The sequence below is a fragment of the Gadus morhua genome, chromosome 9, assembly GCF_902167405.1.
Source record: "Gadus morhua chromosome 9, gadMor3.0, whole genome shotgun sequence".
In the NCBI taxonomy this organism is placed as follows: Eukaryota; Metazoa; Chordata; class Actinopteri; order Gadiformes; family Gadidae; genus Gadus; species Gadus morhua.
The window spans coordinates 5,011,708-5,155,886 of record NC_044056.1 but is presented as its reverse complement, the minus strand read 5'-3'; the positions used below and the strand labels follow the sequence as shown (position 1 = coordinate 5,155,886).

The 144,179-nt window shown below is 44.5% G+C and overlaps 1 protein-coding gene across 2 annotated transcripts; it reads right to left on the bottom strand.

Annotated features, from left to right (window-relative positions):
- Nucleotides 1-23,946: 23,946 nt before the first annotated feature.
- On the bottom strand, nt 23,947-121,389 carry lingo1a (leucine rich repeat and Ig domain containing 1a). 2 transcript variants are annotated; one of them, XM_030366914.1, is made up of 3 exons: nt 120,864-121,389; nt 77,735-77,890; nt 23,947-28,251 (listed from the first exon to the last, which is right to left on the bottom strand). In XM_030366914.1, the coding sequence occupies exon 3, from the start codon at nt 28,237-28,239 to the stop codon at nt 26,389-26,391; it is 1,851 nt and encodes a 616-aa protein (XP_030222774.1). In that variant the 5' UTR covers nt 28,240-28,251; nt 77,735-77,890; nt 120,864-121,389; the 3' UTR covers nt 23,947-26,388. The 2 variants fall into 2 exon arrangements, with proteins under 2 accessions (XP_030222774.1, XP_030222772.1); XM_030366912.1 differs by lacking the exons at nt 77,735-77,890; nt 120,864-121,389 and adding an exon at nt 50,798-51,137.
- Between the last annotated feature and the right edge of the window lie 22,790 nt (nt 121,390-144,179).

The following is a 144,179-nucleotide window of genomic DNA, read 5'->3' as shown; positions in this document are numbered from 1 at the left end:
GGTGCGATGAGCCGAGCTACGCTAGTTAGCATCACACAGTTACACAGCCAGTGTGGACCAAACTCTGGTTATGTGTTATAAATTATGAAAGTCTCCAACCCACTTACTACCTTAAGCCATGCACAGGCCAGATATTTTAAATCATTGAAGATCAAGATAAAATAACATATTAGAAATTGTATCCTTACCTTAGTCTTCATTAGCTGCTAGAAGTTTTTGTAGCTTGTGATTGTTGTTTAGATGTCTTACATGTGTGTGTGATTAGCAATAATTAAAACTGGTGGGTGGGGCCTATAAATAAAAGAGTTTGTGATTGGCTAATGTAACGTACGGCCTATAAATAAAAGAGTTTGTGATTGGCTAATGTAACGTACCATAAAATGTAGTTCAGAAATAATATTTGAACCTAAAAACGTTCATTGTTGTATGTAGCACATACAACAAAGGTAGTCCATAACATAATAGTTTGGAAACATCAAAGTTGTGCATACAATAGTCCTTGCAGCCCTGTTTCCTCATTAATGAGATGTATCTTAAATACGTGACTCCACCACTCTCCTACAATAATAACCTCACTTCTTTTAAATAGCTTTTAACATCTAACTGTCCTCGCCACTCTGTACCTCTTTCTGCCTTTGAATTGTTGTGATTTTAAATATTTTATTTTATTGATATTCACTTTTGATTTTATTCCTGTATTTTTTCTTGTTGTCAAGTGTCTCTGAGTATCTAGAAAAGACCTATACATATGAAATGTTTTATTATTATTATGCGTCTGTTGTCTTTTGCCCAATACTGACTCTCAGACCCTACGTTCACCTCTTAATAATGATGCTATGGTTCCTAGTGTGTTTACCTCCAGTGATCTGCCTGAAGGCTCTGCGTGGGGCAGTGATGGTCCATGAAGAGTCATAACAGGGGATGAAACATGGGCACAGGTCTCTGCAGTAAAACATGAGCAGTAGAGATAGATTTAAACGTGTGTGTGGTACAACGGACATGCCTGGAGAAATCGTGTGTGTGCGTGGGTGACTGCTATGCGTGTGTGTTTGTGTGCGCGTGTGTGTGTGTGTGTGTGTGTGTGTGTGTGTGTGTGTGTGTGTGTGTGTGTGTGTGTGTGTGTGTGTGTGTGTGTGTGTGTGTCTGCTGTGTTTCTGTGTGAGGTTTTGCGACGTTTGTGTGCTTGCCTGTGTGCGTGCGTGTGCTGTGGATAGCAGCGGTGAAGAGTGAATCAGTAAATCTATGCGTGAGCCGTAATGAATGTATACACCACTGAGCCAGCTGTTTTCCCCGAACAAATAAGGAGTGCACAGTAGTACTGGCACGTCTGGGTAATGGAAAGAAAACTATGTTGAAATGAGGGACGGCAGATGTAGCGTGTGACTCTTCCCCTAACAGCTGGTGGCACCATGGAATCTGTTTGTCATTTTAAAATGTTTTAAATAAACAAATCATGAAATGCTTCCGATCCCAAGGTAGCATTTTTAAGAAACCAAATATAGGGTTTTAATTCTGGGGGATTCCCAGAAGGCAACACAGAGGACTGTATATAATTATGTATCTCAATTTGTGATCAGCAGGCGGAAAATGACAGATTCAACAGCTATATATGTTTTCTGTCATCGTAGGATTCAGTGCAAGTCATAGAAAGGCATTAGCCTAGAACACATATAGTATGTGTCTGAATAATGCTGTAGGCTAGCTGATTTACTGATATTCTATGTTAATCTGACCCCGCCCCCAACCCAAGCAGGAACCACTGCAGTCAAAACCTCTGCTACCTTCTTTCTCTCTTCACCTTGGGAACAAATTATCCAGATCTTTTCCAAGAAGGACATCAAAACCGGAACAAATGGCAACAGCGGTTCTCGACCGGTCGCTGCCTCTGTTTCCGCGCGGCAGGAAGTGACTCTAAACCACCGCTCAATGACCTGAGTCTCATTATCCCCCGTCTTGAAAACACATCACGTCTCTCTCAATATTTACAGGGCTTTATTGGCATGGGAGGCATGCATTTACATTACTCTCTCGTTATGACGTATGTCGGGCGGGGAATCGATCTGAGGTTAGCTTTTAAGAATTTATTTATTCTCGTACACGATTATTATTAACTATTTATTTTTGACGTATGTCTTGTTTGTATGTGCCTGACCACAAATGAAGTTCCCTCACGGGAAAAATAAAGTTCTTTGAATTTAATTGAATTGAGTCAAGGACGTTTTCGGTATTCTGGTCAGTATTCTGGTCTGTTTCAGCTTTGGATCATTAGAAGCATGTCTGTCAACTGAGTTTTGAGGTGCTCTGGGAATCGTAAGCAGCGCTACATATTTATGTTTGGTAAGGCTCATGTGCTATGAGATCAAGTGTTGCAGGTTAAGCTCTTTTATTTTATTTTAATTTATTATTATAAAAAATAAACTTTTGGTCTGCACTGGCATTATATAGATTATTTAACTTCCTGATACTTTTATATTACATTCCTCTATTGAATGATCGTCTTTTATAGTTTTTCGTGATTGTTCTTTAAATGTCTTTAAAATTGGATTTCTTTAAGCCTTGCAGCTTATTACTCCCTCCCGGTCCATTTCCTTACATTAAAGTCCAACGACGATAATACAAGATACGGGATCCCTGTCCAAGGCGTCCACATCTGTGTTGCTGCATGTGCTAGCCTTCTTTGGAGGTTCTCAGGGCTTCAGGCCAGCCACAGTATAGCGAGTTACGCTTGCTTTCACCCCACCCCAAAAAAAGTCTAAAAATTTAACAATAAAAAAAGAAAAAATGTCCTGAGAGTAAAACAACGAGAAATATTTCAGTACAGTTCGTTTCCCGGGGAAGGGCAGACTGAAAATCCAATATGAGGAGCAGGGAAACAAAGAGAATTGATCTCACCCTTCCTGTTCATTCCATGTAAAGTATTGACAGCAGCTGCGGCCGCAGGGAGCTCTGCAGCAGAAGAATAAGTTCTGCTCGTCCCCACTAGTATTCTCCCTGAGTCAGGCTCTGGTAAACACACCATCAACCCAGAGCAACCAATACCATCCCCTGAAGAGGAACACAAAAACAACCAAAACATCATCTGTTAGTTTTACTTAAAAAAAAGAAGGGAGAATGACGATTCAAGCACGGAGGTTAAAACGCAAATGCACTTTGGGATGAAAGGCCTTCACAGAGAGCACTACAGCTTTGACTATAGGGGTTTGTGTGTGTGGGCAAGGGAAACATACAATTAGCATGAGACACACATCCGAGAAATACAAGGACTCCGCATTCATATTGACATCACATGGTTATGTGATGTGCCAACCGAACGTAATGTAGAACGGATAAAACATGTACCCAAACAAAACTTAAAACAACCCCCGCCAGCATCTCTCAACACCATTTCAGTGACTCATAAATATGTTTCCTAGAATTGAATTTGAGTCAGAAATGAGATAAAAATGAGCACCGTATCAGCTGCATTTGTTCAGATAATTCTTTGAAGAAGTGCCATGACTTTGTGCAATATGTCGATAGTATTTCGGCCTTTAAATTGTTTAACTCGCTTTTCGTAACTTCAGATAGGTGAAGGAGAATATAATGAATCATTCACAAAGCATTGATCTATACCTACTACACACACACACACACACACACACACACACACACACAGAATGCATGGACTCAAGCATGGTCACATGCACACAAACACATACACGTACGGTGACACACACACAGACAAGAAACAGACGCATACACTAGGACTGCAAGTATATTTTCCTGAATCTAACGATTATTAGTGTTAATTAATCATTTAGTACATACAATTTAATAAATAACTAAAAAAACACACAGAACCACCACTACTGGGAGAAATCTGGATCCACATTACAGCGCCATGTTTATTCAATCAGAAAATGAAGCACAAAGATAGTTTTTCTATTCAACAAGGAGGAAAATATTGAAATTGGAACATTTCTCAGGTGTTTAATTTGTTCTCACACTCCCCTGGCTGCGAAATGGCTTCGATGCTCCGTGGCTACGGTGGGGAAAATGGTGTCCTGCATTATTAACCTGGAGAGTGAGAAAGAGACCACTACAGGGGACATAACTGTCCCCTGTGTTGGTTTCTGTATGGTTCTCTGTTGTGCCTTTGATTCATGCTAATTATCACACGTCAATGTTTGTATTCAGGTGGGGAAAGGTGATACTTTACGAGTGATGCTCATAAACAAAAGATCTGCTCGCGCTACTTGTTTTTGTTAAGACGTGTTTTGACTGAGGATTCTCACGTTCAGGTCTAAAGCGAGGGCCAGTAGTCCAAGCAATGCATGAGAACCTTGAGACTCATTCAAAACACAGTCAAATTACAACAATATGCATACATTTGAATGCAGCCTCAATGTTGTTGTTTCCATTACAGCAGTATTGTGTGATTGCAATTCATTAAACCTGTCCATATGTACAAAAGTACCAATACGCATAACTTTTATCTGTGTCATTTTTTAAATCCTACACATATTAAAGTTAGGCTAGGCAATTTGAAGAAACCAGTTAGAGTAAGCAAGATTATGAACGTATTCAACCCAACAAATCTGGTCCTCCCCTTCAGACCTCCCTCAAAAGCAACTCCATCACCCCCCCCTCCCAATTTAGCAATTGGTCTACCTAGCATTGTCGGAGACTCAAGTGACTTGCATGTGGAGTGGACAAATAGAGTGTGCATCGTTAGCCAGGTAGGTATAAATACAGGGAACCCATCCAATTATCTCATCAAGTCTAATTTAATGATTGAAGGGGCTTATTACAGCCCAGTAGCCAAGATACTGTGTTTATTGATTGCTATCGGGATGTAAAGACAATTTCAACAAGTATGACAAAAAATCCTTAAATTATAAATGGACTTCTCTAGCTTTGAAAAGATCAAATATTTATTCTGCTTATGGCCAGAGATGAGGTTGGGGGAATGATTAGCAGGGGTTCTCAAAGTTTTGACAGCTGAGGGCCAATTTAGGAACCCAGAATTTGACTGAGGGCCTTCAAAGGAAAAAAATTAGGCGGAAAACGCCGTCATCATCCCAGTGGTGAAAAGAAACATTGCACCGTGGACCTCTGGGAGTGAGGTCAAGTGAGGCGTAAATCACGAAACTGAGGTTCATCCTTTCAAAGTAATGTACAGTCGGATTAAAACTAACAAATGTAACAGGATTTTATTGACAGCAAGAGAGATTCGACTTTTCTCTTTATATTTATTCATTTTTGTTTAAATGAATATTTTTTTTTACTTACCGCACTTTGGGAACCAATGGATTAACTGAAGGACATACGTTTTTTAACTAACCAGATGCAGGACACTTGAGGAGAATTTAATGAATAATTCCTAAGGGATACCTGCCGCTCAGGTCACGTATTTATGAATTCATCATTTATTTATTTTCAAGCCAGATTCTCGAGTGATGCCACTTCACAAATCAGCACAAATACTTACATTCTGTGTACCTCATGCTATACAGTATGTATATCTTTTAATCGCTTCTTTATCTTGAACCCGGCCAAAGCGTCTGTAAAAGCGAAGCAGATAAAAACAAATATGATGAATTCACTTTCCAACAGCCAAGTCGTTTTGATTTATTTAACTCCACTTATCACCCATCCCCGGCACTCTTAATTCAAAACCAAACACACAAACTATTTGATGATCTATTTGCAGATCAAAAGCCTAGCCCAGCCATGTTGCGCTACAGAAAAACCAAGGTCAGCGGGCCCCCCTTTCAAACTCGAGCGAACTAAAGTGACCGTCAGCAAAAAAATAAGAAACAAACACAAACAAACTCAATCATAAAATCTCAAACGCGAAAAAAAAAACACAGCAGCAAAACAGCAAGCCCTTGCCAGACGCGCACACGCGCACACACACACACACACACACACACACACACACACACACACACACACACACACACACACACACACACACACACACACACACACACACACACACACAGGGAGCTTGTTTTAATCTCACCCAGTGCCGCTGGAGCTGAGATTCGGTGCGCGTACGGAGTGGGGGCAGTAATCCTCGCGGCCGCGGGGAAGCCTCCCACGCCGTTCCACCGCGACGACGCGATACCGCGCTCCTGCGGTCCCTCGCCGCACTCTGGGTGGGCTTGTGATGGAGGCGGCTGCAGGAGATTATGTGTGATATTCATATGCACCACCCAATGAATACGATTGGGATTTTTATTAGTTAAAAAGGGACAATAGAGTTGTGGGGGGGATCAAGCCGTCATGGCCGTCGCTCCTGGCTTCTGTCGGAATCAATCGGTCGGTAATAACATCCAAAGCACTACGCTAAAAGTCATTACAAGATGAAAGTGTGATATGGTCATTTTTTTATTTGATGTGGCAGTAGGCCACATGCTAAATGCTCTATGGCAGAATTGGCCCAACGAAGGGATTACGACAATGGATATTGGTAACGGATGTATGAGGGAAGCCAGGAGACAGTTACAAAGGTTTGATCACTCAGACCCAGTACAGTCCTTTAACACATTGTATTATTTCCCGTAAGGGGCAGGATCGTCTGGTAGTGTGTCTCCGGGGGGTTGGATTTTGATTAAAAAACGTCTAGCCGAAGATCCCAACAAGACGCAATACCCCTACCGGTTCCTTCATGACCTTTCAAATGTCTAAATCATAAACGCTGCTTTCACATCACGTATTCCATGTTGTGTCGGCACGTTGAGAGCACCTGATAAACTGGAGAACCTAACTCCCTGCTGTGTGAGGCACGCTTGGCCAATACAGCTGAATTGGTTTGTGTGTGATTCTGAATGTGTGTTCACAGTCAAATGGTTCAATGCTTCGAGCCCTAGAGTATGAACGCCATATGTCGGGGGGGAGGAGGGTGGGAGATGGGGCTGGGTGAGTTTGCTCGGAGCAAAGCTCTATGCTGGTGGCAGTGTCACCTTGGAACAGCCGGTCATGCGCTGCCTTGCTCAGAGGCATGTGGCGGGTGGGGGGTTGGCACGGGGGGGGGGGGGGGGGGGGGGAAACAGATTGAGATTTGAGAGCTTTTGCATGCAGAATCGCACGCTGCTGCGATTATGAAATCAGAGCCACGCGTTGCCGTACAGTGCGTGCCCTTTGTCCAGGGATATACTGTACATGTTGTCCAGCAACGCACTGCGTGGCTGGACAGAGCATGAGAAGAGACCCGGGGTCGCCGGACACTGTGAGCTATGGTGCCGTCTAAAAGGCCTGGCCTGGCCGGGGAGTCAAACCCTCTAGTTTGTCGGCGTTGAAGGAGCCCTCGGGTCCAACAGCTGCTGCACTGGTCCGCACCAGACGAGTGTTTTGTACTCTCAGCTACACTCATGTGTCCATCTGTCCTCTTCCCTTTTTTCCAGCACCATGAAAGCCCAAGGGGCCCAACACACAACATAAAAGAATAAGTGGGGTGCTGGCCTCAGTTACACTTTTTGGGGGTGCGTGGCACTATTTTCCCCGCACAACACTCTGCCATCAGGAGTTATTTGCTCTACAGGGGAAAATTAGGCGTCCTTGTGAGGTTCTTCAGCTCCCAAACTTTAACGACTGAGAGACACTGCTTGGGAACACAGACAGCAACACGACCAGAGTCACAGATTCAAAGGCCACTTTTTAAATAATACAAAATGGATGTTGACGGTGATAAAAGATTCCCCCCTGCCCCGCCGCCTGCCCCCCCCCCCCCCCCCCCCCCCCCTCTTTGTTCTGCATTTTGAAACGCAAGCTCCTGTGTGACATGAAGGGGAGGGGGAGGGTGGCATCAACAAGCTTATACAGGGCGTAAATGCATACATTAACATTCATTATTGTATATTCTTTGATACCTTGGGCTGTAGAACAATAACATGAATGTGAATGCATTGACATGAAACGCCTAAAAGGATGTTATATTAAAGGTAGAATATGCTTTTACTTTAAGCGGGATTTGATAAAAACAAGCTGAATTCCGGTACCACAGTTGGATGATGGTTCATGAGGAAGAAGGAACCATCTTTTATTTTCCCATGCTGCTCATTTTTCAAGTTGTACTATTATTTAAAATCCCCTTTTTGGGATGTGGTAAAACTGAAGCAATTTATTTCACAATCTGACACTATTTATGCGATCGAATATAATAGGACATAGCGATGTCATAGTGCAGTCCCATTCGTTTTAAACACATTTGGAGATGCTGAATAAATAGCCTAACACCGATTCTTCTTCGTTTTAGAGATAAAATACGCTGCTCTCAAAAAAGCCAGAAGGCGCGCGTGTGTGTGTGTGTGTGTGTGTATGTGTGTGTCTGTGTGTCTGTGTGTCTGTGTGTCTGTGTGTCTGTGTGAGGTGTGTGTGTGTGTGTGTGTGTGTGTGTGTGTGTGTGTGTGTGTGTGTGTGTGTGTGTGTGTGTGTGTGTGGGCGGGGGGGGAGTGGGGACGGAATGCGGGTTCATGTGGGGGTCAAGGGTTATCCAAAGTGATAGCGCCAAGTGATAAGGGATTACACACATCAGAACGAGCTGTCACCTCCTATACGCGTGTGTACTTCACCCCCGAACCACCCGCTCCCATTTGCAGCGGCGGCACCCGAGTTATAGGCTGATGTATGTGCCTCTGGCGACAGACACGCACACACGCACACACGCACACACGCACACACGTGCAGACACGTGCAGACACATGTTCACGGGAGTGGGATTATCTGCGGTCTCTCCCCGTGTCAAACCAAATGGGATGTCTCCCGAGTCTCCTTCCCATTCCCTGTGTACGCCGTTGCCGCCACTTACCACCTCTGACATCTGTTTGTGGTCATGTGGCGACGCTCTCCGCGGTGCTAAGCCTAAAGACAACGATAGCGTACAAACAACCAACAACATAACGTTTATGCTATGAGTCAGTACACAACAAAGCGAGGCGATGATTAAGGGGTTAGAGTGAGCCCGGATAATCTATGGTTTTCTGCCGCTACGCCGTGTTTACAGTAATACACCACTCAAAACCGTAGTACTGGTACTGCTGGGAAATGTCAGCAAACACCCTCCCCTTTGAGTCAAACACCTCAGGGGGGGCTGGGCTTTTAGTTCCACTAAAAGTTGTGTTTAACTGTCGGGATAGGAAGTACCATATGCTAGCTTTGAGATACCCTGAAGTGCTACCGGTGACAGCCATGTGAGATATAGCAATTCAAAGATTTAAATTCCACATGCGTTCTTCTCCGTCTGTTTCTGCTAGGTTTCCAACATCTTCGAATTGCTTTAACGCACCGAGCAAAGTATCATTGCTAGTGGTCTGGATTATTCTATGGACCAGAAAGTGCTTGACTGATGATAACTATTGGCCACATCGCCACTCGCTCAAATCTAATCGGACACATTTCCTCGGTACTGACTTCATACTGGGACTATGGAGAGACCCAGCAGATTTGAGATTTCATGGCTTCACTCTCTGTGATATTCCCCAATCAAATCCTTTGGTGTGCAAGGGTAGGAGAAAGTCAGATTATTTAAATAGTTCCTTTAAATATGCTATATGCTTTGTGTATAGCATAACATAGCTACAATCTGCAACGGGATATTCATACACACATGAGAATCAGGGATATCAACATGGATAAAGATCACCATGGCATATTCTATGAACTCTAGAACATCTGGTTTTGTACAATATAAATACATTATATTATTATGTTTCTCATAATGAAATGACCGTGACAATTGTATTTTGTATTATTCATGATAATAATAATAATAATGAAATTATTAATATATTTCTAATGCATTGGCTCGACCTTAGAACAACAAAGATGTTTCAACTGAGAAAGAAATGGCCATAATTGCAGCCTTGTTTAAGCTATTTAGAAAAAATAAAGAATTTTATGTTGCAGAGCAAATAGTGATAATTAATTTTGATAGAATTGTTGTCATTTGTATTACATTAATAATGTCATTGTGTTGTGAATTGGACTGCTCCAACTGTGTTGGGCCAGAGGAAAGCAGTTTCAGCTTGGACATTTGGTACTCCTCTTAGGTCATGTTATGGAGGTGAACACAGCTGTCTTCAAAATAATTTCTTCCACATTATGCCTTTGCAGACATTACCTCATGTCTACTCTAGAGGCTAACAAGCAAGCTTTCTCCAAGCTGCAGTGAGTCCATGGGCCCTATTTAAACGGTCTAAAACGCAAGTGAGAAGCGCCAAGCGCTAGTAGCTTTGTGGGCGGTTCTATGACGATGTTGCTATTTTACTGGTGCATTAATGACTCTTGTGCCCGGCGCAAATCTAAAAAGGGTTGGTTTGAAGTAGCCTAATTACCCGTAGGTGTGGTTTGGGCATAACGTGCAATAAACCAATGAGAGTGCTATCTCCCATCCCCTTTAAGAGCCATGAGCGCATTTGAATCTGACGAGTTGATATTTTGACACAGCGCGTTTGCAGTCTCCGATGAGACGGATGCATGACCACATGAATTTCAAACTAATGTGTTCCTCATATAAATTGCCATGAACTGTATTATGCGTTACGTGTTTGGTTTGCGTGTGTTTAAACAGATGGACGCACACACGCGCGCCCGCAATCATTAATTATTTTACTTTAAACCAGGTATTTCCTGGTTTGTGGCGCATTTGTTTACTGAAACAGCAAAATAGCACCAGGGAACGTTTGCGCCAGAACACGCCTCCTCCTTTCGCCGAACCGCCCCTTGGGAAACTAGCAACGACACATGCGCCAGAGTAGAAAGTAAATTGCGCCGGATGCAAGATAAGGCCCCATGTGTTTGAATGAAGAAATTTTGCAGGTGTGTGTGCGGGGGGGAGGGGATGCCATAATAATATTAGAATTAATTGTTTAGAGGCCTATAGGTTTCGCTTAGTTTTATAAATATTCCAGTAAACGTGGAATAAACTCAATTTACATACCATACCAAATCGGAAATTACAATAAGACTCAGAACTCTTTTGAAAACAAGAAAATGTATTCTTGTTTATCAGATTGGATAATGGCATGCTTAAATTATGATTAAGATCAAGTGATCAAGCTAGTTCATCAAATCACTTTGATGAGCTAGCCTGATCACTTAATCTTAATCATAATCGCACGTGCTCAGCTGCAGGAAACCCACACGTGCAGGACTCGAGATTGACCGGCATGTGCACTATCGGAAATATGTGCACTATATATAAACTATGTGCACTATAGGAACTATGTGCACTATAGGAAGGATGTGCCTAGCTCTCAGTTTGAAGCCCATCAACCTCCTTTCTACGCCACCCACCACCGGGCCAGAGAGCTCCACTTCCCCAGAGACCATCCCACAAATCAGACTTTGGATTAACATCCAAAGTCTGATGGCCGACGTACTTAAATCTCGATGAACAGGGTGTTCCTTTCCCTTTTGAATTTGTTTTGACCAATCAAGTCTAATCATGCTGCTGATCAAATCAACCCTGATTGGTAGACTCGCACCTGCAGAGATACATTTGTTAAAATCGTCTTCCGAAACTTCTTCTGAAGAATATCCGCATAAAAAACAGGACGCTCAGTTTTCACTCCACTGTTCCTGGCCTAGACACAGTATGCTTCCCCCCAGACGTTCAGCAAAAGCATAGTTGAATTTAAGAATCCATGATCACCTCAGAGATGATATCACCACAAGCATCCCCGGAGTTCCACTGTGATCTGAGATCGGATCAGAATAATGAAGTTTATCGGGGTCAGTGGAAAACATTGCATTTAAGGTTAAGTTATTTTAATGGAATCCTTCCCAAGCCACACCACTACAAGTGTAGCTTATTCTTCTGTGTAGCAGACTTTTATCTTCGACTATTATCAAAGGCCACTTGAATAATGGTGAATTCAGATAAATGTCCTTGAGGAGCATGTAGGGTAGGGGTTATAGTATAGCATCTTGCTCAAAAGGTGACTGCAGGAAGGCTGTGGACATTGGACCCTGTGGATTTATGTTGGGAGAATGACACCCTATGGGCCTAACTAATATACATTGAAAGCCCCACATTAAGACGTAAGTTACAAGTCAAATCACAAATGCGTGACGTTGGAACTGTGTCCATCGTGATCGTGAGGTGATCAATGGTGATTTTGGAGGTCTGCTATTTAAATGGGGGACTCTTGTTGGAAGTTGTTGGGCTCCAGCGAGTCTGACTGCGCCACGAGCTGTTCCTGTTGGTTGTCATGGCAGCTGGGAGAACGCTGCTACGCGAGCCCTTGGCCCTTGCCTGATCTTGTTAAGCCCGTGACTCGTTTCCTGTTTAGTTCTCAGCGAACCCAGATGCAAGACCTGTTCCGTGCTTTAATGCGCGACCGTAATTCTCCACAAGATGGAAGAAAGCAGTTTTTATGTCTTAAGGAGGAGGAGGAAGGAAGGAAGGGAGAAAGGGGTGATCCCGCATGTGCTGCTCACAAAGAGAAAGGCAGCAAGGGGATAAATTGTTAATGTTGTGAGTTTAGTGTCAGAATTTCTCCTGATGCAGCAGAGAAAGACGAGCACAGCCAGATGTTCTGTAAACGCTGCAACTGCACCAAGCGAGACGACCAACAGGATTTACGTTCAAAGATCGTAAATCGCATTCAGCCGATTAAGATTTTATTCAAACTATAGATTTATTTATGACTTGTTGTGTGTGTTGCGTCAGTCTGCTTTGGCAATGATCCACCCCAAGGATTAATCTTACCCCGGCACCACTGCCACCGCCATCGATACCCGGCAACAGTAAATTATCCTGCTTTAACTTGCATTTGCATTCAATTTGGAAAAGGGTGCATTTCTTCATGCAGTGCTGAGGTTGAGTTAAAACCGGTGTCATCGTGTGGGTGTCTTCACCTGTAGTTATATTAGTGGGGACCTTTATTTATATCCTACTCTCCCCAACAACCAGATGAACTGCCCCCAGCCAGCTCCCCCCCCCCCCCCCCCCACCCGGTTGCCCTTTGGTGCCCAACACGCGGAGATCACATCCATACCATACCCATCTTTTATGTCAACAGCCACCCACACACACACACACACTCTTCTCCACGACTCTATCTGTAATTTCTCCAGGCGCATAGCAGAAGAGATTTAGATAGCGTTGCTCTTAAGGCTGACAGATTCAATAAACCACGGAAACGGCGGCAGGTATGTTTGCAACCTAACAGTGAACCCAAAGGAGAAATATACAGGGTTTGAGAACGAAACCAAAACATCATTTCATTGTCCAAGGCCATGTCAGGGTTAATCGTTTGCGGTTCCTGCATGCATTATGCATCTGTGTTGCAGGATTAGATGCAGTTTCATGCAAGGGAATTATGCACATAATTAGCTTGGATAGATTCAGCACCTTGTTATCAATCTTAAGGCAGGATTTGTGTCATGTGACGCGTACTTATTGCTGACAAGCTTAACGTAGCAGCAGTAAACAAAGTGCAAGCATTTCATGTTGGGTTGGAGGGGGGTGCATACAGTTGGTCATGATGGCCATCATAAAGATATGTTACCTGACAATAGGACAAACATGAAAACCAAAGCGATTCAAATGAATTAATATGTGGGGTGAAAAAGACTAAGGGAGAATACAATCAAATACGATAATCATAATAAACTAATAAAACAGCGGTTACCAATGGGCAACATGAGGTGACATCTGCCTTGGGCAATGCATTCTGCTCCCCGTCGTTTCGTGCTATCTAGTGGATCAAGTTGACTATTTGAAAAGATAAACCATATTTTGTCTAGCAGCTACAATTTTAAGTTTTGTTTTGTTTACCATTCAGTAAGATTGAATGGTTCTCAAATGTTTTTGCTACCCTCCTGAAAACAGACCTCAAACATTTCCTTTTCTTAGGCGTGTTTTATTTAGCTGGGTTTTACCTGCTCGCAAATTGAAACTTGTTTTTCATTTAAACTCCCTCCAGTCGACAATGCCTGGCTGCATACAGATATGAGCCTTTGTAGCAAAATGAAGACCCCAAAAAGAGCTTTGATGGGAAAAGGATGGATAGGAGCTGTTTCCTAAACTGGTATTGCATGGAAAAAAGTTTTGTAACAAAATGATGACATCGATTCCCTAAATGTTGAATTCGCTATCGCAATAACTCGGCTAAAATGTGCTTTTGCGGTTAGTCCTTTTTCTTTTTTCCTATGTCCCTGCTTGTAACCTAGCCTCTGGGGGAGAAAAGGACTTCCCGTTTGACAACTGTAATGGATGATAGAAGGCTACGTGCACGACCCTGCATCAGTTTCAGACCTAATGCGTTTACCTTGCTCCGATTGCTTTAAAATTGAACTTACACAACGACGGGGTCTAATCGCACCGTCCCCAGGAGCCGCCTGTGAGTCATTATCTTAAGAAAAGTTTAATTATCTGTAATGGCAAAGCCAAGGTCTGTGCGTCTATTATGAAGCGAGGTCCATTCTTCATAAATGCTCTGCGGTGTTGCGTGTGGAGAGAGCGGGTGTCGTCTCCGGAGTTCATGAAGGCCGCTTGTCATTAAAAAGTGAGATCTAAATACAGGGACAAGGGTTACTCACACAGATGGAATCAGTAATCAGTATACGGAGGGTATTTTGGTCTCATTAAAGAGACATAATTGTTTTTGACCAACGGTAATTAAGTGGAGAACTATAGTAAAGTACACAGCTTGAGTGTTATAATTACTTTCCATTGCAAATGACAGCAGAAGTTTGTTAATAAGTTCTAGTAGTAGTATTACTACTACTAGTAGTAAATATTTGACGTCCCCCGGGGGGAGTTTAGATGGCAGTAGACAAGGTAATTAGGGTTAGAGAGTAAGACGACAAGACAAGTCATACAAATGAATGCACCAAACGACAGAACCACTTACTTAATAGAACTATAAAAAGAGATGCATACATAATGAAACAAAATGTTTAAAAATAAATAACATTTATTTTTAAACATTTTGTTTGTTTAATTGATACGTTAAAATGTATTGTCTTTCATAATATATTATATTATGAAAGACAATACATTTTAACGTATCAATTAAAAATGCAATTCAAATCCTTGTCCGACAAGATGCAGGAGACACCAACACGGTGGACGTCTGCAGATGTCCAAGCAATTCGTCGAAACGAAACTAAGTGACGATTCTGTCTCTGTCCCCCTTGCTGTGCTCCCATTACAACCAGGCGCTTTAAAAAAGGGTGGTGGTACCCCATCTTTTTCTGAGGATGACCGTGGAGGAGGACCCGGTGTCGTTGGACCGTGTGGCTGTGGCACGGCACCGAGGTGACGGCAGGCCGTGAGGTGGTGGAGCCGAGGGCCAGCACAGCTCTCTCCCCTGGCTGCCCTGGCCGCTGTCCAAGGTGCTGAAGCCCGACAGCTTATCCCCAGAGGGGAGGCTCCGGTTCAGCCCGGGAGGCTCTCTGAAGCACAGCGGTGCCGTGCACACTCTACGCCCGGGGGCCCCGTCTATGGGTTCAGGGAAGTCGAGGTTATTTATTAATGATTACTAACGACTTCATTATTTGCTCATTATATGTGCTTTATAGGGATGTGATGAGGTCTAATCAGTGTATTGTTTTCACATACTGTGATCGCCGCCGTTGCCATTTGTTATTTTGAAATATTTTATATATTTGTTTCTTTTCCTTTTTTCCTTTTAATGTAGTGTAGCTTTTTGTTTAGTTTGTCTTCAATTATTTGCCTGGCTTGTTAAGTCCCCACGTTAATTGTTGACATTTTCTACGTCCAGATGTGAATCAGCCATGATTTTTGTTAAACTCACCCACTCTCTTCGATGTAGACGCGTTCTGAAATTGGGCAGTTGCCGATCATTGGACACCCGTTGTATTCCAAACAAGTATTTTGCAGCTCCAATAGCTGTACCTTTGTTTTGTACAACCCAGGTAAGTTGAACCAAGTGCCCTGGCAAACTTTCTCCAACAGTGCGAACAAACAAACAAAACGACGAGTTTTGATTCTGTGTTTACACTCACTGCTCATGCTCACAGACAGAGAGACTGATGCATGTGGTTAGTATTATGTTCAAAGACAGTGTCTGCGTTAAAAGCAGTCTGATAGTTCTGTATTCTGGTTACACAAGCATCATGGCCAATTTGCATCTGGACAATGTAAACGATCAACCTGGCCAAATCCTTGAACTGTTTATTATTGTATTATTATATACACCCTTTAATCCTTGTTGTACCTGGGCATCACTTGTTCTTACCTAGGCTAATCACAGGATGCTGCCTTTGTAATGTGTAATGTGTTACCTGTCCTGAAAAACCCAATAAACCGATTAAGAGGAAGGATTTTCTCTTTAATTTATTTAGCAGCCACTTTCATCCAGAGCGACAGGTCATTCGTTAAGGAGCAGGTAGGGGTTAGGCGTCTTGCTCAAGGAGCCTAGAGGGCTTTGTAACATTGCCCTGGTTTGTACACCTGAGGCCGTAGGTTCCCTTATAGGAATTATAGCCCGTCTGGATACACCGCACGCCACCGTCGAGTGCTGAAGTACTGGATATCTACCGAGGTGTCATATGTTCTGTCTGTGGCAGGCACGTGGCATGAACCACCCCCTCCCCTCCCCCGCACACTCTCCACCGAGCCCATCGAGCACCCCTGTCCCACATTTCTTGTGGAGACAGATATCTCATCTCCCTTCTCAACCTCTCCTTGCACTCCCCGTCTCTCGCTCCATCTACCCCTCTGCCAAACGAGGACCTGCCAGAAGACACTAGGTTTGAATAGAAACTTTGACTTCTACGTATCTTATAGTAGTACCTACAAAAGAGTGGTATGTAGTGGTGGTCCTCAGATGAAACGGGAATGAATGATTGTTATAGATATAAAGCCTAAACTATTCAAATAAATGTGGAGTGGATAAGAGCAATTCACAGGTAAAAGACTTGCAGTTTTTACCACCCTTTAGGCCCACTCTTGTTCACCTATCATGCTCCCATGAAGCCTCACTTTTTTCTCAACGCTGCCCCCTGTGGAAAGAAGGGCACTGCACTTCAGTCTTTCGGATTTTGAATGCTTTCCTTCCTGATAAAATACATATTTTGGATTTCCATCCTCAGCTTGTAACTCATCTACTAATCTACATCTACAAAGAGCAAAAACAAAGTGAAAACGTTTGAACGGCTGTGTACTATTGTAATATGTAATAAGTTCACAATACAAATTGAGAATACTGCAGAGTAGGTGGCACATATTCAACCTACTCTTGGCATTCAACACTAAAAGAAGACAAACAAAACATTTGCATCACTGCTCAGTGAAGCGAAGGGGCTTGACTGAGCAAACTTACATAGAAGATATACACGGCGGTTCGATGCCTTCTTTACAAAGATATGCAAAACGAGGCGCTGTGGTAGATCCATGTGACAGAACCTGTGTTGTTGCAGCCCAACACATTGTGTTCTCTTTAACACAAGGAACTGCTGCGCAAAAACGTTGGCTATGCAAAAATGATTGAAAAAGGAACATTCGTTCTTTAGCCGGTTCATTCTCTACCTGCCACGGACTTACCTCGACTTATCTTATAGAAGTCGAAGAGAACACAATCATGGAAAAGGGGGGAAAGTAATGAAAGAAAAATAAAATTCATGTTATTCAAAGAGGTGAAGCTGGTTGGGTGTATGTTCAGCAAGCAGAACCAAACTGCCCAGGTTGCCTTTGTGTACCACTTTCATTGGTTTCTGCACCACCATTCAGGCCTCACTATAGAGAACGTGAATGGTCATTTGGGGTAAAAGGTTTCCTTAGTTTGTTTCCTTAGAGGTACAAAGACCCGAGGACATCCAATTCAGGAACAGGAGTCCGGGTTTTGGTTTCTTTACTGAAACCGTCTTCCTACTCTGCATCACAATGATTTCCATTTCCTCCAAAGGTCACGAGGTAGGGTATATTATACAGTATCCACTGATTTTCTTTTCTGCTTCTTGTCTTGCTGTGAGTCAACGTTGCATGACCAAAGTTAACTCTTTTAGGTTCAATAGAAACATCCAAGTATTTACTTCTTCTGAAATAACTTTGCCACCTCAAAACTGCTCAGAGGCCTAATGCACTTGGAAGAAATAATTTATACTTTCTTTCTAAGCACAAGGAGCATAACAACATGAGATAATTAAGGCAGCAATATCTTGTAGCTTGAAATAAAAACCACCATCAAAAGAGAAATGTACAATTATATAAGAACGGATAAATCGAGGTCAAGCCATGTCCGTAGTGTTTTACCTAATAAGGACGGAACATTACTCTGACCGTAATTGCTGTCACGGTGTCACCCACAACAACACATCATCATTAGCAGGGTGAAACAAACCCAGCTCTGTCACTGGGAATTTAACCCTCAAATTATGCTACACTGATAGGAAGAGCCGCCTTAGAAGGATACAAAGGCGATGTTGGCAGTAGGAACATTGCATCCTGAGGTCAGTTTAGATTTAATCTGGGTGGAAGCCACCCTACTGCGTTATAGCAGCACTTCTGGGGGAACTAGGCCCAAAGCTTGGGCTGGGAACCAACAACTGAATGGGGCGGAGTCACACCTTACTTCCTGATTCGTTACGGATATGTATATTCAACCGAAGAGAAACTTATTTGTGAAAGGGGATGAAGACTTTCAGAAGGGGATTTTAATAAGCGTATTTAAACAGTGGCCAAGTGTCCATTGTGTTCATTTGAAACCTCTACAAACACTTTTTTATAGTTAAGTAATGCTGGCCTAGTTTGTGTACACTGTTAATAGCCAATCTTCCGCTTACAATCCCCCGCCTTCAGCAACTTGATGGTTACACGGAGTGAAAAAATAACAAAAACAAAGTAAAAGACGCCCAGTTCACCCAGATTTGAGCTTGTCGCCTGTTAGACTTTCGATTTGGGGGACTAGCTTAGATGAGGACCCTCATTCAACTGTGTGTTTGGCAAGGAAGACACCGCTCCCTGAAGCGCAAAGTCTTTCCATGTTATTGTACAATCCAAAAAACAACCCTATTATTAATTCATTTTCACAAACGTCTTCCTCCATTTCCTGGAAGCATTACAGGGGAAGAATTTCCTCGCCTCCTTTTTTGATAGCTTTTTTAAAATAATGGGAAGCAGAGAAAAGAAGGGGAAGAATGATCGTGCTCGTCTTAATAGCATCTGCTGTGGTGATGGATGTTGTGCGAGGGCCCAAACAGCTTAGGCTGTGCAATACACATACAGCTGTGTGGTGCCATGCCTGCCTTTGTACAGCTCATCTCATGGCCCTCAGTCAAATAATGAAAGTCAGTGTGAGGCTTTCACATTGTTTTTTTTTTTTTAAACCATCCACTTTAGACACTGGGGGATTTGAGTCTCAGACTAGCAGTACATGTCAATTGATCAAAGTCAAATTTTCGCAATGGTAAGCTGGTGTAAGGCACCCTTAAGTCATCGCAATCCACGAGTCTACCTTGTTGGACTGTGAATTACGTGTGTGGGCGCTTTTGCTACATTTCAATGTGCAATGGGTTTACTCAATGTTCCGTCATCTATATATTAAGTATAGTATAAATCTACTTCAACAATTGTGGTTCCCAGAAGTATACATTGAACAAACCGAGTCAGCCCACGGCCTGACGATGTCATGGCTAGGGGGGTTGCTCCCCCTTAGTTCCTCATCCTGCTTGTATACAACCTTGAGCGAGCTGACCTACATGCTCCTTCATGAAATTAACTTCAAGTTGCATAGGATAAAGGGTAATAATAGTAATAGCTTATTGATCATTTTGGCTACTTACCATGAACGTATGCTTCTAATTGCAGTCAAACTGGGCGGATGAGTGAGGCTGATTTGAAAAACGTGCCCATGATTGGCAGCAGCTGTGTTAGGGTAGTCTTTATTGGCTGCAGTAATAGTAGCATTTAGCATTGCTTCTATCAACTCTCTGGACTAAGCTCTAATATGTACAATGATGTGGTAGTTACTGCCTCAGCTTCCTTTGCTTCGGATTTGAGATTAAAACCATGTGCCTAAGAGTTTCATGCTTACGCTGAAATAGTGAGGGGGCAGGATAATAGAGTTGGAAAGGTGGTTCTTCACCCAGCCAAAAAGTGCTGGGTTCGGCCCCTAAGGCATTCCTAAAAACGAAGAGCAGCAAGTTCAGACTTGCTTACATGGTAGTTCTGAATTGGCGAGTTGGTTTGGTGGTTGCGAAGTGCATTCTGGGTAACTTGGCTGTCACGAGTCCGCACAAGTCACCTCTCAATGTATCATTGTTAAATTGAATTTACCACTGGACGTGGCTAGATGCAGACTTTTGGATGGAACAATCCTTGGGCTGCGACTGATGACGTCTCACTGGTCTACAAGAAGACAAGTACAGAAAAGAATGCCGATTGAATAAGGGCTCTAGTGTCTACACTTTCTGCCTACCTGTAGCCGTCCAGCACCAGATGCCCAAATCAGGGGTCTGAATTCTTTTTGGGGGGGTTGCTTTGGACAAAGGCTTATTTTTCCTTTTGGATATTTATTTATTTTTGCATTTTGAGTTTCCTTGACTCTGAACAGCTGTTCTTTATGCAAGAGGCGAGAAAACATCCAAGAAACCGCAGAATGTGGAGTGTGTTTAGTGGTTTATTAAAATTAAGCTGAATAAACAAAGTGTGACACGAAAGCTGAACTGTGGACGAATGCTCAGACGTCTGAGACTTGCTGAAGGTATCGCTACTGAATATATTTCACCTCTGTTGCTTTATCAGGACTGATAGTCACGTGGAACATATCAGTGTCAAGGACCGCTATTGATTATGGTTCTTTTCTCCTTCTCAGGGACTGCAATACACCTTGGTTAGTTGACTCCCAAGCCAATCAATGCCAATTGATCAATTAGCTGGCGGACTGACTGGACTAATCACCCCCAGGCCCAAGGAATTAAATGACCTTGGGGGATTAGTGCTTCGATTGCTGATTAACATAAACACACTGTAGTTCTTCTTCACTCTTCACACCCTCTGTTGGACCCATGTAGCATTTTTTTAAGATGGATTTGAATGAAAGCTCAACAGTGTTGAATTGTGTTATGTTCTTTGCAGCTTTCCTCTAAGCATTCATGTTAATGTGTCACAGTTTACAAAAGCCATCTCGTTTCCCGATAAATAACATGTTAACTTGTGTTGATGGATAGATAACAGATAAAACTCCTACAGGGAAGATTATCATTGGATGTCATATCGACGAGATATATGCCATGTTTTGTCTTTCACTGAAAGAGAAGGCGGCGGCATTTAAAGTATCACATTTTTGTCTCAGTGACTAAACACAGATTTCAATTTTTCAAACAGATAACAAGACAAACCGTCTCCGTGAAATACGTCTAGGCGGCAAGCAGAACCACTCCATATGGAAATAGATGGGGAAGGTAATGGGAAATGAAAGCCATACTTACCAGCCACCATTTCCTAACAATGCCTGGAAATGAGAGCGTGGCTCTGGTTCTACTGCCTTCATCAGATCCCGATATCTGTCTTGCATTAGCACCTGTCCCGGAAGCTCTGCAGAATATCCGCTAACGGCCGTCCTTGAGCCAAGTAGGGTAAGGGCAAGTCATTCGAATTGTGCTAATACGCAACAGGCCCCTACAATTATTCCAGTCTGGCATATTTAGGCCTCTCTGTTACCCAAAACAATGGGCGGTTGTAAACTAATTAATCAAATAAATAAGCTCCTTAGGTTAATTACCCAACTCACCTTGAGAAGAACATGCATGTCGTCATTGAGGTGTAAAATGTGCATGTCACGCATCGCCCTTCAGCCTCGAGCCCGACGGTCAAACATCTAAAAATGGTTTACGTGTTTGTCGAGTTGTAGCATTTTTTCCCCCGAATGGCAAACTCATGACTCTTTCATTAGTCTCTTCAATAAATAAGAAGGTTAAATAGAGCTGCCCATCGAGAGAGAGAGAGAGGCTGTGGCATATGGCCCGGGCAAAAACGAGAGTCCCGAGATTGCCTTTTTGGACAGTTTCCTGGCAAACATGCGATAGCCGCGGAGCTTGCCAAGAGTGCGGAAGAGGAGAAAGCCAGTCAAAGGCGGTTAAGTGTAGGGTATCTGATAACTTTAGCGCCAGCGGTTGGGGCTGAAGGGGGGAATTGCGTATTCCAGAGATACCTTCAGAATATAAACTAGGGAGGTCTCCTAGAAATGCTAATAGATGGATACATGGGAGCATTCAATGTTGATTCAATAGATAGGGGCTGGGGATTCACAAACAGTAGCTCAACGAGTAACGAATGATTTGGTACAGAATTTCGACTACCATCAAGTCAATGGTAGATTATATACAAGGTTAAAAGGAGGGTAGGACTATTGATGTGTGTATTATCAACGTAATTAGGAATCTTATTTGAACAAATGTATCTAAATAGGTTTGTGTGATTTGTGTGCTTTTAAATGCTTCAAATGTACTCTTGTATATTTTGCCTTGAGTTATTGCATTTAATAGGCTTAATTAATATATGTATGCAGGCTTGGATAACAGCTTCTTTTAGGTTATTTTATTTACCTTATTGTTTTGCTTGTTTTGTTAGCTATAATGCTTTTATCGACTTTATGTTAGTTCAAGAAAAATTGGTACAGGAAGTGAACATTATGTAGTTATTAAATACATACTTCCCACTATCATCAAATTATGACGGAATATATATTATAAATCAATTATTTTATGGGATATTTACATTTGGGTTTGAGTGGATTAATAATTATGGGTAGGCTTCGAAATGTATTATTGTAATATATTGCCTGGTAAGATTTGTATACACTGCCGTTATGATTTTCAGAGATAATCTTAAAATAGCTTACTGTTAATCTTGATATTTGCATTTGAACATGTGATTTAAATTATACAATTTCCATCAAGCCTTACTCTTGAAACGAGGTTTCATGTTTCAAGAGAGGACCATAACCTAAGCACCAATTACAGAAGCTTCAGTATTCAGCTGTAAAGTGATAAGTGTACTCTGGGAACAGGATAGGGTCAACAAAATAATTGGTTTGGGTCAATAGTGTATACACACCAGGTGAGCAGGCCAATAGCGGCTAATAGGATAAGCCTTATACGCAGAAGAAACTGACATCTCCAGTGTAAACATTATCCATTTTGAACAAAAAATAATGGAAATAGTGTTTGAGAGAATCTGTAGGTCGAGCACCGGTAGCATGGAGTATGCTAATGTAACCAATAATAGCCGCTCCAGAGAGTGTATTCTTATCATCCGCACATTAGCTGCTGCATGATGGAATGCCTTACAAACCCTACATCAACGTCTTAAGTTTGATTTCAACAATCCTGGGAATCCATCAGCACAGACGTTGACCTAAAAAAAAAAATCAGGCATAACTTCGATGTGAGGAATGAAAACAATGGATTTTCCATCATTCCCAAGGCAGACCCGAGACTAGCATTTCTCTTCTTCTATTTCTTCTGTGTGTTTTCAAGTGAGAAGATAAACGAGCGTTCTTTGATACAGCTTGAGGGAAGGGAGAAAAAAAATACTGTCAAGACGTCCCCCTGGATTGCTATCCGAGTGGAGAGATGTAAAATAAAAGCAACGAGACGGAGCTCCAAACAGAATGCGCGCTGAGCTATGCGTTATGAAAGTGTGCTATTCTCATCATATCCCTGGTCATTTCCCAGTAACCTTCAAAAAAAAGGGTTACCCAATTTGTTCATGTTCCTCCAAGAAATCGGGCCAAGCCTGTTACTAAGCAAGTCTTTTCTGAATTCTAATATGCACAAAAGGGATATTTTACGTAACCATATGAATATACAAGATTGCAAACTGCAATGGTAATCTCTCTATCAAAGTGACCTGCTAAGAATGGTGTAAGTGAGCAGGTTATTTTATGTACGCAATTTAAAATGTTATTTCTGGGACATTTTAAGTATCAATTAATAATTTTCTTTCTTACACATTTTTTAGTTCAAAATCAAGATACAAAGATTGTGTCTTTTAAAAAAAACTCCATAGATTGTTTAATACAACATACCATATTGTCAACAAGTCAACATCAACAAAATTTTGTTAATTAAAAAAAAGAAAATCTGCATATTACTTTATTGCACAGAACAATTTGAAGGTATTTTTTTCCATAGAATTATTTTTTTATATATATATCTTTTTGTAAAAAGTTGGCTTTGACTACATAGTTCACATAGTCAAGGGTCAAAGGAAAAACGAGAAATAAAAAAAAGCAACAGGAGAAAAGACGAAAAAAAACAAAAAACAACAAAAAAATCAATCCCCAGTATGTTCCTGGACAATGAGGGGCTGGGTACAGTAGCCACAGTAGGAACAAAGGGAGCATCCGTAATCAGCAAAAGGGAGAACCATAAGCCATAATCACTGTTTTTTTTTCTTCTTTCCCTCTTTTTTTTTTTTTCGGACCTTTCTGCAAAACGGATTACACCAGGGCTGTTCGAGAGCGCTTCACGATGGCTGAAACCATCTGTGTCACTTCATCCTTCAGCATGTATCCCGAAGTCCATACTTCCGGGGAATCGCAGATCATTATGGTGACGTTTCGGTCTGTAATGTCATCCCTCCTGAATGACTACGGTCGTCTCCTCGCACACACGGACACAAATCCCAGCTGTCCACAATGTGTGCGCTTTTTAAAAAAGGTAAATCTTGTGATTTTTTTATATGCAAGGACTGTTGGTTCGCAGGAAATTCTGCAGTTGTTTGTATGTTGTATCTCCACAAAAAACACCATGGGGGTAGTGCTGTATACCAAACCTGTAGCTCGTCTTCAAAGTGAATTTCCACGGGTTTGATCAGGGGTATATAACGGGGGAGGTGTAATGAATTTATTGATTCAAACCAAAAAAATATTACAGCTATGACCACCAATGAAAGAAATACTGCAAGTTGCTGAGCACATCGCAAGTTGTGTTTGTAATACCATTACATAAGGTTTGCTAACATGCAGGTTTAAATGGTCCAATGTTTAAGCGGATGCTAGATGAAAGTGCTTTGCCTAAGTATTTTTGTATTATGTGTGAGTGCTACTAGAGGTTCCACACGATAGGTGTGTGGGTACAGCAGCTGCTCTCCACATCACACTCCATCAACTGTCCCTATTGTCAATTAAATGATTGGTTTGGGGCGCCAAAAGGGATAATCTAATATTGAATTGAAATGTTATGTTATTGGCTGACCGATAAACATGGGTCATGCTTTATACTTTATTTTGTCATGACAGTCTTCAAAACACAGATGAGGCATTATGTAATTCTGTCATGTTGACCGAGCCATGAACTCATATTGTTGTACATAGCATTCATTCTTTATATACATAATATACTAACACATCACCAAAGAATTTGCCAGGATGTAAAATAAGCCATTCATTTAGATTAGTATATTATGTTTTTGTGTTAGTGGAGTAAGTGCTAGTGGTTTGGCATCCATGTGTTAGTAGTGTACTTTTACAGTATACGTTAAACAATTACAGAATTGGTTAATTTCTCCGTTTACATGTGGAAGAACATTCATGCATTGCTTAAGTGTTTTGAAGCATCAAATCGGGTATTGAATTATTGTCAATGGAACCATTATGAAAATGTAGACAAAAAGATTGATGATTTAGGAAAGATGAGAATCTTGCTATGTTCTTATAACTAGTATTGGCCCACGCATGTTAAAATTCAGGGCAGCAGTAAAAAAAGTCTCATTGAGGCGAAGGTAAATACTCTGCAGAGCACTTTTTTGATTTCCTCAATTGTTAATATTTGTGAAATGCAATCAGAATACACAAATAAAATCAGACCAACACTGACGTAGACGGCAATTAAAATGAAATCATTTTTTTATCTACTGATTTTATGAAGTTGCAGCAAGTATTACATTATGTAAAGGTATGAACAATAATATTGCAATGTGCTCACCAACCTTAATATTTCTTCCTTTCACTTTATGCAACCATTGCCTATTATTTTAGATAAAAGAATGCTAATTAAAATACAAACAGAAGCACACCAATGGCCTATAGATCATCTGCATTCTATTTTATTTCCTTCTATCATTATATATATATATATATATATATATATATATATATATATATATATATATATATATATATACTGTATATGCAATGAATCCCCAGATATTATCTGCTTACCACAAAAATGACCTTCAAGCCAGGCCTAGAAATCCACAAAACCCACTACCATCCTCCACGCCAGATTCACCTTCACTTAAAAGCCAAGAAAGGTCCTCCATTGATGTGTTTTAGTCAGAAAAAAAACAGACTCCTTGTTGTTAACAGACCAGGGTCCACAGGTTCATAGGAGCGGCAACCAAAAAGTCTTAGTAATAGTCTTTCCATTGTTAATCTTTTTTCATAATGTTCAACAGTTCATTGGCTCGTCCACGCCTGCCTTTCCTTAGATCATTTTCATGTTGAATTTACGGGGAGCATCCGCAGTGTTGCTGCTGCTAATCCCAGCGTCTGACTTACGGGGTACGTACTCGATCTCAATGTTGTGTTTGGTGTTCCCCTTGCCTCTGCTCCACAGGAAGAGCAGCACAAGGCAGAAGAGCACCACGCCGAGGAACGATATGAAGCCCATCGTGGTCGCGATGATCAGAGTCTTGATGTCGAAGGGGAACGGGGCGTTGGCCCGCGTGCCGTTGGTGCTGTTTTCCGTGGGCTGGTTGAACATGAAGGCGAGGGTCTTGTTGGGCTGGTGTGGCCAGTCGGGCGAATAGCTGTGTATGTGGAGGTGGGCCGGGGACGTGTCGTTCCCGCCCGCGTTGCTGGCCACGCACACGTAGGTGCCGTTGTCCTGGACCTGGGCGTAGCGAACCTCCAGCGTGCCGTCTGGCAGCACGGAGAGCCTCCCGATGGTCTTGGTGGTGATGTACTTCTTCTGCGGGGAGAGCCACATGATCAGGGGCGCGGGGTCCCCGTCCGCCTGGCAGGTGAAGTGGACGATGGCCCCCTCGTCCACGAACTTCTGCTGGGCTTTGCGGTCCCTGATCCGGGACCTGCGGCACGTGAAGTAGTTGGGCTTCAGCACGTCGGGGAAGTCCTTGAACTCCTTGCCCTGGACGAACTCCGGGGAGGCGCAGGTGGGCTGCTGCTTGTTGAAGTTCAGCCTCCACCGCCTCCGGAACACCCACAGCAGGCGGCAGTCGCAGGCCAGCGGGTTGTCGTAGAGCGCCAGGGTCTCCAGGTTCCCCACCGAGTGAAACGCAGACTCCTCCAGTGTGCTGAGGGAGTTCCCGGACACGTTGAGGATCTTCAGGTAGTTGAGGCCGCGGAAGGAGTAGGGCTCGATCATCGCCAGCCTGCCTCCGACCAGGTGGAACTCCTGCAGGCGGAGGAGATCGTGGAGCTTATTCCCCTCGATGGTGTGGATGGGGTTGTAGGACAGGTTGAGAAAGCGCAGGTAGACCAAGTGGCGCAGGGCCACGTAGGGGACGGTCGTAAGGTTTGCATTCCCGATGGTGAGCGAGGTGAGGTTTAATCCGTACAAGCAGTTTGGCGTCATAGTATCCAAGTAGGGCCAGTTGGCCATCTCCAGCACCTTGAGCCGGTAGAGCCGCTTGAAGGAGTAATCCCGTATGACGTTGATGTTGAGGTGGCGCAGCTTGAACGTCACCAGGCTGTGGAGGTGGGTGAAGGCCTCCGTGGGCACCGACGACAGGTTGCACTTCTCCAGGCTCAGGTGCTCCAGGCTACTGAGGCCGTGGAACGCCCGGTGCGAGATGAAAACCAGGTCGTTGTCGCCCACCTCCAAGGAGCGCAGGCTGTACAGGTCCTGGAACATGTAGTCCAACAGGATGACGATCTTGTTCTCGCTGATGTCCAGGTGGGTGAGGTTGCTCAGGCCCGTGAACACCCCGAGCTGGATCAGCTTCAGCTTGTTGCTGCGCAGGCCCAGTGTCCGCAAGCCGTACAGGTTGTTGAACGCCCCCGGCTCGATGGTGGAGATGGTGTTCTCGTTGAGCTCCAGGTGCTCCAGGCTGGGGAAGCCGGAGAACTCGTCCGGGTTGATGGTGCGGATGCGGTTCTTGCTGAGGTCCAGCAGCCGGGTCTCGGCGGGGATTCCCTCCGGAACCGACATGAGCTTCTTGCGGTGGCACAAGACGGCGCGCTCTTGGACGTTGCACTCGCAGCGGGACGGGCAGCCTGTGGCGGAGCCAGACAGCACGGTGCCCAACATCAGGATCAGAATCTGCTGCCAGCACGCCACGTGGTAGCTGCGCCCGTTCGCACCCCTGGCCGCCATCTTGTTAGTTACCTGGGGAGACATAAAACATAAAAAAAAGGCTGAGTGGGAAAAAAGCTAAACTCCTGTCGTTGGTGTCCTTGGAGGGTTAGTCCCAGCTGTCTGAGGTAGTAAAGTGTTTTTTATGGTCTGTTTGTTTTCCGAAGCAATATTTGGAGTTACTATCACATCAAATATGGCAGCTGCAACAATTTACAGCGGTGAACACAAACGCTTTGCATTGGCTATCTATTATGTAGAGCGGTAGTCATTTGCATATCTTCATTATTTCGCCTGTGCGTTTGAGTGAGGGTGTGCAAGCATTTGTTATGAGAAAAAAAAAAGAGAAATGCAATTCAGGATATCATTAATCTAAATATTGTATATGGCCTCTTTAACAGTCATTACACAGACTTCAATTAGAGGACGGCCACTGACTCTGGCAACTCTGCGTCACAGAAAGGAGAGAAGTGAATGGCTCCGTTCAAACATAAGGGCGACGGCGGTCCCAGAGATTGATGTCAAAGCACATACAGTACATATATGAATATATATTTTATTCTGACAGGCAAAAGAACCCCCACATTACTGAGATGGTGTTACACTCCGCCTCATTCCGAGCAGTAGCCTGATGCCCAATTCCACAGCGAATCAAACGAGGGGGGTTTCGCCGAGCATCAGGGCCCAGATCAATCAGCCCGCACCTTCACCTTCATATGAAATGATGGTCTCTCAAAGGGGTGCCGGGGACGAGCTGAATTAACCACATTTCTCACGAGGCAATCCAATCCGCCGCATGTCGGGGAGACACACGCACACACGCACACGCACACGCTCGCGCCACAAAGGACGACCACATCTGCCCCGCCTGTCGCATGACAATAAAAGTTGCTCCTTCTACCCCTTTCATACATTTATTTCCCCGCGTTATTTTCTCCATCCATCCCAGCTTTGCTCATTCCCAGCCCCGGTGGGCCGCCGGACGGGGGTAAAGAACAGAAGGGGGGGGATGGGCGGCAACAGCTGGGGGACGCAATCAAAGATGGATTGTGGCCGGAGGTGATGTATGGGCGCTGCCTGACACCCGGCTTGGGCAATCTTTTACCATAACATATAGTCCATACGCTGGCAGGGAATTGGATGCGGAGAGATAGATACTGGCTTTAGCCGGTGGAAGGAAACAAACCGTATTTAATCCTACACCCTACTGTCTCGGGCCACGTAAGCGCCGGGCTCCGTTCTATTATCAATATAACTAACTGATGATTTTATCATCAGGGAGGCTGAGGATTCGTCCACAGAGTAATGGATGAAGAACGTTCCATTCCACATTCCAGCTCAAATGGGGGGGGGGGGGGGGATATTACTGCGAGGGTTTAGGGCGTTGTTTCCCCCCGCCGGGACATGTTAAGAACGTTCTTACTCATGCGGTATCGTTCCATCATGATTACGGTATAATATGTTTGGGTTACGACGGACAGGGTGAGCAACATAAACGTGGATTGCACCCAGAGAAATCGTTCGCAACAAAAGAGGTTAGTAAAGAGGTTACAGAGCATGGGAGATAAGCAGGGAAACAAGAATTATTCAAGTGGTTGTTTGAGGTTTCATTGTTTTTTTTTTATGCGTTTGATTGAACATGGCACTCAAATAGGCACTCAAATAAACCATTGCCAAATAAAAAAAAAGTGTGAACACCAAATACATGCTTTACTACATATTCAATTTGACTAAAAAGTCCCTATCTACATTTGTAAAAAACAAGTATCAACATAGAGCCCCCACATTTTTACGAGTACTACTTCACTGTGTATAGCATTGTAGATAACACACCGTTGTTGTTTTTTTTATCTTTACCACCCAGTTTGTTTTGTAGCATGGCCTTGGAGGTAACACATTGTATTTTGCTGTAGTGGATTTAAAGGCCCATATTATTGGTGATGGGCTGAGACTACAGGAAATGGAGTCAATGGTTACGCTTGGCAGTTAATTACAGGCCGACATCTAACTGCCATTGTGGCCACGACTGATAAGTTTGGCCACGGAGCCAGACAGAATGCCACCAGATTCCTCAGCAAAGATGGAGCACTTAGTGTGTGTGTGTGTGTGTGTGTGTGTGTGTGTGTGTGTGTGTGTGTGTGTGTGTGTGTGTGTGTGTGTGTGTGTGCTAGTGAATGTGCGTGTGTGCGGTGCTGAATGTTTCTTTGTGTGTGTATGTGTGTCTGTGTGTGTGCTAATGTGTGTGTGTGTGTGTGTGTGTGTGTGTATGTGTGCGTGTGTGTGTGTGTGTGTGTGTGTTTGTGTGTGTGTATGTGTGCGTGCGTGCGTGCGTGTGTAGTTACATTGTGTAAGTGTGTGTGCTTGTCAACGGGTGTGTGTCTGTGTGTGTACTTACATATGTTTGCATGCGTGTGTGTAATGACATGCATGTGTGCATGTTAGTGAATTTGCATGCCAGTGAATGTCTGGGTTAATCAACGTGTGTGTGTGTGTGTGCGTGTGCGTGGGGGGGGGTGTGTTTGGTTCCTCCTTATTTAGCCTCTTTTCATTGTGCTCCTCTGCGGTTGGGGGAGGAGGTCAGCGGGGGGGGGGGGGGGGGTGGGGGGGGGGGGGGGGGGGCTGTGGTGATAACATCACTAATCAGGGGGACCCCCATCAGGGAGCCCAGCTGAGATGCTGAGACTGCTGACCAGGCAGGTGCCTGGGCGCCACGCGGTGAGCGCTGCGAAGGTCTCTCTATCGCCCTCTCCATCTTTCACACTTTATTTCGCTCTCTTATTCCCTCGATTTGACCCTCTTTTCCCTCGCTCTGATTCTCCCTCCCACTCTATCGTTCTGTCTCCATCTCTCTCTCTCTCTCTCTCTCTCTCTCTCTCTCTCTCTCTCTCTCTCTCTCTCTCTCTCTCTCTCTCTCTCTCTCTCTCTCTCTCTCTCTCTCTCTCTCTCTCTCTCTCTCTCTCTCTCTCTCTCTCTCTTCATTCTACCCCCTCTCCTCTCTAATTATTTCTCTCTCTCTCTCTCTCTCTCTCTTCATTCTACCCCCTCTCCTCTCTAATTATTTCTGTCTGTCTCCATCTATCTCTCTCTCTCCATTCTACCCTCTCTCCTTTCTAATTCTCTCTCTCTCTCTCTCTTTAAAAACGTCTCCCCTCTCTAATTCTCTCTGTCTGTCTCCATCTCTCTCTCCCTATCCCTCTCTTTAATAAACTCTCTCTGTCTCCATCTCTTTCTTGTGCTCTCTCTCCCCCTCTCGTTCTCTGAGATACCTAGCGATAAATGGAACGGTTGAGCTCCAGGTCTCTCTCCTTTTTCATCTCACTCGTCGTCTTCCTAAGAGTGTCTCCCTCCCTCTTATTATCTTTCTCCATCTCTCTCTCCCTCTCTAGCTAACTCTCTCCCTCTAATTCTCTTTCATCCTCCTCTCTCTCCATCCAACACCCTCTCTCTCTTAATCTTTCTCAATCTCTCTCCCACTCTCTCAATCGTCCTCTCTAATTCTTTTACTCAACATTTCTCCCTTTCGCTCTTAATCTAACTCTCTAATTCTCTTTCTCAATTTCTCTATCTGTCTGAGATGTCTCAGGATGAATGGTGGGGGGAGGGAGGGGGGAGGGAGGGGGTGATTTCCGGGGGGAGGTTACAACCAGCCTCCTTTCATCTCTCGCCCTCTGGTATGTGGCGCTATGACATATTGGTTATCGCCTGCTATGAAGCCGTTATGTCCAACTCCATTACGTTGACCACTGAAAACCCAATCAAGGAAATGATCGAGTTATAAACCCCTCCTCGCCCAATCTACTCACACATCCTGCACGCCCGCACGCACACACACACACACACACACACACACACACACACACACACACACACACACACACACACACACACACACACACACACACACACACACACAGTCTGTAACTGTAACAAAGAGTCCTTTAGACCCTTTTACTTCCCTTTTTATTAAGGGTCAGAAGAGCCTTTGAAGTAATAACTCTGTGATAATGGTTTCATTTCATCAGTACGCATTAACTCATCTCTTTTTTTGAACCGAATCCTCCTAAAAATCACCGGTACGGTGAGGCTGAAGTCCTGGTACCCTCCAAGCCCTCACACAACGCCGAGTGAATAACTGGATTACACTCGGCTCAAGCGCCTAAATGTTCCGGGGGAAGAATCAGGAGAAGAGAGGAGATACCACGAAAGGTATTACCATGAAAAATGGTATCCTTTGGTTCAACATTAACGGTCGCCCCCTCCCTTCTCTTAATGATGTGCTGTTATCGTTCCCTCGCAGGCACGCAGAGCTTAATGTGATTCCTCTCCTCAATCAGGGCTCTGGGGAGCGTACGCCGGAAGATGGTTAATCGTCGGGGCCGAAATTAAGATCAGGTCGGCTTCTTCCGCAGCTGAACAGGAACAAGGCAGCGCTGCTGCTCATTCAATTAGAACCCAATGGAGCCCAAACAGTAGCTGATTAGCTGACTGGCTGGCCAGGTGGTGATGCGTACACAGTGGACCCACACTTAAGCACACACTTACGCACACATACAGTACTGTGTTAAGAGTGGCGCTGCTCAGTGTACTCAAACACGAGTTGTCTTAGAATATCGTGTTGTCTGAGCGTGTGCTGTTAGGTTGTGTGATTTGTAGCATTTTATGCCAATTGTATTTGTTTGATTGTAGCTGTGCGCCTTTATTGATCTGTATCATTTATTTATTACAATTTTGGCTTGCTGTGATCTCCCTTTCACCGACTGTTTTGCGTTGGCCAATGTTGCGTGAAGCTGTTTTTCGTCTTTCGTGTGAGACGTGAAACCCCAGGACGACGAGCTGCCGATCGCTCGGAGAATGCGGATCCTTTAATAAACCATCATCAACACATTTATCTCGCGCCGGGAAGAATGATGTACTTACAGCATGATCCATGTTCTGAGAACGTTCAGGTGTAAGGGAGAGCATAAGAGGGCCAAGAGGACTTATTCGCCACCCCCCGGCTTAATTTGACCTGTCACAAGAGATGAGTGGCGAGCCGCGTTAGAGCACTCTCTGCTTAACGACCTGTAAGCCGAAGGAGAAAGGGGGAGCGCCCCGATGCTATCTGCAGCGCAGCGTGTTCCACTACTTAGAGCTAGCGCCTCGGCCTCACTGCTTAGTCAGCTAGCAGGCTAATCCCGGTAGCTGCCCACCCACCTGCTCAAGAAACAGCCCCGCGACCACCCCACACACAGACACACACCACAAACCCCGACCACCCCACACACGCACACACACACACACATACCTGAACACCCAACACACACACAAACAGACGCACATACCTGAACACCCAACACACACACAAACAGACGCACATACCTGAACACCCAACACACACACACACACACACATACCTGAACACCCAACACGCACACACACACACACACACATACCTGAACACCCAACACACACACAAACAGACGCACAAACCTGAACACCCAACACACACAAACAGACGCACATACCTGAACACCCAACACACACACACACACACACACCTGACCACCCCACCCACACGTGATCACCCCACACACACACGCACATGCCTGACCACCACACACACACACACACACACACGCACACACACACACACACACTCTCTCTCTCCATCCCTGCTGTATGTTGTTTTGCCATTTATTTGCATGAATCTGATCGTTTGTTCTGGAGAAGTCGTGTCTGTGTCCGCCCACAACCCCCCCCCCTCCTCGGGTCTCTGAACGATGACAAATCGTGAACAACTAAATGTTATCGTCGTTGATCGTTACTTTCTTTATATAAAACAAAAGATGCTCCCCCCCCCCCCCCCCGCCCCCTCTCTTTTACTCCTACTTCATTCACCGCAAATCAATCCCTCGTCTTGGATGCACCGCGCTCACACATCCACTCGCTCTTCCTCACTGCGCTATAAAAGCATCAACTAACACCCTTCCGCTTCTTTTAAAAACTCAATACCTTATTTTTCCAGCCCCCGCAGATAGACTGGTCTGCGAGCATTCCCTTCCGCCGTGACTCAAGGAGCAGGCGGCGGGAGCGAGAGGGCCATAAAGAACCCGGGCCGGTGAATCGGAAGCATAGATGAAGCGCGGGAGGCAAATCCATATCGCCCGGGGCATGAAACGCTATGAAAAACAGGGACAGCGCCGCGGCTCAAATTACTCCACTCGCCATAGTGCCGCGTGGCTGGGACGCGCTGGGGAAAGGTTACCCCCCCCCCCCCCCCCAACGGTGTCATCGCGATACTAAGCCCCCCTGCTGGGAGGACCTCGTCGGGGGCCCGGCCTGTGAAATGGCATGGCTTAAATGTAATCCGACACCAGCCAGATGGGCGGATGAGCTCTGATGATCCGGGTGGGGTGGGGGGGGGGTGTTTGGGCGGTGGGTTGGGGTGGGGGCGAAGAAGATGGTCGGCGCTGCTACAAGGTGGAGGATGCCGACAGTGGCCAGCTGTTTGTCCCCACGCCACCCACCACCAACCTTACCCCCGACGGTCTCAAAAGTGTGCCACTGGACATGGAAGACACGGCGTAGTTCAGGAACTACGCCAGCGTGGTCGTAGAAGGGCCGGTTCACACCCATGCCACCCCCCCCCCCCCCCCCCCCTCACACACATAAGGCCACGCTACATACTCAATGTACATAAACATTTATCTATAATCTATGAGGTGTGCATTCTTTTTGTAATGCTTGATCTCCTGCCCTGGTTAAAGAATGGATGGCTGATGGATCACCGATGTCTTTGTCCGGGGTACACAAGGCCTTGTTTACATCCTGTGTGACTTGTGTGTTGAAGATTGCGATAAGCTCTGAGGAAGCTCCTGAATATGTTCCGAGAACATCATTTGTAGAAAAAACTCTTGAGATTCAGGATGCTGAAAAGAGGCACACTAAATGTGAAGCCTTCAAATATTTTCATTTTGCCTGCATAACTGTTTGTCTACTTAGGGTCAGGACCTACTCCCCTTGCATTCACTCCTTGGTTGACTTGTGTGAAGCCGTAGATTTACCCAGCATACATGTTCCCTACAAGCTCTTACAACAAACAACATGTCACCCCACAAAACGCTTGATGTAAGTCTTTATTAAAAAATACTGAGCCAGATGTCATCATGCTGAAATATGTGCAATAACGGAACCACTTAATTAAACTCCACACAGGATTAATGCATGTGTGATTAAGCATTCCATAATTACCTCTAGTCTACAAGTTCTCAATTATAAGTGAATAGAAAGACAGAGGGACTGACAGAAAAGACAGATGGATAGCTTCAGAAAGACGCTTTAGAGACAGAGATAGAGTTATCGATGGGTAGATAGCTAGATACATAGACAGACAGACAGACAGACAGACAGCTTTAGACGGACGAACAGTCACTAGATTGATAGATACACATACTGACAGACAGACAGACATAAAATACTGGTAGAGATAGAGACTTAATTGATAGGCAGACACAGAAAGACACACCAACACACAGACACACACAGATAAAGAGATAGATAGACAGACATAGGAACCGACAGACAGATGTCAAACACGACACTTAGATCTGTCTCCTGAAAACAAAAAAGGTGTTAGGCTCAGTTTTTTCTATTTTTTTTTGTTCAATCCAAGAAGACAGAATGTCCTCATCGCCTCCTGGCGTAATGTTCCCACTCGCTTCAGAATGAGCCGAAACACAACGTTACGAGTGTAATGAATTCACAGACTGTTGAACGGAGGGCAGAAGGAGCCCGGGCAAATAAATAGGCTCAACAATGGCTGCCTTGACAGAGCCGGCACCAAAATGAGCACCTGCGTGACCAGAGAGCTGTGCTCCTTCTCGTCCACAGAGCACTTCATTCCTCTTCCTTTTCTGTGATCTTACACTCTTGTCTCTCTCTCTCTCTCTCTCTCTCTCTCTCTCTCTCTCTCTCTCTCTCTCTCTCTCTCTCTCTCTCTCTCTCTCTCTCTCTCTCTCTCTCTCTCTCTCTCTGATACCAAACGAAAGGTTTCCAATTTTGGAAGGCATTCAATTTAAATGCATGAACCAGGTTCACCCTCACACTGTCACACCGTCTTGCAGTCAGTGCGCTGAGATATGCATGTGATACAACAATATGCAAGGTTGGGGCTTTCTTTGGAATAAATGGCATTACACTCTTGACCCTGTGTGACCCTAATATACATCTCTTCCCCGGGAAATGCGAGAAGTAACATGGAATAAGGTCTTAACCCAAATGAACGGCATCACTAAAGTACAAAAACAAATAAACAACTTCTCTACGCCACCCTTTCCACTGGCACATCCAAACTCATTTGAATAATCCACATTTTGTCGCAAATTAATTATGCATGAGTGTTAAGCTATTATTATTATGCGGCAGAATCAGGCCTCTACCCCTTCCACAGCAGAAACCTATCACTGGAACATGAGTGTCAGATTTACTGCATAGGATTTGGAGTAAGGTAGCATTAAAGTGGACCTCTTTTAAAGTGGCACATGAACTGCCAGATGGGTTTTGGGGAAAAATTGAGGTTGGTGCAAACATATGGGAGAGAGGGTTTGAATCAGGTTTGGAGAAATGCATTCGCTTCTTGTGAGGGGCATGGGAAGCTAATTGCTTTTTACACTCTGTTGGAGCAGAGATAAATATCTACTTTTGCATTGAGTGCATTGATTGCTCATGGTGTCTGGCGGGGGGGGTCGGTGCGGGAGGGGGCTCGGGCCTCGATAGCGCAGACCTATCAAAGCCTTCACATCTTTCCCACCGCTTTGAACGCAGCCAATCACATTACAGCAGAGTCCCCCGTCGGTCGCGGGGAATAGGTAGAGTCAACATGAAAACACTGCCTTCATCTCAGCCAGAATAATTAAGGCTGCAGCTTATCGTTTTCATTGGTCTTGACGTGGCCACAGCGGGGGGTGGCTGGGGGCCGTAGTGACTCTAATACTGACTGGCATTTAAAGGATCTTTACTTCCAGTGGGGCAGAAGAAAAATGTCCCCTCTGCATAGCTGGGGCCCTGGAGCCCCGGGAGGGGGGGGGAAGAGAGAGAGAGAGAGAGAGAGAGAGAGAGAGAGAGAGAGAGAGAGAGAGAGAGAGAGAGAGAGAGAGAGAGAGAGAGAGAGAGCGAGAGAGAGAGATTTAAAGAGAGGAAATGGGAAATGAGCTGTAATTAGTTGATGGAAATGTGACCCTTGCACACGAAATGCCACACAAACACAAGGGTGTTTCAAGGCACTGGGAAATACCACACACATCATATTGCTCATACTACATAGTTACTCTCGGTGATAAAGCAGCCATGATGACATCTTGAAATCCCATTAGATCTCTTCGTGTTCTGTTCCTGTGTATGCCTAGTGGAAGTCTCCCACTACACCAGAGGTATGAATTACCCCTCAAGACCTCGGGCCTGGGACGGACAGGTCTCGTGGTCGGATAACGGCTAATATTGGGATGGGGAGTAAGCTACTTTGTGTGATAATCAGAATGCAAAATGTGTCATTTCATTTTAACCTCATACCTTATGCATCAATCCATGGTGATCGGTACATAAGGAGTTAATAAACACAGTTTCGCTTCTGTGTTGCGCTAACAATCCTTAGTGTAGTAATGAACTGATTTCTGTCATTTAGATTCCTCTGGTAAAAATCGTTCACAGTACATCCACAGCATTTACAAAACACAATGCAAATTCAGACAGCATAACATAATGCAAACACAACGCATTACAGAAACACGCTGCAATTACACACAACGATAACGGAAGGGTTTGACACTTAAAGGGATGAACACATCTGGACATCGTTGTTTTCGCCACGTTTTTTTGACTCCTGGCTCATTATTGAAGGCAGCTATTCGTAAGTGATGTTGACAATTATCTTAAATGTATGTTTTTTGATTTTTACTTAAAATTGTTATTGCATGAATCAGATATTGACTCATAACGCAGATGTAACAAAATGAGTCAAAGACTGTGGCAACGACAAGCAAATCCCGAAGTGTTTATCACTTAATCGTAAGTGTTCTCTGGAAAATCGTCAGTTTTTTTTCTTTGCTGAAATTGCAGAGCTTTTCTGTAATGTGATGTGTCTGTATTTTGTTGTGTGAATGTGTAGCGCATATTGTAAATGCTGAGCATGTATTGTGAGATGTTTCCTTAATTTTCTGTTGTTTTGTCTATATAAATGCATACGTTTCCTTAAGTTGCAGTTTGTTGAAGTCAAATAGCTGAAGAAGTTTTCTAAATCTGTGTGTTTTGCCTCTTTGTCAGCGACAAAAGTGCAAAAAAGTTTTTAGGTTACATTTATCCTATATGCCTAGGTATCTTGATTGAGTAAATAATTACTTGTCCAGTAGATCATAAACGATTGCAGCATTTTGCACCAAATATATTTTTCACAATCTGCACATTACAAAGTATCCTGCACTGCCCTCAACAAAAGATTAACTAAAACAAAATTTGACTTGATACGTGATTTTCCAAATCCATTAACGTTTCAAAATGTGATGGACGGTTATTCAAAAGTATGGTAAAAGAAAAAAAAAACGGCTAAAGTAGGTAAATGCATGACAAACACCAGAACTTCAGGTTGTCAAGCCCATGTACTGTGTAAATAAAGATTCTAACTGACATATATTATATTTCCTTCATCCCTAATAATCTTGCAGATGCTTTTTAGCACTATGCAATTATTTCTGGAAAGGGAAAAATGAATTAATTCATCTAAAAATAATCATCACATTAATAAATATATGATTACAAAAACATCACACTCTGTCCGCAAAAAGAGCAGGGGATTAAATTATAAAATGGCTGAACTACTCTCTGCTCTCTGCTTATTCCTGCACTCAGAACGTCCAGAAGAAACAGCCGTATTATGAACAGTCACGTCTCCTTCCTTCGAAGGCCTCCCACCTACACCCCTCCACTCTGTCTCCTCTTTTCCCTGTCGGCAGAAAGTCCTTCACCATGAATCAGAGGTGAAAGAAATAAAAAATAACATTCTGCCTGGCCTAAGCCTCATTTCATTTTTCTTACAATTGGAAGGCTATTTTCTTAATGCTATTCTTTCCTGCCCTGAAAAACACATCCTCTGTGAAGGTGATCCGAGTTCGCAGATAGATGATTGTTATTCATGAGTTTTAAACAGGGGCTGGTTTAACCTTACTTTCTTCAAGGTGACAAACTACTAGATTCAAAACATATTTTGATCTAAAACGATCCCTGGATTAAAAAAAATCCAGAAATAAAGACGAACATATAAGCTTCACCCTGAAAAGTTCTTAGGACTTTAAAGCAAATTGTTCTTCAAGAATATATAAAACTGTCCTAACACAGCCAAATCTGTTCCAAATGTGTTCGGTTTATCTGCAATTTGGCGTGTTCAGGAAAAATACATCGACAAAACAATTGCTTTATCGAAAAAAGGGATGCATTATGAGATTTGGATGGACCACAAGCAAGGAGACAGGCACTGAAGCTGCCTCCCAACAAATCAAGGTGAGCTTTGTTTTTCTCCCCTAATGTCTTTCAAAATGGCTGCCGGAGCCTCCCACACAATCAGTCATGAGTTAGGAATATGAAACTACGGTGGGCATTTTTGTACCATATTCTTTCGCTTTTCTAAATATCTTTAAAGTGCCCTTGCGGCCTGTTTTTATTAAATGTTGACCTCTATCTTGACTTTTATCGGCTGTATTTTCAACATTGTAGTACAATAACAGCGAACAGAGCGCCAAATACAGCACCCAGTCAGTGGTATTCCCCACACCGTGGTGAATTAAATCATCTTAAGGAGTTCCATGAGGATATCGATTCCAGAGCTCCTCTGCGAGCCTGGATTAGACTGACCATGGACAAACCGTGGCCGGTCATGAATTACAAACGACATAATACAGGAGCATGCTGTATGATTACTCACAACGGTTGGAATTCAGAGAGCTGATACTACCTGCTTGAACATGTTCCATCACCATTAGCATGCACTCCAACACAGAAGTACTGGCGTGTTCCTCAGCCCTTGGTGAGTTTGACGATAACGAGTGCCCGACTGGCCACTTTAAGTCTGATCCGAACTTGTTTATTTCTGTTCCTAACTTACGATTTAATCACTTTGCAAAGATACAGTGTGAATGCAGATACATATCATCTAGCAGCATGTAAGGGTACCGGGTTGTCTTGCTCAAGGGTACATCGTGGATCAAACCTAGCACTCCTTCGTCGTGCTTCAAATATCCCCCTTGCCCCCCCCCCTTCGACATTCTTAACCACACGCCACCTCTAACTTTCTAATGAAAAATTCCTCAACATGAATTATTCATCTTAACCACCACCCCCATTACCACAGCATCCTGCGTACCAGTGAACAGTGTGCTGGTGTGAACTCACCGTGGCTCCACTACGGAGATACCGGCGAGGGTTTTTTAATCCCATGTCCTCAGAGAGATCGATGAAAAAGATGAAGCCTTAATTAGCCCGATAAAACCCTCTCATAACGACGGGATGGCTGCCTCCTTGTAAGAGGAGCGGAGGGTAGAACAATGCAGAGGGCTAAATTGCAAGGCTCCGATACTGCTAGGCCAGCAGTCAGTCCCGGCACAGTGAGGAGGGTAGCCGGTCGCTCTCACTCTTAACAGCCGGATTGGTGTATTGTCTTCCAAGCCCCTCACCTCATCCAAAGGCTCTGGTAAGAAGCTTAGAGGGAAGTGCTGACCTTCATATAATTAAAGATTATGAGCGGGAAAACAACAAACAGTTTTGGATTGCTTAAGAAATGGCACTCCGGGGAATCCTTGAGCAATTAAAGGCAAAATTACTTGACTAAGCTGTCCTTGCACTGTGCCTTTACCCAATCTCGGCTGCGCTCTTGTGCGGGAGCGGGTCATAAAGATAGCACGAGGAGAAATTGCATCTGTTCCGCTAATCCTAAGGGCTCCCGCGCAATCTTGTTTTCAGTAAGACAATCTACGCATTGCACATACTAGTCGTGGATCAATGGCAAGGTGACCCCTGTAGGGGCAAAAACAGATGGCACTATCGTTGACACTGCAAATCCGTGCCGTGTACGCGCGTGCCTGCGAGGCCCCTAAAGATGAAAAGCAGAACATGAAATGTCCGGTAAATGATGAAACACAAGGACGAATGTCACAGCTACGTTTCTATATATATATCGTTCTTGTGAGCGTCTCTGCGGGGGCTGATCTGTAGCGCCAAAAGAATGAAGGCAGAAAGAAGAGTGAAAGGGGATCTGCTGGGGTCGATCCACAAAGTGGCTCTAAATATGCCAAATTGTGTGAAAAAACCGAGGCTGAGAGTTGAAGGGAATTACCTTATTTTTTTCGAGTTCCACTCCTACTGCTCATTACCGACAAGGAATGCGAATAGCAATGAGAAAAGCCCCAAAAGGATCCAAGCAAATTATAAATTTGACATTGAAACATCCAGCCCAGGTTACGGCCAGGGTGGGGGTTGGGGGGAGGGAGTGGGATTGTATTATTAGGAAAGATTAATTCTCAGGCTTCCCTTTATTTATTTTTTAAAGGTATAAAACCAGCTTCGACATTTCCCAAAGCCTATTACGTGTCATCTTAAAGCATCAGGACGCTAATGCACAGAAAGAGCTGTTGACAGACGCCGAGTTACATCACATGAATAATACAGAGAGCACACCCGGAGCAGAGACACATTCGTTACTTACAAAGTCATCGCAGCGCCTCCATCTCATCCCCAGTTTCCACTTCGTATTGTTTTACCTGTGCACAGGGCCACCTGCAAAATAACTAATTATACCCCGGTTGGGGAAGGGAGGGAAGGGGGGGGGGGGGGGGGGGGGGGGGGGGGGAGCACTGAGCAGATGAGTCATCCCCCAGAAATAGGCCCTCTTCCCACTGGTTTCATTGGTACCCAGGACCCGTTTTTTTGCCAACTTTCCCAACATCCTGATCCAGTGACAGCACATCCACGTCACTTGTCAACCGCGCGTGACAAGGTCAAGCGCCATTTCATTTTGTCTCGCCTCTGATCCCTAGCCGGGGATCTTTTCATCAATTCCCGCCAACGGCCACCTTCGCCTACGTCCCTAGCCCTCGCTGCGTCTGCGTGTCATTTAAAGCACATATCCCTATGGATACCACGGCTCTGATGGACAGGTTGCATCAGTCATAAATCCGCCCTGAATCTCCAGATGTAGAAAAAATATCGGGAAAAACCCATTAGTGTTCTGAGATTTAAGTCTGATGGGGCTTTCGGATGGAATACAAATGCGCATCATCCATTGCCGGCATACTTACACATATGCACACACACGCACAGTCGGACTGACACACTGCACACAGAGACACACACGCACACATACAGGCTTCTTTAAGCTCAGTGAGTATTCCTTCCTCCTGATATCTAGCAAACAAACATCTCCTTATGCCTTCTCTGTCTCGTCAATAATCTGAAACCCAAGCTCTTGTTTCCACCCTGCACTCTGGCCCTCCATCCATAATATTACCACTCTTTTTGCAGCACGCTATCCTTTGCTCTCTCACTCTCTCTTGCTCGCTCCTCTTCTCCCTCCCTCTCCCTCTCTCTGTCTCTTCCGCCCACTCTCTCTACTTGTGTCAGTCTCTCCCTGTCTATCCTCGCCTCTCTCTCTCTTTATATTTATGTCGGTCTCTCCGCCTCTCTCTTATTGTGTCAGTCTCTCCCTGTCCATCATTGCCTCTCTCTCTCTTTATTATTTCATTCTCTCTCCCCCTCTCTTCTTGTGTCTGTTTCTCCATCGCGCTCTTCCTTTTTTCTACTGCACTGTCTCTCTCCCAATCTCTCTCCTTGTGTCTGCCTCCCTGTGCTTCTCTCTCTTTCCATCTCTCTTGCTCTCTCTCTGTCCCAGTCTCTCCATGCTTTTCCCTCTCCCTCTCTCTCTTCCTTAGTCTCTGTCCCTTCCTCTCTCTCTTTCTCTCTCTGTGTTTGGTTTTCCAATGGGAGGAAGGCAGGATGACAATACAGATACAAAATAGAAGTAGTGAAAGGCTAGTAAACAAGAAGAGTGGGTGAAGAGAGGAAGTAATAAGAGAGGGAGACAAAGAGAGAGAGAGAGAGAGAGAGAGAGAGAGAGAGAGAGAGAGAGAGAGAGAGAGAGAGAGAGAGAGAGAGAGAGAGAGAGAGAGAGATGGAGAGAGAGAGAGAGAGAGAGAGAGAGAGAGAGAGAGAGAGAGAGAGAGAGAGAGAGAGAGAGAGAGAGAGAGAGAGAGAGAGATGGAGAGAGAGAGAGAGATGAGAGAGAGAGAGAGAGAGAGAGAGAGAGAGAGAGAGAGAGAGAGATGGAGAGAGAGAGAGAGAGAGAGAGAGAGAGAGAGCAAGAGAGAAAGCAGTTCAAGTATTGCAGCAATTCAGACCCGTCAGCCATACAAGGAATGAAGACTATGAGACTGTCTATGAATAAAAAAGCTGTACGAAAAAGATCAACCAAAAGGAAAGTTATTAAAAGCTGGGATAATATTCAAATATCAGAATAATTAGCGAACACTGTAATCTTATCAACAGGGGGAGGTGGGTCTTTGTGTTTTTCCGTACTTTGGGCAGTGTTTGAACAAGAATCCACACGTCTCTATTGAAATCTAATGGGATTAGGAGCCATTAACCGAGCATGTTGTGAGCGGGAGATAACAGGCGATGTGCTAGTTACGTCCTACTGAAAACGCATTAGCATTACAACATAATGCCCGGCGGCGTTCGGGCTTGTCAAAAGGGCCCGAGCAGATGCAGTCCTTCTCCCGTACAGTGCCATTCGGTTCAGGGAAAAAAGAAGAAAGAGTCGTTTCTTTTGTAGAGCTGGATGAATATCCGCGTGGAGGGCTCGCCGCGGACCCCGGGAGCTCGTCTGGGTCCTTCAATGATCGTTGAGTTTTGCGAGTTGGGTCAAAAAATGCAACCCACGTTTTCAAAGAGGAGTGTGCTCCGCTCAAGTGCGGGCGGGCAGAAGTGGACCTGATATTTTGCCTCCCATTGTTTGTGCTCCCGGGCTGGCCTTGCGCGTCGGCCCCGGATGAACAGATTTCAGAACGCGAGGGGTTGGAGTTTGCGCGACACGACGGCACTCCAAACGCCAACGCGGAGCTAATTGAAAAGGAACGAAGCTCAGAAAAAATGAACGGAACAACATGAAAACTAGAGCTGGAGATGACAGGAACACAATGCGGCAGGAGAGGACCCGTGCACTGCCGTTCTACCCCCCGCTTGGGTAGTCGAGGTAGGGACATCCCAGTATCCCTACCTCGGCCCAAATCGAAGGATCGTGTCGTGCGTCGCACCACCACGCACAGACGCTGCCTGTGGCGACGCGACTCGTTTGGCAGATTCTCATTCCCGCAGATTTTGCCGATCCCAGCTTTATTAACCCCCTCCCTGTCAGTTCTCTTTGCTAGCGTCTTCCCCACCGAGGCACCAGTCCGGGCCACTTAACACCTCACCCTCAATCCAATTTACAGCCCCAGTCGTTGACACTAATGTCAGCCACACCATCATCCAAATGATGGGTGTCGACGTTTAGATTCACCTGGCAACACACTGCATCAGCGGAGCCATTGATTGGCTGCTTTTGTGAATACAGATTTCCAGCTGCCGCGAGCGCCGCTCAATTGAGCGGCGCTCAATTGAGCGCCGCTCAATTGAGCCTTAGTAGGCACAATCACACCCCCTTCCTGAACTCTGACCCCTCACCCCGTTGCACCATATATTTTACCTTCATGGTAAATGCTCCAATGTCATCGAAGAGGGCAAACGCGTGTGGTCTGGTGTTTAAAATGTATATGTATATAACATATAGACGGAGATGCACACACATACACACACAGCCATACACACTGATATAAATATTTAAAATCAAACCGCTGATTCTATAAAAAAATGTACTGTAGTAATACAGATAATAAATATAACGTCAATAAAAAGTTCAGGTAATATCGTTATAAATCACGACTTCTTAGTGCTATCCTGCAATAAATGACGGTGGAATTTGAAATCCTAGGATAACTCGAAACGCAAACCCTTTGTCAAACTAGTTATAACCATGACCCACAACTCTTTCGGAAGCATAATTACCACAATACATTGATGTGAGAAGAGGAATGGGGGGGCGAAGAACAGTTTTTCTCCCCCCGCCAGCCCTACAAACTAAATGTCGAGATGAATAAGAGGGTGAAGCCGTAGGATAGTTCACATTAAACATCCACACAAACACACACACACACACACAGACTACAGTGGCATCCCTTTCTGCCGGCTACTGCCATTACAAGGCTGCTGTGCGGCGCGGCGATGGGGCCCTTTCTTGAGGATACCGTGGGGTTTTGCATGTTTGCACTGCAGTAAGTGCCATCATCACTCTCCCGTGGCTCGTATTGTGTGGCCCCGCGGCGCCCAAGGCACGTCGGGCCCCAGGACGTGTGAGGGGGACGCATTAATTAACTGAACTGCTGCAAGCGGCCTGTCCAGGGCTTCCCCTCCTCGGAGAAAGGTGAAGGCTAACCTACGGGCTACTGTGTAAAGACCACACCATGAGGAAAGATTGGATGCCGCAACACCGCCATCCGCTCCCGCGTGATGTTTGAGGATCACGCTTTTTTTTGGGGGTTTTTTCTCCTCCACTTCACGGGTACTCTAGTGATTGGAAGGACTCCCGCCATGTTAGACAAAAAGGCTGTTCACGGTAGAACGGGCCGTGGGTACATCCTCCTCATTTTCATTAGTCGATGTAAAGGCTAATCTGCTACCCCTGGCCTGGTTCTGGCATCTGGCCGTACCTGATAGTCCGGATTTCATGTTTCTTTTTATTTAGACGCATCAAAAAATGTATAGTAGTCATGATAGCATCGTCAATATTTTTTGCTTGCGTTATTATTATGATTACAGAGCATTATTATTATATCTTCTTGTCCAATGTTGTTTTACTGCTGTAACATCTACATTTCTCTCCCAGTATTAAAGCTAGGGTATGCAATTTGGGGGATTGCTAGAGTAAGCTAGATTCTGAAAGTATCCACCAGAGAAAATCCAAACCTTCCCTTCAGGCCTCTATCCAAAGCCACACCCCCAAAATCTGTGGGTAGCTCGCTAGCTTTAGTAATAGGTCTGGCTAGCCTTGTGGAAGACCCAAGTCACGTGCCATGAGTGCCCTGGCAACATGCCCACCTGTAACAAGTTAGGTAGGCAGACAGCCTGGTAGGCCATTCAATCGTTCCTTTCGGGCACAATTAAGTGATTGGACGAGCCTGCGACAACAGAAAAAGTACATCTACTTTTTTCTCAGAGCACTTGATTTATCAATTGCTGTCGGAATGAAAAGAGAAATTCATCAAATCAAACAGAAAATGGTCCTGAAATGGGTTGCCTACCACTGGCTCTAACAAGGTAGTATGTTATCTCCTCTTTACAACATCCAGCTCAAATTTTTTTTGAGAATATCTGGTGATTGGACCCCTCTAACCAAGGCTCAAGGTTTGAAACAAAAGTGGTGTTGGCTCATAATAACATTAACGTAATCATGGTTGCGTTGAATGTATTAATGTCAGTTCATTGCACAAAACTAGCGATGTTAACAAATAGTGTTTATGCTGGTGCTCTGGCATGCTTAAATGAAACCCCAACATCAATACAGCTACAGCTGTGTTTACCCTAATATGACACAAATGTGGAAATCCAGTCCATTACACTACAGACTAGGAAGCAAGCCATGCTTGAAACACTTTGCTCCAAAGCTTGACTAATGAAAATAGTGAACAATTAGCAGATTGGATACAACATGAGTCTATGATTGTACTCCTAATGACTGAAACACGCCAACGATACTTTGTCATCTAATCAGAAACATCCACTTCATACTGAATTTCTATTGCTGCTTTCTCCTCAATGATGTTTAATAAAAACACCTTGAAGGAAAGATATATCAACCAAACTGCTCTGTTATTAAGTAAGCCACTAAATATGTGTTTCTTATGTCATTACACTCTGCTTGGTGAGTTTAATTGGCATGGACATATTATATAATTCATGTTCATAGGGACTATTATAGGAATGAGGCAGCAGTAGAAAAATGTGCAAGAAATTATCATATTAGATCAGTTTTCTAATGAAGATATGACAATCAATGCAGAAAAGTGAATAGATGCCTGCTTTGCTCTCAGAACGGTTATCTCGTTCAAATAAAACTAAAACTATAAGCCTACAGGGGCAGGATATTGGATGTTGGGTCCCAGAAGAAAGTGACCAGGATCAATAACCCATGACTGTAGTCCACCTGTGTAGTCATCCAAGATGCCCACAACTCCCTTCGTACTTGGTCATGACATCCTAATTCACTTTGAGGGGCTTTGGATAACATCATCTGCCCAACGACTAAATAGTGAATATAATAAAGACACACAAGAGCTATGGGCCGCAAACAACCAATCACATCCTCACCGACACTATTATGACATGAAGGAAATTATTTGATTGATTTGTTGACAAGCTCTGTGAACACATCAATATGACGATATTATCCTTGCATGATAATGGAGGAACTTCCTTTCTCCTTGAGAAGAAGTGATGGAAATCCACTTTGCTTCATCGCTGCATATTAGTTGATTCGAGTGTGATTGTGTGCGTGCTTTATTTTGAATGACATGTTATTCCATCGTATTTATGGGTTTCCAAATGGAAGCATTGTTCTGGCTTTCACAAATTGAAAGAGACAATGGCTTGATTTGGTCCAAGAAACTGCAATTGGACACAGCAATCAGCCAATTTCGGGGCTGGAAAATGTGTATAGAAGGTGCATTAATCCGTAATAATGTACAAACTCAGGCAGGGGGAGGACCCATCCATGTTAAATGGGAGTACAAAGATCTACGTTTTGTACAATGACCAGTTAGACGTAAACCCATATCAGTCTTTGGATTAATTTGGTTGAAAATTCCAACGCTCAGAGTTAACTCAAGAGGAGATACTTAAAAACGACTTCTTCAAAGTCACAACAACAACAACAACAACAACAACCACCAACAATCTGCCTCTGTCTGTCTGTCTGTCTGTCTGTCTGTCTGTCTGTCTGTCTCTCTGTCTCTCTGTCTCTCTCTCTCTCTCTCTCTCTCTCTCTCTCTCTCTCTCTCTCTCTCTAAGCAGAGGTAGAACAGGTAACAGCGTCCCATACGGAAAAAAAAACAAGATACTCATTCCTAATTGGTCTTCCTCGTGATGCGACAAAAAACTCCAGTGTGTTGAGGAGCACAGCAGCAGCATCATGGTCACACCACCGGGACCCAATAAACACCTTGTCCACTCGGCAGGTGTGGTCTCGCACACTGGGACCCTGTGTAACCAGGAGACGACCCGAAAGGTGTCGCAAAACAAATGTCGTCATTTCAGATTTGACATGTTGTTTCACGCTAATGAGAGGAGAAGCAAAAGCAATCAAAACCACCACTGTCATATGTCCGGAGAATAACCACTTAGCGATACTGCTGTGCTGTTTGTCTTGCTCTAAAAAATCTCTGTCGTAAGCACTTAAGTGGGGCCCGCTCCACACACACACACACACACACACACACACACACACACACACACACACACACACGCACGCACGCACACGCACACACACACACACTAGTGCAGCAGGGTACAGATCGGGCTGGTGGTCGTGGATCATGCTTGGATCACCAGTCTCAAAGTCATTGTATTAGAAAATGACTCCCCCCCCCCCCCCCCCCCCAGTTATTCTGGGTTATCTCCAATCTCCATGTGATCGAGTTACAAGCAGGACATGAAAAACACACTCAACTGAAACACAATGCCGTTATTAAGCACATACTATTTCTGTGACATGGGATAGTGCGTCATGTGGTCAGCTATGAGCAGGTTGGAGGGGATGGGAGTTTATTGCTTGCATCTTGATCAATGCGCAGTAATTCGATAGAGAATGTCAACAGCATCGGGCGGTTGGGGGTCGGAGTGGTGTGTGCGCCTGCCCCTGTGCGAGACCCTCCCTCGAACCTGTGTTGGCCCCAGAGTCCCTCGGCGGAGCACCAGGGTGAATCATATTGCAGCTCGCACAACACCAAGGTCAGTGGTCCTGCGTTTAGTTAATGACCGACGGGCGTTCGTGCAGAGCGGCTCGCCGACTGTAATGTCGAGCCACTGGGCTGTTGCAGGCAGCCGTTCATCGATTAAGGTAGGCCTATAGGCCCAAAAAAAAAGAAAAAAAAGAATGATCGTATATCAAACCGAACTGGCTGAAGTTTAAGTGAAGTCTCTTTCTTTTAATGGAGGTGGGGGAAGGGGCTGTTTAGGTAATGCACACCGCACACACGGCTACACCGCACCCTAGCCCGTGTACACTGCGATATCTCTCACCCACATCTACCCGGGATTGTGTGCTGAGATAAATAATGAGGCGGTGCTGCTGCCAGAGCCCTACAGCAGTCTGCTCCTATTCTGTCTCCCCGTTCCCTCCGGCTATTTTTAACCAGCAGCGAGCTACAGCGCTTATGAATGTCCGCAGGCGCAGCATCAAACAGTCTTCTGATAGCAGCATTTGTTGTGGCACGGTGCATTCTGAGGAGACGACGAGGCGACGTTCATCCGCCATCGTCTTGTAAGCAAGGCGTTCGTTCCCCAAACGCTGTTTGGAATAGCAAATCGCTGATGTGCTGCAGCCGATCTATATTAACCTGGGCCGTCCCCCGTCCCCCCCACCTTCATCCCAAAGTTGTGAAGCGAGGGGGCTGAGTGGGTCTAGGACATGTTTCCAGAAGGGGGGCTGCGCATGTGTTTTCTAAGCGACTCGGTTAAAAAAGACAGCGATTTGAATGGTCCGGATCGATGCGATTAAGGAGAGGGCTGCAGACGCCCGAGTGCCTGATAGAGACATCTGCACGGTTTCAAGGAGAGATTCGCCGTCTAATAAAAACGACTTGTGACACATGAAGGGACCCGTGGGAATAGCCTATGACACACATGAACCAATAGAATGTCTAGATGAGGATTGATCATGTTATCATATTTTCTGGGCTCAATGCATTTTTTTTTTCTGGGATCTGCATTTTTTTTGCACTATAAACAAAAAAAAAGCCGATTCAACCAATGACACGTATTTCAAAGGAATTAACGCGTGAACCCATTGCATGGAGACGTGTTTTACCTGCAGAGTCGCCTGAGCCGCTTTAGTGCACTAACGTCCTCCCTGGCGTTTCTGTCTACCTATACACTCCCCGCCGCCCAACTCCGCGCTTTTAGGCGGGTCGCAATCTAAAAATACCCCTCCTGGCGTGGGGGAAAAGACGGTATGAATGTTCATGCCGACGGAGAAAACCATCCACATTCCGTCTTACATCGACGACACAAAGTTGTCTGACATATTACACATCTCGCCATCTATTAACACAAGACATCCGATAAATAAAACGTCCCCTCGGAGAATCAACCCAGATCCAGCTTCCCTAAAATGTGTCATTTTGCCTCTACTTTTTTCAATCGATCAATCCGTCTCCTCTTTCATAGAATCAGACTCAGAAGTCGTCTGGAGACTCACCTGCTGTCCTCACTGTTCCCGAGCATCCTCACGCGTTAACTCCCCAACGGCAACTCCCCAGCCATCGACACTCAAACACACACGCGGCGGGTCTCGAGTCCATGCCCGTTTGGGGAGGGGAAAGGAAGAAAGAACGAGAGCCCCTCCGATCCTCCCAGACGGTCCAACTAGATTCTTGAATGGGAACAGTCCGCCCGCTAGAACAGCACCGAGCCCAGTCGTAGACCGCACTACGTGCTACAAGGCGTGCCGATCGCTCCTCCAGAAAATGGACCGACGCGCCGCTCGTGCGCCTCGTGAACTCGTCCGCGGAATCAGATGAGCGGGAAAGCGAAGTGCAGGTAGAGAGAGAGAGAGAGAGAGAGAGAGAGAGAGAGAGAGAGAGAGAGAGAGAGAGAGAGAGAGAGAGAGAGAGAGAGAGAGAGAGAGAGAGAGAGAGAGAGAGAGAGAGAGAGAGAGAGAGAGAGAGAGAGAGAGAGAGAGAGAGAGAGAGAGAGAGAGAGAGAGAGAGAGAGAGAGAGAGAGAGAGAGAGAGAGAGAGAGAGAGAGAGAGAGAGAGAGAGAGAGAGAGAGAGAGAGAGAGAGAGAGAGAGAAAAGAGAACAACTCCCACGCGCTCGTCTCCAAGTGCAGCAGCGAGCGTTCCTCGTCCACGGCGCAGCCTCTACTGCTGCAGCCCACGGCCGAGAAAGCTGGGACCGTGCGCGCGAGAGAGACAGTTAGTGTTCGCATTTGTGTGTGTGTGTGTGTGTGTGTGTGTGTGTGTGTGTGTGTGTGTGTGTGTGTGTGTGTGTGTGTGTGTGTGTATGCGCGTGCGTTTGATGTGGACTTGCTCCTGTAGGGAATGGTGGAGAGACGCACCTCTTGCTGGAGGGATAGGGACGATTGTAGTAGCCTACTCTCAGCGGAATGTAGTACTCTCGCAGCTGTCGTTGCGCGAGAATCGTATGGCGCGCGTATATGTGTGTGTGTGGGTGTGTGTGTGTGTGTGTGGGGGGGGGGGGCGCATCCTTCGAAGACGAGATTCATATTCCTCACGTACGGTATCACACCTTTTCGTGCTCTAATCACGATCATTATGTATGCACACACACACACACACACACACACACACACACACACACACACACACACACACACACACACACACACACACACACACACACACACACACACACACACACACACACACACCATTAACACAGAGCAAGACATGGCAGATCAAAGTATTGATTTGAAGAGCAGCAAAAAGCTAATGATCTGCGATTTATAAATCACTACAATTAATTAGGTCAGTAAAATATTAACACAACCATATAAATGTTGTTAATTGCCGTTTGTGCGGCTTCATATATGTTCACATGTGCTTATGTTAGAGAGTCTGGAACAGCCAAGAGTGTGGGAAGATTCAGATCAGAAAGAAGCAATTCCTCTTATGAGGGCCTGGTGGCACTGTAGGCCTCAAATACCACACACGTCACCAAACACACACACATCACCAAACACACACGTTCTCAAACAAACACACACACACACACACACCACCTAACCAACTCTTACACTTACACACATGCCACCATACACACAAATGCAACAAAACTCTCGCACACACGCACAAACAGGCACACACACACACACCATTTTTGTGTAGAAAACCCTTTAAAAGAGGAGTCATCAATTGTCGATTGTCTGCCAGAAATGGCAGGGGCCCTACTAATTGCTTACCAATTTCGATTCCTTGCATGTCAAACATAGAATAGGCCCTTTTCACAGAGGTGTCATCATAAGACCCACACAGTTGTCAGCCGTCATAATGATAACGGCTCCTCTACTTGTATGTACCAGGGAATGTTTATTGGAGGTTATTGGACTTATCTTGACTACTCTACTACCCGTGGCCTGTTCTAAAGAGCAGACCATTGATTGGTGCTATGAGGGGACAACTGTGTTTAACCTAGGACGATGCCTCTATTAAAGTAGATCCGTCGTCTTGAGGTGAAGGTATGATCACATGAGGTGCTTTGAACACCTTGAACGCTACCAACTCCATTGTTTTCCTACGGGGAAAGCGTCAATGCAATTACTGGGGCAGGGGGGAAACCTGACCTTGCAACGTGGTTAGCGTCACCGGGGATTTCAACATTGACCGCCGCTCGCCGCCGCCGCACGATGTATAACGTCAACCCACAGAATTCCAGTAGTCCAAAAAGAAAAGATAAAAGGATGTACCACTTATTACAGGGTTATTTTCAATGCCGTGGAACGCTCCGTTCACTTGCATGGGCCCTTCACAACTTCCGGCAGTGAATTATATTTGATAATTCATCGTTGCGGTCAAGTATAATTGACCGCTGTCAAGGAAAGTGGATTTTTTTGCCATCTGTCGTATCACTTCGCAAGTAGTCCGGTAACTTATCAACCCCAGCGTACTCGGTTGCTAAGCGACGTCGTTGGCGGACTATTCCTCTGCTGATCAACACTGCAAATGCCACTAACAAATAAATTGTAAAAAGACACACCGTGTGAAGCTATTTTTTCGTTTTGGCAAGTAGCCGTGTAATAAGCGGGATAATGTCGCTGGTCATTATCGAAAATTCAAGGCGAAGCAAGACAGCGAAGTAGGCTGGTTCGCCCTGTCGGGGCTTATTTCCCCGATAATGACCGGCGTTCTATACATTATCCCTTACATAAAGAACTCTACCTGCTAACCCCTACCTGCTACTTAATTATATATAATGATAATAAAAGTATAATTAATTATATATAAATAAATAAATAAATAATGAATGCAACCTAAATCAGCCAAATGACTTAATGGTGACCGTGGTACTGTTCCAGCCATGCCTAATGGAACATGTCTAGATCATGAATCTATAATGTTACATTAAAAAACATTCCCGATAATGAAGGCCAGTTTCACCCTAGCGGATGAGTCTCTCTGTGATCTTGGACAAACTCCCGGAGAAAATGAACCCGAGCGCTTCCAGGTAGCGTTGCGGTATCGCTCACGGGTAATCACTGGAGTTCATTGATTGGATGAGTTTGTGGGAGGACAGTGCTGGAAGCACGATCCGTCTCTTTCCGGGGATTTGGTCGTTAGCGACGTGCAGCCTTGAAGGAGATAGGTACTGACGCCCTGCTCTGATTGTAAAGTTACGCTGTGGAAATTTCCACTTGAGCAGTCGTAGGCGTGTGTTTGGTGCGCTGAGGAAATCGTCCTTCCGACAACCAGTATTCATAGATTTAATCGAAATACCAAATACAAAGACGAGGAAAACATACACAAGGTTGTTCCTCCCCTCCCTTCCTGAAATACCCTGGCCCTGTACATTTGAATTCAGCCATCCCCAACCTTTCTCCCTCCCTCCCCCCGCTCTTGTCCTGTCTGACAGTATCTCCGCCACCAGGGCTGCTCTGAGCTCTCCTGGGAACACGTAAGGGGTGGAGGGAAGGCAGTCCCTCTCATACCAAGACAACAGCAAAGGGCTCTGCCGGGATCACCGATCGGCTGTGTTGTCATTCTAGCCATCACACAAGCTGCATTGATACGAGATGATGGGCCACACCAAGCAGGCCATGCCATTGCCTCCGACCAGAATGAGAGACTGAATAGTCCCCCGAGCATGTGCTGTGTGTCTGCGGTAGCATGTGGTATGCAGGAAGGACGTTTTCTCTGCTGTCTGGAGTCTTGCTGGGTGACGACCCAAAATGTATCTCCTCTTCCCTCCTCCTCTCCCATTATGGTCATTGTTAACGGCCGCTTTGAGAGACAAACTTAGCGCAAGCTGTATTACATAGCGTGACTTTATATCTACCAGGGGCAGGTGTGTGTTTATGTACTTCATCTCGGGCAGAGGGTTCTTTTAGGGTTCTGGTCTTTGGCGACGGCAGCGCAGATGGAGGATTCCGGCTCAGTTTGGGACAACACTGACTGGGAACACTGCGGGATTGGCTGCATCCATTGTGTGCTGGATCCCCCCCTTTACTGACCGTTTCCCATCCAAGTACAAGCCACAACTCGATTGTACAAGTTTACTATAGTCCCTCGTCAATACCCCTGCTGAGTGGACTCGCGTTGCTGCTCCTCTTCCCTCTACTTTTTACTTGTAACCATTGCCGTCCACTGAAAGCCAGTGGCCACTTTGTGTTGATCGATATTTTTTTCGCAATGCATGAAAGTGGGATGCTTTATGGATGAGGGGGCTATACATTTGTTGTGGTTTTGTAATCCGAGTTTGTGGGGCACTGCACGAGTGGAGTGCATATTTCATACGAGGAGAACTCACATCATGTCAAAAGCCGCGCTTTATGTCATTATGCAGTCAGTAGCGCATTTCCACACGAGGCCGTTGTCGTCGTCAAGAAAACCTTTGATGCTTCAGATCTCTCGAAAGGACGCTGGATTTAGTCCTCCCCCTGCGAAGCATTGTAGCGCAATCCACAAGTCAATGAGAGGTTTGACTACATTTATCTCTCCCGCAGAATAATATGAGCAAAATAAAGTATTTTTAGTAGCTCTGGCGTTATGACAGCTACAGTGTTTACAGTATGGGGCATCGCTAAATCCCTAGCCGCAATGACGTCCCACACTTGAGATATTCCAACAGAAAGTCTGTTTCACGCAATATTAGCCTACGCAACCAACCCCCCCCCCCCCCCCCGCCCCCTAACATAAACCCACCCACACACACCCACACACACGCGCTTCACCCATGTCTTCGTCTAGTCGAGGTCAAAGCGTGTCTCATGCGCGTCATGCATGCTGAATTAAGCCAAGCCATGTGGGTCCTTGGTGGAGCCGAAGCCACTCAACCATCCCAGCTACATGCGAAAGTCATCATGGGCATCTGTTCACGCATGGCCACAAACCCCCCCCCCCCCCCCCCCCCCCACACCCCCACTCCCCCTATGTGTGTGCGCACAGAGGAGACACTGCTACTCACCTCAGACACAGCATCTCTTCACCGTCACTGGCACCGACCACTAATCCCTCTGTTGCTGGGTTTTACCGTTTCAATGAAAATAATACAATACTATTACCCGGCAACATCCAGGCATTTGAGTCTCTGCTGCGTCCCTCATAACAATGACAAATATCCAAGCGTACTCCCATATGACGTCTGTTGTTACACAGCTTGGCAGCCCTCGACAAAACCTGGCATGTACACAGTAATAGAAAGAGATGCTGCAATTCAGCATGACTGGTTCATGCTTAAGATTATATATAGATTCTTGAGGCCCCGATGAGGACTAAACCATGAATCAGAATAAGCATCGGATGACCCTTTAAATGATATTCAGCTCACGTCTTGTTACCCCATGAATCACACCTATTTTAATGTGTCCTGATCGCCTCAATGGGAAATATGACGGGATGGGAAAGCGTGGCCTGTTTTCCTCTGGCTCGCCCTTTCCCCCGATCGGTCTTATTTTAGTACCTTCTCCCGACCCCCAGGACAACCACCAGCGAGGTAACGTTGGATACCTAGCGATGTCACGCGCTGTGCAAACGTCCCATCAATAATGCATGTGTTTTGTAGTCTTTCCTCTCCATCGCAGCACGCATGCCCCTCGACGTACACACACTGGAAACGTGAGGAAATGTGTTGTCTGTTGTTCTTTTTTGTGCAGTGTTGGTCGACTGCTTGAGATAAACCACCCTTATTTTTCATGTGATTATGAGTGATATCGTTTCTCAAATGCTGCCGTGTTTGTGTTGTTGTTGTTTTTGGATACAGAACGTGCCAGGAAAACCAGTTAGATCCCACTACCACTGTCATATTTTTATCCCCCCCTTCTTTATTATTCATGTATTTCCACTGTACTATTTTCAAACGGTACGAGGAATTGACTGTTGTTTGAGATCTACCGTGATACAAAGTCATTGAATAACATTCAGTCATTTGACTCAGTAAGGAAATTGAATGCAGCAACGTCTACAGCGTTTTTTTTGCTACGAGGACAGTAGGAACAGTTCAGCTACCGCAAGGAACAGACTTTGTGTAGGCTGAGAGGGGATTTTGTAGCGTTATTCTGGTGTTCCGCCACGCAATATCCGGTCTCTTACTTCCTATGAGCCGTATAAGTTAACAGGTCCCGGAGCGAGGAGAATGAGAATATGACTAGCGTAAACAACACCAGCAAGCAGAATAAATATGCAGTTTTCACCCAAAAATTGACAGAGCAATATCCGAAACACGGAGGGATATCCCTTTATCTAAAAGTCTCTGTCAATTCTCTAGCCAATAAGTCTAATTTGGAGCATCCATTCTAGGGGTTCCATAAGGAGATGAGACCACCCTCGGATTGAGGTCAGAGTTCGTGGCAGCAACACCATATACTGTTTTGAGCGATTCCTACCGAGCAGCCTTTTCTGTGAACATTGTTAGAAAGTAGGAAAGGGAAGTAGGGGTTTGATTCTATAATGTAGGTATTTTCAGGCAATATTTCAATGCATTCCTCACCTCACCTTTCCAGCAGCGGTGAAAGACGACTCCTCAACCCAGACCAACGCAAAATGAGTAGTAGGATAGCTACTTGGATAACTGGTAATAACTGATCCTTCAAGCAAAGCAAAAGAGACTGGGAAAAAAGTGAGTTAAAGACATCACATAGCATCCCATTAACAGAATTAACTTGAATTACCTTGATACCTTGATTCATTTCTGTGGATCATGAAGAAAGTCAATATTCTGTAGCAAGGGTATAAATCATTATATTAATAAAACCTTTGGGTTGCTCTGAAACATATTTGTTAATAAAATCTTTTTTAAGTATCTTTCCCACAAAATCCTCTCACAAAATGTTACCATAACTTGAATCCACAGTTTGGTGGACAACTTAAGATAAAACTTTTGTGTGGCTATTTTTCTTTCCCAGAATAACCCAATTAATTCAGCACTTGGCTTAAGTCCTCTGATTGAAAACACGAGGCAGGTATGTATATCCAACCTAAATGGTTCTGGAAAAAGCCAGAAGTGGGATTGTGTGACTCAGATTAAGCATGGCATATTGCCGGAGAACTACTGCTAGGGCTCAAAAGCTGAAGGACATTTGCTTGTCACTTGCTAAACAGACACTCAAACTGTAAGTCCCGGTGCAGTCTGGATTCGTCCCCAAAAGCCTTTCCGTGTGTTTAAAGTGCTGAGTCATTGTTTTGACAGAACCAGTCCCGGTAGAATATCATGTTGCATTCCTCCTAGCGTTTGATTGTGTTGTCCCTGGTTATTTCTGCATAATTGCCTTGGCTCATTCAAGTCAAAAAACGATTGAAAATATATTTTGACATATTTCCAATGATGTACTTTTTTTTCTCATTATTTTCCGTTTAACATAATGTTGAAGAATGCCAGGCTGCATCACAGAGATAGTCTTATCTTGTATTCAGATACTGTACACCCAGATAGTGTCTGAGAAGAATTATTGGGGGATTGAACACGCAGCTGTTCGGGCCAGCTCGTTTATCCTTGCTTAACACGAAGATAACCATCAACAATGTTTTCTGCATCGTTGATGAGCACCTTTTCAAACAGGGAACACCCAAAAATACACTCGGTCGATGTCCAGTTCGGCCTAGCTCAGTTCAGCTGGCTGCCTCCAAAAACCTGAAGAAAGTATTCATATTGCTGGCCCTCCAACGACATACAGACACGCATGCATCCACACCGCCTACAGCACACAGGTGGACTGAGGAGTGGTTCCCACAGCAACCGGGACATGATGACTGGAAGTGCGAAAAGATGGATTCTCCTTGACGCTATTGACACACGGTTTCGAGTCGTCTGAACAAAGACAGCCGTCTCCGAACGAGGACGTCGGCTCCCTTTGAGTCGCCGAATTCATGTCGAAAGCGTTCAACCCTGTGTTTCCTTCGGCGGTTCACTTAAGCGGTCGACAAAAGGTCTTGGTGTGAAAACAAAACACGCATGTTGAGTCAGAGAAGGCCACCAGAGAACAATGGCGCCTTTTTCTATTTTGTGTTACAGAACTGCAGACGGGAGAGCTCCCCTCTGCCCATGGCCCCGCCGAACAGCCCCCTGCCACAGCGGGGGTCTGGGGGCCTTAACCACCCCACACACAACACAAGAGTTGAAAAACCCACGCTGAACACAGGGATATCGACAGAGCGATTGTCAGTTCCCTTCTTTATTTATGTCCAGAACCAGCATTTCTTCCTCACACACTATCAACGCTGGGGCAGACCGTTCTCCAAAGAGCCAGACGGAAGATCTCAGCCAGGGGTAGCCAAGTATTTGGGTCAACTTTAGTTCCTCCCTCGACGCTTTAATTTTATTTGTAGCCAAACGTCATTAAGGAGCAAGTTAGGGCATCTTGCTCAAGGACCCCTACAGACAGTGGGCCTAACACCTCACCGCTTTATGAGGCCTGTTACATAGGGGTGTTGCTTGCCTGCTTTTTGTATTCGCCAAGGTTGTATTTTAATAGTGATGTGCTAGTATTGAGTCTCTTAGTTCCGTGGCGTTCCACCAAAATATCCAGGGCTGGCGGTTGTGTTTCAAAGCTATCAAAGTAGTATTTGGGCATACAGCGTTGACTCAGAAACACGAAGAATTCATAAATATTCAAGAGGGACTAGTATTTGTTTTGGGGATGCTAACCACAAGGGTTTCCAAGACTAATAGCCATAAGGTGTCTTAAGGTTCACTGCACATGAGATTACAGAACTAATGTATCCATCAACTAGGGCACCCTCTATATCGATGTGATTGTATTACTATTAGTATTTTAGTTATTATTCTTGGCATAGGGTTGGCCCTGGGGAGAGGGTATCATGCATGTAATGGACTTGGAGAACCGTGTGTCTTCCTCATTATCTTCCCTCATCCTTTGTCCTTTGTTTTAAATTCAGCGTCCAGGCGGTTGCCAGGGTCGTCTCCCGCCGTCTCCCGTCTACCCGGTGACCGTCTCCCAGGACCCAACCCAAATAAACAACGGTCCACTGACGTCTGCTGTGACCTTGCAACTCAAGGTACGTCAATGGCATTGAAATTCATGAGGTCTTTTCTGCATCCTCATGCTTTTACAAGCAAACAGTATCTGGAGAATACACTGAGACGCAGAGAGGGGGTGGAAGGGAGGAGGAGGCAGGGAGGGGGTGGGGGGGCGTCTTGTCTGTCCCACTTCCTCTCATTTTGGTCTTGATATGCACAGTCACGCACTCAAGCACAAGCACATAAGGAGTTTCACCGTGGTGCGTTGTTCGTTTCCAATTGTTGCAAGAAGCATTTCCCGTGCATTATTAATCCTATGCTGATTTCTTGTCATATTTTAGACATCATCCTTCCTTGTCACAATGCTAAGGCTGGCAAATACATACGAGCGGGTACAATGTATGTATTCATGTATTTACATTCTATTGTTGAAAACAATAAATGATTACTTCTCATTCAATAGAGGTGGAATGAGATATCATTTGAATAATTTGGTTAAAAGAAAAGATGTCTATTGTGCTCTTGCCGTTTCAATAGTTAAAGCAATGGAGTAGACCCTCTTTTCTGGTTATTTCTTACACAATAAGGGAGAACTGATGGTGACTGCTCTTTGTCTGTTTGTCAGCCTTTGCCTTTGAACTGTGTAAGAGGAGCAGTGAAAAAAAGGCAGTGAATAAAACGTAATCCCAGCGCTACTCGCACAATGCTTTGGGCAGACTATTAAACTAATAACAGTTAGACTCTTATCGCTCTCAATGTCTTGGCAAAGTCACTTCCACTCTTGAACAAAACGCTACATCTCTGAATGCCAGAACTCGCACTACTTGACTCCTAGGATACACAAAGAAGTTGTGTTTCTAACACTATCATTTCAAGTTGAACGGCAACAGTAGCATTCAAGTTGCAAGTTATTACCTTTAAATTATTCCTCAACAAATCAGCACATATTGTAACTGCAAAGGAGCATGAATGATTCAGTCTCATAATAACACGACTCAAAGAACAAGGACCAGCCGTGCCGAGAGTACGCTACAAACACTGCAGATACGACACATCGATCTGGGACAGGATCCAGATCCTGGGGATGGAGACATGTGAAGGCTTAGGGGCAGAACTGGTACCAGCAGTGAGGCAGCGCGATGGTCATATATATAACCATGATATATTTATAAATCATATATATATATATATAAGAAACATTGAAAAAGGTATGACAGCTAACATCTTTTTCACATGGAACATTTCAATGTTAAGGTTAGAATGAAGGCCAGTGTACGCTTTCCTCTCCAGGACAAAATGGCCTGGAAAGTTGCAGGAAAAATACCAGTGGATTGTTGCCCCTTAGATTGGTGAATGAGTAACAACAAATAATAATGAATTAATATACTATAATATAAAAAATACTGACAAAGATTATTGTAAAAAACGTGTGGATTTTTTTTTGTGTGTTCGAAGAGATATGTGCAGGAACATGGAAGATATGATCCAGTTCTCTCCGTAAATGATGATTCCCTGGTATGAGAAGTGGCATAGCCTGAAACAATACCCCCCTTTTAGTTTATTGGTTTCCCTAATTTGAAGGCCGCAATACTTTGCTGACAACGAACCACTCAGACAATATTGTTTCCGGATTTATTCATTCTTACAATATTCATATCGGCCTAATCTAAAAGGGGTTGAAGTCCCCACATTGCACAGAAATTGACACACACATGGTCGGTAAAGACACACACACACACGCACACACTTCTTTGTTGTGAGCGGGATGTCTTTAACGATGCTGAAGTGCCAATTCTTTCTTTTTCAAGTGCGCTGAATTACCACATTCAGGTTTCATCCTTTCCAAAATAAGAATCATGACGGTGTTTACACTCATGGTTACGAATTTCTCTCTGTGCTGGGAAGTCATTAAGGCAACACTTTCATCCAACACAAGCTACTGTGACTTCAGACACATGCTCGTTTGGAGTCCACCTGGCACATGACATCACCCTGTCACCGATCAGTCCAACGTTGTCACCGGCAACGCAGTGATTGGGGACCGATGACGAGGGTAGGTGATGCTTCTTCAGACTGTATGTCGACCCAAGCGTAAACACATGCGACTATGAATACATATCTACGGTCAGGTGTTATGTACTGCCAAGAGAGTGCACTGTCTTAGCCCAACGTCAGCCTGCTTAGGCTCGAGTCACATCAGACGGCGCATTGCAACATGACAAACTGTCACCAGGACGCAGAGAGCTTTTGTCATTCGCCTCGCATTAGTGCTGCACCAGGGGGGGGGGGGGGACATACAAACGCATCACTGCTCCTCGCAACATCGCCAGCATCCGGATGATCCATGGCATGCATTATTTGTTTTTCCTGAACTGAATACTCTGCACATCGTATGAATCACACGGTATGCAGAGTGTTACTAAAGGGCAGCACAGTGTTAGGGGGGTTCGGTTGCTCGGTTCCCAGCCGGAAGGTTCCGCGTTCGATCCCCTATGTCCGCAGTCCAACCGATGTTGGCATCCTTGAGCAACATGTGTAACTCTTATGACCTTTATAATAATTCACTCGGACACTATTAAAATATCTTCTAAACGCACTAATAGATAACCCTAACATGGACAAACTTTTAATCTATTCCAATGACTTAGTGGCAGTATTTGTGCGGAGGCAGTTTGTTTGTGTCTAAAGCTGGGCAGACAGCCAAGGCGTTTCATACCAAACCGAGCTGATAGCACCACATGACCTTTGTGTTAGCCCGGACCTTCACATCCTTCATCATTGCATTAAAGCAATTTTTTTATGTTAAAAAAAACAAAACAGCCATTAAACGGTTCCATGCGCCATTCAAGTGCAGCCCACACAAACAGGGCTGCGACATATGAAACACTAACACCCCCAAACATATATAAATTAAAGATGATGAAATAGAATGAAAGCAATATGTGGAATGTAACGAGACAAACAAAAGTTAAGTGGTTGTTCTTTGGGCCCCTGGGAACCAGCCACCCTCCATAAACCAACAAGCCAGCCCGAGTCCTGTTTATTATGTTAGTTGTAGTGGTGACCTCGTCGCTTTTCTCAACATGCCTTCTCAATTCCAGCGAGAATTAAGTGTACACTGCTATGGGCTTGGAGAATGTTAGCAGCCTTAAATAGGCTGGAATATAATGGTACACATCGCATGAAACATTTCGCTGGAACATTTAAGCGGAAACCATTTGGTGTAAATTAATTCCTGTGCTGGCAATTCCTTTCCACAACCAGGTTATCACAATGTATGAAGGCCATAATGTATTTAGAACAGCACTCTTGAATTATTGAGTGAATACATTTGAACCTTTATAAAAGGCATGATCACCAACAATTACACTATACAATATAGCATAGAATATATCAGGTACACTGTTAGCTTCAGGTACATTGCATTTCATTTTAGAATCCTGCCCATAGGCGCCCTAGTAATAGTATCAGTTATGCTTTATTCCATTTAGCTCAAATCTTCCATCATTAAAAATGTACAAAAAGCCAGCACTTCCAATAATAAACATCCCAAAATGCTTCACAGGCGGTCGATTGCATACTGCATGGCAAAATTACAGTCAGTATAAACAAAAAACGATTGAAGCTCAACTCTTCTGCAAATTTGGCCAAAATTTTGGAAAAGTGTTGAAGATCACTTTGGCGGTAACGTGGTGAGTCACACGTCCGTACATCGTCACGCCAGCTGCACAACAACAAACGAGAGGAATCCCCCTGGTCTAGTGCCCTAGTAGTAGGCTACTACTACGAATGCTACCGCATGCTTCAGAGGAAAAAATGCAAATATATCGTAACGCGCAAGCACCCTTGCTATCGTTAGCTGCCGCGGTGTCTGAAGCCGCGGTCGTGTCAACAGCACTTAGCTCTGAGGTATCCTCTCTGAATCCTCCTCCACCTGTGCGCTCCGCACCGGCCCAACCACGGCCCAACGCAACACAACCGAGAGGGCCAACAGATGCAAACCGGTTGATAGGGGGAAAGCCGCCCAGGGCCTGGCCACGCTGCGGTTCCTTCTCGGCTAACGCTGAGCCCTCTCAGGTCCGGCGGCGGCTTTCACGTCCTAATGGGCCCGGAAAACCGATGCAACGCATTCCATTATCCTCATAATGGTATCACTTTTTTTTTTTTGGGGCGTTTTGAGGCGAGGCCAGAGTGTGGAAACTGGATCTCTGTGAAAATATCAATTTCGTGTTGAGATTGTCGGTGGACTGTTTTCTTTTCGTTCCGGGAAATAAAAAGAGTTAACCTCTTGAAGCCGTTTAGCCTGGTGGCTGTATGCGCAATTCACAGATATTTCAGCGAGTCTGTGGAATATAGCCATCGCAGTGCGGGCACGGGCTTGAAACGGCTTTCATGGAAGTACGTCATTGACATGCAACTGCCCAGCATAGCATTGGCTTATAAAAAATACTTGGTAAATAATTTTCCCATTGAATGGTTTTGCTCGCTTCACTGGATGGGGTCATTCTTCTTTGTAGCGCACTCTATGATAGTGAGCAGCCCTTTCATGGTGTGTGTGTGTGTGTGTGTGTGTGTGTGTGTGTGTGTGTGTGTGTGTGTGTGTGTGTGTGTGTGTGTGTGTGTGTGTGTGTGTGTGTGTGTGTGTGTGTGTGTGTGTGTGTGTGTGTGTGCGTATATATGTGTGAGTGTGTGTGTGCATAGAAACTGCAACTCAAAGTTTAGACGAAAAACAAAAACGGAAAACAAGATGGCAAAATAGGTGTCACCTATTCAAAACAACCGACGAAGGCTCCTGCGTCCAAGGGGAAATGTCTTTTGTGTCCAATTTCAGTAATTAGCGGGAGCTGAACTAAACAGCATTGTCCACAGCACGTCTGAGAACAAAAGGAGGAGCTTTGCCTCATTCCCCAGCACACACTCCACAATCCCACACTCCACAATCCCAATCTCCATTTCCAATGTCCTCATTTTCTCGCCGTTTAATTGACTCATCCTAATGCACCCTCCGACTCGGAGACAAGAGAACTTCTCCCTGGCAATGCGTGCTAGTGACGTTTAATAGCCACATTAGCCACACATGGGAATCTGCAGTGGAGCAATGTTGTACTCCAAGTATATTGCATGCCCTGTGAGCCATTGCCTGCCCTCCAGCAACACATTACATAAGGGGGCAATAGATAAATAACAGTTAAATAAACCCAACAGCAGCAGAAAAGCACCCACCAATGGGGCAGGCTTATCTTACGCTGAAGTCAAACAAATGGCATGGAGCAAAACGGAGGGAAATCCATTGAAAAGCTCCCTTTTTGCTAATACATTGGTATGATGCTAAATGCTATGCTATTATACTGAAACAACCTCCAATTTGGTTAATTTGGCTTAAAATTAAAAAAATTTTTAAAGATTGGTCAAAGGCATGCAGGCAAATGCACAGTGGGATGTGCTAACATTACTAAATAACAAGTTGAATTCACCCTAATGAAAAAAGAATATCTATATATAACTATTGGTCTGAATGATTTGTAAAAAGCTGAACCTTGTTCTATGCATACGACACTAGACAACGAGACAATACAAAACTCCAGACCAGGATATTCTATACCATTCTATACTGTATTACTATATACTATTGTGTATTGGAAAATACGTTTTCAAAATTGTTTGTGATAAATTGTTTGTGTTAAACTGTTTGCTAATTTGCACGGGGAAGAGTGAGTCATTAAATAACAGTTCCAGCAATTCAGAAACAGATTAAGTGATTTCATACTGCTAAGACAAATACTATCACATTGACCGTCAATAAAATCTCATAAACTGTTATATGTTAACAAAGCCATCACGAGACACATCGGAAGAACGTGTACGCTAAAAAGCCTTTCTGTGCAGCTACAGCTGTACAGTTATCTAGCTCTCCCTAAGTACGCGATGCATGCCTGCGCTGACATTAAGCGCATGGCATTTCCTACAAGAATACATCCGTGGCATACAGGCACTGTTCTCTGAGTTGAATTATTATTATTAAGCAATAACCCAGGCAGCGAAAGGACCTTCTCAAATATTAAATAACACAAAACCTACGAACAACTGGCTCGTTCCAAAGGCCAGCAAAGGCTGTAAAGATTAGCAGGGGACTTGCTCCCAGGTCCTTCCTCGCATTAAGGTGGATGAGGATGAGGGGATGGGGAGTTAAGGTTAATGCCAAGAGGGGGAATCTGGTCTATATAGTCGTTTCACAATCCCTGGCACAAAATTGTTACGGCTGGCTCGAATGCCGAACATAATAAGGGACACAACACAAAGGTTTTAAGTTCTTCGTTTTGTTTATTGACAACTAAACATAAAGTACCTGAAAATCACAGGAAACAAACTACAATGGTGTTGCTGCAGTGGAGTTGAGAGAGAGACTGGTTAATTAACCAAAGTCACCATGTAAAAAACGAAATTATGGTCTCAAATCGTGACCCTCTGGTTAGATATTACCCTCTATCTCTGAGGAGGTGGAGAGAATCCTTCAGCCCCTACACACAATAAACCCTCACACTAGCCCTCCAAAATCTTCATAGATCCTGAGATTTTACGATATGGGATTTTACATTTCTCTTTGAAATCATTGCCTTTTAATGTTTGTCCTTGGAAAGCAATCAGAATGGTCTTTGTGTTTGAAGGTTGCTTCATGAAAATGCTTGAGTGTTCATGGGAATATTGATAGTACATGAATTTAATCTTCGCTGCCAAATGACAGCAGTGTGACGATAATGACCAGAGGTTCTAAGTACTATTAAGTTGCACTTGAATGAGATATGAGATAACCAAAGATCTGTGCCATCACGTATATATTTTCCACTCTTGTGCAGGTGGGTGATGAAGAGAGTTCACCTGTTCTCACAGATCACCGGTACCATACTGCTGACTCATTACAGTTGGCTATCAATAATAACGCCAATGCACAACATTTACAATACCACGCCCTTTAACTAACCTTGAGTCAGAAACGAACCATCATTTACATACCTTGATTCAGTTGATTAACTTTCCATGAACTAACCTTTATACACTTGATTAACTATCGTTGAATAACTTGAAAAAGCTAGGGTAGGCAATTTATTTTAGATTTCTTTTTCACATTTGTTAAAAATGTTCTTAACTAATAAATCAAATGCTCTTAAAAAAGGGCAAAAATCCAGATCCATCTGTGGCTGTTGTGGGCCAGCTGCAAGTCATCCAATCATATCATCAGGGCTGAATTAAATGATTGGATGGTTTACCTGTTGGTCTACCTACCTGTCTAGCTTCCTACACATACTCAGCACTCACCAGTGCACTTATTGCACATGACCAGAGTCCTCCACAAGGCCAGGCAGACCTACATCGCTGAAGCTAGCAAGCTAGTCACATGTTATGGGGAAGTGGCTTTGGAGGGAGTCATTTCTTTCCATCTAGCCTACAGGTTTCTCCAAATTGCCTAACCCAACATCTTGATTAATGTCTTGATACCTTGATTATCGATATGATTTAAAACCATGTCGTAGAAGATAGGGTGTTTGTCTCCCCAATATCCGCACACTATCTACATAAGTCCTAAATTATTCAAAACGTGACTGCTAAATTACTCGAAATAACCTTGATTTCCTTACCCTGAACCTTAACTTGGCATTTAAACTGATGACAGAGAACATTCCAGAATTGACATGAACAAAGACAATGCTCGCACTGCCAAAGTTTGGTTGGCGAGTGGCAACAGCAAGCTCATATTTTCCAAAAACAACTCAGGAAGAACCTACACCTCTGAGGCCTGAAACCGTCTCCTATCATGCACGTCCCCACATTGTGGAAAACAAAGAGTTTCACATGCACCAAGGGTGGCGGGGGGGGGGGGGGGGGGGGGGGGGGGGCCTGTGTGGATGTCAAACAGAGAACAGGGCACTGCCAGCGACTTAAAATGGTATCGCTGAACTGTAGTCAGACCAGACCCCCATTAGTGTCCTACTGATACCAAAGCCAATAAACACTTGCCACTCACAGTTGGAGACAAGCCAAGACCCCGGGGAAGCGGATGCATTTAAAGGGCTTCTAAGGGACTCATAGGGCAAGCTGTTTACACACGGGGACCGCGTGTGATGTCACATGTGTGAGCGTCGTGTGGCAGATGTCAAAAGGAAAATCGAAATTACTGGGGTGTGACGAGTTACTTGATACAGCAATAGTAATCTGGGTCCAGCAGTGCTACTATTTTGCATCAGATAATCTTGGAGAGGGGGGACGGTGCTGAAGCTGGGCCAGGAACCCAAAACCGTAAGGGTCGGAGGTACCCCTGGTTTCCTGTTTTGTTACAGTGATATTCAGCAAAAGATAAACGGGTTGCTGGTCGAGTTTACAGAGTTTACAGTCACTTTTAATACTTTACTACTTCTGGCCGAGTTTCTGTTTGCCAATTACGCTTACTTTAATCACAGATCCCTGCCTCTTTTAGGACGATTAGACCAGGAGGTGGTCACAATACCCCCGGATGTAATTGATCACTGAAAGTCACCACAAATAGTGATTAATTTCAGTATTAAAGATATCCCTGCTGTGAAATGTACCATGATTGACGCACACATATGAATGGCAACGAGGAGGAAGCCCAATACAGAAATAAAATGCAGCCTTGGAGTCCTACCTCTCAATGTATTAATAGATAAATGAGCAATCCATCCTACACTTGTCATGTCGCGCTCAACTGGGAAGCACAGGCGACCATCTCCGAATCCGCAGAGCGGACAAAAGTGAAGCCCTCATCTATCCATGTTTTTTTGTCATTGTTGAAGTGGTTTGTTATTCGGCTAAACAAACATATTGGGTACTGTGCCAAAACAGTGTGTTGCAGTAATTGAGTCTCAGGAAAAAATAAAAAGCATACGAAAATGACCACTGGTATAATTACTGCTCTTCACGAGTAGAGCTAGAATCGCAAAAAGACTAAGTTCTGTACATAAATACTAGGTATTTATGGATGAATGAGAGGCTTCACATGGCTCAGAAAGGGTATTATTGACGTTGCATCTTCATCCTCGTTGTGCTGAACAATCGTGTGCCGGAGAGAGTGAAATCACACACTCGACACTGTGCACCTGCTCACATTTTACGAGACTGCAGCAGCACACCGATCTGCTTTTTCCATTTTAAATCGGCCTGCTTTTTACCTACAGCACAGAGAGCTTTCTGCTCAATTAATTTCTCGGCATTCCTCTTTTTCATAAATACAGACATCTATAGTCGTCCCAACCTGGACCTTGACATGACATTCAGCGTCCTCTTCATTGGGTACTGATTGGCACTTTAACATCAGGCATATGAAAACAATTCGGTAACAAAGGGTTTTGCGAGACAAACAGGAGGCCCGCTCGACTGCTTTTGTGACAAACCCCCTCCCCAAAAGCCCTCCCCCCTCCCCAAACCCGGGCGTCTGATGGGATTCCTGTGATAGCCTTTTTTTATCCTAACATTGGTTTCACCTTGTTACCCCGATGGTGTTTAGGACTGCAAGGCATCATGGGTACAAAAGAGATTAGAAGCGATTAGGCCCTGGATCACGCTGATGGCACACTTTGCAAATGATTCATTGTCCCTCGATATTCTGTCGCAAACCTCTTTCCAGATCATTACAGCAGATTTGCACCTTCTGAAGCCCCCCCACCCACCTCCAATGAACAGCATGGTATTGAGAAACCATTCTTCAAATTCCACACAAAAAAACACCTGCAAATGGGTTCTGAATAGAGGGACGGCGAATCACTCTTCCGCCTTCAACGTCATTTTCTTGAACGCCACACGCACTCCCTTTATTGCTATTTGGTCATATCTCAGGTGATTTGTCTGCAGTATGCAGTCGCACGCTTATGGCCAGGGATTTTGTTCCCTGCATTGTTACTTTTTTCAAAATAGAATCACCCATCAGGGTATACGTCCTTTTTACTTTTCGCTCTACATAACCAAACACAAAACCTCAAAGAGACTCGGACAAGCGCCACACTGGGATGAAGGCAAAGCGCAAAGCCGTCACGCAAGAAGAAACATCTCACACACTAACCGTATCTCCTCACGCAGCAGGCTTTCAACATAAGGAGTGTGGTTTTCGATTAATTATTTCTGACATCAGCGCTTCACAAGGTGATAGAAGGCTGTGTGTTCTTGTGTCCTCTTCACACGGTATTCAACCATTGAGCGGTCGAGGCCATTAGCCGTACCTCGTGTTCCCATCCAGACTCCCTTCTTTCTCTTCATATTGCCCGTCACTCACGGCTGCCAAAACAGACGCAATAACCGGTGTCCTCCATTAGGCCAGTTTCAGTTGAATGTTGACATGGTGTACCCTTTTCCTGCCGTGTTTTTGTGTGGTAGTTCAGAAACGGTTCAGTTGTTTCAGAGGCGAAAGTTGACACGCTTTGTGAGGGTAATTTTTGGGCTCATTTTAGACAACCTCTAGGTCACTTTAGCTAAGTAGACATTTTTTGTCCTTCTTTTCACTCTTTGTTGTATTTCCTGAATGGACCATTTTTTTTTATCATAATCCTTTTATAGAGAGAGAGAGAGAGAGAGAGAGAGAGAGAGAGAAAATATGAGTGACAGATAATTTTCAATCTCTCCTTATTCAGCTTCTGTTCCGTCCCATTTATTATATCTATCGAAAATACGATGGTCAATAAAAATGTGAAAAATCTAAATGACATCAGTTGCATTTCTGTCATGATTCCCCATAACGCTTTCCCATTTAGTCTTCCATCACTGGGGGATAAGAAAGCAATTACATTTTTTTCTCATTTTCTATACCTTTAGTCTTGACCTTGTGTTACAATAAAATGGGGTCTATTGTACCCGGTGCTAAACACACACTGTCAATGGAGAGGAACCCATTTTACCATGCTATTTTGGCATTCACCAAAATCTTACTGTTATCCTAATTATGATGTGTGTCTTTGTGCGCATGCAGGCCTGCATGTGTGAGTCGGGAAATATGGTTTGTTCAACCATATTTCTGCTTACCGTGAGGTAAAACAAAATAACTAGGTTTTATCTTACTTAAAAATGACATTGTAAATTAATTAACACAATTTAAAATAAATATTCACAAGATAACCGTGGATGCTGTAGTGTTTGTTCATTTTGGACACACTTTAAAGCCATAGGGCCCTATCTTGCATCCGGCGCAATTGACCTTCTCACTGGCGCATGTGTCGATGCTAGTTTGCAACTGGCGCAGAGCGTTCTATCCCTCCTGTGCCACTCGTCGGTAAATTAGGGAATGATCTTGTGCCCCAAGGGGCGTTTCGGCGAAAGGGGGGGGCGTGATCTGGCGCAAACGTTCCCTGGTGCTACTTTGCAGTTTCAGAAACCATTTGCGCCACAAACCAGGAAATACCTGGTTTAAAGTCAGTGGCGCGTTGTTCAGATGCTATTTTAAGGGCGCATGCATAATGTTGCTTTTGCACCTCGCGCATACACTTTGCTTCTGTCATCTACCTAGCCACACATTCTTGGTAAATTATTTGGGAAAGAACAGCTGATACAACGGTAATAAGTTGTACTTTTAAATCAACGCATCTGCAAACACCGTACAGCAAACACATATTTTGTTGACACAGACATCGTGTACATGCCCATAACTTTTAGAATTGGAAGAAAAAAACCTTAATCCATGTGTGAACTAGGCCATATTATTTGGCCATAAACTGAGCCATTTGAAGTTTGAAATGCATGTGCATCCGTCTCATCGGGGACTGCAGACGCGCTGTCAAAATATGAACTCGTCAGATTCAAATGCGCTCATGGCTCTTAAAGGGGATGGGAGCTGGCACTCTCATTGGTTTATTGCACGTTACGCCCAAACCACACCTACGGGTAATTAGGCTACTTCAGACCAACCCTATTTAGATTTAGGCCGGGCGCAAGAGTCATTTATGAAAAAGATAACAGCACAAGACGAGGTATACATCACACGAGTACATGGAACCTGAATTGCATCATTGATTTAAAGCATTTGTTCCAACGTGGCTCGGAAAAGGACGAATGCAATGTTTTGAAGGGTTCACAAGACGAGCAAAAGGCAAAATAGAATTTGACATTTCGGTCGATTCCTCCTGAATTTCAATTACCTTGAGTCGATAGAAAGCCTTGTGTGGGCTTACCACACATGCTGTACCACTAGTTGTTTTGTACAAGCCACAGGGAGTAGTTGGATTTAAAATAATTCCCTGGACCTCACTATACATGAAATAAACCGATCCTATTTTAAAAGCAAAGGATCTGGTTGCGAAATTTTTGAGGCAGACACTGAGAGACTATTCCGCACCACGTACATTGCTCAAAATAATAAAGCATTATGGACAACATGGACTGGAACCATTCCGTCTTGCAACACAGACCAAAACGCACCGATAAGGCCGTCAACATGGGATTAATACCAGACATGTTCAAATTTGATGGATGAGAGATTATCAACATATTATAATCCTGACTGTCTGGCCAGACTGTCTAGTGCCCACTGTAGTCACATCACATCCCAAGGGGTGTCGACTGATAAACACATCATATGTTTTGACAGGTTTGACAACTGCGGGAAACATTATGTTTGACCTTGGGCCAAGGCCCCCCCCCCCCCCGCCGCCCTCCCAACGGGGGACGTAATCTCTGGTAGATGTGGTGATTCAGGAGATCTGAGATGTGATGACCTTCACACACTGCTGCTCTGAAATCACCGGGCAAAACCTGCCCAAATAAATAAATAAACACAAAGCAATGCAGCATGCCCGAGATAATGCTTAAAGCTGCCTCAGTGCTGGTGGTGGGGGTGGTGGTGGTGATGGTGCTGGGATCTGATGGGGCGTAGCCTTACAAATGAGTCAGAGTAAGTAGCCAGCATGTGATGGTAATCTGAACCTGAATCAACACAACCAAGGCCTCAGTTGAACAATTTTACGGTGACTTTTAATAAAGACACATCGCTCATTTGGAGGTCTGTCCAGTTGTAGAATAAACCAATAACATTGAAATCATAAACATATTGATTGACACGTTTATAAGTATGTGTTCAATATATTTATTTCTGTATGCCTCAAACCAAGAGTGACTAATATGAGTTTTACGCATTATCCTTTTTGGGATTACAATATCACATAAACGATTATTTAATGCTATAAAATCAAATGTTCATATTAGTGGAGCACAATAGGGCTGAAACTAGTACAAATGGTCAAAATGGGTGACTGGATGTTATTACCAAAACTGGCCGCTAGGAAGAGTCTGTCACATCAAGGAGGAGTGAGTGTAGGTTCCCTACACTCAGTGTAGGAGTGAGTGTTTCCTCATCAGTTTCGTAAAATACCTTTAACCCAATAAAGCCAACCAGCACAACACTGGCTGCATACAAACACATCTGTTCCAACCACACTACAACACTCAATGCTATTTACGATAAAAAACAATAAAACTACAACACCTAGACCACACCAATCAACATTTATACAGCGTGGGGAAGACCAAGTTTGGATAAACATTCAAAAGAGACAATCTCTCACCCAGCAGCTCACACATACATGGGGAGAGAGAGAGAGAGAGAGAGAGAGAGAGAGAGAGAGAGAGAGAGAGAGAGAGAGAGAGAGAGAGAGAGAGAGAAGCTCAGACAGACATGCCAGAAAGCTAGGAGAGAGAGTGAGAGGGAGGAAGGGAAAGACGGAGGGAGAGGAAGATAGACGAGAGAGGCAGGGAGGCAGGGAGAGAGGGAGAGAGAGATCCCCCTCTGTGTCTCCAAGTATTTGCAAGGGGGCAGGGGGACACTGCTGCACCTCTAAACACTAGTCTATAAATCCCGCTCCACATCGGGGAATACTCCCACTCCCTCGCTTCCATCTTTGGGAAAAATCTGACCTTGGCTTCTTGTTGTTGTGCCATGAAGCTGGGATTAAAGGAAATCTTTCCCCAACACACATTTCGCTGCGAGAGATCTTCGTCTTTTTATGACCCAGACTTTCATTTCTCTATTTTGAACTGCAATCTATGGCTATTGACAGAGAGAGAGGGTGAAAGCACATCAGAAATGGTGGATCCTACCTTATTATATTCCTCATTGGACCATAAGTGGGTCACAAGACTCAAAGTCATCCTGTAAAGTTTTAGAGACAAACTTTTGGTCTATACTGCACTGCTGTCACATCAAGGTTGTAGAAATCAGCTATTCTACAGGTTAATACAATGCCCAACGTCCACAACCTACCTGCAGGTTAATGACAGTGAAAAAACTCTATGCTATGTGACTAAATGGGAAATAATATACAAGAACACATCCTTGGACAATTATTGTGATGCAACCCACTTTGACGGACATATTTGGGGTGGGAGACGGACACAACAGCTATAGTGTCTAAATCTCGGATTTTGAAAGCCTTCTAACTCCTCGTTATTGCAACAAACTCAGCCAGTTATGTATTCAAGCCTATTTCTGAGATCTGTCCTAGGCTTCTACATACTATCACATGTATATGTGTTCAAACATAACCCGAACCTTTATAGCTGTTTCCGTCACACCAGAAGAGACATTTCTGTATGGGCTGGCAGCCAATGTGGCTAGGAGTGGGATGTTGCACTAGGATGTGAGCTAGCATTGGAAGACAAGAGGCTCTGCAAATGGAACCCTTTAAGCGGCACTGTCATGCTTTGCTATTTTTTTATAGAAGTGTACTGCTGCATCCACGCTTAGTGAAAAGATGTCAGTGTTCAAAGTGAACAGTCCCCGCAAGAACTATCGCAGAGAAGTTTGACTGCTGACGCTGTTGATCACCAAACCCAGACCAATTACGTCAAAGGTCAGACTCTCTAACATTTTCACAAAAAACGAGTTCATGTTGGCAGACCATAAATATTTCACAATAGGCGTTTGAAGTAGTACTCTCTTGTATCTGAAATGTGGCCCAGGGTGACGGCTCCCCTTAAAGACTCCAAGTCTGCCCAGGACCTGACACATGTTGCAGGCTTGCACTTGGCCATCAACAATTACCACGGTCGATCTTGATACCGCGCAATTATGCGCTGCTGTAGATTATGGTTGTCTCCCCGCCCCCCCTTACTTTGTTTGCCTAATTGTATCCCCACGAGAAATTGGTTACTCCAATTTCGACGGCACCTTACTATAAGAAGACGTTATCAGCATCAGGTAACTTACACCGGTAGAGTAACAACAATTACTTTGAGAACGATGTGTTGGTTGACATGAATCCAATATGGAAGGGGGAACGGTATGTCAGTGGATGACTCCGAGCGCTGAGCAGGGAACCCAACGCTCAGTGACTCACTGCGTTGATCCATAGGCGTTCCTCATGGCATTTGTGTGTGTATCTCAAGCACATGTCACGCCGAGCTGTTATACGGGGAATTTGGGTATTTCAAGGATGTGGTGGATATATTCTTCAAAGCGCTTCATTTTGACACACACACACACACACACACACACACACACACACACACACACACACACACACACACACACACACACACACACACACACACACACACACACACAGGGGGGGGGGGAGGGGGGAAGTGTTCTCGGCCAAGATAATCACCATGCATTTCAGACGGGCCAACAGTCACATCCTTAAACACTTAAACACCAACCTCAACACTAGCATTTTCCCAGCATGCAAGGCAGCACACCCACCCATCCTATCGGATTTTTCTCTATTCTCCCGTGAGCGCTTTGTGTTCCACACAACGGAAGCTCCTATAGATTGTTGTCGGCCGCTTCCTCCGCCGACGGAGGCCGCAGCGACCGACGATGAATTCAATAGGAGTGATAAGCGCCGCCGTTCTCCCCCCGTCACCACCTTATGGCCGCGCCGCAAATAGAATAAGAAGAGGAAACTCCCGGGCCGCCTGCGTCCGTCCGCCATACATCTCCAGCCATGCGGGAGGCCCTCCGTCAGCTTTACTGCACATTGCCTTTCCATTCAGCCCGCCCCGCGATGACTGATGGCGCCGCGCACGGCGCCGGATAACTACGGCAGTGCGGGATGATAAAAATGGTAAAACACACATCCTGGACAGGAAATTGGCCGTTTTGAAGCAATTGACACAGAGGCAATTGACAGAGCAGCGGTGGCAGGGGCGCCTTTCTGCCACCACTCCTCTCTCTCTCTCTTTCTCTCTCTGTCCCTCCCTCTCTACCTCCCTGTCTACCTCCCTGTCTACCTCCCTGTCTACCTCCCTCTCTTTCCCTCTCTCTCCCACTCTTTGAAATGGAGACCAAGGCTCTCTCTCTCTCTCTCTCTCTCTCTCTCTCTCTCTCTCTCTCCCTCTCTCCCTCTCTCTCTCTCTCTCTCTCTCTCTCTCTCCCTCAGTATCCCTTTCAGTCTCTTAGTCTTTTAGTGGCCCGGTGGCAGGGCACCCGATACGGCCATGGTCCATTGGATGCGGCGCTCACTGCTGAGGTATTTCCCTAACTACAACATTGATATGCCTCCTCACGTTTGGATGGTATAACACCGCCCCTGTATGGCGCTGCAGCAGGGATCAATGGAAACCGGGTTGCAGACGCTGAGATAAGACATTGGAGGAGGTGCGATGAAACAATTACCTGTTAGGGGATCAGTGTTTCAATGGGGGAGCCCTAAACCCTCTGGGAAAAGTAATCTCCAGGAACAAACGAGTACACGGGAGAAAGTGGGTGGGAACACCGATCGGCAGAGATGAAGCTGGCGGGAATTAGTCATGGGTGTTTCACAGATCACATGCAATTGTATTGATACTCTGTCCTTTTTTCAAATCAACCATGGGGTTGACTGGTACCTTTCGGTTATCAGTAATCACTTTTGGTTTAGGGCGCACTTAGACGCATCAAATGTACATAGTCTTCGCCCCTCGCTGGGACTCAAAGGAGCGTCGTCATTCTTCGCTATCTTCTAATATGAGAGAGTACTTCTTCATACGTGTGCTTTGAACGATGCTGTGGCCTGCAACATCAGCTCCAATTCCTGGATGAATGAAATCATTGGTCCAACTTTTTGAAGATTATTTTGTTGAACCTGTGATGCAACCAGAGTTTCACATGAATGAGAAAGAACGTGTATGAAGCTGTACTCGCTTAAATCACAAACTGGCAGAGTGTGATTGTTTTCCATTTTTGAAGAGGCGGCAAACCCAAAGTTAAAATAAATATTTGTAGGTTCCATATGCATACATACATATACATATATGAATAGAAATAATATCTTTTCATTGTATTCAAAGATAAGCCACCAAGGGCACAGTGGAGCACGACAGAGCCGACTTTCTACACTCGCACGCAGGTAGATCCAATGTTTCGCATTTTTTAAAAGACCAAAGACCGCTTATTTCTTTGGCGGCACAATAGAGAGAGAGTATCTGCGTCGAATCCTCTCCCGCTTTTCAGATCAGTGTTCAAAAAAAGCGATGATTGTATTGTACCACGCAGTAACTTAAAAAAGTAGGAATAGCTGCAATAGAGGCATCATGGCGCCCTGAGCACCAGACTGGGTGCGATAACTGTGTATTCATTCACAGGATGTTTTTTAACCCACGGCAGCATCACTACCTTGAGAGATGACAGGGATGTCCCACAACTCCCATCCCTCCGGCAATCAACAGTTTTTTCTCCCCTTAAAAGCAAAACAAATTGCTGGAAGACATTTGAATGCAAACTCTAAACTGGGAATTTCTCCAGATCGACCCCAGGTAAAGGCAGATAAAGTAGGTCGATACGTGTGTACTTGGCAGAGCATGGCATTATCCCCTTCAGGGTAAGGTTGTATGATTCCCATCCCAAAACTGCATAAACGTGACTTCCACAATCCGGATTTTCATGCATGTTTCAACCAGCAGACACGCTAGAAACTAAAAAACCCTTTCTCTGTAATGAATGGCGGACGCTCGAGTGTGGAAGCGCGGCAGATCATAGATCATTCTTGAGGCGGGCGGCGCCAGCTTCAGGTATTACTCACAAGCAGTAAGTGCTGTCCCACTGGTCGCCGACAAGGACAGAGCGGCAGGCTGTGAAGAGGCCGGAGTGGAGAGGTGGGGACCTTCTCGCTTCAAGGCACATGCCCTCCGTGCATTCCACCCCTTTGCTCCCTCTCTCCACCTCGCCCAACGCCTACCTGTAATCACAAGTAAACAGTGGAGAAACGTTAACCTCGGCCGAAAGTGAAGCAAGTTGGGAGAAAAGAACACAAGAAACAAACGTGGCGTCTCCTGGTGCTCCGTTTGATGTTTTTTTTTCAGTAGCGGTGACCATGACTAAGTAAGTGCATGAATTATACATGAGTTAAGTTGCTGGTTTTGGGCTTTGATTAAAACAGAGCTGTGTACACTTTGCCGAAAATACATTCTTTGGGTACAATTCTTGTATTCAGTGATGCAAGCGGACATGCCGTTTGAAAAAATAACAATGCAATACTTCAAACACAGATCAACGTGTTGTGTTACCATGATTTGACGTGATGCTACACTTATGTATTGTGTGCTGTATGGTCAATGTGATTTGACATTTCATTGATAATGCTGGAATATACTGTTAAAACACATTACATATATTAACATTAATTAAACCAAGGATACATGTACCAATGTTTCCCTACATCTCTTGTAGGGAGTCAGTCAAATGAAATGACTATTTCAGCCCCGAGCCTGGCTATCTCCTTAATAACCCCTCATAATAATAGACTCTGTCATTCTCCACGAGTGGCCAATGACAACATTTGGAAATGTCAAAGACATTTGCAACCTAAGGTTGAGCTTTAGAGACATTCAGGATTTCGGACAGTATTAGTATTTTTTAAATACTTTCAAATATAATCTCTTTTAAATTGAATAATTTGAATTCGTCGGTATCAAGGCTCTGGTCTAGATATTCTTAACAGAATGTTTATTTATTGCTCTCTACCACAGTCTGCAGTTGTGAAACTTGGGAGGCTAATTTACCTCTTCAAAGCGAGGGTTGTTTGTCTGGGTTAAGGTAAGGATTATTTGGGCAACCGAAGGCTGGGTTTATTGTTAATTAGGATGATTAGCTGATGAGACATTGTAGGTATCAGAATATGTGGGGGGAAATATCCTAGATCACTAACTCTACAAGTTATATATGCTTTATGATAGAGTGAGATCGACAGAAAGAGGGGAGGACATACAGCAAAGGACCATGGGGAGGAATCAAACCCGGGTCACTGCGTTCAGGAGTGGACTGAGCCTATATGGTTCGCGCTCTACCTGGTGAGCCACCGGGCTGCCCTCTAGATCACTAACTTTACACTAACCTGTATGCAACCGGTTTCCAGCAGCACACTGAAGCATCCCCCTTGACGTCTAAAGGCTCCCGGCCGCCCACCTCGAGCACTCTGCCCTACTTGACGTGACACCCTGGGGGGGGGGCATGCTGCAATAACGGACATCACATGCTAGGCTCCCCCTTCCGCAACACGCCATGAGTCTCAATGAAAGCTCCATGCGTCACGCGCCAGTCTGAGCCGCTGCGGGCTATTTAGCTAAAAAAGCAGGGCTGGGTGGAACGGGGAATTGAACCGTTGCTTCCCCAACTTGAAGGCCGTCAGAGGCGGCGTGGTGAAATTATTCCTGCCACTCTTGTCACGTTGACGGCACCGCTGGGAACAGCCCGGCACCGCGGGTCCACCTGGCGCTGCGATGTACAGAATGGAGAGTTGCTCATTTATGCTGAGAGGGCAGCATGGCGATGGGCGAATGAGTTGTGCTGAAATAATAACAAGGGAAGCTCAAAGCCCGGGAGTCAAGAGGGATGGGGAGATACGGAATGCAGTTCCTGTTCCGGCAGAACCACGGATGGAAGGGGCATCTAGGGGGAATATAGGCTAGTTAGGGTGTTCCACCGCCAGCTGAAAAGGTACTGGGTTCGAGACCCCGGTGTCTTTTCGTATTGTTAAATAACCAGACTTTCCTACAGCGTGTCCTGTGGACTGTTGACGTTACGCAAGACGCCTCACCTCGAGGAGGTCCTTATGACCGGTGGCTGAATTCAGTGCAGCTGCGTCTGGGATAAAAGCGTCTGCTAAAGGGACTTGAAAACTACAAGAAAACGAGGCGATTTTCCACCCCTTACTCTTAAACATCTTTGAAAGAAGCAAAGCAAAGGACTAGTGCTGTTGAAGGACACCACCGGGGAGGCAAAAGGAAACAGACATCTCAAGGGTAACAAAACCTCGGAATAACAACTAAAACCAACACAAACACATTACCAAAGGGGCCGCAGAGCCAGCGAGCACCGACCCCTCCGAGGTAACGGAGAACCATCCCACTAATTGTCTTAAATCGCCTCTCCGAGCGGTGTACCAGGGCCACCGTTCGAGACGCTTTGGCTTCTCCCCTCTCTCGCTCCCTCTCGTCGCCGGTTGTCTGTGCCAAGATTAAGCTCTATCTCCCCGAGTGCACATGGATGACGGGAGTCTCCAGGGCTCCGCGCCGCACCGCGCAGTCCCCCCGCCGCCCTCCCCCTTACATCCAGGCACCCGGCACTCAACCAGCCCAACGTTTCTGTTTTCAAGCAGGTTAGCACCCTCTGCCAGCAGCCGCCTGACAGGCTGGGGCGTCACCGGGGCGGCGTGCACCCAGCGCTACCCCGCAGCACCCAGCAGGACGCAGACGACGAGGACCCCGTGACTCAGTGGAGACGCCAGTGGAATGGAGTCTACTCTGTGTGTGCGTGTGTGTGTGTGTGTGTGTGTGTGTGTGTGTGTGTGTGTGTGTGTGTGTGTGTGTGTGTGTTTTGTCTGTGTGGGTCTGTGTGTGCGTGTGTATGTGTGTGCCTGTATGAGTCTGTCTGTCTGTCTGTGTGCGCGTGTGTGCGTTAGTGTGGCTGTTTGTGTGTGTGTATCTGTGTGTGTGTGTGTGTGTGTGTGTGTGTGTGTGTGTGTGTGTGTGCGCGCGTGTATTTGTGTGTGTGTATGAGTCTGTCTGTCTGTCTGTCTGTCTGTCTGTCTGTCTGTCTGTCTGTCTGTCTGTCTGTCTGTCTGTCTGTCTGTCTGTGGCTGTGTGCGTGTGTGTGTGTGTGTGTGTGGCTGTGTGCGTGTGTGTGGCTGTGTGCGTGTGTGTGTGTGTGTGTGTGTGTGTGTGTGTGTGTGTGTGTGTGTGTGTGTGTGTGTGTGTGTGTGTGTCTGATGAAACTTCAGACTTCAAAAGGAAGGCTGAGTTTTAAGACCTTAGCCAAGCAGGATTGTTGAGTCTAAATGTTTAACTCCAGCTACAGCCTTTTTTTGTACAGCCAATCATGTTAGAGGGGACAGATTATGTGTCTGAGTGTGTGACTGAGTACATATGTGCGTGTTGGTGCATGCAGCTATACACGTGCATGTGTGTGTGTGCGTGTGTGTGTGCATGTATTTATGTGCGTGGGTTTATGTTTCTACCAGTGCATTGGTCCCTGTGTGTGTGTACACTCGCGTGTGTGCGGGAAAATGTGTGGGTTTGTCCCTGTGGCTGTGTGTTTGTCCGTATGTATGTGTGTGTCACTGAGTGTGTGTGTACTGTACGTGGGTGATTAGAATTGCTCAGGGAAGGCAGAATGAAAGATTCATTATTCAAATAAGGCTACATTTAAATAAATAAAGGAAATGCTTTATCCATGAGGTGTCAGCAAACTACTGCATTATAGTAATATCCCAGTAATACTTAGTCATACTTCTCTCTGTAATCTTATACCAAACTCACAACCAGGGATTCCATATTAGTTCATTTACCCGTGTTTTAACACAGACAAAGATTTTAAATTTGCGAAGATTATACCATCATGATATTATCCAACTTAAATCTGCCATTACTGGAAAAGAATTCCAGTCACTTCCATAAATGTGTGCATCCTGATGAAAACCCCCAAAACCTCAGCCTGCATTAAATATTTAGTATAAGTATCTTTTTTAACATTCTGTTTAAAACCGCAGAATCTCAGAAGAAAAACTAAGAAAGTGTAAGAGTGGTGTACACATAATTAGTGCGGTTTATCATGCGTTCGTCATACGGGACATACATTACACATCAATAAAACATCCGATATACTCAATAATTCATTCATGGCTTATGTACAGTTAACCTTATTGTGCATGAGAGTGATTATGCAAATGATCGTTCCCAGTACTGTGGGAATAAAGTAACAGTCCCATTAAGGCTAAGTTCAGCCCTGTGTGTCTGGACTGTTGATGGACAGTCACTTGTCATTAGGGGCACAAACGGATATTATAGGGTAATAATAGAGCGTATATGCAATGGAGACTGTGAGGAAAAACCTTTTCAGACCATTTGTCAGCACGTAGGCATGAGCACACAATGGCTTTGAAGGAGCAGGGTAGCTCTCAGGCCAGAATTAATATTACATGACCAGTGTACTGCTGTGCCCGATACACAAACACACACACACACACACACACACACACACACACACACACACACACACACACACACACACACACACACACACGTGTACACTGCAGTTTCATGCACACACATAGACAGTATTGCATGGCTAGTACACTCCCCCTGCCCAATCTACAAACACACACACACACACACACACACACACACACACACACACACACACACACACACACACACACACACACACACACACACACACACACACACACAGAGAAACACACACATACACGTCGCTACACAGCTCCACAGACACAACGGCATGCACAGACACATTCATCCAAATACATGCACATAGCTGCACACACACTGAAACAGCTGCATGTACATGTATAAACTCATGCAAACATATGTAAGTACACACACAGACACACACCCGTTGACAAGCACACACACTTACACAATGTAACTACACACGCACGCACACACACACACACACACACACACACACACACACACACACACACACACACACACACACACACACACACACACACACACACACACACACACACACACACACACACACACACACCAATAATACAAAACAAAAACAAAGGCCTCTGAGGTAACAACTATGTAAGATGCTAGCATTTATTAGCAATAGCAGGCCTCACGTTGTCTTGTTGCAACCAAACATTAAAGTTGCTCTTGCCTTTACCAATTGGTTTCCTGTTAGAAAGAATTATATTTATTATTTCCTTTTCATTTTTTAAGGGTTTTTAAGTTTGGGTTGTGATGGGCTTTTTAATGAGTTTGATTTACCCCAGGCAGAACTGGAGACCTTGCCTCAGACAAAAAAGTTGTCTGAAGCATTTTGTTTTAGAAAGTAAGTGCCAAGTCAGCATAATTTGACCTTCAAGGCTCAGTAAAAAATGTTACCTTGTCCTTCATAATTATATCGTTGCATACATAAACTGTATGGACCTACTAACCTGTAGAGTGTTATTAAATCAGAACCAAGCCTCAAAATCAAGGTTTGTGTTGAACAACAACATGAGCAGCATTGCACCCCTATTATCCTGATATACTTTTGTTCAGATGTAGCCCCGGTTCACTGATCATCTTCCCAGCCTTTAACTTCTAACAATCGTGTTTTAATAGGCAAGCAAGGCTCATCCAGAATGAATGAAGTACGGGGTCACCACACATGCTGTGCGGAAGTTCCAGAAGGAAAATTGAATGTAACCACGGTGAGCCGGAGCGTTGCAACGAGGGGGTTAAGAGCAAAGAAAGGAGGAGTCTGGTCATTAAGTGTGAACCCGATAACACTCAAGATCAGTACCAAATTAGATCCTACATTTTGTCGGTACTAGGCACATTTTTTCCTTTGCTACTTGACACATTGGTCACATAATTATAAAATCTCGACTTTGAATCTCGAGATTGATCGATAAGGACAATTATTTTTGCTATGACAATGGCCAAGCGTGACACCAGCTTAATATTAACAAATCACATCACCCATTGTGACGTGAATATGTAGTTAAAAACCATAAGAAAGTAAATGAATGAGCTGACGACTAAATTCGACTTCCTTCAGCGCAAATCCAAAACCCTGGTAACACCAACAATCACGGCGAAGCAATTATGCGTTTCGATAGCACTTTCCACGCTTCAATTGACTCCTCCAACCCCACTGGCCCCAATGAACGAAGCTTTTATTAAGACGTGAATGACTTAATTTAAAAGTGTACACAACCAGGGTGATTGGGGGGGGGGGGGGTGGGTGGAGGGGGGGGGGTACTGGCAGAGTTGAAGCCGCTGTTAGCCTTTCAACTTGAAGGGCTAGCTCACACTGTGTGAGGCTACGTAGTTACATCTTTAATTGGAGCGCGGCTATTTAAAATGGGCCGGACGGGGATGGTGTCCAGGGGCCTATACGCTCTGTGCCAATTAAAGGACCTCAGATTAATCAACCGATAATTGGTGAGGAGCAATTCATTCCAATTGAACTCATTTGATCCTAATTGGTGTTTCTTTTTTTTTTCTTTTATTTGATCGATCAGCCCTTCCTGTACTCACCACTATTACAGGCAGGTTGTCGGATTTTCAAATATTCAGCCGTACGTTTTAAGTGCACAACAAAAACCAGTGGTAGGGATTAAAGCATGCGAGACACCAATCAACACCAATTCCAGAGCAATCCATCAAATTCTCCTCGCCTCACACAAACAAATTAATCTTAGACCTGTAATTATATTATCATTATGACACAGCATACACCTAAACATCCTGGATAAGTGATGGCATGAATCATTCCCAGCTACTGTCTTTGATTGTGCAAAGGAACCAATGTATGTTGATGGCCTCTTTTTTGCCAATCAGAGCCACTGCAAAAGGCTGTTAGCGCGTTAGCTAGCACTATTAGCGCACTCAACTAGCGGGTCGAGAGTGCTCCTCAAAACAAAATAAACTGAGGATGTTGAATATGCCTGTGTGATGTTTTGAAGCTTGGTTGAAGCGGTACACCTAACTACAAAGGGAAACGTATATGATAGTGAATACAATTTTAATTAATGTTGAGATTTAAATAGGGTGCTCGACAAAAGTTTAAACCAGAATCAACAAGATTGAATGTTATCCTTTCATCTAATTTTGGATGAGCGTGCAGGAAAATTATTTGCATCTTTAGGTTTCAAGGCAACTGTATTACATTCCTCAATGGGAAATCCAGTTTAACCACCTTAAAACATTTAATTACAAATCTAAAAGCCCATTCGGCAGATTGCATTCACACCTTTGAATACATGTTTACATTAATGAGCCTTGGGAACACAAACTCTGTCCAAGCCATTGAAAGCACCACATTACTTGACTTTGCTGGCTTACTGTGTGTGTCTGCCGCAAAGTAAGACTAAACATTTTCTACTCCAAACAGACAACATGGCTATGATATTACCCCCAATTCCTAGAGTCTCTCACACCATCCCTTCTTCATCTGAGACAGTGGAACGCAGCACACTCTGGACCAGGAATGTTATCATCGCCTTCTTATCAACACTAAATAGTCCCTGACAGAACATGTTCAGTCTCTCTTTGCAGACAAGACACAAATCTGCATCGATCTAGAGCAGTCCCATAGAGTTAATTTTTCCGTTGTGACACAATTAGGACTCATTTAACTTTTTTGCTCGTTTAATAAAAAAAATGTAAAAAAGTATTCGTGTGCTTTTAGCTGCATTCTCCTTAATGGCCCCAGAAGAAAAATCCTGAGTCAAAATGTACACCCAGGGACATTTAATATACAAATGGTTTGCAGTGACAGTCCAAGAAAGAAGAAAAAATGGCAAATTATACGATGGCAGATGGTGTGCAATGACTGGAGATTTAGTGCATGACTAATAAAAAGAAGTGCTGCCAAAAGCACTTCAGCTTATTTCATCAGCATAAATTAAATAAATTGCAATTGAATGGCATTTTAGGGGCTCTAGATTAATGTCGAATGCACATGTATGATCGTCTCAGACCTTTTTACTGGCTCAGGCTGAAATGTACTAGTAATGACAGATTGACTGAGTGATTGACCATATGTTACTGCTGGTAAAGTCCTGCATGCATCCTGTAAACCATAACCATTATGTGGGCTACTATTATTGGAAACAGTGCTACCATTGTTGCATTATTGCGTCTGTGTTTTAGGACAATGGTATTTTGAAGGAAAATAACAAAATACCTCTTAAATCTGGAGTACATTTTGATGGAATGAGGTTGACCTCAATTGTGGAGCGTTAATTAATCAAGGCCCATGCTCCAACAGAACCGCATGGTTCCATTGATTGTCATTACCCCCAGTGAAGTCCCTTCCCCCCCCCCCCCCCCCCCCCTCCCCCAACGTCTCCAGCATTACTTATTTTATTCGAGGTAATCAAATCATTCAGCCCTTTTCATGTTTACGGTCAAGTGAAGAGTATCTATTTGACCTACATCCAGAGCCGGACAGTAACGGAGTACATTTACTTGAGTACAGTACTTAAGTACAATTTTGAGGGATCTGTACTTTACTCAAGTATCATTTTTTGGGAGTACTCATGACTTTACTCAGGTACATTTGAGAGGCAAATATTGTACTCTTTACTCATACATTTACATTACAGTTACATTTCTATCCATAACCGTGAGTACCCGTTACTCCTTCTGAAAAATAAAAAATAAAAGGAGAAAAGAAAAATCACGGAAACCCTCAATTTGTTGTTTCCCTCTCAAACGTGATTCCCTCTCAAACTGATTAGGACAGCCTTCAGCCTATCAGCAATCACCTTCGCTTTCCGCCAAAGCCAACTCCATGGTCAGAATTAGATGAGAGACGATTGTTGATTTGATTGATAAAAAAACTGAGAAACTCACACATACATAGAATTGTTAGCTGAATTTTCTTTTCGGATATTGCATATTTATGTAAGCTGAGCAATTGTTTTTATGTTCTTGAGTATACTGTTATACTGTATACTATTGTGCTATTGCCATGGTAAAAAGATGAAAATTACTTGATTTTACTTTCAATTCCTTTTACATTCTCCAAGGTGTTAACATTTTTCATAACTCCATGCAGGACGTTTCTATACATAAATGTAAGCACTGTGGCAGTAGTAATGCAATATTTAGAAAACATACTCTTGTACTCTTGATACTCAAGTACTTTTAAAAACAAGTACTTTTACTTAAGTAGACATCTGACTGTAGTACTTTTACTTGTACTTGAGTAAAATTGAGCAAGGGGTATCTGTACTTTTACTCAAGTAAGGAAGCTGTGTACTCTGTCCACCTCTGCCTACATCATGCATTCCAGCAATCACAGCAGCAAACTGTATCACTGTATGGCTAATCTTATGAGTTAACTAAAACGAATTGCTCTATGAGCTAATTAGCTTAAAGGGCTATCATGCAAGAACTTTCAACATGGAATATTTCTCCAATTAAACATCCATGGCTGATTTCTTTTGATGGAGAATAACTCAAATTCAATGTAGCATGTGCATCAAAATATGTTTTGCTGAATCATTTCTGTGGACATCTTTTCATGCCGCCAACAGATAACAAGTAATACCTGCAGTGGAAACTCTGCTCTCGAGTGGTACTGGAGTCTTTTGGGTAATGAGACATTGTTGTAATGTCAGGATTATTGACGGGTTCTTGAAAATAATTAACTGTGTCTAAAAATGCACAGTCACAGAGCGTGAAAGTTACTTGTCTCTCGTGCATTCAGAGACGAAAACCAATTTACCCAACTATAACCTCTGCTGAAAGTTAAACACAAATTTTGACACCCCAAGCAAACTGCGCCACCTGACTCGCACCCGGCACATCTGGATGGCTGCCTGCCAGACAATGTAGTTGGTGCACTGCTACCCTCAATCAGCAGCTCTGAATATTGTTGCTTTTTCTCACGACGCGGTTCCCAACCCTTACTGGCCTGTTGCATCATGCATCTGCCTCCCCACACATTGTCATCAACCTGTAAAATCAATAACCCTTTGCACAAAACTCACTAGTAGGAATTTAAGATATGCATGTCAGGCACATCTCAATTCATACTATTTATTTAGTGGCAGTTTGCCCGTGGGGTATGAATTATTATGCGGTCTGTTAGTATGTACAGATCCTTAACAGGACCAGTTCAAACTTTTAAAATATAGACCGCATTAAATAAATTATGCACATTCGTCAGCAACCTCCTGCTAGAGGTTAAATAGCCAGTGCAAACACCCCTGTAAGCCACTCTTTATGTGCATTCGTCCCAAGTTCTTTGCATCAAGTAGAACCAAAACCATCCCACATACAGCCAACGTGTAACTCATTGACACATCGGCAATTGAGCCCCAGAAAAAGAGATTCTCAAATAGGCTTGCACGTTGGCGTCTGGGTCTTCTGCAAATAGAGACTTCGACCCGGCACGAGCCGCACCCTCCAATGAGGTTTCTGCGGCCACCCTCTCAATGGTGTTAACTGTGATGTGAAAGCGATGAACCACGGGGAGTCTTGGGGGCCCCCTCTTGTATGGATCAGCTGACAAGGAGACGGGGCCCTTGGTTTTCTTTCCTCCCGTCTTCCACACCCAGAGATAAGAGCTGTCTTTCAACTTGACTGACGTGTCGTTGAAGGGCAGCGGTCTGCGCCTTTGTGGTCACTTCTTGATCGGTTCTTTCAGCCATTCACGCGGTTTGTTTCAAAGGTAAACACACACACACACACACACACACACACACACACACACACACACACACACACACACACACACACACACGTTCGCAGCTGCTTTGTTTCCTTTTTTTTGTTGTTGTCATTTTGTAAGCCTTAGGGGGGGGGAATAAATCATTTAAAATCCATTCTTGTCACACATACACGCAAACACACACACACACACACACACACACACACACACACACATGTGTTACTCTTACTAGAGAATTGATTACAGCTAGGGTGACATTTCTTTTTGGGTTAAAAGCATTCCTGTTATAACCAAGATGAAAGGCAGTTCAAACCGAACCCGGAGCATTAACCAGCCTTCCCCTCGTCCGTTATTATCTGTTAATGATGGCGTGCATTAAATAGATCCTGCGCCAGGCATCTCGTGTCAAAAAGGGTGCGAGAAGGTGTTGCATTTAAGATCAAGGGCAGAAGACCCCCCACCCAGTCAGCCTCTGATACAGCAACAGGCAGCTTGCCAAAGCCAGCGTACACCTGATTCATCACCCCCCCCCCCCCCCCCCCCTCACCGCAACCTACTCAAACAAGCCTGTAATTATTTAGGCTGGAGAGCTGGAAGATTCATAAGGTAGCGCTGCCGTGCTATATTTAGCATGGAAGTCAACTACAATGCAGTATGGTATTAACAACAGAAAACAAACAGAGAAAAAACGAAAGTAGGACGTGCAAGAAATAATATTAGTGATGAAATTGTTCGATCACATGCTAGAGCTGTCTGGCTTTTGGACCGTTGATAAGGGAGGACTGGGAAGACCCAGCCGGTCGATGGTCAGTTTGGCTCTATAGAAGGAGGAGGTACGGTGGTCATGAACACAACGGAGAGAACTGCACATCACCCCCACAACCAGCACAATGGCCTACAAGCAACGGCCCTGATATATCAAAGGCAAACAGGTAGAGAGAGGGTTTTTTTTTTTTGGTTGTTGTTGTCGTGGCTGCGTTCACCTCTGTGTCCTCTGGAAGGTCTATGGCACCAGAGTGACAGAGGATGGCCCAGAAATGTAATTACACATTCAGCCCAGGTCTGAGAGAACCCATTTGTCAAGCAGCACGGGGAAGCAGGTCAGAATATTTTTGTTCTCCGACTGGTTTAGTCTACAGTAAAATGCTAATGCTATAATAAATCTAATTATATATACTGTACTTAAGTTGCACTTAACTACACTATAACACGATACACTACACTATATGACTCCATACTACCCCATACGATACTTGACAACACTAGGATATACCATACAAACTTAACTATTTAACTATTATTCGCCAAAGGCAAAGTGAATAGTGGGGAATATATATATATACTGCGCTATAATATACAATGCTATACTTTATAATGTTTGGATATACAGTTTACTATATGGGTTCTATTCAGTGAAAATCAAGACATCAGAATCTCTATTTTTTCCATTTCCCACACTAAATATACTAAACTGATATAGAGTTCAGTATACTTCAAATAATACTATGACAAATGTATCCCGTTACACTGATAACAAACACAGATCAACATTATGTCTGGTGCATGCTGAGAGACAGGACGAATAAATAATTCAACTAAGGTAGGGGGTTTGACAGGTCTGATTGATCGAGCTCCAATCCAATACAGGCCAATAACTCACAACTAGATCAACCACCGGGATCAATGCTGGAAGTGACTGGAATTGATTTTTGTTTTTCCGCCTTTAAGAATGAAATGTGGTGTTTTAAATATAATTTGTGATTATAACTGATCATATTACTGATAGTGTTGAGGTTTTTACGATTTTTTTTTTGTGTGCGATTGGTTTATGATCAGGAGCTAAAATAAAATCCATAACCTTTTTACTTTTCTGAATGGTGCAGTGTTAAACCGTAGTGGCTGGGCTGTCTTGTATTTGGTTCATTCAGAATTATTTAATGAGCATGAATGAGAACATTGAAACAATGCAGTCATTCACGTCAATTTATTCAATTTTCCCCTTCCTCGCATCATTATGACGTTAAACTCATTAAACCCTTTAAGGGTTTAATGAGACAATACTTTGCTCTTTGTCGTCACTCAGCACCCTGCCGGATTTCAATTTTCTTTCTCTTGTAACGTCAAAAAGCCTGTCTAAGGAAAGCATTCTTTGTATCCGACATAGCCATAGCGATGTATCAACGTCAGTGGTCTGTACAAACAGCAGTCAAATAAGCTGTTACATTTCCACACAAAATATTTATTCTTTAAAAAGCAACTGCTGTCATGAGAATTTCTCCACACGCGCGCCCGTCATCTCAAACGGTGAGCTGGTGAGCGTTGAGGTGTCACAACACTACAGGGGTTAGGTACTGCTTGTGGGAGGAGCATTCACAGGAAGGATCCTTGGGTAATGAAGAGCAGACTTGAGCTTCGAGGCTTAGCGACTGAGTGCATCTAAGTGAACCCTAGTCAGAGGAATGCATGTTCATACACAGAAAGAACACACAGCTGTAGATCTCTTTCTACCATCCTTATTTAGAAAAAGAGTTGCCACTTAAGAGCTGCTTGTTGTGAATGAAAACCTTATGTGATCACAATCTATTTTGCGGTAGATTCTTCACCTTGGAGCCTCAAGTGATGACAGAACTCTGTTCTTTATCTATACCAAATGTCTGAGAATCTTAAGCACTATGCGTGAATTTCTTTAGTGTGGAAAATAAAAAATAAATTCTCTGCAAAAGCTTTTGTAATACTGCTGTGTCTAGTTATCAACAGAAAAAACGGTACAATGTATTAAAACCTACTCTACACACTCTGCATGCATAATACCGAAATACTGGCAGCAGATGAAACTTTCCAGGCCCTACTCACAAAGTTCACAACCAATATAGCTGAATATTAAAACCAGCACTAGACCAAATTAATATATTCCTTCAGCCTCTATGCTTCACGGGGGTTATGTTTTACCACCAAGTGTGTGGGTAATTAGCAAAATGACCCATTATTGAAATCACAAGTTGGTTATGTACACCCAGAAGTAAAACAGACTTATCAGCCATCCGGTTGGTAAGATCGACTTGATCATACAGCTCCCATCGCACTGTGAAATGACACTCCCTACAGATATGTAACTATGATGAAATGGCTTGTTATGCCTTGTTAATCAACTCACCCCTGCTGGTAAAATAGGTGAATTTTGCCGTTGATACCAAGTTATGTTTGTGCAAACTCCCTCCACAAAAAAAAGCTTTGTAACCAGGAGGACAAACCCCGACAAATTACCTCCCACTTCCAAAGACATACAGGTCAAGTCATTTTGAGACCTTAAATTGTCTATTGGCGTGAGTGATGTGGAGGCACGCAGCCCTTGGATGTGGCACACATCCCATCTGAGTTGTCCCCACTTGCCTTGGTCCCATGGGTGGTAGATAGATGGATGGATGGATGGATGGATGGAAATAGATGAGTAGATAGATGGTTCAGTGGGTGGATGTATAGATGGATGGATGGATTGAAATAGATGAGTAGATAGATGGTTGGGTTGGGTAGATGGATGGCGCAAAATCCCAATTATATTCAATCCTTCTTTTGTTATAGCAGACTAGTTACAAAGCATTTCCTGTTGTGCAATCAAGAAGTTGGGAAAAGGCTCTGATTGATTGTATTACAATGTTACAGTGAATCAATAAAGTGTCTAGGACTAATCATATTCATGCCAGACCCTTTATTCTTTGTTGATATTACTGCATTCTTTTTCAAAACTACATTTAGAGGTTTGGTTTTGTTAGCTAAACAGCACACTAAACCTATAAAGAATAACATCAGTGAAACACAGGGCAACTTAGGGTTGATAACTGGCAGCTTGTTCGACGGTTTCCATACCATATATCACCCAGTTCCCAAAGCAATTTAAAAAACCCTTTTTGGTTGGTTTAATTGTCTCTCTTTTGGATGTGATGTTGTGATGCTGTTATGACACTTACACATATTGGAACACATAACAAATATTTTTTGTGTTTAAGTGCATATGCAAGACATCATTAAGACAAGACCCAAGAGGAAGACAGGAATACGTTGATGTTTGTTACATTGATGTTTTAAGACAGCAAATGTAATCGTGTTCGTAACCATCAACACTATTTCTATTTTTAAACAAGAGGAGCAGCATTAGCTTCACTGTGTAGTCGAGTTGGGAACCTCAGAACCTCAGTGCTTTTTATGTACCGACTGAAACCGGTCGGTACAACCGAGAGCCAAAGCTGGACCAAGAGTTATGTATCTATGTTGGTTTTCTTGGCGGCCGCAAACAACGCGTTAAAAAACAGTTTAAATTGCATAACAGCTAGGCTAGTTAGCAGCTAACTTACGGTCTATTGATTCAGTGTTGGAACAGAAGCCACTACAGTGGTGCTGGCAGTGGGATTAATGCTTTTTAAAGAATACTCAGCACTGGACACCAAGGGTTTTGAGAGGAACAGACAGACATCACATCTTAAAATAATGGACTGCCACTGCTCAGCCTACAATAAAAAGCCTCACATGCAAGTGCATTACAATGCTAGGTCCAACCGAGAAGAAGAGAGGTTTTTTTTGTGAATACCGCAGGGTCCCCTGTCCTTTGGTAGCTTCCCGGCGTTTCTTAAACAGCGCTGATGTAACTCAGTTCATTCTGTCTGATGCTATTGATGTGGGATAACTTTGGCTTTCATCTTGTACAATGCTCCCTCCCTCCATGGCAGTAACTGTTGCACGGAGCCGAGTAATGAAGCTGAACCTAGCTCCTAGTGTCTACATGTGGCTGACGGGCTGACGGGGGGGGGGGGGGGGGGGGATGCTTACTGCATGAAACAAAAGCGTTGTCTTACAAGTAACGTCAAATCACGAGACAGCGACGCCGTTCACCATAAACCTGGTGGATTGGAGGGCCATTATCAGATGACAAACGTCACTCAATGCCTGTCCAGACCTATTCACTCACGGCATCTGTCTGGGGCTGGTTCCACCAATCATAGTCATCCTCTCTGCATGACTTGTCAAGAACCATCTCCAATGAGTGTGTCATCTGTTCCCCTCTTGTTTGGGTGAAGCTCCCCCAGGTTAATGGCAGAGCAGAAATGGAGTTCCAAGCAAAATATTGAAACAAGCAGTGCCGATAGAGTGGCGCGGCATTTTATTGTAGTGCACTTTATTAGCCTTTTAAATCTACCACGTAATTACGATTATATTTTTTCATTCATTATTTTTTGTTGGAAAGTATTTGCTGCATGAACATTACATTACCAGTTACCTACATTACCAGTTAAAAAATACTTTAGAGAAATATATATATATACATATATATATATATAGACATCTTCGCCGTGTTTTCCCTTGCCATTGATGAATTTAAACTGACCAACAATTGAGGGTTTTCAGATAGGGTACAAAATGTACTGTTTCAGACTTGAAACAGTGCCTGAGACGTTTGTTTCAGTAGAAACGACGGTGCCTTTAGAGAGGTGTAGAAAGTTCCAGCAGCTATTATACAAATACACCTCATTCCCGCCTACATGAGAGAACGTTATCGCGAGATTTAGGGACTTTTAATCAGACAGTAGAGTTTTTGTCCAATTCCATCTTCCACCTTCTTTAAAACCTTTTCATTCTTCCAAGAATGTTAAAATGAGTGAACTCTGGAGGTTTCAGAAAACAAGTGGATCCAGTCTGGCAAATAAGCTTCTCTTTTCCTCAGATAGGAGTAGGCAGGCTCCATGCTGATGGCTAGCCTCTCGCTTATTCCCCAGTGGGGAGGCTATACGATTCCATAGTGTGAGCCTTCATGAGCCTTCATCCTGGCATTGGGCCTAATTCACCCGGCCGCCATCTTGGTTCTACACGCGGAACTGAATGAGGCTTTCAGATGATTTTACTTCTGATGATTTTACTTCTGGTATATTTCTTGTAACTTGCTTATACGTATAGACTTCTCTCACGATTCTTATTTTATTTAATTCTGGTAATGTTAGTGTTTGGTCTCTACCAATTTCTATTAGGCTTGTGAATTTGACATTACTCACTATTATTTCACTCAATTATTCAAAGGAGTTATGTAATGAAGGCATGAGGGCTAACACCATTTCCAACAGCTCAGGTAAATTGTGATTGATGAATGCAAAAGTGTTAATTGCTCAAAAATGAATTTGACATCTCAATTATTCAATCAAACCTTATGACATTTAACTTTATTATTTTAACACTGAGCGCTGAGACTCAATTATCAGCAGTTCACTGTGTTATAATACGTTTGCTATGGTAACTTCGCTCTGAAGCACACTGTACATTAAGGCATATGCCTACTGTACTTTAAAATCGATGCTTGCTTTCCAAGTAGTACGTCTCTTCCTCGTTAAATCTCCCGCACATATCTTTCACTCTGTTTCTCACTCTCATCTCTGTCTCTTACCCTACCTGCATCTCTCTGGCCAATGACTACTAAAACTATCTCAAATTTCCTCTTTACATTTTTTTTACTGATGCTATACTCAAATACTATTGGTAGGGCAAAGTAGTAGGAGTATGTACAGAGTAGTAGGAGTATGTATGTTTGTATGTATGCATGAATGTATGCATCTATACATCTTTTAATCGATGAACTCATGAATAAATGAATACTCGTAATCCTCACCAGCCCAACATTGGACTGGTTCAAATGCTGCGGTGAGCCCAGCACCTCCACAGTCACGCAGTAGAAACAGAGAGACTGAGAAGGAGCTTCTTTGCCCAGGCCGGGCCATTAGGATAGGGAACACTGATCTCACCAGGACCCCCCCAGAGCTCCAAACATTGTCCCTCTCGTTTAGATCCAGGACTACCCCTGTTGCTTATGGCGTCACTTCTTTTTACCGGGGATAGGGTTGCTACTCTTTAATGCGAATACTGGTACCTTTGCTATTTTTGCACAATCCTGCAAGAATGACGACTTAATTTCACCATCAAATCCGGCATGAATGTGAAGAATAAAGTTCTAGAATCATGCATGCATGTACGCATGCAAGCGCGTACGCATAACTCTTCTGTGCTGATTCTCTGCTGGATCTATTTTTAGTCCTTTCTTTTGTGCGTTAGTCCCAGAAGACAAGTGTGAGAACTTCAGGCCGCCGTGGTTGACGGTCCTTTTTGACCGACCAAGTGTGAACACCCTCGGCAGCTGATAATAACATAACTCTTCTTAAGTTCAACTCAGGGCAGTCCGCAGAAGGAGATGACGAGAGCAGCAGGACACTCGGCCCACGGTCGCCGGTAGGAAGCGTTTCTGAATGTCTGGCTGCGAGAGGCAGGGTCTACATGCCGGACGGAAATGGAGTCACAAGATGAAGAGGGAGGAGGAGAAGGAGGACGCAAGAGGGAGAGAGAGGGACATACAGAGAGAGTGGGAGACACAGATGAGAGAGTGAGCTACAGAGAGAGTGGGACAGAGATCAGGGAGGGATAGAGAGTGAGAGGCAGAGATGAGAGGGTGATTTACAGAGAGATAATTTAGACGCCAGAGAGATATAGACAGGGTAACAGACAGAGATGAGAGAGGGAGATACAGAGAGAGAAATATATGAGATACAGAGAGATCATTTAGATGCCCGATTGATACCGAGAGAGTAAGAGACGGACAAGAGAGAGAGAGTGAAAAAGATATGAGAGAGAGAGAGAGAGAGAGAAAGAGAAAGAGAAAGAGAGAGAGAGAGAGAGAGAGAGAGAGAGAGAGAGAGAGAGAGAGAGATTGGGATGAGACAGAGAGACAGACATGACAGAAATACAGAAATGAGAGTGAACGAAACAGACCGAAGCGTGAGACAAAGATAAGAGCTGCAGATATGAGAATGAGAGACACAGTCTGGAGAGTGAGACAAAGATGGCAGCTACAGATATGATCGTGAGAGACACAGTCTGGAGAGTGAGACAAAGATGAGAGCTACAGATATGAGAGTGAGCGACACCGACGACAAGTGGTGCAGAGAGATGGGAGAGAGATACGGAGACCTGATGCAGAGTGTGAGACACCGAGATAAGAGAGAAACAGGAGAGATGTGTGCGAGATGGCTCTGCCGTAGTGGAGGAGGAAACAGCTTGTAGCGGGAGGGAGGGAGAAGACGATCCCAGCTCGAGAGGGGCTCCTGTACGCCATCTTGGAACGATCGACACAAGCTGTGTGTGTGTGTGGGTGCCTGTGTGTGTGTGTGTGTGTGTGTGTGTGTGTGTGTGTGTGTGTGTGTGTGTGTGTGTGTGTGTGTGTGTGTGTGTGTGTGTGTATGTGTGTGTGTGTGTGTGTGTGTGTGTGTGTGTGTGTGTGTGTATGTGTTTGTGTGTGCTTGTGTGTGTCTGTGTGTATGTGAATGCATATGCGTGCATGTGTCGCGTGGGTGCACGTGTGCTCTATTCGCGTGCTGGTGCATACGTGTGCCGTGTGTGTTTAGTGTAGTGTAGTGTGTGGGTGGGCAGGTGTCTGTCGTTTTTATGTGTGTGCGTGGGCATGTGTGCATGTTTGTGTCTGCACGCGAGCAAGCAAAGATGGAGGGCAGGGAAAGAAAGAAAGATGGCACAGCATCTAAGACTAGAAAGCAATTCTCCCGGTCCCTTACTTCCCTCCCACTCACTCTCATTATGAACCAGTTCTCCTTCTCTCCCTTGCCAGGTTCTCTGGGAGGGTCCGCACGGGAGAGCCGGCTGCGCCTGGCACTGCTGCTGCTGCTGCTATTGTTGTTGTTATTGTTGTTGTTAGCGAGATCATTTCTGCATTTGAGGCACGATGTGGTTCAGGATAGGAAACACACAACAGACTCTTTCTCCTGCCACTCTGCCACTCTCCCTCAGTCCCTCTCTCGCTCCCTCTCTCTCTCCCTCCCTCTCTCCCTCTGTCCCTCTCTGTACTCTCTCCGTTGCTCTCTCTCTCTCTCTCTCTCTCCTCCATGCCGGTTGCTTAGAGACATGTGTATATGGATTTGGATATATATATATATATATATATATATATATACACATAGTATTACATACATTTATTAGATCCACACCGGCACACTCAAATGTACACAAACCCACACACAGGGCAATATTAAATAATTGCCCAGGTGAATGCTTAATAATAGATCTACGATGCAAAACAAAGACGCTGTGGACAGAAAAGCCCTAATCTCAGGCAATTAAAAAATATATCAACCAATTATGGGAAATACATTCGGATGAAGGCCTTATGATCGCTTATAAGATTTAAGCTATTCTAAACGCTCGTTGGTTGCTAAGAGACATGTGGTTATGTACAGTAATGAGGGAACCCATTTCCATAAAATCAATTAGATTTGAGTGTTAACTTCTTTCAAATATGCCTATTTTCATATGGAGAATCCCTCCCTTAGCATCCTTGGGCTTTTAGTGATAAAACATTTTCTGAGCTGAAGATAATTTCTTCCCAATAACAGCTTTTGTTTTCCGCAACGCAAAGTGATTGTCCAAATCCAATTGTCGTTCTGCCTCCGAGATAAAAGGAGAATCACAAGATCCACAAAACATTCCATAAGGACCATCTGAAAAAAAAAAAAAACCTACGCCCACGTTTAAGGCAGACGTACATTATTGATAACTGAGAAGTAAAACACTTAAAAAATAAAGCTTGCCTCTTGCTTTTTTGCCCATATTATCCTCCCCTTGAAGTGTGTGTGTCCCCCAGGGGCCCATCTCTTCAGTCGCCCCCACCAAGACTCTCAGCTGCCATTAAAACACAGCGCTATCGGCCCGCGCCCAAACAGCAGCGGGGCAGAAAGCCGCTTGACACAGACGGCGCCACCCCACTGGTTGCCGGCTCCGGTAGCGGCTGGAAGGACCAATTACAGAGCGGAAGGGGAACGGGTGAGGCGCGGCGGGCTGCGCTGACGCTGCTGACGTGTCGCCTCACCAAAGCTTTCCCCAGAGTAGTTAGCGTGCTTAGCTAGAGGCTGCGTCGATAACCGGGTGACAATGTGACAATGTGACAAGTGTGTGTGGGGAAATGGGTGGGTCGGAGGCGCATGTGTGGTGGTGGTGGTGGGGGTGGGGGTGGAGCTGGTGATGGGTACCACATTAACCAAATCAGGAGGAGCTTAGAGATGGGTCATGGCAGCTTACAATGCCATGGGGGGGGGGGGGGGGGGGGGGGGGGGGGAAGTAGCACTGGGGCCTAGCTCCGCCCCTTGACTCCGCCCCCCAGGCAGATTGATTGATCTGTTTGCTGTACACTGAATCACTGTATAATACTATACCTCAAGGTCCACAGTAATCCCTCAACCCTTCTCTGGACGTTGATAAGGTGTGATATCCCCACTATGGGTACACTTTGAGTGCCTTAAAAATCCAATTATCTATTATCTGTTATGATAGGAGAGGAGTGAACGATATTCTAAAGGAACATTAGCCATTACTTTAACAGTTGATGCCACAGGAAACAGTGTTCCACTACATTGCCTGAGATGTTTTTGATTGCCACTCGGAAACAGTGATTCATTGGGTGAGCCGTCACAGAAGAGCAGGGTAATTTCCTGTCAATTAGAAGCGCAGAGCTAATCATGTGTGCAATACAAATGGCTGAAATCCTCCCTGGCAAAAGTGTATCTGATTGAACAGAGCATTTTGCACACCTCTTAGATGGCCGGGTGTTAATGTCTTTTGGACCTGGTGCATGTTGCCGGCGGCGACCCTTCACACGGGCCGTTCTGTGTTATCAGCCCACGCGTACCTCAACAGCTGTTGGGCATGGGTTCATGTCTCTTCTTATGGGTAGAGGGTAAGAGAGAGAGAGCGAGAGAAAAGAGAGAGAGAGAATGAGAGCAATGAGAGAGAGAGAGAGAGAGAGAGAGAGAGAGAGAGAGAGAGAGAGAGACAGAGACAGACAGAGAGAGAGACAAAGAGAGAGAGAGAGAGAGAGAGAGGGAGAGAGACAGAGACAGAGAGAGAGAGCAATGAGAGAGAGAGAGAGAGAGAGAGAGAGAGAGAGAGAGAGAGAGAGAGAGAGAGAGAGAGAGAGAGAGAGAGAGAGAGAGAGAGACAGAGACAGAGAGACAGTGAGAGAGAATACAGTATTGTAAACACTGTCTGGTACACCAGCTGTATGATGCCATCTCGTAAGCAGTGTGAACGATAACCCAGCCAAATCCCCAGAGGCTGATTGGTGGAGCTCAGCAGGAAGTAGATTCACAGGCTCCGCCTTTACGAGACAGGGGGGGGGGGGGTTAGCTGACGGTAAAGAATAACATTTGTTATTCAATGTTAATAAGGAGTCATAGGCCAATAAGTGGAAAAGTGCTGGAGATGCAATGGGTGCCAAGCGACATAACTGGAGAACAGACAATATTTCCCCTGTTGCACGAATTTAATTAGTTATTAGAGGAGTAGTTGAGCAGTATTAGATTACTTCTGGAGACAGTTGTAATTAACGTTGAGATTTAACACACGCATAAGATGCAAATGTGGTTGTAATACCCAGGGGAGCTCACTATCCGACGCAAACTTACTAATGTCAACATGAAACTTGATGAAGAGCCAACTAGTTAACGCCGGCCACTGTTTATAAATTATTAAAAAAATAAATATGAAAGATATGTCTCGATATGAAAGAATCTACGTGGATATGAATGCATCATGTGGTTTTAGGGTTATTAGGATGAAATTGTTTCACAAATGAACAGGAGATGAAGGGAGCATGAGCCATCACTTGATGAGAAGATTTTATTTTCAAGCAAATGAACTGTTAATACGTTTAAAGGCAGCTTTCACGGAGGTCATATAGGTGTATTAACTTTGATTCTACTGGCCTCATGTTTCTGATTCTCCAGATACTCCAATTTTGATTATGTGCTCCGATTGTTCTCCGCCTCACTTGTAAGTCACTTTTGATCAAACACGTAAAAGAACACGAAATGTACTGCTTACTGATCTTTCACAGAGAGACAAACACGATATTAGAGCTCATTTCCCTGTTGTTTTACATAGAAACAGCCTCCTGTTAGCACTCGTCCACCTGAGTCCGGCTTCCCTTCCCGTGCAGTGAGTGAAGATGTGTGAGCTCAATCTAGCGTGGCCTTAAGCCCGAGGTGGTCCGGTGTGTCACCAGAGTGATGTATAAAGACTGCCTCCAACGTGCTCCTCTGACTGAGGCTACCGACTGCCGGCAACTCATTACTCCATGAGTGCTTGTCCCTGTGTGTGCGTGTGTGCATGCGTGCGTGCGTGCGTGTGCATGTATACTATCTGTGTTTCTATGTGTGTGCCTGCCTGCCTGTGTGTGTCTATGTATGTGCCTGCGTGTGTATGTATTGATTTAATCGCCATGTCTGGGGCTCTGTGTAATCATGATTCAGGGGGGATAACAAGTGCTACATCAACATTTTCACTCATCCCTGACCCCGCTGGCTTGTGTGTGTGTGTGTGTGTGTGTGTGTGTGTGTGTGTGTGTGTGTGTGTGTGTGTGTGTGGTGGGGAGAAGGGGGGGAGAAGTAGGGTGAAGTGTCCTTGGGTCAAGTTAGTAAAATCACCCCCAGCTTAAGGTTGTCAGCAGTTTGGATTTATAGGGAATAATATCTTGGGAGCGCGCTAGGATGTGTTTCTCTGCGGGCCTCAGCTCGCCACAGTCAATAAAAATGTGTGCACTTTCCTCAGCATCATCGTCTTCCGTTTTTTCCCGTTTCATTTTCGTTTTTGCTATGGTTTGTAGTGAAAGGAAGGATTATGTTGGAAATTTCTTCCTGAGTTTATTAAAATGAGACGGAAAATAATACTATAATCCTAATCGTTGCTAAGTGTTCAAGAGCCTCACGAGTATTACACAGTTTGAAATGAACTTAAATACAAAAGGATGTACCACTCCACTCTATGGAATATGAATTAAACCATGAATGTGGAAAGATGTCGAATGCTGTTTAGTATAACTAACCAAACAGCACTGTATCCTTTGCAAGGTTTTGAATTGGGCTTTAAATTGTTTAATTCATATGCATCATAGTCATTTTGATAATGACATCATTAGGCTTCACCACAATACACAATGGAGCAACATCTCATCTCTAACGACATCCCATAATGCACCAGGTTAGACTCATAGAGGACACCGTACTCCATCTGAGCAATAGGAGAGGAGGAGTGAGAGGAGAAGGGTTTAGAAACAGCGCCATTGAGTTTGAATATTAAACGACATCACCCAGAAGGGAACAAGCATCCTGTCACGGTAGAGATGGAGACAGACGTGGGCTATTCAGGCGGGCGGTGTAAGGGAGGTGGGAGGGGGGGGGGGGGGGGGGGGGGGGGGCAACACTTGTGTAACTACAGTTATAATTCACCACTGCGAACGTACACGTTGAAGGACTGTGTACTACTCCCTCTCCAAAGCCTTTTCATTAACGCCGCGAGAAACTCCCAAGCCGATGGCCTGCTCTTCATTTTGTGTGTGCGTGGCGAGTTGCCATGGAAACAAGTGGAGAAAGGCCATGGCGATAATAAAGATCCGGCAAAAAAGTATTCACATTGGGCGAAAAATAAGATCCAAAAGCAATCAGAGCTGCTATGCCACATCCAAGCAATGCAAGAAATGTTACATCTACATACAATTATCAAAACAATATCTCCCTTATGCTTGGATACACAGACAACCAAACATATGCATTTGATGGTACGGATCACACAATCTTGTTTTATAAATATCAGTGCAAGCAAACATGAAAGCGATCCTCTGGCATGGAAGAAGGCCTACGTTGGTTCTTCCCACATGCTATAGGCGTTTTTCTGCGGCATACTGATTAGAAACACGGTGTTAAGAGATTCGCACTTGGTTGAACGGAGGTGCGAAGCGAAAAAAAAAACAGCACTGGATATAAATAGGTCCTTTTAAACTCGACAGCACAAATATTTAGCATTATCCTGTGCATTTGGTTAGTCCCATGCAAACAAGACCTATTCCTGAATCAGGAAAATATAGGTTCTATGTAGACAATTCATATTTGAACAATTTCGCAATATTTGGTTAGATCAATCGCAAGATACATTTTTTCTCTGGCTGCTCAGGATAGAACTCAATTCAACACAATGTGGAATAATTCGATAGCATGGTTCGGGTTCATAGCAAGGCGTTCAGAAAATTAACCCTTCTACGAGGCCGGAGAGAGTGACACTTTGTGTTGGATGCTCATGACCACTTGGATGAAGCGACACTATGAGCGGTAGAGCACAGTAGAAGAGTGTGTGTGGTGGTGCAGCAGTGTGTAAAGAATGGTGTCCGTTGGCCGTGCCCGGGCAGAAAGTAATCCTGTTGGCTCTTCCTAGCATCAGGGACCTAGGGTTGACTCTCAACAATGGCCTCTCTTCCGGCTGCTTTCAATGTCATCACAGACAACAACGTGGGACCCCCCCCCCCCCCCCCGATCTAGGGCCCGTGGGGGGCAATGTAACGGGTGTGTATGTGAACCTGCCCTGAATCGAGCCACAGCCCTGGGTTACGGACACATTTGATACTTGCTGCGGGGTGTATGGTGAGGCCACTGGGCCGTCAAACAGCCACATACTTGGGACATGGCAGGACATTGTAGGGACTGCGGTCACCAGTCTAAGCCAATTGCAGCTCCACAAAAAGACCGGACCAACTCCCGACACGCATCCTACCTCCATCGAAAAATGCTCCGATACTAATTAATGAATAGTATGAAATTATGAAAAATACCACTGTGTGTGTGTGTGTGTGTGTGTGTGTGTGTGTGTGTGTGTGTGTGTGTGTGTGTGTGTGTGTGTGTGTGTGTGCGCGCGCGCATCCTTGCGTGAGTGCGTGTGTGCATGTATATCTGTGCGTGTGTGCGCGCTCGCTCGCTAGTGCACATGTGTGACATATGGGTACGCATGGGCTTCCGCTACACCTGACGAAGCGCTAATCGATAACTTGCCTTTTGTTTTCATTCGTTCTGTTCTCTCCTCATTTGGTCTTTAATTAACAGGCTGCGAAGCGGCTCTTCATGCGTCTGCATGTCAGGGCGGTGCCAGCACAGCAGAGCTCGACGAGCATCGACTCAAACCTCATCGACAGCAAAAAGGGGAAAAAGAAAAACAGCTGCAGAAACAGAAGGACTCGGGCACGGTGGACGCCGAAGGTTACGCTCAGGAGTCTGGGAGTTGTGAGTAGCGGACGGCTAAAACGACTTTCCTATTTCGTTAGGGAACTTAGCTGCGGTGTATCAAAAGCTGTAAACTTTTGCGTTTCAATTCGGTCATTTAGTAAGTGTGACTGACAAGTCAGGCTTAAACCAATCAAAGCATTCATTAACTCTTTGAAAGTGGAAAAATCGAATAAACAGTATAAGTTGTACACAACAATACAAATACTCTGACATCACCTGCTTTTCAAGAGGCGCGCCATAGCTTTTTAAGCCATGAACCTACACTGCACAATTACATTTTCACATTTGAATTATATACATGTTCTGATATTCAGCATTACATCATACTTTACGTTGAGTATTCTTACTTAACTCTTCACTAAAGAGTATCTGCGTACAGCACTACCATTTCTCTTATTATAAATGTTTTATAAATAAACACCTTGTTGTTGTCATCATCCTCCGCCTCACAACAACAGTTTAGGAATGAAGCGTACATTATTCAATCATTTATTAACATAAGTTAACGTAGTAATACAAATTAACTATCAGTTTATTCACAGTTTACTTATATTCCAGTAATTGACGAACGTTAATTCATGTACAATTCATGTACCCTTATTGTATTATAATGTGTTACAAATGTACTATTGAAATAATACAGCCATGGAGGGGCTTGTGTTCAGCAGCAGTCCGTGGTGTCATCAGCTAAGAGAAGATCACTTGACGAAGAATGTAAAACATGCTCTAAACAGCCTTTCAGATGTCTTTGTGACTCATTTGACTTTCGTCCTTCATCAGTGCATTGTCCAAAACGCTTGTCATGTTTAGCGGTGGCATTTTGTGGAAACGATACGGGAATAGATGAAAAAGAAAAAGAACTGCATATCTTCAACCTCCACTAATGGTTTAGCTTCTAATCTTCAGGTTTGTTCGACCTTAAGCTCTACGCGTTGATGCTCAGTCATTAGCCAAACCCTTACCGACTCCGTAACTTGTGTGACTCTGATCGCACACTTGCGTAGCTTCCCGACATGTATCGCATCCACCCTCCATATTAACGACTAACAAAGATAATCTGGATTCAACGAGCGGGAAATCCGGGTGCTGCATGTGATTTCCCATTAACCTTCTCACTAATAGCAACATTGACCTTTGTAGCGGCGTGAAGAGACACAGGGCTACACACCGCTTGCACACGTTGCCGTGGTGGGGCCCTCACCTTGGACTTGGTCCCCTGTGACGGGGCCTCATGTCATGACCTTTGGGGAGGAAACCACTACTCACATATTCATATTCACCTCCGACTAATAAGCCAAATAACCTTGAGGCGGCCTGTTGAATGAGGTGTGACCAATTAGTGGGGTGCTTTGTGGGAAAACATTCGGAGCACGGCCACCATTACTCTGAGGGTCGTTGCGATGAAGTCTGACTCGAAAGGTGTTTTAAAAAAATGCTTTTTTGTTGTTGTGTTTTGTAAAACCTTAATATTTTTAATTGCGCTTTTTTGAAACCTTAATTACTTTGATCGTTTATATGGATGTGAAATTAAGGCGTAGATTAGCTAAATTGTTGAAGACAGTTTGCTGGTTAAGCGAAGCATTATACACGTTTTTTTCAAGAAAAGGGAATCAAGTACTAAATGGCTAACAACAATGTGTATCCTATTTTGGTTTGTTTGTTTTCCCATGATTATCTATAATTCTATAAGTCTATAATTGGCTCCATTATTGAGTTTCATTTTGATAAGCCTTTTTACAGTTGTGTAATGAACACAATGGTAAGTAAAGCAATTCTTTTCAATTCAATATCACCCGCCCTTAGTTGAATGTAATCGAAATGAGAATACATTTCGTCGATTCGATTACGCTATAATGATCAGTCTGTTTGCAAAATACCAAGGGCCCCAGTCGCATGAAATGAATCACGAGGGAATCTGCACTGGATGCACAATGTAAATCGGTGCCCCTCTGACATCAGCAGAGCAGCAGCCTCCTTAAGGGCCGGGCCTTCGCTGTGAGAAGAAAAAGCACCGGGAATTCCAATGAGATCGCTTCAATTGCATGATTGCCTTTAAATCTAATCAGAGCTCGGTACACAACCGTAAATGCCATCTGTAAAAGCTTGAAAAATCGAATGAACATCGCGACTAGCGATCGCTCCTCTCAATGCACCTCCATCTATATCGAAGAGGCAATAGTGAGGACATATTTATTGGATGAAATGATAATCAATTTGGGCCTGACAGTGGTGGTACTTCTCTATGAGGATATGACCTACTGTCAGAGCTAAGTAGAGAGCGAGTGCGTCACAAGGTTACTGCGGATCAGGTTTTAAGGGCATTCAAATCAACCCGGCGGCCAGTCACACAACATTCAGCTATTTTAGTTGATTAAACTCCTAACTACTGCCCCCTTTCTTTTGAGTTCCCGCCTAAATAACAGATCATCTTATAACTCAGTACCTGTGATGACCACAATCACGACAGTGGCATCATTTGAAATGTCGCACCGTGCTGATTATGTGGATGATTGAACGCATACATATGCTTGCAACTTTTCAATTCTAAATAACTGCATCTCTGCAATTTTTTGAATTTTAAAGTGGTGATATTTCAGAGGTTCACCTTTCATTGCACGCAGCCATTTTGAATCAGGCCCTGTAGTGACGTCACAGGTGTATCAGAGATGGATCAACCTCCAATCCCGTGGACCGTGACACCTGCTGAATCACCCATTTAATCAACCACTATTAACATTCCTCCACATAAAGAGTAAAATAAAGAGACGCACATTTTAGAATTAGGAAGTTCCTTGAGTGTCGGCCCATGTGTCAGACGGTTCCAGCACTGAGACCGCCACTGCACATCATTACATATTAACATAATGTGCCTTAATGACAGCCATTTCAATAATGCCACAAATGTGAGGTCTTTATTCAACACGATAATGACGCTAAGCTATAATTTCTCACTTTCCTCCCAGCATTTCTTCTAGCGAGAGGATTTGCTAATGCGCATGGAGGGGACTAAGAACTGCGAGTGTGAGACCACAGCGCCAGAGCTGTGGTGTTGAGTTACACGTGCGAGTCCTGGTATGGAGTTCAGCAAACCTCCATTGTGTTTTTTACAAAATCATCAATGATGTTTTTCTAATGCTTTCTCTCCCCGCTGTCCATCTTCGTTTTTGAAGCACTTAAAAGTAGTAAAAATACATATGCACCAATGTGAGGTTACGAGTTTCGCCGGCTTAAGAGCGGAAAGAGGACAAAGTTATTCAGAAATGTTGGAAATGGATTATACTCCTACTCCATCATATAAGGTTAACCCCTTACCTATTTATATGAAGCATTTACATTGCTACACAAATGTTGAGTCATTTTAGCTGAATCTGTAAAGAGAACTATATGCAGGCAATGCCTCCGGTTCTGGGTCTAAAATGTAGTATGATATCAAGCATGCATTTTCTGTGTACTATTCTCGACAACATGCTACAATAGCCTACAATGCATATTGTCCACAACTAACTTGCCAATCACCCTATCAAACACCTAATCAAACAATCTAACCATTGGCTATAGCTGCCATCCAGTGGACCTATACATTCTTGTCACTTGCAATTGTTATATCCAATTAAATCCACAATGAAATATGCATAGGGGGTGTAGAACAGTTCATAAGAGAAGCGCATAGCAGGAATCATCCAAAGCCTGTTTGGCTATGAATAATTAAAACTACACATTAATATTACTAATTTAAATGGGAGGGCCGGATTCTGCAGTTGTTCGAGGGTTAAAGGTCCGATATTATACCACATTTGTGTGAGTAGCCGCTACAAGCCGTGTTGATAACCTGCCTCTTCTGACACCACAAGTGGGCGTGTCGACCTAGATGTGTGCTGCACAGAGCAGCCCACCCATTGGACGGTAGCAAACGCTCATCTAAATACAGGTGGACACTCCCAATTGTGGGAAGAAGTGGCAGATTTTCAAAAACAGCTTGTTACGGCTCATCACACTCACACCTGGTGGTATAATATGTCACCTTTTAACCGCCGTCCGAGAGGCACCGGGTAGGAGTGTCCACGTCCTCAGACTGACCCTCGGGCCTCCTTGAGCCAGATGCCTCTACCCCTACCTGCTACTAAACGAGCTGTGTCCGGCTTCACTGCCGCTTTGGATAATTGGATAATAGGGGTGTGCTTCACGGCATATTGGTAAATAGTAAACGCGCCCACCCCAGCGCACCCCAGCGACACGAGTCAATGTTCAAGTGTTCCATAACTTCTAAATGGAAGTCGTGGGACACTTTACCGCCGCTTACCCACAGAGGCAATGGCAGCCGACAACAAAATGGAGGACGAGTGAAACGCAGGGAAGGATAACATTGCTCTCGGCGAACATCGGCGGCACCGTCTGGGGTGTCTGTGGGGATTACTGCAAGGCCCGCAAACAAAACAAGCAGATAAGAAAACAAACAAACACATAAATAAGTAAACAGTTAGCGCGCAGATTTGGCCGTCATTAGGTAAACTGTTATTATCCGCAGCGCAATTACGACCGATAAAGGGAATTGGACGAGTATATGTTTCAATGATGTTTGTTGTAGGTAATACGTGTGCAAAAGGATGTTTGCTGCAGCGAGTCAAGTGTATAATGTACAGTTTACCTAAGGCACTGAGTAGGCCTGAGGGGCGTTCACAAGCACATGAACTCCAAACGACAGCGAAGACAACGCATTTTAGGTTTACTCCAAAATCCACCTGGGCGATAGTTTACTTGTTTGGAACGTCAAGGCGACACTGACGACAAATACTTTTATTATCTCGTCCATGAGAGACAGGTTCCCCTCTCAATTCCTTTCAGGATGATTGGTGGGATACAAGGAAATGCCTGTCCTGTCAATTTCTGCTAACAGCTATCGCAGAGTTTTACCTTGACAAAGACATCGACGTACAAACAGGGACCTGGCATTTGCTGAACGGCTTTTCAAAATAATAGCGTCTCCAAGGCCACTTCCCCCTGCGGGCAGATTAGGAGAAGTTGGTCATACACAGGCACTCGCGCGCATGTACACTTAGCATGAGCCACTATAAGCGTACAGAACATCAAGGGGGGGGGGGGGGGTCAATACAGAAGGAGAAAACAGAACGGAAAAACAGGAAAACCCAGTGGGTGGGGTCGAACCGTAGCACAAAGTGCTAAAAATGAGTCCCAAAACGTCCGTAAGTGGTCAAATTACGTTTCCCTACTATGGGTTTTATTTTCAAATACATGTGGAATTCATAAAATAAAAGTTCAATACCCACACGAGACCCGCTTGTAATAACACAGCCCGTCTAATGAGATAATAGTCTGTCTTGTTGCCCAGAAAATGTGCGTGAAATATTAATGAAAGCCAACATATAGGGAGTCAATACAATTTTTTTGGAAAGTTGCTGACAGCGTGTCATTTGGAAACAAAGAGTTGCCATAGAGGCCGAATGACTTCCATTATTTAGAGTCGCTCGCATAATAAACTGTAGCAAGGCCATTAATTCCCATAATGAGCGCGTTGTAATCGCCTGCTGCAGTAATAGAAATATGACTTTACATATAAAAAGGGGGGTGTACGGCCTCAGTTTTAGAGATATGATGGGTTATTAAAATAAAAATTATCCAATGGGGCCTAATTAAATTAGATAAGCGCTATCAAAGTTGTTGTATATCAGCAATTATTCAAGCTATCATCGTCAAAGGATATAAAGACATTGCAACCTTAGTAATGAACGCTTATTGAGGAAACAACTTTGGAGGTTATGTCCTGTGAAGGATTATTCACGGCGGTGAATGTTGTGCCACCACAAACGCCTGCGGTGAGCGCAATTGTGAACGTTCCCGTCATGCGATTGTTTCCGAACGGAAGACAGGCACTCACAGTACTAGTGTCGGGACGCTGGGTGGTTCCTGCAAAACAACACATCTATATATAGACTTCTGTGTAACACAAATCGCCCCTCAATCTATATCCAATCAGTTCGGTAGACAAATAGAGGCCAGGTAACGCAGGCTGTTGTCAACTGCAGCACCAATAAAGTTTTCCTTGTATTTTCTTTTGACTTGATTGGTAATCGTACACCTCGCGGCTGTCCACCTGTCTGTCCCAACGCATTAGCGTCAGGAGTCTCCCTTGCTCGCTGTTCCACTCCCAGAGTGCTTTACCCGTTATAATTGACATGTTTATGGTTATGTGAACTGACATGTTATTGGATACAGTTGCACTTGATTAATTTTGGCTAAATGCGCGCTGCCTTTCGTTGTTGTTCGGGTGCATCTCAAGACTATAGGCCTGGGCTGAGGTCCCCATTTATTAGAGAGCTATTTTATTAGTATTTTATTCCCAGATGAAGACCAGACTAGGAGGAACCTGTACAGTTTTCTAGAATTAAATAGTTTCAAGACACTGATCACCCATTTCCTTTACACTTTTTGTTGCTCACTCATAAACATGAATGTTGATGAAGTACGCCCAAGCGCATGTGTGAGTACCATGAACCAAATTGCCCTCAATAACAAGTCAAGCTCTACTAGAAATCTACATACAGTAATTACACACTACTTGACTGCAATCATGGATATACAGGGCTTTTGTTTAAGTGATTTACGGTTTGGGCAATGCTTTGGCAATGCTGTGAGTGAGAACACATTTCCAATGTGCTTGCGCGCAGCAATTAAAAGCATTTTTATTAAAGTACTTAAACAATTACACATATCAAGCCTTGCCACTTACGCTTGAGTAATTAGAAAATAGCTCATCTTCTCACACACACGCACGCCCCTTATCCCCTTGTGAGCCTGAACAACCCACCCACCCACCGATCCACACAAACACTCACCCTGTAAAAAGATCTCGGCCCAGTTCTTCACACACACTGGGCTGAAAGTGTTTCAGCGTGGTATCGTTATCCCAGTCTACCGCGACGCAAAGTCGCACATCTGGAGCTTCCTGTTTAAGGCGTTCCCTGTGAACAAACTCTGCCCTACCCACTTTCACACATGCTCTCTCATAGTCTCACACAGACACACACACGTACACACACAAAGACACACACATCTGTCATGGATGAGGAGACGAACCGGGCCACTTCAATCCCGGCAATTATTTGAACGCTTTCACGCAAAGTTCACCTCATTTTGTTTGCAAATGAAATGTCGGTGCTACTTTCCGTCTCAGAGACGGGAGACGCCTTGGAGAATATCAATATGACACTGTCGCAACAATGCACTATATATATATAGATATATCTCGTTCTCTGTCTATATGTATATATATCTATGTATATTGAGAGAGCGTGAGAATGAGAGAGCGAGAGAGGTCAACAAGGTCTCTGGTGGATGCCACCTTTCTTCTGATGAGGCAAGCTCACCTGGCCCACTTTAACATCTTTATGACTCCTCGGCTCTGCGAAACCTCTCAACCCCCTGGGCTCTCCCCCCTCACCTTCTACAAATGTACCCGCTGCAGAAGCTGCTTACCAGCCAACCGCAGCATCACACAGTCACACGTACCACCCGCCAATTTACACTTTTAACACCGGGGCAGCATAGTCTAGTATCTGGGGTGTCGGATCCCCAGCCTGAAAGGTCCTGGATTCGATCTTGCAATGTCTACAACCTATGCCAATAAAGGCAGCCTTCAGCAAGATGGCCGACTCCTGCTTAATATTAATGAGCTGTATCGGTATTCAGTACTGCAGCTCGCTGTGGAAAGAGGCATCTCCTGAATGACTAAAGGGGCAACAGATACGAGACACAGATCCAATGGCTAACACAATTAATGTACAAAGAAACGTTGATTGATTTCCACCGTTGATGAAAGTAAACAATTAATTATGTATGCCCGTCCTGCCGTTCCTATGGACGTGGTCTCAGCGACGCTTGGGGAAGTTACCAATACACACTTTTAGTTGCAGAAGACGAAGACAAACTACAAAGTGCATTAATAATGACTTTCTAAATTGGTCAGTGCAATCTACAAACTGCATGAACTATCAGTCCAAATTCTAAGTGGGAACTCAGTCAGACAAAGAATAGGAGAGGGCTGTTGGCCTAACATGATTCCAACTGTCCTCGCGTCTAGGAGGTCCTGAATTATTTCTTGTCGGTAAATAAGTCAATTTACCAGATTCAGTTTCCACTGGTTGAATGACAATTATAGGACTATTATAGCTAGCCCTAACCCATTGTTCAATCTGAATTTATTTTCTCATTCACAATGGCACCTATAACCAGTATTTCTTAAATGGGGCGAGCTGTTCCCCTAGACAGGGGCCACCAACCTTTTTGAACCTGAGAGCTACATTAATGATTAATGATACTCATCTATGTGAGGAAACTGATCATGTTAATGATTTCTCACATAATTATCAACAATGACTTAAAAAAGTTGGGAAAGAGTTGTTCAAGAATGAGCTGTGGTATTTTCAGAACAGGCCTGCGGGCACCTCGTATGGTCCTTGGGGGCGCCCTGGTGCCCGTGGGCACTGTGTTGTTGACCCCCTGCCCTAGAGGTACTCCAAGGACTGTAAAGTGTTGCAAAAACTGTTCAACTACTGACTCTGTAAATACGAAAATAATACACCTCAAAATATACAAAAGATAATAACATTTGCTGGATACAACCATTTATGTACAACTCTTTTTTTGAAGAATGTTTGGATCGGAATTGGACACCATTTCCCATAAACTGTTGATTCAAAGACCGGGGAAAAAACGAGCTAAAGCTAATAAGCTCAGTTGCAGACTTGCTGCTTCCATCCTACATCACATCCGTGGAAACCCCGACTAATGTTTTTAATGTTTAACCTGCAGGATCACGGGGGCGCGTTTTCTGGCCCCTAAGTGCAACCGTTAAGGGAAGACAAACATTACAAATAAAGTGAAGTCATGGGCTTACTCTTTAAAAGACTATCGTTTCCTAAAGTAAATGTCCAACATCTATTAGGACAGACAGGCACCGGCTGGTGTCAGCCCACGTTGAATCGACAGCCGGGCTGTTGTTTCCCGGCACAAAGTCAATCCCATTACACACTTATTTTTACATTACAGCTCGCCTTCATCACGTTACGGTATTACTTTAGCATTATCACATTCACTTCCCAGCTCCTTATCCCCCAGCCCTCTCCCTTCCTGTGTGGCGCAGGGGCAGGTGAGCAATAATGGTGAATGCCGGAGTGCTCGCCGGCTTAACACCGGGGCCTTCAGCCTTCTGTGTAATTATTCAGTGTTCTACGCTCTCCGGCATTGTCCAAAAATAGAGCCCCGCATAATCCTTCACAATTAGAATTATTGGCAGTTTGCCAATCCACAATATTTACCGCCACCCCACCACCACCACCACCACCAGCGTTGTTGTCTTTCGTTCGGTGTATTCCCACCACGCTGATGTTTGGAGACTTTTAAAGGGCCCTCCCCCCTGATACGTGGATGAAGCAGAGTTTTCAGAAACAGCCCCATAGGGAGTGTAGAGGGTATAGGGAGGATAGGGTGTAGGATAGATTGAACAACCTGATCCGTCCATCAATCGGGGAGTGTGGACACTCCCTGGTGAAGTCACTCTAGGGTAAAACAATTGTTAGGGCTTGCTACGGCTAATCAACTTCACGCCTGGCGGGGAAACAGGGTACCTTGGTTGCGTTTGGGGGATAGGGGATAAGACATTGCTGTTCCAAATGGCTCCTACCGCCCAGAAGTGTCTTTAGGCATGAGGGTTTCAACAAATTATAAACATAGTAGGATTTTGAACTATCAAAATCAATGAAGGTGATATTCATTTTGTGTTTGAGGAGAAGAAGCAAAAGCAGGAGACGAGGATGCAGAGCCGGAATTCCTGACAACAAAGGGCTATACCGTTACAAGATGGAGCATAGCCAAAAACTGATCCAATAGTACATAAATTAACTATTTATCATTCTCAAATCTGACTTTTATCATCACAGCTATTTCATTGGTGTAAAAACTGCATACCTGCACCTTTCCAACATAGAGGAGAAAGGTATCTTATGTAACACATCAACTGTACTAAACCCAGTATGAACTCCTTTGAAATGTCCAGTTTGTAAACTTAATTGTTTGGGTGCCATCAAATAAATGTACATTATGTTCTTCTTTGTTATGATTCACTATTTCCCAACTACCGCGGGTTGACAGATATGGAACAAATGTACCCACAAACACAGCGTGCTGCAGCCATGGAAGCAACCAAACGAACTGGATCAACTCAGATTGTAGTGGATTCAACTCAACCCTAAAAGCCGGGTCCACTGTTTAGAAAGCTCCGTGACCTGAGCTCTGCCAAAACACTGGTAAATCCTGAAGCTGCGTTTGAAAGATGGACAGAGCTTAGAGCCGAGAAGGATTTCAAGACGGATGCCGAAGGAGCTGATTCATAGTATCGGTATATACTGTTGTAGTGTGTGCAAACATAGGGTTAGCTAATGAACTTGGGGTCATTATCGCTCAACCTGGCATCCCGCTTGAACTTCAGGTCTTGGGAAGGGGGGAAGTGGGGAGACAACTCTCTCCAATATTGTGAATTTGCAGTACCCAATTGAAATGCCCGGCCTCAATGATACATATTGTTATTTTAAGATCCACACATGACATTTTCATTTTAGGATTTAGTTTGTGAAACACAAACCGGTCAATTAAAAACTACAACAGTACAATGTATGTTTGATGATGTAATAAACAAAGTTTTTGTGAAATGAGCTACCCTCTTTGATGAAAGCTTTTTAATTGTTGCCCGTATATTGCATGAGTTAGTCCACTAGAACAGCAAATACATTCACGGTGTCACGTGAACCGATCAAATAAGTAGCCAGACATTTCATCATCATTCAATCACATTTTAACAGCTAACAGCTTTAATATTGGGAAATATATATTTGTATCTCAATATTTAAGAACACAGCCTGTACGTTTAATCTTCTTGAAATACAGGCCACGTATTTTTAGCGAGACCCAAATAGATTGATTTAAGGACACCTTTAACAAAATTTCAGTTAAATCCCGATCCAATTCCTTAAGGGGCAGGTAGGGCCCGGGAACATCTGGAGGAACAGACTCCCTCCTGGCAGGATTCAGAATAACTTATTTGAGGTTTCGGCCAACAAGTCATGTTTGTCCTTGTAGTCAGGTGCTGGAAAACACACACAATCACACATACAAACACAAACACACACACGCACACACAAAACCAGAGGAAACTGATGTGAAGAACCGAGAGTCACCGTATTACAAATGGGGACCGAGATGCAGTTTATCAGGGGCCAAGGACACTGTTTAGAGCCTCGGACAATAAAAGGGAGGAAAATCATATTCTACAAAGTTAGAAAAACTGTTAGGATGTTTGTATATCCCTCACATCCCCCAGCCTCAATGAGTCTCCCAATTTGTGGTTTGGTGCCAGTGTGGACCACTGTTTGCAACACTATTAGTATGAATTGGATGAGAGAAATTTGGCCCAGCATGGGATGATTATAAGCACATAGATAGGCTTTATTGTACTTTTAAGGAAAGGAAGAGGTAGCAGTCATATCTAGTGCCTATGTACACTGACTACAACAGCATCCTACTATTGTACTATTTACTATTTGTCCGCTTTCAAGCAAAGTGACTGCATGTGAATTTGTGAAGCTTCATCATTAACAAGCAGGTAGGGGGTTCGCATATTGCTAATAGTTGCAGGTAAGATGCGGGAATTAAACCAATGGTGACTTATCCACTGGCAGTTAACTCAGCAACAACACACCTTTGCTTTGTTCTTGTTATAGGACAAAATAAATGGCCTCCATCAACTCAAGCCTTGGACTCGTCTTGTATCGTAATACAATTGAAATTACTGATGATAAGATGGAGCCTGCTCTGAATATAACGTCCTCCACTTTTTCAATTTATTCCATTTTCCAATCTCCCCATGAGATGGACCAATTAGGTTTGCAAAGTGAACACAAATTGCATTCTCCTCATTTGGACAGCTCTCTCAACTTAGTAGATGAGACTTATTAAGAGTCATGCATAGTGATTCTGTACACAAATGAGAGTGGAAAGTTGTTTTTGGAAGAATTATGCAGATAGAAGATATACCAGACATTTCATGGTGCCGATCTCCGCACATACTTCAGTTGGATTTTATGTTGCATATAAAGACATGCATTGTCTTATGAAACTATTTTAGAATAAATCTTAAGTAAATCCATATAAAATATGAATGAAATGCTTTTGTGTCCAATAACCGACTGCAAAAAATTATCCATAATGAAAAATGACTTTCCCCCCGCCCTGGGCACAAATATAGAAACATTCTAGTGCTAAAACATGGATCCAGTTAAACACTGATCCATTTTTAATGACTCCCTGTGTTGATCTACGATTCCTAATGTCTAGCTCATCCATGCAGTTGCTAAGAGTTAACAAATGTAATTTAGAATGTTACATAGACGAACGTAGTGTAAATTTTCAGTTCACCTGTTATAATTATGTTATAATTCAAAGTGAATGCAGATTGGTCAGATATCGACAGCGTAATATATTGTTGTTTCTCTTTCTTCTGAAAAATGCACTTGTTGTAAGACTCTTTAGATAAAAGCGTCTGCTAAACGCCCTAAAGGTAAATGTAATGTACATTTTGAATATACCATTGCTAGGGTAAAATAAAATCAACATCCATTGAAACCCAATTTCCAATAAGAATCGACAAGCCTCATTGTAAACGTAATATACCTTTATTAGTATAGCTTGTCGTCATGTAACATTTCAACAGATCTAGAGGAATCTATGGGCCTACTTGAAAGACGCCATATATCCTATTTTCTCTCTCGGGCCAGGCATGCAGGATGAAATAAGAAATCTGCTGCGTGTCTTTCACTGAAAATTTGAAAAGAGTGGAACTAAAAATGATTTATTACTCTGGCCGTTGCCAAAGGTAGATTTAATTGAATTAATTTGCATCGATTAGCTATCCATTCTTTTTACTTTGCATGATAACTGTGTCGTTCCCCTTTCAGGCCATAGATATTGGGCTCATTATCCTAAACTATATCGAAGCCCATCTATTTCAATTCAATTCCATCGTATGGCGCGCGGAGTCACGGGCTAATAGATCTCACACAAAACCCCCACATCGCAGTGCTTTATGAGCTACACCTAGCAAGGACATGACGTATTATGCACCCGCATAAACCCTGCAGACGAACCACATGTTACCATGTGTCCATTTTAGGAAATTGACTGTTGTTGTACGATAATCAAAAGGAAACAACCAATTCCCCGGGCTCTCCGGTGCACCACGGGAAAACAGGCCCACGCGCGTCACTGGTTGTATAAGCAAATATTGGAACCCATTTGCTATATTTAGTCATGGTTGGTTCTGGACATGGTTCCTGGTCGCCCCTCCCCCGTTTCTCCATTACGTGTCTATTTATACCTCGGAGTGCGGGGAGGGAGACGGGACTCGAGGTGTTCATTGTCACAATATGTTTCAGTGCTTCGCGAGGGGAAGCGTGAAACTCAAAATGGTTTCCAACGGAAATCCTTCTCCGTATGCCGCCCTACAGAATCTGCCGCCCTGAGGGCTGGAAGTCCACTCGGAGGTAAGGTCACGGGAGCCTTGTCAGTGAGCAATGGTGGGTGTGACATGTGTGTGTCATGGCAGGGGGATGCAGGGGGTCTCCAGTGAGAGTCCATGAGCCATGTGAGTCACCCACGGCATGGGACCGTACAACCCAACCTTCCACTGCCGAGCAAGGTTACTGCACTACCTGCTCACAGCAAGCCAGACTGCTGTGTGTGTGTGTGTGTGTGTGTGTGTGTGTGTGTGTGTGTGTGTGTGTGTGTGTGTGTGTGTGTGTGTGTGTGTGTGTGTGTGTGTGTCGCTGGTGTATATGCTTGTGTGTTGCCGTGTGTATCTCGGTGTGCATATGTGTGTGTACGTGTGACTCAAAAGGCCCATGAAGTACCTTCTAACCAGTTTGAAATCTTTTTAAAACCTTTTCAAACCTTTCGGGAGTTTTCATGACTCCCGAACGGCAAAGACAACAAATGTTGATTATTAACAGCGGCCATAACTGTTTCTATAACATGCGCTGCTCCCCGCTGCCCTTGGCCAGCAGCACAGCAGAATAATTCTACATGAACCGGTAGCAGAGGGTACACCCAAGGCGAAGTAATTGGATTTATCTTTCATTATTCTCCCAGTCTACTCTGTTATCACGGCTGCACCTCTGAAATGGGAAATGTGATAAATATTGATGTTCCTTACAGGAAAACCCGGCCAGGCATGTGCAAGCGACGGGCCTGGCCTATCTATCACATGGTGGTCGTTTGCTGAGCATGGATTTATGTATCAACTGAACCTTGCTTTGCCCAGTGGCCAAGGTTTGCAAAGAAGACCGGCTTGCCCCGGACCCATTTCTGAGGCCCGTTTGCATCTACTCAATCTTCCTCTGCTTTATATCAGCATCTAGGGCTGATGTCTTGTGTCTTTCACTGCTTACATTCTCTCCATCTCTCTTGCTAGCTCTGCCTATCTTATTCTTTCTCTCTCTCTCTCTCTCTCTCTCTCTATCTAGCTCTCTCGGTCTCTCTCCATCTAGCTCTCTCGGTCTCTCTCCATCTAGCTCTCTCGGTCTCTCTCCATCTAGCTCTCTCGGTCTCTCTCCATCTAGCTCTCTCGGTCTCTCTCCATCTAGCTCTCTTGGTCTCTCTCCATCTAGCTCTCTTGGTCTCTCTCCATCTAGCTCTCTTGGTCTCTCTCCATCTAGCTCTCTCGCACTCTCTTGTTCGCTCTCTTTCTATCTATCTCTCCAGCTTATTTCTCTCTCTCTAGCTTTCTCCCTCTCTGACTATCTCTCCCATATATATATATATATATATATATATATATATATATATATATATATATATATATATATATATATATATATATATGTATATATATATATATATTTATATTTTCTGGCTTCCACTGCCTTTATGAAAACAACGCTATTTCTCCCTCTATCCCTGTCCCTCTTCATAACAACCTCACTCACCCCTCTCCCTTTCGAACAATTTCTCTTCCTGCCAGACTCCCTGTAGAGTCCACGGAGACAAAAGAGAGAGAGAGAGAGAGGAGATGAACGCAGAATTAATAAGAAGACATCAGCAAAGATGAAAGGGAGAGATGCTCATCCAGGGATACAGAGGACCAGAAATAGCGAGGCCAACTTTGTCTCGTGATTTTAGCTTCAATCTCCGACTGACAGCGTGTAACCCCGTGCAATCCCGGCAGAGACCAATCACATGCCACATCACCACATTTCATCACCCGCCTGCTTGTGAAATTGTCTGCAAATATAATAAAATAAAAAGATAGGCGAATCAAAGGCAATATTTTGCAACCACGCAGGGCGTTGATTAGCCTTTACAAGCCATGTCAAAATGGACCCCCTGCTGGCAAGCGAGCGGGTTCACTCAGATGTATGCTGGGTGGATCAGCCTACCAGCCCACTCAGCGGACTGTCACCAGTAAGACCAGCTCACAGGACTAGCTGGTGCTGCAGGGATCTGGAATCAAACAATGGACTGCTCTTTGATTCCTTGCAGCATACATGGAGAACGTTAGACTTTGAAGCCTGATCCTCTAGCTCCATCGGGTTATCCAGAAATCGAGTCGCAATCCTGGTGGATTTTAGCTGTGACAGGTTTTCAACCCGTCAACCCAATGTCTCATCTTGATTGTCGTGATTACGAAATTGTTTGTTTTTTTATGTTGACTTGGATGGTGGACTTACTGATACTTATTACTCAGATCTCTATGGGAATCATCAGATTAAAAAAATAGGTGATGATTGATTGATTGGTTGTGATGTCACCAGAGGGTCTATTTTTGACCTTCCTTGTAATGGCTAATCAACATCCCATCCGGTGGTAAAGTACTTCCTCTATTTCCCAACCAATATATCAACATTGCAAAAAACAAGTGAATACCCATGCATGCATTGACCTTCCCATTCATAATCAGTGCTTAACTAGAAGCACTTCTTCCCCGGCCACTTCCAACCATCCCAGCATCGATCCACCGGAGCAGCCCCAGAATGCCAGTGCAAAGCGAAGATTGTGCCATCTAGAAATCGGGAGGCCTCCCTTCGTGCATCCTGTAAAAAACAGCCCAGTTCCAACATCAGCCGCGTCAGTCAGGTGTGGCTCCCTGTCCCTGAAGACCCAGTGGGACTGACACCCCAGCAGGAGGGCGAGCTGCAAGCCTAAGCAACACAGGGGTGGACGAAATGGAGGCATGGAAGAAGGTGCCTTGGGACACCCATCGATGTGTAGCGGGTACAAAACGCGGGGAGAAGGTAGTTGCGGTATACTCCGGTTAAAATTAAGTGAGGCGTGACATTTATAATGTCTCGCGGTGACGCATAGGTACACCACGAACTGAACAGATCACATCCTCCCGTTGCTAATTCTTAGCTCAGACAGCCTTGTCCATACTAATAAACATGTCCCCGACACAATCTTATTACAACCCAGATACAACACACACACGTACGTACGTACACATACAAGGACACAGTAACATGCATTGAACATGAATGTATTCATTTGCATCCACCCAACAACACACACAAAAACAGACGCACACACAGAATCACTTCCAAACCGAATCCGCACGCACACACACACACACACACACACACACACACACACACACACACACACACACACACACACACACACACACACACACACACACACACACACACACACACACGTCAGCAGAATCCACGCTACATGCACACAATGCAAAAAATAGCCTGTCAAAAAAACGACAACACAATTCTCCCCGTCCCCGTTTATTGTGTCAAAGTAGAGCCTTGACTGCTGCTCACCGCTAGCGTCAAGACCGCTGTCCGCACAGGCGATATCATGCAAAGTTCCCTCAGAGGAATCAGGGCTAGAAATAACACTGGATCGATGGCAAGTGGCGGTAAGAGCACGCTCCCCTCCCTCTCTCCTTCAGCCCCGGGTAGCACGCCGGCAGTGTCAGAATAGAATCTCACACATAGTTATTCTCTCTCCTCCTCCTCCTTCTCTATCTCGGACCAAAGCGGCTGCACCGTCCTGAATGGGGAAACTCGTGCAAACCTCCCAACCTTAACTTCACTCCTCCATTCCGTGATGAGCGCACGGTGGCGGCCCACATCTGACACACCATGTTGTGAGGAGTAACAGGGGCGAGGGGGAGGAAAGGGAAGAGCCAGCGTGTCAGCCACACAGACACAGACACAGACACCAACACAGACAGAGAGAGAGGGAGAGAGAGAGAGAGAGAGAGAGAGAGAGGGTGGGATATGGCTGGATTGACATCCTTACCAGAGATGTGACAAAGAGAACACTGTAATCGCTTGTCTCATTCCACGGCGGAGGCTGCTCATTAAATCCAAGATGCTCAGCGCGAGATCGAAGATTCCATGAAGATGCTGAACCACGAAGAGGACGGAAAAAAAGGGTGGGCTTCTTCGCAGGGAGGATTTTGTTGAAGTGTTGTTCAGAAAAATATGTGTGGTGAATATGCACAAGGAGATGGAGAGGGAGGGAGAGAGAGAGAGAGAGAGAGAGAGAGAGAGAGAGCCGGTATCCGAGTCTGAAGCGCTCGCTGAGTCCCTTCCCGTTCAGCCGCAAAACCACATGTGCCCGTGTGCACAGTCACTGCTGGCGCACACACCGAAAAAACACACACACATCCAGTGGCGGAGAGAGAGAGCGAGAGAGAGAGCGAGAGCGAGAGAGACAGAGAGAGAGAGAGAGAGAGAGAGAAGAGAAAGGGAAGCGAAAGAGAGTCTTCTCATTTTTCCTCCGCCAGGCTGAGAGGGAGAGATAGAGAGAGCAGAAGAGAGAGAGGTATACAAGAGAGACAGACACAGAGAGAGGGAGAGAGAGCCAGAGAGCAGGGGAGAGTGGCTGTGGAGGAGGGAGAGATGGAGGGAGGAGCTGCAGTATGTCATAAAGGTAGAAGTAGATGGGAGGGGAGGGGGGGGAGGGCGGGGGGGGGGGGGGGGGAGGGTGAAGGAGGCAGGCATGGAGGGGGCTGTGTTGAGGCTGATCAGTGCAAAACAACACAACATACTAGAACACCACACCACACGGCAGCACACTGCAACACAGCACATGTTAGAAAACGACCCAACCAAACACACCATAATGGAACCCATAACATCTCTGTGATGCAACACGACAATACACAACACAACAAAATGCAGCCAGGCAAGAGATCACAATAGTAAACACATCATACAACACAACGACGACAACAACGCGAACCGGTTCGAACGAACGAGTCTTTAGGACCAACGAACCGAACCGGTTCGTTTCCCTCGTTCGTCTCGTTCACCATTCGATTCACCGGAAACTCGACTGAACGAACGAACGAGTTTCCGGTAGCACTAACTCCACTGAGTCTGACTGACTCAGCTGAGAACCGTGCAATGGCGTGCATTCCATGATGCGATTTACCGCTACCGGAAACCAGGCTGAACGAACAAACGATTCGGGAACGACTCCTCCTCCAGTTCAGTCGAGTTTCCGGTAGCACTGAGTCTGACTGATTCAGCTGAGAACCCTGCAATGGCATGCATTCGATGATGTGATTCACCGCTACCGGAGACTAGGCTGATTCGCGAACCACTCCTCCCAGCTCAGTCGAGTTTCCTGGGAATCGATTCACCGGGAACTCGACTGAACTTGGAGGAGTCGTTCGCGAATCAGCCTAGTCTCCGGTAGCTCGTTTGTTCGTTCAGCCTGGTGTCCGGTAGCGGTAAATCGCATCATGGAATGCACGCCATTGCACGGTTCTCAGCTGAGTCAGTCAGACTCAGTTGAGTTAGTGCTACCGGAAACTCGACTGAACGAACGAACGAACGAACGATTCGCGAACGACTCCTCTTGGCGAACTGAATCACGCGAACTGCGTCACGGAAACAAATCATTAAATCCACCACTACACACACACAACCTGACACAACACAAACAAACAGAACGGCATCCAAACAACACACAGACACACTGCACCGCATCATGAAACAATGTACCATATCTATTTATCTATGTTTTTGCCACGGCACGAGAATGGTGGACGGCTAAATTTAGCAACCGAGGCAGAGGCAAGAACAATTGGGTGTGTTTGTCCACGCTGACAGAGAGTAATAGCTCGGAGGCTAGCACAGAGCCGTATGGTCCAACAATGTTGGAGCATGTCCGAGGAAGATGAAGGAAGAGGAGAGGGGGGGGGGCGGGGGGGGTTCATTCTGCAGGCACATAGCCAAGTAAGCGACTCGACAGAAACAGAAGAGTCTCTCACTGGGATTTGTCTTTCTTGAGCCGCACCTCAGACGCTTTGAGTCGGGGCTCCCACCGTTGGATGTGTCAGAATCGCGAAAAAAAGGCAGAGATAACGGGACGAAGAGCACAAACCCAAACACCAACGGCGTGTTTTCGGCGGCGTGCGGAGAGCCCCTCGCGGTAAGCACTCCATTGTGCTTGGCTGTGTGCATTGTAGAGACGCCATTGGCCGCGCTGCACGGGGAACACAGCGCTGGCTGACGTGACTCATTCTGTGTAATCCTACACTGATGATTCACGCCGCCGCCGAGCCGGCCGGGTGGTCGAGGAGGGAGGGGTGCGGCCTAGCGCGGCCTCCTCTGATAGGATTAAGATGTGCCGGCGTGAACGAGGCCCTCCGCTGTGGCGAGAGGGGCTCCGCGTCCAAGCCTTTCACATGCACACACATGCCAAGACGCACCCACACACATACACAAGACACACGCGCCAATACACACACACACACCAAAAGACACAAGCACACGCACACAAAGACACACACACACACACGCCAATACACACACGCACCAAGAGAAACATGTGTACGCCCTCGAAGACACACACATCAAGGCACACACACGCCAAGACACACGCACCAATACACACACACACGACCACACCGAGACACACGCGCACGGACACAAAGACACACACACACACACCAAGACACACACATCAAGACACACACACACACGCCAAGACACACGGGTACGCACACAAAGATACACACCAACACACACCGACCAAGAGACACACACACACACACACACACACACACACGCTTCTACTTCAGCTAGTAGTTGTTTCATGTCGGTCTGATGCACACACCTTCATATAGAGTGCGACTTTATAGCCTTAAGGTAGTCATTACATACGTTTTAAAAAACATCAAGGACATAAAAACAATAATGTGTTCATCCCTCCATCAGTCTCTCTTCCAACTATTCCTCCATCGTTCAATACTCTTGGTGCGGTTATGAGTCAACGGAATCCAATCATCACTTGACACTTTCATGGTGTGTTTGTATGTTATGATGTAAACAACATTGTTCATAAATGTTTATTTGCTGGTTGGTGTCTGGATGTATTCATAGTACATTTCCTGACGCGATCTCAATGGCAATTGGATGTTATTGTATTCGTAGATTTAGTTATTGTACAATTCTGTTAGGTTGTTTATGTCTTATTTGTAATGCACAGCCCCCAGGAATACTACAGCTGACTACAGCGTTTTCAGCTAATGAGGATCTTTATGAACAAATGGATGTGTGAAAGGGACTGGATCCTGAATGGAGGTTTTTTCTAGTTTAGTCTGCTGTATTTGATATGGATACAATTATATGCCACACAGTTCAGTCCCACAACGCTGCATACGTTCACAATGCAAACCTTGATAGCTGCAAACATGTTCCGCACTCCGACATTAAAGCTGTTTCTCATGACTTGGGGCTTGGTGGCTCGTCTGCTTGAATGTGTTTTAGTTTGGTTTTTCTGAGTCATTCACCGTATCTATAAAACAAGACTTCAGTTTGTAATGCAACCCAGCGTTATATTCAATTATGCTTAAAGAGATGAAGAAGCATTCCATTTGATACCTCTGTTCTCTCCAGAGGGCATGACGTCTCTGTATCTTCCTCTGAATCCAACTTTGACACTTGACCCATATCTTCAGTCTGGGATTCATAAAGTATGACTGTGTCTCTCTGCTCTCAGCCCTGCAGTCTTCTTAGCTCACTGCCCGAAAAACAAGAAATTGAAAAAGAATGAAAATATTAGAACCTACACAATGTGAATCAGAATCCCTAATCTACCCTCCGCACGGAGGTAACCAAACCCATTTATAGTTTATGATCCTCCCACGCACACACACACAGACACGCAAACAAAAACACACACAAACAGTAGCAGCAATCATGCAGGCATACAAACCCAAAGCCAAACAAGCCATTATTCCGGATGACAAACTCCCATACCGTTATATCCGTCTCAATAGTCTGACTCGGTCGAGCCACATGTGCCCGCCTTCATGGCGATCCAACGAGAACACAAACAACTAATTCCTACTCCCAAGGCCACATCATACCCTCCTCCCCCCCCCCCCCCCCCCCCCCCCCCCCCCCCCCCACAACCAAGAAAGAGAGGTAACGGGGTTTGGGGGACGGGTGGGAAAGTTGGAAAACTTCTGGACTACGTCAGAGCCAAACTAGCGGCATTGATGAGGGACGTTTCATATGCAACCGCTGCCCATCGCAGGACAAACAGATGCTCCTGTAGGGCAGCGGGGAGAAGGGCCGGGGAGCTCTGAGCACAGTCGTACACAGCCATGAATTATTAAACAGCACCTCCAGCAAAGCCCTCTGTTTTCGTCCATCCACACGGGAGACTGTCCCAGCTCCCGTTCCCCGGCCAGGCCGATTTGCCGCTGCTGTCCTTATTTAGCATTTGCAGTCGGGTCCCAGGGGGGACGCAGGCAACAATCTGAGTTACCCGCATGACAGCGTCCGCCCCCCCCCCCGAAAAGAGAAGAAACATTTATGAGGGAGGCAATGTTCAACTCTTGAATTTCCCAGCGGAGTTGGACAGCCAGCACAGCAGCATATGCACGCTATGTAGAAAACGAAAGCCATGTAATTGATGTCCATGTTCCTGCAGTGTGCTTTTAATGCACTTAAAAATGCCCAGAAACATAATTGTATTTTTGGCCGAGGCAATTTCTTTTTCGTATTCTCCGGAGACCCGGGGAAACGGAAGCGTGCTGATAGGGGGCTGTGAAGGATGGAGGAAAACCAACAATACGATACAACTCAAACCGGGGGGGCGACATAACCCGTGTGGACAACAAGCATGGCCCGGAGATGAGGCTAAACCAGCGGAACAGGTCATATGCTAAAAAACACCTTGAGTTGTTTCAGTGGGACACAACTCTTACCTGGAACGTTCTGCCTGCTCCTCGGTTGCTCTAGCCTGTCCCACCTTGCATCGACCCGCCTTACCCCACCATTACTCCATAGTTCGTCCGCCGTGCCATTCTGCTGCAATGAGCAAAAACAAACAGCTATTTGTTTTGTAAAAGCGTGTTTTTTGTACAAAACAATATTGCGTTGGAAAAAACGGGCAAAATCAGGAACCCAGGAATAGGCATTGATAAGCCATAGAGTTCGAGCATGGTCCTTCTATTCAGCCAATCATCATCTTCCATCGCCTCTCCATTACTAGTGTTCACGGGGGGCCACCACAGGTAAGGTAAGGCATGCGAGGCAGTCTACCCCGACGGCCACCTTTCCCCCCCCTCCCAAGAAGCTCCCTTCATCCCCTCCTCCCAAGAGATCCCTGAGCATTCGCAGTTCAGCGGTCAAAGCACGGTGCCACGTCATTAATTATTAACCGGGTAGTCATTTAACTGACACATTCATCCAAAGCGACGCACAGTGAATCGTTCTTAGATACATGTCTTGAATAAAATGGCTGGGGTTTGGCATCTTGCTCATGGCACGCCTACAGGAAAACAGTTGGGGCTCAATCCCGGTGCCTTGGAGGCGAGTCACACACTGCAATCCCGCCGCATGTTTAGTAATGTATTTAGGCAGACATTATAGACTAAATTAACCAAACTCTGTATTGGTGTTTTTGGCATGTGGTTACAATTGGTCAATGTCAGTGCTGTTGTGCTGAACTGAATGGTAATTAGGGAAGATCAAATGAGCCATCGTCTAACCTCTGATTACACCAGCAAAGATGATTGACCATAACCAGATAGGCAAAGATGGAATTCTGACAGAAAGTGCATATCCGACTCAATATGAGTCTCTTGATTATACCATATAGGCTGAAGCAGCTGGGAGAGGCTAATCAAAAAAGGTGCTTTTTGTTTGCAAACATCCCATTTTCCGGCTGCAATGGAAATCCCTTATTTATTCTATAATGTTTTCAGACCAATAAATAATAAAACAGCAAAATAATTACAACAGGAGAGACAGAAAATATCTCTGAAGAGCCATTTGCATAGAAATTCATAGATTAATAGAAATTCGAGCCTGCATTTTTCTTGTTTTCCTCACTTTGCCTTTGAGGTTGTGATCCGCTGCGGTGGGGTGTCTTAATTGGTCCAACATTATCTGTGATTATCCCTGACTACTCCTCCGTCCTTCCAAACCACATTTCCCAATGCACCCATTGTAAACTTGCAGGATCTGAATACATTACATGCTATGCACTGAGAGATTTGATATGTCTTGTCACGGTTGCTTCCATTGCCTTATGTATTCAAAAAAGAAATGATGCCATGAACCCTGGTGGATTCATTCATTCAGCTTCCAAACTCCTTGCAGACATCATTGACATTTGGTAAGAATTTCTATTTTCGATGATGCCATTCTCCTCCCTCAGGAAACTAGCATAGCAAAATATTAATCGCGTTTCAAATAGACCCCTTGCAGCACAGAACTGTATACTTCCTTGCTGTCTAGAAAAGTCGATATTGTACTAGATTCAGAGGGTGAATAATTCAATGGTTGCCAGGAGCTGTGACTTACTATTAAGCAAGCAGATGCTTTTATCCAAAGGGACTTACTTGGATTCAGATACAGGTCGTTAAGGAGCTGGTAGGGGTTAAGTAGCTTGGTTCAACAATGCCTACCGGTGGACCGCGGACAGGTTTGAACCCGGACCCTTTCAGCTGGGTGTCAAACCCCTTTAGCCAACACACCTCAAGACCTACCAACACGCCACCACCTTTCACCCTGAAGCTGTATTAATTAAAAACATCCAATTCAGGTGACACTATTGTATAAATCTCTTGTTATGCCGATTCGTGGAAGCAGCATCCCGCCCTGGGACCAGGAGACGAGGAGAGGGAGTTGAGCATCATCGGAGAGCATCTGGTCAGCTCTGGTCCCTTCTACTGTAAAATGCATGGTCTTCCTTCACGTGAGCTGGGTGCTCCAGGGAACAGTCCCCGGAACAAGAAGAAGAAAAGCAAGAAAAAGCAAGAAAAACTAGAAGGAGGAGACGTTTTTTCTATTGCAAATAATTTGCCAAAGCAATATCCGAAACAGGTGTGGAAACAGAGAGATATCTCTTTCTCTGGGGAGTCCATCCGTCTCTCTCGCCACGATCCCAAGATTCAAAGCACCCATGTCTCCGTCGTGACAGCAGAACTCCTGGGAACGGGGTGAAGGGGACAGTGGAGTAAGCCTTTGGCACTGTGCATCAGTCTGCCAGTGGCCCAAACATTGACTAGTGTGCCTGGCTGAGTTCCTACCCCGTAAGATGGGCAGTGAAAGTAAACGTTGCATATCTGCTAGCGGCCTCAATGGTCTGTTAGATTGCCACAACTGTGTGAAAATATAACCACAAGTTTCTGAACAAACTCTGGGTGCATTTCATTGCATATTCCCTTCAACATAATGTTCCTGGAGCGTATTGGATGTTATTTGTATTCGTTCAGGGGACTTAAGTCCTCACCTGTCCTCCTCACACCCGTGTTACTGCTGTCCTGCTGTACATGACAGTGTTTTGAAGACATCTACAACACCACTGGGGTAGCCTTATTTAGCAGAAAATAGTTTGTAAACCTTGATGATTTCTACTCCAAAAAAGTGGCAGCATAACTTTCTCTTCATGGACCACTCGTCCAGAGACCAGTTTCACGGTGGAATTGAATGGCGGAAACTTTACAACTAAATATATGACCGACGCCATCATTCACAATGATCATGGGAAATGAGAATGGAGCTTCTTGAGCAAGAATAAAACTATATTGCACCCAAAGTATGGGCGAACCCCCAGATCGTCCATAAAATAAGATTAGAGAGTACTTAATCAATCCCAGGTAGGGAATTTGCCGCAGCAAATGCGGGACAGTAGTAGAAAAAAGAGCAGTATAACTGAAAAATATAAAAAAATTGAGCAATAGCAATTAGCCATTTATTAGCCAAATTATTGAAACTACATTATTTAAACTGTACTCATTTCCCATTGACCATTATACACAGTATAGTGTCTAAATTGTGGTTATAATGACTAAAATGTAAAGTATATGCAATTATTGAAACTATACATTATTATATGTTACACAATTATACATAAAAGTCTGAATGTCTCAAGTATATGCTATATTATTGAGACTATACATCATTATGAAATATACCATTATACATATTTGTGTCAAGTGTCCAGTATATGCCACGTAATTGAGACTATACATGCCTATATCGTACCACTATACATACGACTCTACAGTGACCAGTACGAGCTGCATTATTGAACTATACATTATTTTATGTAAGTTATTACTCAGGTGCCCAGTGACGTCTTGTGTACTCCCCGTGGGGGTAAACAGGTGGGATGGAAGACATGCGGTTAGATACTGGTCTTCAGTTTTATACATTTGAAGAGAACCTTGAGCTTTTGCTGGAAAAATAATGTAACATTCGACTGTCTTCACAATAGAGAGGCTAATTAAACGAAAAGTGTAATTTGTGCCTGCAATTTGAGACTGGATATTCTCCAGCAAAGCTGTAGTACCAATATCATCGATACGGTCCTTGTTTTAGCCAATGGGTGAATATTAAACAATTGGTGAAAGGACACAATATTTCTTGGATGCCACATTGTGTTTGTGATTATTTTCATCTACGGGTAAAATGTGGGTACATGGGATTTTTAAGGGGCTGATGATGACTTTTAATCATGCCATGATGATTTTTGTATATTTTTATCCATGTAATAGGGATTTGCACTACAGAATACAGATGCTATGTTTGGTCAAAATGATGGTAGGCAATAGTGTTAATATATTCTATATTTGCATCCCCATTGAAAAAAAAAGGCCTCAATTTACAACCAACAAATGTACAACCAACACGCGCCGGCAACAATGATTCTGTCGAGATGAAATCCTTCGTGCCGCAGCATCGATCAAATGTGGAAAGACAAAGCCAAATTGTTTTACATCTGTGCTTACTTTAGCATGAGGTCGGGGATTGGCTCAGGCGCCGAACCGAAGACATTAAGGTGTCGTACAGCCTCCAGAGTCATTCTCACCCCGTCAGCCTGCTATCCTCTATCTGGCAATTTGTTTTGCTGGTGTTGCTGCTTCCCCACAGAGAAACTTTCGCAAATTGTTTAGTTTTGCTGCCGACAACGTGGCATCGCGTGACCCCCCGTGACCTGCCATGAATATTTCAGGATGAAAGGGAGAGATGTTTGAAAGATTACAGGGGAGAAAAAGTCACGGTTTGTGCCTGAAAAGTTCAACTGTTGGGTTAGCAGCCGTTACCTTACCCGAGATATGTTGTTTGGCCCGGCTAAATTGTTTTTCCGTGTCTGCTTCGGAACACTGACACACAAAAGTAATCCCACAAGTTCAAAAGTGGACTCAAAACAGAGATGCATAGATTTAGCTGTATATATTCCACAGTCACATTTCAAACTATGAGGAAAAATAAACAGACATGTGCCGTTTGGTCGAAATCAAATTGATGGGTAGAAATTCAGATTAAAAACCGAATTACAAAAATCCAATTAGTGCTTGATTGTTTGTTTGTTTGTACCTGATGGGTAACCAGCCATATACGATGCAATCCGGATGAGATACTACTCATGCAACGCAATCTCATCCCCCTGTCTTCACATCATAATTATTGTCAAGGGTGAAGACCATACACTGAATGCGACAGTGTGTGTGTGTGTGTGTGTGTGTGTGTGTGTGTGTGTGTGTGTGTGTGTGTGTGTGTGTGTGTGTGTGTGTGTGTGTGAGAGATGGGGAGCACTTCAAGGCCAGGTTCTGATGAGTCAGGTCTCAGTTAACACTGTGGTTTTTATGGCAGCGTGACATCAACTTCTGTCAAGGTTATCTTTGTTGGAGAGGGCTGTGGGATGTATTTTCAAGGGGGGGGGGGGCAGCGACACCATATTAGCAGCTTCACTATCCTACCTTCTTTCAAGGGGTATGAGTCTTAGGGAGGTTAAACCCTAATTTAAAGTCACTGTGCGTGAACAAGAGAGCCGGCATGAGCCAATAACGACGTCATCGGAGCCCTCGCGTACGGTTCATATTTTGATTTGTTGTGTGGCGCACCCCTGAAAGGCATTAACTCTGCCAGTACACTGCACAAACTGCCTGCCCCAGTGGACATCACAGCACACCGGGGACAGTAAACGCCGCGGCCAGGCACGGACCGCCAAGCCAACACTGCGTTCTAAAACCCACAAGAGGCTAGGAGAGACGGGGTTCGGACTAGTGAGGTCTGGGAGGGAAGGCCGTGCTAACCTGAAGCTTGGACGTTAGCTAACATTACAACGCTGACAGCAGGCAGGCCAAAACAGTGTGGGACAAACCCCCTCCCTCCCTGAGTGTGATGCAGATACAGAGCGACGCTGAGGAGTCTGACGAGTTATGTGAGGCGAGGTGTGAAATGTTCTTTTCCCTGGACCGCTTTCAGCTTCCATTCCGCACGACACCGTCATCGGAAAACTCTGCAAGACCATCGTCATCCCCATCGTTATCATTTAACCATGCATCTGGCAGCATTTTTTCACTTTCTCCTGCACCTTATACACCGCAACAAATCTCTGGAGCAGGAAATCGTAGGTTCACCTCAACATTATATACGTTTCAATCAGGGCTTTAAATATTTTTCTTTGCCTTTTAAAACGCACATAAAACGATCTCCTGCTTAGGGAGAACAGAATTGCCTTTGTGAACGAAGGACGCTCTATGCATGATCGCTCTACCTGCAGTACCTCTGCTCTGCTCTGCTCATCAAACACACCTTGCGTCTGGGCTGAGGTAATTAATACCCGTCAGATTGGACGCGGCGCTGACAGCAGGCTGGTGGAGGAGTGTTAGAGGTGGACGCTGTGAGAGGCTGAGTCGGGGAAGTGCTTTTTGAACACGAGTGCTTAATGTGGCGCCAGGGTGCGTTCGTCTGTGCAAGGCTCAGCCAGGTCTACCTCAAGGGACCAGAATGCTGAGTCTGTGTGTGTGTGTGTGTGTGTGTGTGTGTGTGTGTGTGTGTGTTTCTGAATGGTCTTGCTGTCCTCTGTGTGTGTGTGTGTGTGTATGTGTGCGTGCGTGAGTGTGTGTTTCAAATGGCGTGCACTGAGCCAGAACATGGACCTCATCCAGATTATCATTCTATGGCTTCGATACTTCAGTGTGAGGATGACAATAGACCACACACACACACACACACACACACACACACACACACACACACACACACACACACACACACACACACACACACACACACACACACACACACACACACACACACACACACACACACACACACATCATCCTGTGTGGCTCGTGTGTGAGTGGATCCAGATGGATGCTTCTGAGTGATCCTCTCCTGGATGTTGAGAGTCCCTTGTGGAATGTGTGGGGAGTTTGATAAATACACCCCATCACCCAGCCAAAGCTGTAGTCATCATAAGACATCACCGACGTCAATGTGTGATAGCGAGTAATGTCTTTGGGAAATGAAAATGCATTATGAATGAATATTCAATCGAGAATTAGATGGATTAGATCGACTGTGTGTGTGTGTGTGTGTGTGTGTGTGTGTGTGTGTGTGTGTGTGTGTGTGTGTGTGTGTGTGTGTGTGTGTGTGTGTGTGTGTGTGTGTGTGTGTGAGTTGTTTAACTACACAAATCTACACAGACATTTCTGTTTGGCTATTGGAAGGTACTCTCAGGAAAAACAAGTATTATTCAGTTACCTTCTCAAACACCAATATACAACATTCAGAGGCAAACAAGAAACTGTTACACATACATACATATGCATGTGACCTCACTACCTCCCGCCCAAATCCCCCCTCAAAGGGGACCAAGGATAATGCAGACAAATTCGAAAAGCCTCTAATGTTTATAGTTCTAACGGAGGGTTAGCCGCAGAACGCCGCAGCCATGATAATTGACATTTAGGAAAGAAATGCCTTGCACAATGGCTGCTAAAGGGAGACGTAATTACTGCCTATCCAAGTGTCAATAGAGTCATCTGCAGCCTCTTCTAAATGTCACTTTTACATTGAAACGCCAGAGGCCTGTCTATAGAGCTCTAATGGCTGGTTGCTGGAAATAGTCCTTCGAAGAGGCCAGAGTTTTTAGCTGCTTCTCGATATGCGCTGTTGTTGTTGTTGTTGTTGTTCCCCCCTTCTCGGCGGCGCTTCAGATGTCACGTCGGTTCGAGTTAGAAACAACCGCAGCTTGTCTGCTGCTCGGCAATTAAGAGTTTTTTTAGCGACGAGCAAAACACTGTGAACGTGGTTACCGTGTTTCCTCTGAATAGGCGTTTTGGAAAACACACTGGCCGTTTGGGGACGTTCAAACAAATTAGTCTATCGACGCGGGCTTTTGCCGGATTCGGATATTAAATCGTTCAAAAGAAGTGGGGAGAAAAAAACGTGGTAGACGGTATGTTTCCACATCGATGTACTTGTTGTGTTCTGGTAAGTGGTGTCCTAAAGAGCAGTGGTCCCAAACCTATCGGTCCTCAAGAGCAGTGGTGCCAAAAAGCTTGGGGACCACTTCTCTATAGTACTGATGCAAGTATACCCCAAAAGTCTAGAGGACTACACGGTCCACCCCTCTCACTCGTGTTCTCTTTTTGTGCTCTTGTATTGTTTTTGAAAAAAGTCTGCAACAGTTTCAACAAATGTACACATAGCGAATGTCGGTTCAGCCTGTGTTTTATACAGTCCAATTGCGTTGAATTCACAACGGGGCTCCACCGGCCCCCGCAGTTTTAAATCTGCTTTTGACCGTTGTAGACTTAGCGGGATATGTCATGGGGTAACTGATTGTTTTATTGATTGATCGGGTGGGTGGGCTCGGCTCAACCCACCTGTAGGGAGTTGCTCATACACCAGATGGTAGGTTAAAAACCTGAACTCTTTTGTTGTCAGGTTGACTCAGGCAGTTTATCCCAAGTCAATTCCTGAATGAAGACCGCTACCATATCTGGAACTTCTATAATTGCCTAGTAGAAGGAGAGAAAGTCTATTTTCTCGTTTTCCCGAGCACATGTTTAGAGGCCTACTCTATGGTTATGTACATTAACTTTAGATAAAAGCTTCAACTAAATTCAGTAAATGTATGTATATCCGCACTTGATGTTGGAACAAATGTACCATCTCTCATCTAATCACAGACAACAACGGTGGATGTCAGAAAATTTGACCATTCAAAATTAGAATAATGACTGTTTTTAACAAACAAACATGAAAATGAGATCCCAAAATTACAGATCGACCTACCCATCAATAGGTGATATGATGAATGAACTCTGGGAATTATGTCGCAAAAAAAACTGAAATGAGATTGAATATTTAATGATACTGCTGCCCCTGAAAAGCCCCTGAAAGCTTTTAAAAACAGGCTTGGAAAAGGCATTGTTGCTTTTTTTTTTTATCAATCTACAATCACAAAGGAAGCAGACTGAAAGAGGACGCAAAAACCTAGTCGGATAAATAATCCGGAAATTGGGTTTAGCATTTTGGACGGCAGTAGGGGCCATTCTTTAGAGACACCAATTCTCAAAAAAAGGATTTCTTGGGGGTTATTTGATTAAATGATTGTATACAAAGCAATACGCTGAAGTACAAGTAGCAGGTAAGGGTAGAAGAAGTTGCTTGGGGAATGCCTACAGACAGACAACATGAGGGGACCAAACCAAAATCAAATCATGAGGGGATCAAACCAGCAATATCACAATCCCTGGCCAGACATCTCTTGGTCTAGTGGGGACTTCAGCAGGGCTGTGGTGGCAGGCTTATCTCTACTTCTCTGTCTCCTCCTCCTCCTCCCTCCTCTGCTTAATAGTTCCCTCGCCTAATGGCCGGCATTATCCGTACACTATTTGCTTAACCGCTAGTTCTGCCACTGCCGCCTCTCCCCCGCAAATTACTACTGCTGCTCGTTCACTGCACTTAAACTCTGCTCCACTCCTGAATCACAGGCCCGACCCCCCACCTCCGCCCTCCTCCACTCCTGAATCAGAGCCCCAACCCTACCTCACAGCCCCACTCCCACCTCCTGGTCGGCTCCCGCCTCCGCCTCTGCCCGGTTCCACTCCTGCCCCGACCTCCACCAACCTCCACTCCTGCCTCACAGCCGTACCCCTCCTCCTGCTCCCTCCTTCACCCTCTTCCACTCCTGCCTCACACCCCCCCACCCTCACCTGCTGCAGCCGTGGTCCCACCTCCACCTCCACACCAGCCCCCCATTCCTGCACCTACCTGCAGTGGTCTGCGTTGCATGAATGTTGAGCACTTTGTAAAAGCTTTGTTTAAAGATGTATAAATGTAAAAAAATAGATAGCTTGATTTCATTGATTTATTTCACTGTTTATCAAGGGCCCTGCACCCAAATAAGGCCCTGTTACAAACAAGACAAATGGTCCGTTACAACGTGTGCACGCGACGTACTTGCGATCTCGGCAATAAAACGGGCTCCTAGAAACATCTACGTGTTTCCCAGGGTCGGCGTGACTAGCTTAGCCACCAGTTCAGCTGCGTGTGGCAGCCCCCTAGTGGTTGGGCGTGGCAGGGGTCAACTGCTACAAATGTATATTATAACGACTCGCACTCACATGCGTGGCGCAGCTCCTATGGTTACTGGCTGAGATGGGGGAGGGGTCAGAGGCACCAGGGGCGGAGAACGGGTGGCCCGTCAGCCCTCCCAGGGAGACGTCTGCTGCGGACACATGGGAACAGGCTGGTGCGAGCTCTGGCTGAAATGTTAGCTCTTAGCCTTGGATCTCAGGTCTTAGCCTAGCGCTGAATAGCTGTTTAGCAACGGTCAAACGTGGTCGCATAGTCAATGAGGGCATCTGGCGCCGGGACGGTGGGTTCAGAGAGGTAAACGAACAGCTGCAGTGTCGCAAAAAGAAATATGCTGCAGTATAGGGCTAGCATAGACGTTCCCAAGGTCCTGTGCAGTGTTTAATTCTGTGCTCTCAAATAAATGTCAGAATGTATCTAACTAACTGTTGCCTAAACTGAAGGCATCAGATGTTATGTCAGTCTTATGCTTTTTGCAGGATCGCTGCAAATCAACTGTAAGCTAAATTGTTACTTATCAAAAGGAGATGCCAGCTCACCTTGCCGTCAGCCTTGAACATCCAGAATGCAACACCTTGGCTCCATAGCTAACAAGAGAGAAGGTATTGGTTAATTTGATCTGAAAGTAGCAAGGAACAAACCGGATATAAAGCAAGGCCAAGGCCAGACATGATCAGATCAGAAAATAACCACCAGAGGACAGATATACCTGACCTTTCAGATGATCTTAAAGTGCATCGGCGAAAAAAAAAACCAAGCCTAACAGAAGCAATCTGCAAGGAGACAGCAGGCGTTCAGATCAAGGTGAGACTCGTCATGGATAACGAGCAAAGAGGAGGAACTATTGGTCAGCCCGTTCTCAGTGGCTCGCCCGCCTGCTGCTGGTACAGCAGCTGGTACCTTGGACAGCTCCACTGGTGCTGCCTTCACTAGCACTTCACTTCTCCCCAGAGAACATGTAGCCTCAAAGTTATGAGTTGACGGCGGCTAGCATGAGCTTGAAAAAGATGATAATTCTGTTTTTCTATTTGATTCAATAACGAGCAAACTTCTCATAAATTTGGCAATTTGTCAAGAGACAACATGAACCGCTCTTCATTAAGACCTAAACCCTCAGTCTGTAATTCTAATTCAAACTCGTGATAACATTTTGATTACTTTGTGAATATTTCACGCTGTCTGTTCCTTTGCCAATCCTGCCATGGCTACTCTGCCAGTCCGACCCTACTGAGCTGAGGGGATTGGAACTACACTACAATTCACAAACCGAGACTGATTTCTCTCTGTCGCAAACAGAAAGAAAAAACAATTCGAAGATCTGGGACAAGAAAAAAAACAACAGAGACATTTCTGCTGTCCTGTCGCCGGCGCTCGTTAAGTTTGAGTGGCGCCGAGTCGTGATTGGTCCTCGTCGCCGAGCTGTCTCACACACTTCCCCTGTTCTTTATTAACGACGTCCTTGAGACATGTCGCCACAGCGTGCCATCGGGTAGTGATTGTGGTGAGGTCGCGGTGCTGAGCAACACCGACTGGGACATAGAAAGAGAAAAACTATACCTTGTATATGAGAAGGAGACGTGCTTTGTGATGTCCTTGAAATGACAAATGAATGCTCTATGAAATTCTACGAGGAGAAATCATCAGGAAGACGCCCGGCCGCAGAGAAAAAAGACTATACTGATGGAATGAAGATTTCTCTGGCTTGTTTTGTGACATTTCCTTCCGCAGCTTTCCCTTTGGCGGGCTCCGGTTGAAAAAGCGAGAGATAGGATTCCCTTAAAGCTGGTGGGCCTTGATGTGTTGTGTAGTGTGTACTGTTTTGTAGTGTTTTGTTTTTTTACATTAGTGTTACGTTATGTCTTTGATTGTATATGTTTGTATTTGTTTTTCTCTTATTTTGTATTTAATATACTGTAGAGTTGTGCTTCGTATTTGTATATGTGGCGTGCATTTTCTCCATAGCACCAACATTCCAGGGATTTTTTTTACACCCTGAAAATGTGTTTTCAAACAGAGCGATGGGTGCTCTTTGCCAGGCATGAAAACGAAGAAGCCTGTTTAATGATTTGATTGCGTAATCGTTCATGAATCTACCCTGCAGTTGACATATATAGTGTTGAAACACCACAACGTTGAGGAGTGAAAAGATGTGGAGGAATAGCCAGCCTGATCTCTAAAAATGCAGTCATCAAACGTCAGGCCATGTTGCACGTCAGGTTGTGTTTGCTTTGCCTCAGAGGGAATAGTAGACACCTATTGATCCAGCTGACTTTGATCAATACTGTTGAACCGTAGGGGTTTGCCCCCTCCTGATGCTACAATGTCCGTGTGAGTTGGGATGAAAAGTGGAAGGAAACATAACTTCAGATGCCATGATAGGTTTAGAAAAAAGATACTTAAACCTAAACTATGTGTTTTCTTTCCCTTGCAGCCGTCGGTTATGCTTGAAATTATTTAAAATATTTAAGACTAAAGTAACACTTTATATTAAGTGTACCACTGATTCATATTAATTAATTAATTAATTAATTAATTAATTAGCTAAAAGTCGATTCAGTTAACTTAAAGTCTAGTAATGATTTACCAAGGGTTTTCATGTTTACTAATGGTGTACATGACAACTAAGGAAATGGTGTTCATGTTAACAAAGGTATACATTTAGACATTACTTACCCAATAACCTTACCTTAAGAATTAGACCCATAGACCCAGTTCTATCAACATGGTGATTGTTTCCTCTTCTAACCAATTTGGTCTGATGTTTTTACCTGAACATGTCCATTTTACATGTTTACATTTGGAAGACCATTATTGCTAGCATTAGATTGACTAATTATTTTTGTAAATTCTAAATACAACAAATTTACTATAAATTAATGCTGATTATTGGCATATATATGGCCATGTAGAAGTATTTTGAAATATTATTATCCGGTCAAAAGCATTACAAATGTATTAGTGTGATGTATTAGACACACCGATACCTTTGTTTGTGCAAAAGGACAAAACAGTGGTAATGCATTTACAATTTGTGCTTAAAATTGTATCTCCAACTTATTCGTCACTCAAATACATATAGTTATGTACTGCTGATTTTCTAAAGGGATTGACCTTCAACATGATGTATAGACAATTTAAAATATTGGCAGCACATGCTTGAATCTTGACGATTATCTGCATCAGATTGAAAAAATGCATATAATGTACAGTTATTTTCTCAAGAAACACAGCAAAAAAAGACAATTGCAGAGAAAGACATGGCAAATGGTGAGATTTGTTTTGCTGGGAAATGTTACCACCATTGTTTCGTCGGTGAGGAAGGAAACATGGTGCTTAAGAAACAATCATTTTAAATGCCAGAAAGACAATTATTGTTGAACTGTTGAGAGGGTTAGACTTGGATTTTGTGCCTCCCCATGTCCGGCTCTGCCTGCGACTTCTTGAATTCTCAGTCTTTCTAAAAACCACAAATGCCACAAATACATTAGATGGAAAAAACAACAACAACATTGATAGCAGTCAGTAAATGGTGTAGATCAGTTGCACATTAAAACCTTTATTTGATACTGCCAGGTTTTTATAAGTCATTTGAGAAGGAGCCCATCAAGCCAAAATAGATGACATATAACATTTAGAATACTGAATAAAAAAACAAACATATATATTGATCGAATTGCAGGCGACTTTTTTTCCCAAAAAGAAAATTATGAAATGAAGGTGGACGCTCAAAGCCATCGAGGCATTGATTAAAAGACAGAGCTCGTAAATGTGTTTTACGTGCTCATAAAGCTTGCCATGATATGTGAGTCTACCAATAGAAGTCCCCTCACTCAGTGTAGCAGCAATCATTTCCCCTCTGAGGGCATACTCTCCTGCTCGGCAGGGTGGCCTTTCTTTAACAGTTACACGTTAAAACGTCCTCGCTGCGAACCATCTCCACACGACCGTCTCCGCCTAACACTGACAACAACACAACCAGTGAGTGTATCCATAGGGAGGAGGACAGGGGGGGAGGAGGGAGGGGGGAGGGAGAAAGAGTTTGAGTGAGAGAGCGCGAGAGCGCGAGAACGAGAGAGAGAGAGAGCACGAAAGAGAGAGGGAGAGAGAGAGAGAGAGAGAGAGAGAGAGAGAGAGAGAGAGAGAGAGAGAGAGAGAGACAGAGAGAGAGAGAGAGAGAGAGAGAGAGAGAGAGACAGAGAGAGAGAGAGCACGAAAGAGAGAACGAGAGAGAGACAGAGAGGGAGCATGGGGGAGAGAGGGAGAGAGAGAGAGGGAGAGAGAGAGAGAGAGAGAGAGAGAGAGAGACAGAGAGAGAGAGAGCACGAAAGAGAGAACGAGAGAGAGACAGAGAGGGAGCATGGGGGAGAGAGGGAGAGAGAGAGAGAGAGAGAGAGCGAGGGCTGGAGAAAGAGTGAGTGAGAGAGAGAGAGAGAGAGAGAGAGAGAGAGAGAGAGAGAGAGAGAGAGAGAGAGAGAGAGAGAGAGAGAGAGAGAGAGAGATGGGGAACTTCTCAAGTGAAAGCCAGAGAAACCAGCTCCCATCATCCTAGCTGAAATGAGCAGTGCCTTAACATCAGTCACACAATTAATACACTATGAAGTGGACAGGCTGGAGTAGAACACTTTGTCCATGGAGACACTCACAGCATCAATCTGCTTAATTTAGATTCAGATTTATTCTTTCCTATTTTGATAGGATCAAAAACCCAGCCTCCCTAATTAAAATCAAATCTGCACACAGTCACCTTCCTTTCCCTCATCTAGCACTTAGCAGCGTAGCCACTTCCCATATTGACTGAATGCTTTGTTGGTTCTCAGCATCACCTGTAAGTCATTAAGATAAAATGTCGCTTGGATAAAAGCCACTGCTAAATGACCTAATGATCTTCCCTTTTTTTCTATATACATGCTCAGTAAGCCTCTTCTTATGCTTTATTTAACTCACGTGTATCTGCTCTGTGCTAATGCTTCTCATTTAAATGTGACATAATACAGACCAGACCCCATAAACCAAAGTATAAACCACTAAAGAGAATGGTCCAAGAAGCTCTTTCTGATAGTGTCTCCACCTCAACCAACTCCAGTATTGTCGGGTTTGCGTTGTGGTGCTGTTGTCTTCATCATCTCAACCAACAGACATCAAGCGAAGAACGGATGGATCAATATTAAAGGATATATTGGAGGCTATGAAAAAACATAGCTACCCCTCTCTCATATCGTGCTTATTTGGCATTATTATACCGACCGGTCTTTGACCACGCTTTGTTTTGGCTGTGATTATACATGACATATCTTTCTCTTTCAGCTGTTCTCAACTGATGGCCAAAAGTCTATCTGAGGCACAAAAAAAAGATTATCACTGATTTTGCTAAATTTAATTTAGCTTCTACTTTAACAAAAGATAAGCTATGCTTGACTCGTGTGTGTTTTATCCTCTGCGTGCTCCTGTGGTTTTTCGGGCTGTGCCTGGTAGTCAGCTGCCATGTTGATCTATGGGCTTTGTCTCTGATGCGGTCAGGACATCACACGCTCACACCTGAGTGTGCACTACTCATTACCTGTTGGTAACATTGGGGTCATGGCCTTTCTGCGCCCCCCCCCCCCCCCCCCCCCCCCCTCAGACACAGGTCAGAGCTAATCAGAGAGACAGAACAGCCAGGCAGGCCCGAAATAAAAATGGTAAATGTCAGGGCTCATTACTTAGGCCGTGCCATCCGCATGGGGGCGGGTGTATTTGTGTGTGTGTGTGCGTGTGTGTGTGTGTGTGTGTGTGGACATTAACAAGTTCTCGTGAACTATTTCGATTTTATCGCTGAGGACAAAGACATCATTTGACGTGAATTAAGTAAATCTAAAAATATAACGGCTAGCTAAAGAAATAATTGAACAGCAGCGAGAACGCAAAAAAAAAAGCATTCGGTATACCAATAAAATGTATTTTCAGCGATATTGCAGATTATTTAATGTGACGAATTAAAAAAACTTGTCATTCAAGGGCATCTTGCCTAACGATGGCCACAGGTACGAGGCAGGAACAGAACCTACAACCTTTTGGCTGGAAGTCGAACACCTGAGCCACCAGGTGTCTAAACATTTGTCTTTTGAGGATGTGACAGCAAACCTAACCTTCTTGGGTATCTCCTGTCCCCATTAACAAACTCCGGCGAAAACTTCAACCTGGATAATGGCATGGCTACTGTGCGAAGGCCCCGTAGACCTGTTGCCATGGAAACGTCATCGTATTGATTGCCCTAATTCCCTGAGATAAATGGAAGTGACCCTGAGCATATCTATGCCCAGCGTGGCTGACATTCATCAATAGGTTCATCGGAGGGTTCAGAGCCTAGCGAGGCCAAGCTGGTGAAAGGCATTTTGAAGTGGGTGCTAGAAAATTACATCTTAACAGCCACATACAAACACACACACAAACACACACACACATAAACACACAAGGACGTACAGAGAATTCAATGCAGAGTTGGCTCTGTTTTTCCAAAAAACGGGCATTAGCATAGCGGTTAGCCCACCCCATGAAAACGAATACAACTAATGAATGAAGATAACAAATTAGAAAAAATTATCTGCAAGCCACTACTTCCACAACTAGTAGGAATTAAAGAGAATGTGACACCAGAATAACACCTTCAGCGGTGCCAGGCAGATCAGTCCAAAAATACCATGTCCGAGCCGAATGCTCATCCTTTCTTTCGATGTTGTCAACATCTTGCATGCAGGGGTCTGTCTTTCTTTGGGCATATTTTATGACTTCCCCTCGCTGTGGCATGCGTGATTTATAGGCATCTGAAACAGCACCGCTGGGGGTTTCAGAGGAAAATCCAATTAGAGTGTGATATGGATGTGCGGAATGTTGCCAATTTGCGTTCCCCCAACGGAAGTGATAGGCTAAGCCACGCACACGTGACGCCGAAAAAAAAGAGATGTGAAATGAACAACTAATTCACAATGGTGGTTAGCCTCGCCTCTGATTGGCTGCTTTTAAATAACAATCAAATCCTGATGCATCATCCTCCCGCGCCCCTCTGTGTCTTGCGGTGGGGGGGTAAGTCAGCTTGGGGGGCAGGCGTGGTTCTCACAACAGGGCCAATCGGACGATATGAAAAACATGCAAATATGTGCTCAATTAAAGTGCCTTGTAATGAGAGCCCATCCCATGGGACACCCTTAGAGAGATGACACTCGCCACCTGCCGCAGAGTAATCACTCACACCTGATCAACCCTATCGGCTTATTCGTTATGAGCCGAATGGAAAGGACTAATGACAAGTATCGAACGTCTTTTTGGCGGTACAATCGTTTTTTCAGGGTCAATGTGGGGGACGGGCGGGCTCGAAGCTGTAGTTACCATACACATGGGGACCACACATTTACGTTTGTGCACGTCGTGTAGGAGGGAAGGATAGTGGGTTCGATTCCCATCCACAAGGGACTGGGTTCGAACCCTGATGTCTGCCATCTGTAGCCTTCCTTAAGCCTATGCTCACTGATGACATATCGGAATCTAATGTATTTGCTAAGCTGCACTGGATAGAAATGTCCTAATATCGAACCACTAATATTTATGCAAATGGGATTGCGAAGGACCTGAGGCAGCCGCATGAGTGATCTTTGATGCTAGGAAAACACTTCGATATTAATATTAAAAGTGCTAATATTCTCGTATCTGTATCACGGGGTTGCCCTTGTGTTCTGCATCGGGGGTCGTCTGCCGATCACTCATTGTTAATCAAGGATCCAGACGCCTCGGGCGATGTACCGCCCTCCTCGGCGACCTAGGGGGGGACTCAGGCTGCTGGTTTGGCTCTGGAACGAGGGGAGCGGGCCCCGGTGTCGCCCTGACATTTGAACACGACGTTCCTCAAACACGGAGAAAACAAACAGACTGGACCGCCGGCCCCGTTCGGGACGGACGGGTTCGCCTTTCGCACGATTGCCCTTTGAAAACAGAAACAAAATGGATTCATGGAACAACATGGGTCTTTTTCTTTAAATTGTAAACAAGGACTGTTCGTTCCTGTCCATGTTTTGCACAAGCTAGATGTTTCGAAATGCGAAGCGAAAGAGAGGGAAACTCCACGTTCACCCGGGTTTGAAGTCGTCCGCCGTCAGACTTTTAATACGAATCTAAAGTCTTATTTGTGAGACTATGGTTCCTTTACCACCATTACAAAAATAGTCTGGACACACCAAAATGCAAGCACAAAATAAAAAGAGACCTCAGGTTCAGCCACAGGGATTGGGAAACACTGACAATATTGTTCATCAAGTCTCTATTAGGATTGCATAATAATCAACATGAACAGTTCCCTGGGGAATCATCCAAAAGGGAGAATTAACATTGTTCACCTCTTCCCCTCGGTAGCCCCACAATGCTTTGAAACCTCTGTGACTTTTCTCCGCCCCGCTCTGGGATAATGAGCCTGTCATTGAAATAAAAGGCCAATGAATTAGCCCCTGGCCTTGCTTTTAATCAAGCCTTAGATCAGCAGCAGATTGCTCATCACTACCTTTCCAATCTCCAAAGACTTCAGTGTTAAACACTGGGCTCCGCCCACCAAACTGAATAAAGGAGACACGAAATAAAGACACCCTCAATGATATGGAGATGAATCCACTGTTGGGTGCTTTGGATGTTAGTATCTGCTAAAGAACTGAGTCGTGGTAATATAAACACATGGGCTAGCTGGATTTCATCAGTCATCATCAACCCTGACTGCAAGCTA

What these genes read in the sequence shown, in the direction of transcription:
- lingo1a (XM_030366914.1), bottom strand. Translation starts at nt 28,239, where the DNA reads ATGGCGGCCAGGGGTGCGAACGGGCGCAGCTACCACGTGGCGTGCTGG.